The 138482-nt window shown below is 34.9% G+C and overlaps 20 protein-coding genes, 2 non-coding genes and 2 pseudogenes across 37 annotated transcripts; 12 read left to right on the top strand and 12 right to left on the bottom strand.

Annotated features, from left to right (window-relative positions):
* Positions 1 to 5007: 5007 nt before the first annotated feature.
* Positions 5008 to 8844, top strand: LOC110688515 (shewanella-like protein phosphatase 1). 2 transcript variants are annotated; one of them, XM_021865278.1, is made up of 9 exons: positions 5008 to 5377; positions 5800 to 5900; positions 6651 to 6764; positions 7066 to 7278; positions 7458 to 7593; positions 7697 to 7875; positions 8013 to 8101; positions 8219 to 8288; positions 8518 to 8844. In XM_021865278.1, exons 1-9 carry the CDS (start codon positions 5158 to 5160, stop codon positions 8602 to 8604), a joined length of 1209 nt encoding a protein of 402 aa, XP_021720970.1. In that variant the 5' UTR covers positions 5008 to 5157; the 3' UTR covers positions 8605 to 8844. The 2 variants fall into 2 exon arrangements, with proteins under 2 accessions (XP_021720970.1, XP_021720971.1); XM_021865279.1 differs by having other exon boundaries at positions 5009 to 5377; positions 8254 to 8288; positions 8518 to 8573.
* A 1396-nt stretch (positions 8845 to 10240) lies between these two features.
* On the top strand, positions 10241 to 14621 carry LOC110688516 (malonyl CoA-acyl carrier protein transacylase-like). The gene is made up of 10 exons (XM_021865280.1): positions 10241 to 10666; positions 10895 to 10980; positions 11137 to 11203; positions 11697 to 11839; positions 13254 to 13302; positions 13450 to 13587; positions 13674 to 13754; positions 13855 to 14031; positions 14155 to 14241; positions 14364 to 14621. Exons 1-10 carry the CDS (start codon positions 10421 to 10423, stop codon positions 14424 to 14426), a joined length of 1137 nt encoding a protein of 378 aa, XP_021720972.1. The 5' UTR covers positions 10241 to 10420; the 3' UTR covers positions 14427 to 14621.
* A 35-nt stretch (positions 14622 to 14656) lies between these two features.
* On the bottom strand, positions 14657 to 15698 carry LOC110688518. Its single transcript, XM_021865281.1, has 2 exons — positions 15318 to 15698; positions 14657 to 15241 (listed from the first exon to the last, which is right to left on the bottom strand). The coding sequence occupies exons 1-2, from the start codon at positions 15355 to 15357 to the stop codon at positions 14748 to 14750; spliced, it is 534 nt and encodes a 177-aa protein (XP_021720973.1). The 5' UTR covers positions 15358 to 15698; the 3' UTR covers positions 14657 to 14747.
* Positions 15699 to 17746: 2048 nt separating this feature from the next.
* LOC110688521 (chlorophyll a-b binding protein, chloroplastic) lies at positions 17747 to 18763 on the bottom strand. The gene has a single exon (XM_021865288.1). It carries the CDS (start codon positions 18676 to 18678, stop codon positions 17875 to 17877), a length of 804 nt encoding a protein of 267 aa, XP_021720980.1. The 5' UTR covers positions 18679 to 18763; the 3' UTR covers positions 17747 to 17874.
* Positions 18764 to 19331: 568 nt separating this feature from the next.
* LOC110688520 (probable protein phosphatase 2C 26) lies at positions 19332 to 22695 on the top strand. Of its 4 annotated transcripts, XM_021865283.1 has the most exons (11): positions 19338 to 20037; positions 20472 to 20523; positions 20654 to 20733; positions 20834 to 20915; positions 21120 to 21190; positions 21274 to 21353; positions 21620 to 21717; positions 21824 to 21947; positions 22045 to 22127; positions 22208 to 22256; positions 22349 to 22695. In XM_021865283.1, the coding sequence occupies exons 1-11, from the start codon at positions 19886 to 19888 to the stop codon at positions 22435 to 22437; spliced, it is 960 nt and encodes a 319-aa protein (XP_021720975.1). In that variant the 5' UTR covers positions 19338 to 19885; the 3' UTR covers positions 22438 to 22695. The 4 variants fall into 4 exon arrangements, with proteins under 4 accessions (XP_021720976.1, XP_021720975.1, XP_021720978.1 ...); XM_021865284.1 differs by lacking the exon at positions 22208 to 22256 and having other exon boundaries at positions 19332 to 20037; XM_021865286.1 differs by lacking the exon at positions 19338 to 20037 and having other exon boundaries at positions 20466 to 20523; positions 20834 to 21194.
* On the bottom strand, positions 19662 to 19732 carry TRNAG-GCC. Its single transcript has one exon. It is a non-coding gene; the product is annotated as a tRNA-Gly (tRNA).
* Positions 22696 to 22765: 70 nt separating the features above from the next.
* LOC110688519 (UDP-glycosyltransferase 87A1-like) lies at positions 22766 to 24984 on the bottom strand. The gene is made up of 2 exons (XM_021865282.1): positions 24164 to 24984; positions 22766 to 23666 (listed from the first exon to the last, which is right to left on the bottom strand). Exons 1-2 carry the CDS (start codon positions 24651 to 24653, stop codon positions 22783 to 22785), a joined length of 1374 nt encoding a protein of 457 aa, XP_021720974.1. The 5' UTR covers positions 24654 to 24984; the 3' UTR covers positions 22766 to 22782.
* Positions 24985 to 25588: 604 nt separating this feature from the next.
* LOC110688522 (60S ribosomal protein L13a-4) lies at positions 25589 to 28031 on the bottom strand. Its single transcript, XM_021865289.1, has 5 exons — positions 27906 to 28031; positions 27534 to 27801; positions 26770 to 26886; positions 26572 to 26659; positions 25589 to 25941 (listed from the first exon to the last, which is right to left on the bottom strand). Exons 1-5 carry the CDS (start codon positions 27907 to 27909, stop codon positions 25798 to 25800), a joined length of 621 nt encoding a protein of 206 aa, XP_021720981.1. The 5' UTR covers positions 27910 to 28031; the 3' UTR covers positions 25589 to 25797.
* A 6042-nt stretch (positions 28032 to 34073) lies between these two features.
* On the bottom strand, positions 34074 to 35649 carry LOC110687653 (zinc finger protein CONSTANS-LIKE 7-like). Its single transcript, XM_021864284.1, has 3 exons — positions 35068 to 35649; positions 34502 to 34651; positions 34074 to 34371 (listed from the first exon to the last, which is right to left on the bottom strand). The coding sequence occupies exons 1-3, from the start codon at positions 35587 to 35589 to the stop codon at positions 34324 to 34326; spliced, it is 720 nt and encodes a 239-aa protein (XP_021719976.1). The 5' UTR covers positions 35590 to 35649; the 3' UTR covers positions 34074 to 34323.
* A 5545-nt stretch (positions 35650 to 41194) lies between these two features.
* LOC110687654 (LOB domain-containing protein 12-like) lies at positions 41195 to 43041 on the bottom strand. Its single transcript, XM_021864285.1, has 2 exons — positions 42410 to 43041; positions 41195 to 42243 (listed from the first exon to the last, which is right to left on the bottom strand). Exons 1-2 carry the CDS (start codon positions 42569 to 42571, stop codon positions 41890 to 41892), a joined length of 516 nt encoding a protein of 171 aa, XP_021719977.1. The 5' UTR covers positions 42572 to 43041; the 3' UTR covers positions 41195 to 41889.
* Positions 43042 to 49326: 6285 nt separating this feature from the next.
* Positions 49327 to 57876, bottom strand: LOC110688523. Of its 3 annotated transcripts, XR_002504604.1 has the most exons (7): positions 57735 to 57876; positions 57403 to 57610; positions 57045 to 57188; positions 55847 to 55982; positions 52240 to 52434; positions 51495 to 51578; positions 49327 to 49369 (listed from the first exon to the last, which is right to left on the bottom strand). XR_002504604.1 is itself a non-coding variant. In XM_021865290.1 (6 exons), the coding sequence occupies exons 1-5, from the start codon at positions 57797 to 57799 to the stop codon at positions 52280 to 52282; spliced, it is 708 nt and encodes a 235-aa protein (XP_021720982.1). In that variant the 5' UTR covers positions 57800 to 57876; the 3' UTR covers positions 51081 to 51578; positions 52240 to 52279. The 3 variants fall into 3 exon arrangements, 2 of the variants coding, with proteins under 2 accessions (XP_021720982.1, XP_021720983.1); XM_021865290.1 differs by lacking the exon at positions 49327 to 49369 and having other exon boundaries at positions 51081 to 51578; XM_021865291.1 differs by lacking the exons at positions 49327 to 49369; positions 51495 to 51578 and having other exon boundaries at positions 51947 to 52434.
* A 1890-nt stretch (positions 57877 to 59766) lies between these two features.
* On the top strand, positions 59767 to 63999 carry LOC110688524 (protein FLX-like 1). Its single transcript, XM_021865292.1, has 4 exons — positions 59767 to 60757; positions 61381 to 61544; positions 61678 to 61760; positions 63493 to 63999. The coding sequence occupies exons 1-4, from the start codon at positions 60312 to 60314 to the stop codon at positions 63589 to 63591; spliced, it is 792 nt and encodes a 263-aa protein (XP_021720984.1). The 5' UTR covers positions 59767 to 60311; the 3' UTR covers positions 63592 to 63999.
* A 4974-nt stretch (positions 64000 to 68973) lies between these two features.
* LOC110688526 (transcription initiation factor TFIID subunit 15b-like) lies at positions 68974 to 73730 on the bottom strand. 6 transcript variants are annotated; one of them, XR_002504609.1, is made up of 8 exons: positions 73241 to 73730; positions 72972 to 73092; positions 71785 to 72499; positions 70956 to 71106; positions 70799 to 70874; positions 69963 to 70159; positions 69801 to 69850; positions 68974 to 69232 (listed from the first exon to the last, which is right to left on the bottom strand). XR_002504609.1 is itself a non-coding variant. In XM_021865293.1 (6 exons), the coding sequence occupies exons 1-6, from the start codon at positions 73470 to 73472 to the stop codon at positions 70060 to 70062; spliced, it is 1395 nt and encodes a 464-aa protein (XP_021720985.1). In that variant the 5' UTR covers positions 73473 to 73730; the 3' UTR covers positions 68974 to 70059. The 6 variants fall into 6 exon arrangements, 1 of the variants encoding a protein (XP_021720985.1); XR_002504608.1 differs by having other exon boundaries at positions 68974 to 69242; XR_002504607.1 differs by having other exon boundaries at positions 68974 to 69850.
* Positions 73731 to 74410: 680 nt separating this feature from the next.
* LOC110688527 (glucan endo-1,3-beta-glucosidase 9-like) lies at positions 74411 to 78175 on the bottom strand. The gene is made up of 2 exons (XM_021865294.1): positions 77567 to 78175; positions 74411 to 75792 (listed from the first exon to the last, which is right to left on the bottom strand). The coding sequence occupies exons 1-2, from the start codon at positions 77923 to 77925 to the stop codon at positions 74697 to 74699; spliced, it is 1455 nt and encodes a 484-aa protein (XP_021720986.1). The 5' UTR covers positions 77926 to 78175; the 3' UTR covers positions 74411 to 74696.
* A 2197-nt stretch (positions 78176 to 80372) lies between these two features.
* On the top strand, positions 80373 to 85448 carry LOC110688529 (annotated as a pseudogene).
* A 171-nt stretch (positions 85449 to 85619) lies between these two features.
* On the bottom strand, positions 85620 to 87937 carry LOC110688528 (UDP-glycosyltransferase 87A1-like). Its single transcript, XM_021865296.1, has 2 exons — positions 87106 to 87937; positions 85620 to 86749 (listed from the first exon to the last, which is right to left on the bottom strand). The coding sequence occupies exons 1-2, from the start codon at positions 87602 to 87604 to the stop codon at positions 85815 to 85817; spliced, it is 1434 nt and encodes a 477-aa protein (XP_021720988.1). The 5' UTR covers positions 87605 to 87937; the 3' UTR covers positions 85620 to 85814.
* Positions 87938 to 90336: 2399 nt separating this feature from the next.
* Positions 90337 to 94457, top strand: LOC110688530 (mitochondrial import inner membrane translocase subunit TIM22-4-like). Of its 2 annotated transcripts, XM_021865298.1 has the most exons (5): positions 90337 to 90403; positions 90486 to 90796; positions 91610 to 91800; positions 91880 to 91952; positions 94052 to 94457. In XM_021865298.1, exons 2-5 carry the CDS (start codon positions 90634 to 90636, stop codon positions 94135 to 94137), a joined length of 513 nt encoding a protein of 170 aa, XP_021720990.1. In that variant the 5' UTR covers positions 90337 to 90403; positions 90486 to 90633; the 3' UTR covers positions 94138 to 94457. The 2 variants fall into 2 exon arrangements, with proteins under 2 accessions (XP_021720990.1, XP_021720989.1); XM_021865297.1 differs by lacking the exon at positions 90337 to 90403 and having other exon boundaries at positions 90410 to 90796.
* Positions 94458 to 98498: 4041 nt separating this feature from the next.
* On the top strand, positions 98499 to 99032 carry LOC110688622. The gene has a single exon (XM_021865386.1). The coding sequence runs from the start codon at positions 98499 to 98501 to the stop codon at positions 99030 to 99032; it is 534 nt and encodes a 177-aa protein (XP_021721078.1).
* A 1626-nt stretch (positions 99033 to 100658) lies between these two features.
* LOC110688531 (cinnamoyl-CoA reductase 1-like) lies at positions 100659 to 104525 on the top strand. Its single transcript, XM_021865299.1, has 6 exons — positions 100659 to 100937; positions 101028 to 101200; positions 101294 to 101479; positions 102285 to 102447; positions 103695 to 103881; positions 104172 to 104525. The coding sequence occupies exons 1-6, from the start codon at positions 100823 to 100825 to the stop codon at positions 104314 to 104316; spliced, it is 969 nt and encodes a 322-aa protein (XP_021720991.1). The 5' UTR covers positions 100659 to 100822; the 3' UTR covers positions 104317 to 104525.
* A 1298-nt stretch (positions 104526 to 105823) lies between these two features.
* On the top strand, positions 105824 to 108655 carry LOC110687655 (annotated as a pseudogene).
* A 638-nt stretch (positions 108656 to 109293) lies between these two features.
* LOC110688532 (gamma-interferon-inducible lysosomal thiol reductase-like) lies at positions 109294 to 115372 on the top strand. 4 transcript variants are annotated; one of them, XM_021865302.1, is made up of 5 exons: positions 109294 to 109834; positions 112365 to 112430; positions 113210 to 113350; positions 114665 to 114757; positions 114861 to 115372. In XM_021865302.1, the coding sequence occupies exons 1-5, from the start codon at positions 109580 to 109582 to the stop codon at positions 115062 to 115064; spliced, it is 759 nt and encodes a 252-aa protein (XP_021720994.1). In that variant the 5' UTR covers positions 109294 to 109579; the 3' UTR covers positions 115065 to 115372. The 4 variants fall into 4 exon arrangements, with proteins under 4 accessions (XP_021720994.1, XP_021720995.1, XP_021720993.1 ...); XM_021865303.1 differs by lacking the exons at positions 112365 to 112430; positions 113210 to 113350; positions 114665 to 114757; positions 114861 to 115372 and adding exons at positions 109956 to 110021; positions 110201 to 110341; positions 110436 to 110522; positions 110738 to 111319 and having other exon boundaries at positions 109326 to 109834; XM_021865301.1 differs by lacking the exons at positions 112365 to 112430; positions 113210 to 113350; positions 114665 to 114757; positions 114861 to 115372 and adding exons at positions 109956 to 110021; positions 110201 to 110341; positions 110430 to 110522; positions 110738 to 111319 and having other exon boundaries at positions 109329 to 109834.
* A 3261-nt stretch (positions 115373 to 118633) lies between these two features.
* LOC110688534 (transcription factor DIVARICATA-like) lies at positions 118634 to 120335 on the bottom strand. Its single transcript, XM_021865304.1, has 2 exons — positions 119317 to 120335; positions 118634 to 118952 (listed from the first exon to the last, which is right to left on the bottom strand). The coding sequence occupies exons 1-2, from the start codon at positions 119541 to 119543 to the stop codon at positions 118754 to 118756; spliced, it is 426 nt and encodes a 141-aa protein (XP_021720996.1). The 5' UTR covers positions 119544 to 120335; the 3' UTR covers positions 118634 to 118753.
* A 10653-nt stretch (positions 120336 to 130988) lies between these two features.
* On the top strand, positions 130989 to 131070 carry TRNAS-CGA. Its single transcript has one exon. It is a non-coding gene; the product is annotated as a tRNA-Ser (tRNA).
* A 104-nt stretch (positions 131071 to 131174) lies between these two features.
* LOC110688535 (eukaryotic translation initiation factor 2 subunit alpha homolog) lies at positions 131175 to 136142 on the top strand. The gene is made up of 7 exons (XM_021865305.1): positions 131175 to 131672; positions 133510 to 133566; positions 133648 to 133734; positions 133808 to 133954; positions 134694 to 134798; positions 135404 to 135502; positions 135682 to 136142. The coding sequence occupies exons 1-7, from the start codon at positions 131289 to 131291 to the stop codon at positions 135829 to 135831; spliced, it is 1029 nt and encodes a 342-aa protein (XP_021720997.1). The 5' UTR covers positions 131175 to 131288; the 3' UTR covers positions 135832 to 136142.
* The last annotated feature ends 2340 nt before the right edge of the window (positions 136143 to 138482 follow it).

Genomic DNA, 138482 nt, shown 5'->3' on the forward strand with positions numbered 1-138482 from the left:
TAATGAATCTAGTGAATAATCTCAAAAATACAAATGATATATTTTCCTGCTTGTTACTTCAATTTGTATACGTTTAGATATCGAATTAACTCCATTCAAAAAAAAAAAAAACAAATATCGAATTAACCTCTTGATTATATAGTCATTAAAAATGGATTCTTTTTTATGCTAAAACACAAAACATTTCAAACATAATGATCGGTAAAATGACCATTATACCCCTATTGTCGTCACTAGAAGCATTGGTGTACAACAATGATTAAATTGATGGGTCACACACACACATATAGTTTGGGAGAAACCAAGTAACCAACCAAAAAATATTCTTGTGGAGGGGTCACATTCTAATCAAATTTTTCTATAGTACTACTTCATCCACTATGTTACTACGTGGGGGTGTTTGGGGGAGAAAGCTAAGGTAGCTCTGACTCAGAGGAATTGGAATGCCTCGGCACTTGGACCCCTCATTAGCTCTCTAACCAATCAATGACCATCCTTTTCCATCTCAATTTTATCTCTCCTCTTTCTTCCTTAATAATCTCTCTTTCTTTCAATTCCTTCAACTATATACAGTCTGCCATAAAATGTAAGATTCAACATTGAATATATACTGATGCAGATCATGCAGTATGTCATATGCTGCAGGGATAAAATAAAAATATAATTGTGACTGACCCTAAAGTTTTAGGACAGTTCTTACTTCTTATTAGAGGACCCCCCACCACCCAAAAAATTGAAAAATTGACCCACACCCTTAATTCTTAAGGACAATCACAAGATTCACTACCTTCTTAGGTTCTTAATGAATTTGGTTTCGTTTTCTTTTAGGATGGGATTGGTTGTTTTTACCATAAGGAGAAGGGGCCGGTCAAATAGGTTGGAGTCGTTGCAGGTAGGGGTGGCAATTCGGGTCAGCAGGTTGGGTTCGGGTCAGATTTCGGGTCGATTTCGGGTTATACTTAGAAACTATTAAAAATAGTGTAAAACTTAATATTATTACGAAATATGAAATTTGGGTCAAATCGGGTCGAATTCGGGTTATTCGGGTTCGGTTCAGGTCGGGTTCGGGTCTCTCTCTCAGTAACTTCGGGTCGGGTTCGGGTCGGGTTTTCATGTCGGGTCAGGGTTTGCCAGCCCTAGTTGCAGGTTAACCTAGTTCAGCTTTGCAAGTATTCTTTGGTGTTTCCCGTAAAATTGATGGTACATATGTTGTTGAACACTTCGATTAATCATTCTTTGCTCATTTATTTGTTATTATAGGCTCTCCTACTAATTGAACAAATATACAATAAACTCATCAAGTATAACAATTATCTACATGTTGACATGTTGTCATCGCAAATGAGAAAGAGAAGAATAAAGATTTTCCATCCCTAGCTACTACGTATTTGAATAATTGAACGTTTGAGAGTTGTAAGGTGAAACTTTTACTAACTACAAAGTACCAAGACTACCAACCATGCAATACATTTGATGATACCAATAAATAAATGACTCCAATGGGACACATTATTCAGGTTTTTTATTTATCACATCTATTCTTTCTTCTTCAACTCCTGAGTATTAGCAGCTGCTTTTGACTATTTTCTGAAGAAGAGTTTGTTCCAAATAAGATAGTCATAGCTTTTCCCACATATTTTGGACCCATATCATATTTTGTTTTGTGCAGCTTTTTCTCCTGCGTACAACTATTCTCTGAAGACGTATGTGATTCCTGATTTACTGAGTAACTAGCAGTGATTCTTGTATTTTGCTGTTGGAATTTCTATGTGCAATATATGATGGCCTATTTTTCTTAACAATTTCATTCAATTCCAATGGAGATTCACTTCTTTTATATCTACACCGTTATTTTTAAATCTATCATGTTGGGGATAATTAAGGTTACATTCTCTTTAATTAATATTTACGTACTTAAATTAAATTACTTTTATTGATAAAAAAAATTGCTTTTACTCATTTAAACTATAGAAAATACATATATTAAACCAAATCCAAGATAGTAATTACGGAGTATGGTTTTTTTTTTTTTCTTATGTAAAATACGGACTATAATATAGATGATCAAATTTAATTTTGGCCAACTGAATGCTATATTTACTTATTTAGACTTTAGAGTTCCAACTTGTTATTTTTATTTTTATTTTTATTTTTTATTTTTTTATTTTTTTACAAAAAAAAACTACCATTATTATTATTAATATAATTTATTTTTTATTTTATTTTTGGTGTTTAGAGAGCCAAAAAGGGTGGGGGTAAGAATCAATCCCATAATCTTTTGAAAGCGGGAGAAAAACTCTAACCATTTGAACTATCTCTCACTTTATAATAAAATAAAATAAAATAAATAATAATAAAAAATAAAAACATTAGAAAGTAAATAAAACATGGTCCACTCATTATATCTATATTCTCTTCATGTTACTTGTTCACCCACTAGTGTACACATAACGTTAGAACCGGATCACTTGTGAATTTGTGATAATTGGTGCAATGGTGCTCATTTGACTGCTCATTGTTCAACTTCTAATTATAACATGCGAATCTCAATTTCGGATCTTCAATGTTGAACATATATTAACTTTTTCCAATCAATACATCACTATATATTCACTTGTACGCACATACAATGATACAAATAGCTAAGTTAATCAGCAAATACTTTGTAAAATAAAGTTGTAAGTATATGGACATAAATAGGTATAATGTATAAGACTACGTTCACTCAAATATACTTAGTATTAATTATTATTTTAACAAAATCAACTTATATAACGGTTTAACAATTGGAACTTAAGTACCAACAAATTTATTAATACCACTAATATAATCGGTTTTTTCTTTTTTTTTTTTTTTTTTTTTTTATTAAATTAGTTAACGCAAATGTTCGCACAAGCTAAGTAGGTAAGAAACGAAGATTCGTTAGGACGGGTCAAATTTCGACAAGTTTAATAGCTAGGATGTACTTATGGAAGTACTACGGTAATATAGCATGTGAAACTTTGGCTCATGAATGACAATGCATGAACAAAACTCCAAAAGTCACTTTAAAAAAAAAAAAAAAAAAAATAAAAAAATCAGGTTCACTAATATGAGCCAAATCATCTAGCATAAAATTAGTAGGATTCGACCCTGTCCTTCATAAACTTGCGGGAAACCGAAATGGAAAGCATTTTAATTATTTGACATGCCAACATTTGATGTGACTCTTATTTGAACTACTAATGTCAATCACATGATGCAATTGATGATTTTGAAACTGGGGTGGTTGCATTGCACTGTTAGCATACTAAGATAACGAATGCCTTTGTGCTAGAATTATTGGAAATTTGGAAGTACTTGTAGTCTTATACATAATTTAATAAGGTTCGCCGAATGAAAGGTACACAAAAAGTAAGATTATTTGATTTCATGAGTAGTTGCTAATCCTTCAAGACTAGGTTAACACGAAGATGCACAAAATATTGGAATAATTGAGCGGTAATGTGCATAAAATTTGATCGATATGGATTGGAGTTGAGTTCCTTGCAACCATTGTGTTTCACAAAGTATTGGTCATGGTAGATTTGCAATTTTTCATTCAGATCCTCAACTACCTATTTTTGTGTCTTTTTTCGTATTAATCTTATACAAAAATATTATACAAAGTAATAAAAGCAAAAGTTCTGATTATACGAAGTATTGTTAACCTTAAGTCCTTAACCCTTAAAACTTGGCTATTATAATTTCGATTAGAGTAGAGTAATGCAGTATCAGTTTGTGCATATATGGGCTGGCCCAATTTTAAAGAGGATACGAAGGAGATATCCAGACTATTGGTCTATCATCTAAAAGGATCAACAATGGCCCAAAGAAAGGCCCAATTAGATAGCAGATGGACATTGGACTTGCGTTGACTAAAAAAATCCAAGTGGAACAGATGGCCAATAGAATGTTGAAGCTGAGATAACTGATGTATGAATGTATGATGATAATTTTTGCTAAACACGTGTGGCTCACATAAATTGACAAATCCAATACGTATTAGCAAGTCTTTTGTGATTTTAAAGGTGTCTTATCAAAAATACTCTATTAATTAGTCGAACTTATTAAATTCATGATAATTTTAAAAACTGACAACAGAAAAGTGGAAACACCTTTTTCTTGTTTTCTGTTTTTGATTTTTTTGTTATTTAAAAAAAAAATAGAAAACAAAAAAAGATACCAAATAAGCTCTTGGTTAAAGATTTTAATTCTTAAACTTTACGAGTAATTCATAACCTATTTTCATGAATACGAATTAGGAAAATGATAAATATAGTCCTATGTATAAGAAATTAAGAAGCTAAAAAATTAAAAATATTGAGGATAAACTAACATTCATTACACCATTCTGCATGTAATTTTATCATAATTTCCCAACTTAATTCCATTTTAGGAAGTATATTTCAGGAGGGAGAATGAGGAGTCGAACGATGGAGGGACTAACCATCCCTCCACTCCCCACTCCTCTACACATTAGTGTTTATAGCTATATACTTACGCAGTTAGAGTTGAGCAAAATTAGTTTAATTGACATCTACATGCTTAAAATACAAGATCAATATTTTGTAAATATAGGGTAGAATCTAATTTAGTTACTTCTCATATCATTTGCATTTCAATCTTCTATACGTTTTTTGTGTCACTTAATTACCCTTCCAAGTCTTTTACCTATTATTAAGCTAAAACAACTATAAGTTGGAAACAACTCTCTTATCACCTAACCTGGGCTTTTATCGGTAGTTACTCCCTCCGTCTCTTAATATTTGCCCCATTGCAAAATATGGGTCAAACTTTTAAAACTTTGACCATAAATTCTCGTTGATCTGTAAGTGATAATATATTCATGTGAGATCTTGTTAGAATTGTCTCATTGTATAGTTTATTAATATCAATTTTTTATAATTTTTACACATATAAAAATAGAGATATATGCATTTGGAGACATGTCTTCACATCGTGAAAAGTCAAATACGTTAAAAAAATAAGGGATAGAGGGAGTAGTTAATTTACTTTAATACGGAATAAAAGAACAAAAAGATGTGCATAACCTTAATAATTCCTGGTTTGTGTGCCCTGTAAATTAGCTAACAGTGGCAGTGATATGTGGAGTAAACCGAAGAACACCAAACTTCAATGGCTTCTCTATCTCTTTGTTTAAAACCATTCAAATTTTACCCCGTCAAATTTTCTCTCTCTCAAAATTTTAAAACCCCAGTAAATTACAATAACATAATCAGTTATAGTAATAATGACAATTTTAATTTCAATGTTAAAGGTAAAGATTTGAAGCCCATAATTATCACCGGCAATCCTCCCACTTTCGTCTCTGCTCCTGATCGCCGTATTGTCGCCGGTTCGTTTTCCCTCTCTTCTTATTTTTTTTTGCAATTTTTATTTATTTTATTTCATATATTTTCTGCTATAATAATATGATTTTTGAGATGATTTTTGGGTATATTTTGTACAATTATGATTATTGCCTTTATTGGCAATAGGGTTTGAAGATTTTTTTTTATTGTAAAGTGGGAATTTGTGGGAAAATTCTCAAATTTTAAGAGGATACATATAATTATATGGTACAAATTTTGTAAAAAAGTGTAAATTAGGCCATGATTACAATTAACATTGGATTAAAAAGATTACTTTAATTGATTTAGTGGTACAAATTTAGCAGTATAGTTGTATGTGATAGTTATTTCTAGTTAAAAGTGGTAGAATGATTTCAAGTTTGAAGTTTTAATTTTTGTTGTCATTGAAATCTTGCGCATTGTGTAGTGGGGGATTTGCATGGAGATTTGTCTAAGGCAAGATGGGCGCTCAACATGGCCGGAGTCTTGAGTTCAGATGGTCGAGACTTGTGGACTGGTGGCGAGACGGTATGCGCTATACCATGTCCTTGTATGTAAAATTCCATGGGAGATGGATAATCATGAATCATGATGAATTGTAATATGTGAATATCTATATGTTACACCTTTTTAGATGCTTATCATACAATTCCAATTATTATTTTTTTTTTAAAATACAGTAGTTTTCCATACAAACAATTTGTGTCTTTGTAACTGCTCTCTAGTTGCAAGAATTGATATTGTCGCTGCCAATTCATGGTGTTTCCAGCATTATGTTCAAGGCATGAAGGCATGTCATAGCTATTAGTGTTGAGTGTTGATTCATTTGTCTAGTGGTTATCTGATTCAGACTCAATTATTAGTGTTAATCGTTGATTGTTGGTTCATCTGTCTAATGTTTACACTGCCATTATATGTACTTCTGCATCTTTTCAGTGCAAGATTATGTGATAAGTATCTATACCTGTGTCAGAGAGTTGAGTACTTGATATGGTTGGATAGGAAGAGTTTTGGGAATATTGTTTCTGACATTGTGTATATATGATAGATTTGTTAATTGTTCAACCTTTACGCGGCTTCTTGATTTATGTGAGGGGCAGCTTAGTAGCATATGTGTTGTAGGGAAGTGCCTTACGCATCTAGCCCAAATGAAGGCATTGGAATGGACTTTGTGCTCCTAGTTACAGTATAATTTGTATATTGTAATTTGATGGTCTGGGAAGCTCAATTTTGAGTCTAAATGGTTCACTTATACTAGCTTTGTTTATCATGAAATAGGTGTTGATACAGCTTGGAGATATACTTGATCGAGGGGAGGATGAAATAGCTATCTTGTCATTGTTGCGGTCTCTTGATATTCAGGCAAGAGTGGAAGGAGGAGCTGTCTTCCAGGTGTGTGTGTTTGGATGTGACTGTTGATTTATAAGCCATGGTGTCATGGTGATATGTTTATTTATCTTTGTTTTTTAGGGAGATCATGAAATGTCCTTCAGCTGTTAAAACCAACCTTTTATGACCTTCATATACCTCTTTTTTTTTTTTTTTTTAATCATTGTTCACCTTCATACAAGATGAATTCCTAGCTTCCCTCTTTTTCCTGCTGTGAAGATGCCATTGTTATAGTTTTAGCCAGTTCATAAATTGATTTTGTTATAATTGTTTCGTTGAAACCTTTCTTTTTTCCTTGAAATAGGTCAATGGAAATCACGAAACCATGAACATAGAAGGTGATTACAGATACGTTGATTCTGGGGGATTTGAAGAGTGCGTGGATTTCCTGGAGTACCTGAATGAGTGTAATCACAATTGGGATGAAGCTTTCATTGGCTGGAATACTGTTTCAGAGAGGCGGAAAGAAGATTGTCGAAAATACCAAAATAACTTTGATCCTTGGAATCTAGTCAAGGTATTGGGACTTTTTGTTCTGCTTGATATTTCAGATCAATTCCCATTTTGTTATGCTAAGGTATCTATTATTTGCCGATTTTGGCATTTCTGATGAAGTATCAGCAGGCAGTCTCATGGCCTTTATTCATGCTGTGTTTTTGACGATAGTCTTGTAATAATACACATGTATTAGGACAGAGGCAGAGAGGAGTTATTGCCCGGTCAGTCCTCCTTCAACCAGGAGGCCGACTTGCTCGTGAATTAGCACGGCATCCCATTGTCCTTAAGGTTAATGATTGGGTCTTTTGTCACGGAGGACTTCTTCCTCACCATGGTGCGTACTATGAACTCATCCTTTAAATGCTTTTGTTTTGGCGGTTTTTTTTAAGTTTTGATGTTTGACTCTCAACTCATTTAAGAAGAATTTGGTTATTTAGTTGGTTATGGCATAGAGAGGATGAACAAAGAGGTTTCCCATTGGATGAGAGTGGAGAATGACAATGACGATACTACATCCCCTCTTCCTTTCATTGCCACCAGGGGATATGATAGTGTTGTTTGGAATCGCTTATACTCGAGAGATACTTCAGATTTGGCTGAATATGAAATTAACCAGGCAAGAATTTTCTGCTTTCTAAGTTGCATGTATAGATATGTTCAAAACTTCCCTGTTTTGTCATGACTCAAGAATGATGCAGATACATTCCGGATTTTGAATGCTGCATTCTGATTAACTTTTTTTTTGTTCTTAAGATACATGAAATGCTTGAAGAAACTTTACGGGCTCTAGGTGCTAAAGCGATGGTGGTGGGTCATACCCCTCAGATTAATGGGGTGAATTGGTATGTGCTTAAATTGATAGCATACAGTATACCTGGGGTGGCTTCCTAATTATATTGCACGGTTGTGATGCCTTCTTGAACTCTCTCAAAATTTTGATATCTTTTATGGACTTGTAGTGAATATAATTGTAGCATATGGCGCGTTGATGTAGGGATGTCTAGTGGAGTTCTTGATTCAAGACCAGAGGTAAAGTTTCTACTTTGTAGTATTGTGCTAAAAAAAAATATATCGAGAAAGTTCAAATAGAGGCCAATAATAACATTCCTGTTCATTCTTTATTATCCCTTGTGATCATTGAAAATCTTAGACTATCTTTGGATATATTTGGGTTAGGATTTTAGGTTTAGGTTCCATTTTTTAAGTGTTTGTGTATTTGTTTTTTTTTTAGTGTCTTACATGTCAATATTTCTGTTAGGTTTTGGAAATCAACGGCGACAAAGCAAGAGCAATTAGAAGCCATGGTGATGCGTCCAATGAATTACATGTTCTCAGCTACATATAAAACAAAAGAAAAAAGTAACTGAAATGGGAGCAATGTGATTAATTTGGCCAATCTTGTAAATATTGAGCCAATATGTTTGTTTGTTGATAATAATGGTTTTGTGTTTATTACTGATTTCAGTCAAAGATCACAAGATGAAGACAATTGTACTACCACTTAAGTTAAATTGTCTTTGTTTACAAGAGGTTGAGTTTTCAATAATTCATGACATGCATGGTTAACTCGACACATGCAAAAATCCATCATCATAGCAAACAATATTACTCTCAATTCTCTACATATATAGCATGAAAATAATGTAGCAAACAAATATAAATCACATATATAGCATGAAATGTACTATGATGTGGCAACCTAATTTAGACTCTATATCATTCGGGTTGAATATAAACTTTTTTCTTAATATAGGTTGTATTTAAACCTTCACCCATGGCAGCTAGGTATATTTTTTTGTTTTTTTGAGTGTGTATGGTAAATCTTACTAACTTTGGATATGAATTTCATTTAATTCACTTTTATGAGATCTACACAATGGTCAAAATAGCAAATATAACCTCTCAAAACAATAAAACTTATCAAAAGAATAATAACACAAAGAGGATTTGTAAACTATAAAAGTCATGTACCACGTGTGGATGGATGACTTAAATTGTGGAAGCTCAATGAGATGCCCAACTCCACTATTTATAGTTGACGATGGTGGTCATAGGAAACAAGTAAAATGTAAAACTATATCTTTCTCGTTGAGAAAATGTTCTTCAATACTAATTTTCAACTCATTGATGAACTTAGAGACATTAGTTGCAAGCACTAACCTTGCTTAATTATCAAAAATATTTTAGAACACACATCACCAGAATTTTGAGACACACATACAACAAAGTACTTTTCCTTTTTACTCACCATTTCACCAATATCAATAAAAAAAAATAATGAAATTTGTGTTCTAAAAGGATAGAAATTATCAAGAGGTAAATTCCAAAATGCATTATTGGTAATTATTGTCGTGTATTTAAAAGTTCTTCTTGCAAGGAGGATCTTCTAATAATTTTTTTCTTTACCTTACAAAAATATACTATTGTTAATCATTGTTGGAGCTTGATCCGTTTATTTAAGTAAAATGTAATTAATTCTTTAATTTTAGGGTAATTAAATAATACATAGATTAACTAATCAAGGTTTTATGTGTTATCCAAGTGGAAAAGCTTGCTATTGTCAAAAAAAAAAAAAAAAAAAAAAGGGTGGAAAAGCTTAGTTTATTACGTAATTCTCCACGTGAAATATTTAAGCTCCTAATGATATTATAGTCATTCTCCCTCAGTTTTTTTAAGTGACACACTTTTCTTAAATTTTCGTTAAAAATATTACGTGTCTCCCTCTTGAAACATTGTACCATTTTAAATTGTATTTCTCCGTCATTTGATACATATTATTTCTTTCATTTCACATTCTAACAATTCATAAGCCATATAAATCTCTCCAAACTTTTGTTATAAGATGATACTACTATGTCGCTTAAGAAAATATATAGTTTGCTATGACTCATTTAATTAGTTGATTAACTTATTAGGGTTTCCTTCATTTGCACCATTAATAAAATAAATGCAAGCCATTATGGATTTAGACTTGTGGAGTTTGAGTTCAATATTTCCAGCCAAATTAACAAGATTAGTCTAAAATTATTAAGTGCTTAATTAATTGTTTAACCTTGTAAACTCCGCAATTCCCAAGCTTATACAGGTTGAATCCTAAACTGCCACCATTTTCTCTCCTCTGCTACTTACCACCCTCTTCCACTTCTCACACTCTCTCAATCATGGCCTCTTCCCTAATTCTACCTTCAGTCTCTCTGAAAAAGACCCCATTAAACTACTCTCAATCCCTTAAAACCCAAAAATTTTCAAGCTTCTTTGGGTTTAAAAATGGCGGCAATCTACGAATTAAGTCACACGGAGCTAGGGTTTTTATGAGCGTTACTGCTGGATCCCCTTCTCAAACTGCTGTTGATGACGCTTTATTCTCTGATTATAAGCCTTCTTGCGCTTTCCTCTTTCCTGGGCAGGTGATTGTGCTTTGCAATTTTTTTAATCTTTGATTTTGCATAATTCGATTAGAGTTTGATGTTTTCTTGTGAGAATTCAGAGATTTGATGTATTAGTAGGTTAAATTGGTAAATAAATTGAGATTATTGATCCGCATTGTAGAATTATAATTGGTTAATTGTATCTTCCAGTATAAAATTAATCAAATAATGGGTTTGTGTTAATTTGGGGGCTGGCATTGTTTTCAGGGAGCGCAAGCAGTAGGAATGGGTGCAGAGGTTCAGAATGTGCCTGCAGCTGCTGCCTTGTTCAAGAAAGCTAATGACATTATGGGGTATGCTCAATTGTGATGCTTTATCTTGCATTAGTTTTTTTCTGGGGCGGAGGCCGGGGTCGGGTTTAGGTTTGCAGTGTTTATGTTTGATGGTTGAGGTGAGAGTTTTTGTGGGTATGCTTTGATTGATTTATTTCTAGTCCTTAACATTTGTAGCTTTGATCTTTTGGAGATTTGCATCAATGGACCAAAGGAAAAGCTCAATTCAACTGTCTTAAGTCAGGTATCTTCAGAAAAATCAAGTGTCTTTTCTGCAATTTTATGAATAAATGGCTCAAAATTACTATTTTTAATAGCATCGATAATCTTTGCCTTTTAAGCTAGAATTGAGCTAAAAAGCTAACAAGCTTGTCCTAGTGGTATAGTTTTTCCATGGATCTTATTGTAAACACAGCCAAGTACTCTGTATCCGTAATATATACATCCTATGTTCCTATCAATAACATCTGCTTTATAACTTTCATTGGCCTCAAGATAATGATAATTGTTCAATGGCAAATTGTAATAGATCTTTGTTTATTACTAACTACGAAGTATTAAACAGCTATTATTTCCCCTTTTAATCATTCTTATACCCAGCAAACCGAATTCATATATCTGATTTCATTTTAAGATTCTGACCATCTAGGGGTATTATTTATTTTCTATGTGACTTATATTACTGTTGCCCACTCCAAAAAGGGGACATTATTCAATCCTATGTTTTATGTATGCAGCCAGCTCTTTATGTTACAAGTTTAGCTGCTGTTGAGATATTGCGTGCTCGTGAGGGAGGCCAACAAATAATTGATTCTGTGGATGTGACATGTGGTTTAAGTTTGGGAGAGTACACAGCTCTCGCATTTGCGGGAGCTTTCAGGTGTGTCAAGTTACATTATATATTTCTCAGCCTATTGTCTTTTCCTTGATAATTATTAGCAATTGATCTTCTGATACTCCATCTATAGTTTGCCCCTTAATCTAGAGTTAAAGCCACAGAATATCCATGTTATTTGATGGAAAATACTGGTCATAGTTGTATGATTTTGGACCTTTTTACATCAACTTTATTCTCCCTGTATGTTCATGCAAGGCCACAGGCATACTTTTGAAGAATTGATAACTAAAACATTGCTTTTGCCCCTTGTCAAGAGATAGAGAATTGCAAGAATGAAAATTAATGACAGGTCTTATATTCCAAATATTATGCCCTACATCAGTTGGAATTAGCTTTGGGGGGGGGGGGGGGTAGCAGCCAATAATAGGATTTTGAATATTCTTATTAGGAGTTCAGGATATGAAACTTTAGTTCCTCTCTAAAAAACTTCTAAAACCCTTTTACTTTTTTTACTCGCATCACCCTGCCAAGATTCATGGACATTTTAAATAATTTTAAGTTGCTTAATGAGATTTTTTCTACGTAAGGGAAAATGCTACTTGGATATCCAATTCTGATAGATCAAATCCAATACACCGAGGTTCTGCCAACTAGTTCAAAACTGTGTGTCACTGTGTCTCATTTGGTTTGTTAATCTTCTAGTCAGTTGGCTCCTTTTTTTTTAAAGACCATTATAACTTGCTCTCTCTCCTTAGTTATTATTCCTAGCCATCTATCATTAAAGTAGATAATATTCTGGCTCCCGCCTAAAGATGATCGACAACATTTATGTTTTAGTTATTCTATGTGCACAATGCTTGAAAAATGTGAATTTTGTGAAGAGATGATGATGGCAGTCACAAAGAGTAGTTAATGCAAATCATGTGTCCTTGTGGATCCGTCCTCTCAGCAGCCACAAAATGCTTGTAGTTGAGGTTGAAGTTGCTAGCCTTTGGGCTGTTGTTGACAAATGGCAATTCTGCAGTTCTAATGAATAGCATGCAAGAGCAGATAGTAGAAGTTGCAAGGATTCTGGTCATAAGTGTGACGATAAATGTCTTTAAGGGAGTAGTACTATGCAAAAATTAGTTCAATGGTTAAAAGTATCAGTGGAAAGCCCAGAATTTGATACCTGAGTTCAGATAAAATTTCAAGGACGAGACTTTAAGGTGAAGTGTTATCAGGAGTGGTTGCGTTAGAGATCTTGTTAAAATGAAGGTCCATTCTTCAAAGTTTATGAGTTTAACGATTACTGCATATCATCTGTAGCATAACTTTTTAGTAGTAAAAATTATACCTAAAATAGTTTATTGAGCACTAAGGTGGTTTTGGAGAGTGAGGAGTGAGCACTAAAATTTCTATGCTTGCGCTATAAGAATTTTGTACTCACTTGTGTTTGCCTTCTTTACTATTGAAGCTTTGAGGATGGCCTGAAGCTGGTTAAGCTAAGGGGTGAAGCTATGCAGGTAAATAATACAGAATTAACTTAATGTACATGCTTATTTTGAAAGCTTAATATACATGCTTATTTTGAAAGCTTAATATACATGCTTTGTATTTCTGAAGAATGATATCATCACTGATGTATGATTCTACCATATTTCTGTTTATAGGCAGCCTCTGATGCTGCACAAGGTGCAATGGTTAGTGTCATTGGCCTGGATGCCGAGAAGGTTCAAACTTTGTGTGATGCTGCAAATGAAGAAGTTTCAGAAGACGAAAGAGTTGAAATTGCGAATTTTCTTTGCCCTGTAAACATCTTTCAGACCCATGTTTTTTGCGAAGTCAATTGATCTCCCTAAATATGAAAATTTATAAAATGAATCTACTTGGGCAGGGGAACTATGCAGTGTCTGGAGGTGTAAAAGGAATCGAGGCAGTAGAAGCCAAGGCAAAATCCTTCAAAGCTCGTATGACGGTATTATTTTGTGACTTATAATGTGCAGTTGTGGTAAAACTAGCAAAATCCTGTATGAACAATTTTTATTTTAAAACACTCATCAACAACCATCCTTCAGGTACGATTGGCAGTGGCTGGTGCTTTCCACACCAGATTCATGGAACCAGCAGTTTCTAGATTAGAAGCTGCATTGGCCACAACAAAGATCAGGACACCACGGATTCCTGTCATATCAAATGTTGACGTGCAGCCCCATGCGGACCCAGAAACAATTAAGAAGATATTGGCACGACAGGTGAACTAGTCGAAACCATTTTAAACATTCTTTCTCAATTAAATTTTTACACTGCAGTACTTTGTCCAGAAATTGTTGCCAAAAAATTCTTATCCAGAAACTGACACTACCTATATGTGATAGGCTACATCTCCTGTTCAATGGGAATCAACATTGAAAACTCTCCTGGACAAAGGCTTGAACAAGAGCTACGAATTAGGACCCGGAAAGGTACGCATTTGGTCATGCTGATAATGCCATAGAAATGAAGTCTTCCTTATTCCTATCCAATACGTTAGCTAACATACATTTTATCTTCATTTGTTGTTTCACTTATGTACTTGCTAAATCAGGTTATTGCGGGCATTATGAAGAGAATCAACAAAACAGCTGAGATTGAGAACATCAGTGCATGAAAGAACTGAAGTATCGCACAAATTACTTTGTAGCTTATACGAATTCGTAGACATAGATTCATTTGTAAGAGTAGATTGCAATTTTTTTGAGCAATAATCCATATCATGAGTTCGTATTCAGATTTAATTTAAAGCTTCTATGAACTTGTAATAAACGATTATTTTTAGTGTATCAAAAACTCAGTACTCGTAAAATATTGTCGAGTTAAGCCTACAATTATCGAGAAACATAAGGTAAAATGTAGTCAACTAGTCATTCAGATGATCAAAATACAAACCAAATCAAACAGAAACCTCGAAACATAATTGCACAATGCCAAATCAAGCAGTAGAATGGGGCGGCTGGCGGAGGCGTTGGAGCTGATGAACCCATCGGTCCTCCGGCAAGTCACTAACCCAATCAGGAGGCATTCCAGGAAAGGAAACACTGCGCATAGCTTCCATCACTCTCACTGCATTCTCCGACGACAACGGAGCATTCCTCCGGCTCTCATCTTCCTCAATTGCTCTCCTCATCGCACTATCCAAGTCCACTCCCATTCTCTGCTCATCCTCTTCTTCAACTTCAACTTCACTTTCTCTCTCCTCCTCATATTCGCTCAGATTCAGCGCTCTCACCCCAATTTCAGCAGCAGAGTAATCATGGCCGTTGCTTAGGCTGCGGTGTTGATTAACCGCGTCATTCGGATCATGATATCCGTTGATGTTCGGATTATTCAAATCGCTGTCTTCGTTGCCGTCAATCGAAGAGATCGGTTGGTAGTAATCGGCGATTTCGTCGGAGTTTGTATCGGAATCGCTGTCTCCGGCGTTGTCTGCAACGACGTCGTTAGGTCAATGAAAAATAAATAAATACTATAAATAATCGAGAAAATTAAAATGTGAAATCACCTGCAATGAAATCGGTTCTGGAATTGGATGCAGCATTCATTGTTGTTGTTGTTTTTGTTTTTTTTTTTTTTTTTTTTTTCCAGATGAACAAAGTTGAAATGGAAATGGTACGATCGTTATCGTACGAAGCTAAAAGCCTGGAAATAATGTTACGACGTCGTTTTCTAATTCTGAAACTTAAATTAAACCCAAATAGAAATTACGGCTATTTCACCAAATGCCACTGAGTAATTTCGAAATTCACCAAATGCCATCGAACTTTTCCAAATTCACCAAATGCCACCGAGTTTTAACAAAATTCACCAAATGTCATTTCCGTTAGTTGACCGTCAATGTCCGTTAGTTGACCGTTAGTTATACCCCACCACTTGCCACGTGTCACCTTCTGATTGATCCGTTTTAAAAAAATATATATATTTTTAATAAAATTAAAAAAATAACAAAAATAAAAATTAAAAACTTTTAAAAATAGTAAAAAAAAAATTAAAATAAATAAAAATTACAAAAAAAATAAAAAAAAAATTAAGAGGTGGCAGCCACCACCTCCTCCGTGGTTGCGACGGGATAAGGCTAGGGGAAGGGTCGCCGGCGGCCGGCTCGCCTGCCCACCCACGAAACCCTAGCCAGCCACCACTTGCCGGAGCAAAATCCGACCAGAACAACGAAAGGGGAATATTTTCGTTCATACAAGGGGAAGAACAACGAAAATTTGATCTTCAATTCGACAAGTTGTGTCGAAATTGATTGAGGGCTTTGTTTTCTTTTGATTTCAATTGCAAAATCATGTAAATAATTGTTATTTTCGTTTTATAATCAAAGAGTTTGATTCAAAATTAAAAAAACCCTAACTTTTTCCCCAATTTGATTTTGAATGAAAATCATCAAATTAATTCAATAAGATTGATAATTGATACCAAAATCTTGTTTTGGGATTAAAATCGAACATCAAACCGCAAGAAAATCGTGATTTTATTCGAAATTGTTCGAATTTTGGGTCGCATCGTTCTTGTTCGTCGCGGCACCGTGGCGTGGTTGCGTTTGGTGGCTGGAAGTTGTTCCTGGCTGCTGCGTTGGAACCCACTGACGTTTCGGCTGGCTGCGTTGGCTCGCATTTTTCCTGCGATCGTTGGCTGCTGCGTTGTCTGGAAATTCAGCCACCTGCTGCTGCGATTGTTCTTGGTTGCTGCCTGCTGCTGCGTTGGCTGGAGTGCGGCGGCGGCGGCTTCGTGGGCTGGCCGGTGGCAGGCTGGTGGTGGCAGCATAATTTTTTTTTTGTTTTTTTTTTATTAATTTTTTCAAGTATTTTACTATTTTCCATTTTTTAAAAATTTTTTCAACTTTTTTTTTTTATAATTTTTGTTTAATTAATTTTTTTTTTAAAATGGACCAATTAGAAAGTGACACGTGGCAAGTGATGGGGTCCACTAACGGTCAACTAACGGTTGCCAGTCATTAATGACATTTGGTGAATTTTGTTAAAACTCGGTGGCATTTGGTGAATTTGGAAAAGTTCGATGGCATTTGGTGAATTTCGAAATTACTCAGTGGCATTTGGTGAAATAGCCGTAGAAATTAACAAAAAACAATTTTAAGGGTTGCATCAGCCGAAAATCGAACCCGGGTCTGTACCGTGGCAGGGTACTATTCTAGTACTAGATCACTGGTACTTGTTTACATTTTTTTGCATTAATAATTTAAGAACCATAAAAAAAAAATTGACACAAAACACCCGCACCTTATCCAAGTCTAACATCAGCTTAGTCACCTTACTCACCTACCAATTGATAGTCTTAATCTAGTGGTTAAGACTAAAAGCATGTGTACGATATTATAAGTTCAAACCCCTACATCATCTTTTGTAATAGATACTACAGCCTTTGTGGTTCTTTCACAATTTCGCACTTAAAAAACCTTAATCACCTTCCAAGAGTACTAACATACTTCCATTATAAATTTACAGATACTACAGCCTTTGTATCTTCTTTCCTGCAAGGCTTGATACCCTTGGCAGAGCTTGATCTCGCTTAATTAATATAGTACTAATCCTGCTCCTATGAGCTATTTCAAAAAAAAAAAACTTAATCATCTTCCAAGAGTACTAACATACTTCCATTATAAATTTACTTTAACAATTTGATATTTACATTTGTTACCGCACGTATTTGATTAGGATATTTTTTACTTAGTACTTTCAATTAGATAAATGGAATTTTACCTTAGAACTAAAAAATTAAAATCAATCCAACTTACAATAAATTAAATTTATCCATCTTTATCAAAGTACTACATATATTAGTAGATAATTTGGGCTTTGTATGAATATATAGATGGATTAATAGTATACTTTATCAAGCCTTTATTGGTTTGATTTAATTCAAGTATTTTCAAATTGTAGCTAATATAGAAATGAAAACATTCAATGGCACAAGTGCAGAAAATATGTGACATTATTATCACACAAAATTAAGGGTTATATTCATTCATCCATGAGTTGAGATCAAACACAATTTACAATCATTTCTCTCAAATCTTGACTAAAAATTCCTAAACAGACGCATCACTTTCCGGGAACAAAGTTGGTGGCGTAGGACCAAGCGTTGTTGTTAACTGGGTCCGCAAGGTGATCAGCAAGGTTCTCCAAAGGACCCTTTCCGGTAACAATAGCCTGAACGAAGAATCCGAACATAGAGAACATAGCCAACCTACCGTTCTTAATCTCCTTAACCTTCAACTCGGCGAAAGCCTCTGGGTCATCAGCCAAGCCCAATGGGTCAAAGCTACCACCGGGGTAAAGTGGGTCCACAACCTCACCAAGAGGCCCACCAGCAACACGGTAGCCCTCAACAGCACCCATCAAAATAACTTGGCAGGCCCAAATAGCAAGGATACTTTGGGCATGGATCAAACTTGGGTTACCCAAATAATCAAGCCCACCTTCACTAAAGATTTGTGAGCCTGCTTTGAACCAAACAGCCTCACCAAACTTAACACCATTACGGGCCAAAAGCTCGGGGAAAACACAGCCCAATGCACCCAACATGGCCCATCTGCAGTGGATCACTTCAAGCTCACGGTTCTTAGCAAAAGTCTCTGGGTCAGCTGAAAGCCCAGCAGTGTCCCAACCATAATCACCAGGGAATTCACCAGTGAGGTAAGATGGGGCCTCACCGGAGAATGGGCCCAAGTACTTAACACGGTCTGGGCCGTACCATGGGCTGCCTGATGAAACAGTTTTGGGCTTCCCGGCAGTCTTCCTCATGGTGATCCTTCCTTCTCCGAGGATTTCGGAGGCGGTTGGGCCGAGCTTTACGGCCTTTCCGGCGAGGGAAGGGGAGGATAGAGCCATTGTGGAGGAAGCCATTGTAAGAGAAGAGATACAAAAGAAAGTAGGAAATAAAAAGTAATAATAATAATGGAGTGGGGTTTGATGGGGATTGTAGAGAAGAAATAAGATTATATAGAAGAAATGAGGGTATCTACTTATCTAAGGGATATCTTTATCTGAATTCTTATTTGCTAGGGAAGATTTGGTAGTGTATTAGTTGGCAAAGTTTTAGCCATGAAGTTGTAGATTTTTTTGAAGTCTTTGATAGATGAGTTTTGTAGGGTCAAGGACATGTGGATGAATTTTGGTTTGCCTTATTCTTGTTTGGATATGATGATATCTGTTTTTGTTGTTCTTGTTGGACGATCATCGTTTGCAACTACCGAGCTGGGACCATGAGTTTGGTAAAGGCGAAGGGAGTGGTGGAATATTCAACATGGCCCTGTAACTCTAAATAATGCCTGTTTGGTAATTAGCTGATAAATAATTGAATTTACTGACAAATTGTGTTAATATTTTGAACTACTCGTTAAATCAACTATTTTATCAAATACTAAAACAGCTTATTGCAAGAATTGCTCAAATTTTTTTTTTACCAAAAGCTGAGTTGAGCATCTTTTTCAAATCAGCTTATTAAATTCCAAATGTGTCTTAAAAGCCACTACTTTAGTGCTTCCCAACATCAACATTGCCTAAAATCTCATCAAACCTCTCTTTACTAAACATGAACTAAATGTCTCACAAGGTTGTTCTAAACATGTTAGAGGCTTGGCACGAAACTTTAAATTTGTCCTTCAAATAAAAACTAATTTGCATAAATGACCCTCATTTCTAAGAGGATCATGTTCTCTTCGTGCGCTCAAAAGTTGTTTTTGCTTTTAATACTTACTTTTATGTCACGTTATTGGTATATCACTAGTCTTGTAAAGTTGTATTGTAGAATGTAGATCATACAAATTTGGATTTTATGGAATGGGAAAAAAGGTCAAAGATGGGAGGCAAAAATAAAAAATCAAAGATGCACCAGCCGGGAATCGAACCCGGGTCTGTACCGTGGCAGGGTACTATTCTACCACTAGACCACTGGTGCTTATTGTTGATACCTTACAACAAGTTTTTATTATATTAATTTGATTTATCTGATGCTGCAAATTGCGTATCCCAATTCCCAAATGAGAGAAACGAGTCCACAAAATTGATAAGGTGAAGAGATTTACTGAAGGAAGGAATAGGAGAAGAGAAAATGGTGGTTAGCAGCAGCAATGCATTCAGATCTTCATTGAGCTCGTTTTTATTACCCACGAAAGTGACGAAACTATCATTAAGCAACAGAATTACCCTGCTTCCACTTTCTAATGTTGCTGCTGTTTCATCTCAACTTACTCATCCTATCAAGTAATGTTTTTGTTCATTCATGCATTTTTTTTTTTTTTTTTCAAACTATCATACTATTAATATATAGCATATGACTCATAGTTGATAATAAGAAAAGATAATGATTGGATCCTACACAATTCTTTCTATAAATTTTAACTTGCTAGTGTATGAGATTGGATGCTGTTTAGTACTAATTCATGATCTAGCATGTGTGGGGATGAAAACTCTATTCTCGATTCTCCGAATATTCTATAAAAGCCTTTCATTTAATTCTCTTCAATATAAGCTTGATGTTTCAAGTTTGTAATGGGTTGTTAGTAGAACCTTATCATGACAAATAATCTTATAGGATAGATGGGTAATCATCAACAGTATTTAAGTTTTTACCTGGTATTTCAGTTTATCAAATTGAAGAATTACATACTAGTTTATCTGATGTTTGTGATTCATAGGTCAGAGATGTCACTTTGTGTTGGAACACATCTTATACCTCATCCAAACAAGGTATATGTAGTTTTCTTAAGACTGTTTTTTGGCATTCTATTCTTTGAATTACATCCAAGTGTTCTATAGACTAAAGAACTTGATAGTTCTGCTGATGACTAGTTGTGTTCGCTTATTTTTGTCTGTGTAGATCGAAAGGGGAGGAGAAGATGCTTTCTTCATAAGCAACCACGGCGGTGGAGCTATAGCTGTTGCAGATGGAGTGTCTGGGTATGCAGTATGCATAACTCCTTACTCTTTACTAATTGATACTGCCTGAATATATATACTTTGTGTTGCGACTGCTGTCATTTAACTTTAACTGTGGCAGGTGGGCAGAACGAGATGTTGATCCTGCATTGTTTTCGAGGGAGCTCATGGCCAATGCACTATCAATGGTGGATGACACAGAGGTCGTTGCATTTTCTACAGCGCGCACTCTCTTTATCTGTAGCACCAAGGGAAACACTACATTGAATTGATTTGGGGATGGACAGAGTTTTGATTAATTATCTCATATTTCAATCACCTGCTATGCCCCAGTTCTTCCTTAGTTTAAGCCTTTCAAGACATATAGTACTATTGTTCAACTAAGGTGTCTATTTGTATGCCAACAGGTGAATTATGATCCACAGGTTTTGTTGAAAAAGGCGCATGCTGCTACCTCTTCAATGGGTTCAGCAACAGTGTAGGTTAACTCTCTAGTGAATACACACACAATGTACTAAAAATATTTCAATTTGATTGGCTGATTTCTCACTTATCCTGCAGAATTGTTGCTATGATGGAAGGAAATGGGATTCTTAAGATTGCAAATGTTGGAGATTGTGGACTACGTGTTATCCGCAAAGGTTTCTACAACTGCTAATCTGAACTAAATCTACATCTTCTGTCCACTTTCTATGTTCTGCATTTGTGTCAATCCTCCTTTTTGATTCATGGTATAATGAAGGCTACACCACTTATACTAACAGAGTAAAAGTATATATTGATAAATCTGTCTTAGCGAGTGACATACAAGTGGTACATAAGATGTGGGACGGAAGATGAATTGGTTCTTCTGAAGTTCTGATTATGTTTTCGTGTTAACAAATACCGGGGCATAGTGATTCTGCAGGACAAATAATGTTCTCAACATGCACTCAAGAGCATTACTTTGATTGTCCTTATCAGTTGAGCTCAGAAACTTCAGGTCAAACATACCTTGATGCCATGGTAAGAATATGTTAGGCCATCTTTACTCAAACAATAATCCCTTTTTGCAGGTTATATTTCACACTTCATTAACAGTTTCATTTCTTAATTGCTTAAATATATGCAGGTGAGCAGTGTAAAATTGGAGGAGGGAGACATTGTAGTAATGGGGTCAGATGGGCTTTTCGACAATGTTTATGACAGAGAAATTGCATCAACTGTTGCAAGCAACAGCGACGTTGCAGAAGCCGGTACTTCCTCCTGCTATAAAATTTACTGTAAATATGATGTTTCTCAGAGTTATTAATCTTCAACAAGTCCTAACTTAGTGGGATTTTTTTTTGCTAGCCAAGGCATTAGCTAGGCTAGCTAGAGATCACTCAAAGGACATCAGTTTCGACTCTCCTTATTCATCAGAAGCTCGAACCAAGGTAAAAACATTCGCGTAAGAATGTTGTTTCACTTAGGTTGGTTTAATACTTTACTCATTCAGAGATAACCGTTGTTGTAGGGTATAGATGTGCCGGATTGGAAGAAGTTGCTAGGAATGAGGCTAACAGGCATTGATTACATATGTTTAGTCAAATCTTAATCTTATTGTTACTTTCTTGTGTGATCCTTACAGAGTATCCTTTTTGTGATCATTGAGCAGGGGGGAAGTTGGATGATATCACTGTCGTCGTTGGTGAAGTTGTAAAGCTCACAGAAACTTCCTCGGGCATAATTCAAAATAACGAGTAATACAAGGCTTGCCATATTTCAGGTAAAGTGGCTGAGCTAATGGCAGTGATGGATCCAGAAAATCTAAAATGGAAATGCGAATGTAAATTAAATACCAAGCTAGAAATTCCTCTGTTTTCAAAACTTATCTTTACCATATTGGTATTGTTTAGATGATTTTGAGAATGCAAAAGCATATATAAAGTAATCAAAGTGAAACAAATTGTATTAATCTTAAGTGTTGAGTTGTTGAGGCCGAAATATAAATACTTCTTTCTCCGTTTCTTTTTAGTTACAATATTTGCTACGAATTTTAAACAAGCTGAGGATAATACAATAACTACATCATAATTTCATGAACCTTACTTATGCATTACCAATCCTGTTGATAAAAGCTCCAAGGTCAGAAGCAGCTGAACCTCCATCGACAATTGCCTTTCTAAAAGTATCTCGTAACTCTGTTGCTCTTCTAACCATCTCCTTTCGATCACCATTTTCCAGGTCAATAAATTTTTTTACAAGTTGTGCTATTTCCTGCCTTGAAACTAATTTTCCCGCGTCATTATTTATCATTCTCCATCCAATCTTCAAATCATTCACAATGAACTTGCTGTTGAGAGTTTGATCCCAAAATATAGGACAAGTGAGCATAGGAACACCAGCATATATACCTTCTGAAGTCGAATTCCACCCACAATGCGTCCAAAATCCTCCTATAGAAGGGTGACACAACACCCTTAATTGATCACACCAAGGTACTAAAATTCCGAGTTGATCACTAATGTCTCCATCTTTGAATCTTGAATTATCACCGCGTGTTACCCACATGAACTTGACACAACTCTCCTTAATGCCCGCGACAATCTCTTGGATTTGATCATTTGAGGCTGAAAGAAAACTTCCTTGAGAAATGTACAACACTGAGCCTCTTGGTTGAGAATCCAACCACTTGAAGTAGTACTCCTCGTTGTTAGAATCTCCGACTAATTCACTAGTAAGGTTGAAGTATGGTATCATTGGACCAATGTTATAATTTCGAATAGGAAATTTTGATTTAAGGCAATCTATCACTTGCTCTTCAAATTCATAGATAGATGTGGACAGAATATACTGTGCATTGCCCATAGCAGAAACTGCTTCACGTACACGGTGTAACGTCTTCCTGCCATCTCCATGGTAGAATGTTGGCAAATCCGCTATAGTTATTGAAGGCAGGCCCGGAATATAGTCCACAATCTCATCTCCTCTTTCTAGTTTATACAAAATGTTAAGTTAGTTAGACCTCTAATGTTGAAAAATTAAAGGAACTTTAGTATTTTGTTGTTAAGCTTGAGCTCCCAATTTGTTCTATGTTAAGCAAGATTGAATATTTAAGTGTACATATCGAAGTATTGAAGGAGAGTATTTTGGTGGCTTCAACTTATTTGAGTTATCTCGGATAAATCTTGTCAAGTGAGGGTACTTGGGATGGAGATCCCGTTGCACAACATGTAATTTAACGGAAGGCCGTTATAATAAACATGTTAAATCCTTAGATTACCAATGAAAACTGTAGAAAGTGTAGATCTTATAATTATAAGACACAAAACAATAACTAGTTAATTACACTAATGATCTTGACATACTTTATCTAACATAGACGATGTAAACTAAGGATTATTTATCCTAGCACGGTGCAAGGGTAAGAATTATCCGCTCTCTGTTATCGGTTATTCGAAAGTAAAGATTACATTAGAACTAGAATTACCAGATACATCAGCGGGGAAATGACCATGTTGGATCAACAAGTCGAAGTGAGAAACAACAGATAAGAAGGAAGCCGAGAACGTAACAAGCGTTGCCACCTGAATATTCCTACGATTCCCAACACCGACAATCCAATACAACATCATGTCATAAACAATAGCTGTTGGTGACGGCTCGAGTCGGTCTAGGAGCCGCTCGAAGGGGTCCTGGAGCTTGGTCAGTACAGCTTCTATGAACCCGGGAAAATCGGCGGATCGGCCTATTTCTGAAGGTATGACCTGAGGAAGCGAAGCGAACTGGAAGTTAGCCGGTGGATGTGGGAACTCAGAGCTGAGGAAGCCAAGCCATTCTTCAGTGACAACAAAAGTGACGAGGATATCATTGGATTTTGTTAGGATAAGCTTACATAAGTTAAACATGGGGTTTACGTGGCCTCTGCCGGGATAAGGTATCGCCACCATGTGGCGGTTTTTGTTGGCGGTGTTGTTCATACTACGAACAATGAGAGGCGCTACCCAAACTATAGAACCACTAGAGTGTATATGTAATGTACTCGTCGTATTCTCGTAATAAACAAAATGTGGCAGTTTGCGATGAATAATGAGAGGCTCTAACCAAATAGGGACCCTTGCGGTTTATAACAAATAATTATAATGGTACACTTAGTACTTTGTCCAACTTTATTAGTAACACTACCAAATTTTTTAAAGATACATCTTATACATAAACTTGTGCAATTTACAAAGCAATAAAGGCACATGTAAAACCCTGCTCACCCACTACATTTATTTACCAATTACGAGGAAGTACAAATGCCTAACAGTTAGGCATTTGTACTGATGGATCATATCGTAGACAAATTGGTAGTGTAGTCCCACTTACTACGACCAGTCACTATGAATGTAGTTGAGAACCATTAGTCCATAATAGTGGTTAGTTGAGTTCGTTTGGCAAAGAATTAAAGAACTTCACCCACCCTCTTTGCCCTCTTCATACGCGTGTGCGAGTAACCTACTTGCCTGGGAGGTGAGAAGGGGTTGTATAGTAGTGGCTGGAGAGAGGGGAGGCTGTGGCGGTGCGTGAAGCCATGGCATTGGTATTTGCAGTGGTGCATGGTGATCGGTGGAAATGTGGTTTGCAGATTTAGTTTACAAGTTTGTTTAGTCTAATAACCAATTAGACAATTGTCTATACCACGCAGAGTAATTTTATAGCTCTACAGTCTATAACAGATCTATACCGAAGGAAAGGAGTCCAACAAAATCATAATCCAACATCCATGTTAACAACACATCTGCAGTTCTGCTTGTCCTTTAAACTTGAGTTTTAGTCTAGGAGCACGAATGTCAAACTGTATGTAGCTTAAGATGTAAATTGGAGCTTCACAAGCAAAAGCCAAGGTTTAAGTTTAGGTCTTGACAAACTCTGAGCCCAAGACAAGAAAGTTTAAGATTTACTCAGGTAGAACAGAGTCTAAATATGCTCAAAATGGTTACGCACCACAAAATTCATCGTATTAGATGCCCAACAAAATTCAAAATTAGTGCCAAAGCAAACGATAACTACGATGATGGATGTATGACAAATGATTTAAGAGGACTAAATGGCAGTACATAAAACAATCAACTTCTATCCTCAATACTTGACTGGGGCAAGAATTTCTAGTTGGGAACCAAGCTTCTCCTCAGCTGCCTTCTCAGCCTTCACCCTCAATTTGTTGAGCTGCTTCTTCCTTTCGTAAACAACCTTGGACCTCTCCTTTCTCTTCTCCTCGAGCTCCTGCAAGTCAAAACAATGGTCAGCAGAAAAATACCAACACAGCAAGTTAAGACAGATTTAGCTCATAGTTCCACACTTCAAGAACAGATGAGATCAAATATCACAACCGGGTTTCCATCATAGCATACAAGTCATGGTAGCATAAAAATTTCAACTTCATGCAGACAAGTTCCAAAATTAGAGAATGCATATATTGAAACAATGCCCCATTAGTAGGCATCAGCAGATTGAACGGGCGCAAATAATCAATTCAAATACATACTCCATTTGAAGAAAACATATTAAATGAGACCATACGCTTGTGCAAATGCAAAAAGAGTTGAAGACAATAGAATTTTAAGCATCAGCTAACACTTAATATAATTATAATGAAATATGGTCAAACAACACTGAAAACACCAATGTATTTAAACCAGAACATAAACATGCTGAGAAAACTAAAATTTACAGAGCATAATAGGACTATTAAAAACTAATGAATGTAGTCCACAATATAAACTAATAAAAGTCACTGTATCAACCAAGTATAATGAAGCACCACAATTATAACATGATAAATATCAAAGTAAAAGATAAAACAATTTAAATGAGGTTCAACAAGTAAATAAGTAATAAAAAGGATAATCGTACCCTGATGGTGTCGTAGTGGTTCCAGCCGACTTCCTTTGATAGACGGCCAAGCAAGCAGTATTTGTGACCCTTTTGAAGCCTCAACACCCTGAATTATCCCAACACGTGATATAGTCAATACTTAGAGAACCCAAAATCAGACAAAGCAAAATCAAATTAAGAGCTGTAATCAACAATATCAAGAATAATCCAACTCACTTAAGAGCGTCGGGAACAACCACCCTCTTGATTTTGTCATAAGGTGGGGGAACTCCCTCATACACCTTCAACCTTGCCAATGCAGCGGCTCCCCTCTTTGTCTTGTGAGGAATCATACTACACAAGCAATTTCACAATAAACACCATTTTTCATAACGATGATCACTAAACACAATATCAAACTCTAATCACAGCACACCAAAATTCAAAACTAATTTCTATAACAACAGCTAAACAAACAAAAAAAATCGAAAGCAACAAAAAAACCAAAACATAAAAACCCCTAGAACCATAAGAGTTTATTAATCTACTAGAAAATCCAAACATATTTCATCTCACAATTAATCTTTTTCTTCTATTTTTCACGTAATAAAAGCTTGGTGATAAAGTGGCATGAACACAAAAGTATCAATTTGTGAGAGGAGATAAACTTGAATTATAATCTTGTACAATAACATGGGAAAGTTTTTAATCTACAACAATCAAAATTACAGCCCTATTAACTTCATTCAACAAAATGCGCCATCTTTAAATCAAAAAGAGCATAAGGATATAATCACTTAATCAAAAACACAATCCAATTTTCAAGCATAAATTAATAAATTAAGTGAAAAATCTCAAAAACTTCATTCACATAATACATTTCTCAAACATAGAAGCTATCCTATATCATCATGAATCAATCAAACATATAAAATCCGAAATAAAATAGATCGAAAAACAGAAAACCCAGAATCCAAAATAAAGAGAAAAGAAAGAAATACCCTCGAACAGTACGCCAGAAGATCTTAGAAGGAGCACGGAAATGAATAGGACCATGAGAAGGTTTAGTGTTCATCCTCTTACGAAGAAAACGAAGATACTTCATCTTCTGCCTAACAAGACCACCAGAAAGTGCGATCTCTTCGCAACGAACCACCACAACGCGTTGTCCAGTAAGAAGCTCCTTTGCAACAATGGAGGCTAGACGCCCCAACATGTGGTGTCGGGCATCGACGACCACTCTCTTCGCCATTACTCCTGAACCTGACACTGCAATCAAAATTCACAGTTATCATATTGAAGAAGATGAAAGATGATCAAATTTACAGAAAATGTTGCGCAAATTCGAAGAAGAAGGAGAGAGAGAGAGTTACCCATGGCTGCTGCAGCAGAGAAATGGGGAAATTAGGGTTTTCGTTTCCGACTAAAAATGAAATAGGGGTTTTGATCGGAGGGTTAGGGTTTGTTGTTATACTTTGGGTTTTATCAAAATGGGTTTGTGTTGTGTTTATAATGGTTGTGCTATAGTGGGCCAATATTTGGGCTTTTGTATTGGGAAAATGCGATTTGGATATCACTGACCCGACCCGTGAAATTGACCGGTGCCGATACGATTTAGCGGTATTTGACCCATTTGAGAACTTCACCGACCTGATTAATTGATCCCGTATAAGAACCATACCCGATATCAAACCGATCAAAAAATTACGCGACTTGAAATTGAAACCATCCGAAAAAGTCCTAACACATTATTGGTGACCATTTAACCCAACTCGTTAACATTTCATGACTTGTTTTACCTAAAATGTAGATTGTTTTTATCCAAATCATTTACAACATGTAACCTATAATTTAGCTATACTATGTTGCATTAAGGTTAAATGTTGATTAATTATATTTTAACTCCCTAAAAGTGAAGTAATCTTGCATAATTTTAAGTGAATGAGAGTAAAATTGGTGGATTGTCAATGGTTGGCGTAGGGAGACTGGCGGATCTATTTAAATGCATAGGGGGAACGTGACACACTATTATTTTTATCTTGAAAATAAAATAGTACTCCCTTCGTCCCTATTTGATCTTCCCATTTGAACTGTGCACGTTTGTCAATGTAACACTTTGACCATAAATGTCGTTAGTTGCTTATTAGTGAAAAATATATCAATTGAATATTAATAATTTATTCATTGAGACGAATCAAATAAGAATCAACATGACTATGTTATGTCTTATATATTAAAAGAAACTTAGGGGTCGTTTGGTTCGCACAGGGGAATCGGAGTGGAATGCAGAAAGGGAATGGAGGAGAATGGAATGAAACCCTTTAAATTAAGCATATTGTTTGTTTTCAAAAAAAAGCTAGGGAATCACACCACTATTGCACCACCACAACAGCCTTCCTTCATTTTTTTTCCACCTTCTCTAGCCACCCCATCGCCCAACACTACTAGAAAAAGGTCAATTTTCGACGGACGTGTTTCGATAGACACAAACATCTGTCGGAAAAAACGACATTTCTGACGAATTTTAATTCCGTCGGAGATTTTCGACGAATTTAAATTTTCCGACGGAATTAAAATTCGTCGAAAAATACTTAATTTCCGACGGATTTCAAATCCGTAGGAAATTTTCGATGGAATTTAAAGCCCTTCCGACGGAATTATGACTTTTTAAAAAAAAATAATAATAATAAAAAATCAAACCCTAAAAAAAACCGGAAATCCCCCCCTTTCATTTCTCATTTCTCTCTCCTCTCCTCTCTCTCCGCCTCTCTTTTTCTCTTTCTCTCTCCTCCTCTCTTCTTTCTTCTCTTTCTCTCTTCTCTCCTCTTTCCTCTTTTGTTTCTCTGTGAACTCCTCTTTCCTCTTCTCGTTTTCCCTTCTCCTTTTCTCGTTATTTCCCCTTATCCTTGTCTCTAGTTTGGAGGTAGCTCTACGGTGGCAGTTCTTGCAACAACGAAGTAATGTGGTGGTTCTACGGTGGCGCAACATGGAGGTGCGGTGTTTCATGGTTTTTTTAGTCAAATTCGACCATGAAACCTCTAGATCTAGAGGTTTCATGGTCGAATTTGACCATATTAAACCAAATTCGAGGTGACATTCAAAGAAAAACTCGATTCAAAGGTATGTTTTCTTTTTTTTTTTTTTTATTTTACATATTGTTTCGTTGCTTGGGTTGTGGTTGTGGTTTTGGGCGGTTGTGGGTGGTTTTTGGGCGGTTGTGGGTGGTTTTTTGGTGGGTATGGTGGGTGGGTTCGGGTTAGGGGTTAGGGTTTCTGTTGGGTTTCGTAGAGTCCAACTCTACGCGGAAGGGAAACCCACCTAAGACCCGCACACTAATTAAAGCGACTAAGCATGCAATAACTAATTAAACAACAATTAAGAGAGAGAAAGAAAAGACATACTTACCCTTGTCGCGTGCTTCGCTCGAATCTCGAGCTCTTACTTAAACCCCGCAAATGCAAGGTCTCCGACGACTCGTACCCACAAACCCGACCTGAACGATCCAAGTCCCAAAGGTTAGTCGGGACCCGACCAATAAAAACTAGAGTTTTACGAACTTAAGGTTTTCTCACTTTTCTAAGGAGATGCCTTTTTAGTTCCACTCAAGTATTCTTTCCAAATCCCAAAACCTTGGGTATTTATAGGGAAATGAACCTTGAATTCCCACTCTTGATTAATGTGGGAGATTTGCAATTTTTCCATTTTATTTTAATTAAAACAAAATTAAAATTGCAATGCAATCAATAAGTTACAAGTGGCAGAAGGAGGATGAGAGATTAGGTGAGGACCATATCCAAGGGGGGGACCATAGCCTTGGTGCCCAAGGCAATGCCCACAACCCTTGGTCCCCACTTAGTCAAAACCGACATCCCTCCATGTGGCTGGCTGGCAGCCTGCCTTGGCTGCCAGCTGGCGCCTAGCACCAAGGCTGGGCAGCCAGCCAGCACACACACGCACATATCGCAGCCAGCCAGCAAGCACCCCACGCACAGCCAGCATGCGTGCTGCTAGCAAGCCACGCATGTTGGGTGCTGCTGCTAGGTGCGTTGTGCTGGGCGCTGCAATGCTAGGCACACGCACACGCATCATCGCTATTGCCTGGTACTGTGCTAGCGAGGCACACGCACACGCTGCTGCCTGGTGCTGTGCTAGCGAGGCACACGCACACGCACACACTGCTGCTGCTTGGTGTTGTGCTAGCAAGGCTGCCAGCGCCTAGCACCACGCATAGTATAGCATAGCACGCCTAGCATGCTGCTACGTGATGGTGCGTGGCTGCGATGGCTAGGCGAGCAGTGCCACCCCATGCCTTGCGCCAGCGCCTAGCATGCAAGCAAGGCCTAGCCTTGCGATGCTTGGGCGCATGGCGTGCTAGCACACACGCAAGGCTGCGATGCTTGCAGTGGCTAGCTAGCATGCATGGGCCTAGCACGCCTAACATGCTAGGCTTGCGATGGGTCTTGCCTAGCCTACCATTCACATGGCTAGGCCAATGCGAGGCTACGACTAGGCTCGTACTTATAACTTGATTGATTTCATGTCTCGTCGAATTCCAAACTCGACTCGACTTGCGACGCTCGATCTCGACGCTCTAAGCACGATATCCGACGTCTTTGTTCGTAAAACTCCGACGACTCATCAAATCCTTCGGATTTATTCGTCGTCTCGGATCGGTTATTCGATTGGGTTTGACCCGAAGGGTTCAGTCAAGATTAAGCTGTAATATTAATTGTACATTAATATTACTGATCGGAAGCGGCCTCCACCTTGGCATTCCGATCACTTGACCTTACTGAAGAATTAGCTATCCAATAATTCTGAACCCTCTATCGGAATAATACACTTGTTGGAAGAACACCACATTCCTTTCAGTTTGGTGGGTCTGGGTTAGGTGGGTCTAGGTAAGGGTGCGGTGGTTGTAATTGGGGGACATGGGTTTTCGGTGCTTGTGGTGGGTACGGTTGGTGGGTGGAGATGGGGTTAGTTGTGGTGGTCTAGTGGGTTAGGGTTTGGGTGGGGTGGTCTGGGTGGGTTGGAGGTGGCTAGGGTTGGTGATGGGTGGGTTCAGGCTAGGGCTGGTGGTGTAGGCTAGTGGTGGGGGTGGTGGGTGGGGCTGTTTTTTTTTTATTTACATTTCTGACGGAATATTCCGTCGAAAGAGGTATATTCCGACGGAAAATTTCGTCGAAAGAGGTATATTCCGACGGAATCTTTTCCATCGGAAAATTACGACGGACTCTCGATTAAATTCAAATACAACGCTAACAGAAATAAATCCGTCGGAAAAGGTCGAATTTCCTACAAAGGGTTTTGCGACAGACTTATTCCGACGAAATTCCGTCGGAAGACCAATTTCCGACGGAATTTCCGATGTTTCCAACAAATTTTTTCCGTCGGAATTAAGCTATTTTCTTGTAGTGCAACCAACAGCCACCCCAATGGCCGCACCTCACCCAGACCTCCACGAATCCAAATCCAAACCCACGCCACCCCCAAGAACCACCAAGACCGAAACCCAGCCAAGCAACCCCACGAACCACGGCTGTAACCCAACCACGCAACCCCACAAACCACGACCAAAATCCAAACACACGTCCGGTGAGGTGCGGCGAAACCACGACCGAAACCTAGCCAAGCAATCCCATAAACCACGTCCGGTGAGGTGCGGCCTTTGGTTCCGGTGGAGGGGAGGGTTTTTTAAGGGTTATACGTGGGTGGGGGAAGGGTTTCCGGGTGGGAAGAGGGGCGGCGAAGAGCGGCGAGGGTCGGGGGAAGGACGGCGAGCATCCGACGAGGTGCAGCGAGTTCCGACGAGGTGCTACTAGTCCCGGCGAGGTGGTTTAAGGTTAAGGGGTATGGTGGTGGTTGGGAAAAGGAATGGGAAAGGTAGGGGGGTTGGGGAATGGGATTAGGAGGATTTTGGGTAAACTCAAAAATAAAAAGGGGGAATGAGAATGACAAAAGAGGGAAAACAAACACCAAAAAAGGTAATCATTCCCATTCCCTTTCCCCATTACATCGAACCAAACGGCCCCTTAAAAGGTTCTTTTACCTTATAAATAGTGTTAAAATTCTAAATGGGAAAATCAAATAGAGACGAAGGGAGTATAAAAGAACGCATATTACTTTTTTTTTTTTTGGTGCAAACACATATTACATTATTTAATCACTATTGAAGAGAGAGTTTATTAGCTTGTATCTCCTTTTAACTTTAACATATCATGGGTTCAATTTATTTTATTTTTGTTGTGAGGTAAAAAAATGTTCAATTACCTATCTCAACACTCTAAAAAAAAAAATACACTTCATTTGTTTCCTTCAAATTAAAATTGTTGGTTGTTTAGCTTGTTTTCAAGTTGTAGGAAAGCTAGATTAAAATTTTAATTTAAGTAGATGCACGTGTGTGTAATGTTCATGTAACGGAATTGAGTTAACTATTACATAATACTACTCTAAATTTTTAAATTGAACGAACGAGGTAGTTTTATTTTCCTGTTGAATATAATCTACACTGTGAAAGGAGTTTCCGGCCTAGTTTTTCATTAGCTTAGCTTTGAGAGATTTGACAATTACAAATATATTGTCTAACAAGTTAAGAATTTGAAATAATATGGGAGTATAAATACTTTGCATAAACTTTGATTTTTAATTTTCAATATGAATTGATCATGTAACTCCTACTTTTGTGAGGTACTTTTGTAATTTAATTGTTTTTATAACAAATGATTATTTAACATACTGGTCAACCAAAACGAGGTAAGAACTTGAAAACTCTAATTACTTATAATCATTATACTTTGTATATCTTTTGTTTGTTATTAATTTATTTTATCAAATATTGAGAGAAGTTTTTTTGAATAAAAAGGTGGGAGTGGATGTGAGTCATGTGAGCCATTGTTGTCAATAATATTTGGAGTGTTATTTCTTTCTTTTCTTCATCTGAGTACTTTTTCGCCTACTATATGTGCATTTATTTATTTCATCAAATAGGCCTTAACAATTAAGTTTAAATCTAACAAGATCTAAAACTATAAAATTCAATAGATTAAAAACCAACTTATCATTGAAAAAATTTCGTGTACAAATTAAAAACAAAAGGTGATCACAATAAACTAATATAAAATTTTAATATTAAAAGAGTATTTTTTCTTACTTTTTATAGTCATTCTAACATTGTTATCATCTCACTTGAAAGCAAGACCGTACCCTTAAACCTTTAGTATCGTAATATGCATAGGCTATCTACAATATCAAGCTTAAGGAAGCTTAAACTGATCAAATATTGTATAAAGACTTACAAATTGTACTCCATATTTACCAAAACCCCAATCTTATAGCATAATTAGCAAATTTACTTCTAAAAAATAGACGAAATTGATATACCATGTATAACTTAATTATTAAGATGGTACATGGTAAGTTTGGTAAGTTTTTTACCATGATATATTTAAAATAATGTTGCACACATGCTTGATGATTGATGAGGACATTCATTTTTGCGAACATTAAAAAGGTATGAAAAAGCAAAATTCCCCAATATAAAATGCCATATGCAATAGGAAAATGGAGGTCAAATCAAATTATAAGAGTATGATTGATGCAGGACGTTTGGTCCGCCGTCCACAAAACATACGAAGTAATAAAAATCTATTGGAGATTATGCCCAAAAAGTGCTGATTTTTCCATAAAGTAAGAATTGTACAAAATTAAATTACACATCAGCAGAAAAAAGTTTATTAATAATGCTAAAATATCTTTTTCTGGTGAAGATATGTCAATTTCTTGTAGACTTTATAATTTTATTATACTTGTATCAGATACCCTCTTCACAAAACGACCCTGCAAGACCAAAAAAAAAAAATAAAAAAAAAAATAAATGAATGCTAATTATGACAAATATACTACTCGAAATGTAATGAAAATTTCATGAAAAATGTTGAAATATATTTGATGAGGAACATGAATGTACCTTAATCCGAGGTCTTTTATCTGCATTGAGTTTGCGGACTTCATATCTAATTTTCTTAGAGAATAGTCTACTTTGACGTTTTTCTTTGTATCGAAGCACACTTGTTTCTCTTCTCGATTTCTCATCTTCTAAATTTGGCACCTCTCCCATCTATGTTATGTGAAATGTTTAATATATAGTACCATTAATGTGTCTAACAGTGTTATTAAGTCATCAACAAATAAACCTCTTTTCAATTTCATGTTTGTGTTCAATATACAAAAAGAAAGATTAAATAAGCAACTTGTGAATACTTATTTAGGAAAATTATTTCGATAACATGTAAAAATGAAACTTAATTAATAACATGCACGATGTAGTCGATTTGTGGTAATAACTTATAAGTTACAACTATATAACTAGCTAACAAGTACGATAATGTTAGCTAAGCTACTGTTTTTCCACAATCATGACCAATTTACGATATTTTCATTCTATTTCTATATATATATATATACAACATGAAATATGAGAATACTTCTTATACTTGTATTAAAAATTGGATAAAAGTTAAGGAAATTACTAACATAATGATCTTTCGAAACAGATAAAGAAGGATGATGATGATCGTGATGAGCTCGAAGAGAACCTCGATTGGACCAAGCTTCAAGTACTTCGTCATAATTCAAGTTGAGATTCAAACTTGCTTTTTTATCTTCCATAACATTTTCATCCCAAAATCCATAAACACTCCCACAATCTTCACTACTAAAACCTTCACTTTTCACATGACTATTAACATCATCATTAATACTATTAACACTATAATTATTAAAGCTCTCATTCTTAATCTCTTGATCATTTGGGAACAGTAATTCCTCACTTTCCCAACTAGAACTCAAAAAATCCCACCCAAAATAATCATGCTCTTCATAATTGTTCACCACAATTTGATCTTCTTGTTCTTCAATTTTTGCTTCAACATTACTGATCCCCAAAAACCCTTTAATTTCTTCTAAACTCCCATAATTTTCAGGTACTAATTGTTGCTCTTCTTTTTTGGGATTCTTTAGAAAAGAACTCAACCTCATTTCTCTATTTCTCTTCATTTTTGAGGGAAAATGTCCTCAAAAATTTGGGAGTGATATAGTATAAGCATAAAAACATCTTGAAGAAAGTCAATTAAATTTGGATGGTTACGTGGCAGCTTATCTTCTATTGATTGGCTAATAGATTGGGCTTACTGTGTAGTGATTGGTTGAGAGATGACAACATGGAGGAGCTGTCAGTGGGCCCACAAAAAGGACTCTTAGTGGGCCTCCATTTATGTGTTGGCCCCTTTTGCAATAAAAGTGATGGTAAAAATAATAATGTACAAGTTAAAACGTGGGTAAAATGAAGCCCAAGGCCCCAAGCCCATCAGACGATACGAGTCACTGGGTCGGTGTTCACTCAGTTGTCATGTTCCTTGGAAACAAGACCCAAATGTACCATATTCTTAAATGAGGATTGTCCCTTTTTAATGTTTCTTCCACAAAGGGTAGATGCCCAATCAACTGATATATTTTATACACATTCGGGTGAATCATGCACTCAAGTAATTTAAAGTTAGTTTTTGCTATTCATTTGATAATTAAATGAAAAACAATAATTAAAATAAGAATAAAATATCAATGGATGTATGGTGCACCCGGGTGTATATAACAATATCTGAAGTTGTAAGAAATTTTTCCTTAAAAAAGAGTGAAAAACAAAAGCCAATGATAAAATTTGGGGGATAATAATCTTATGTCACTTAGTTTTTTCAGGTTTGCTTCAATTGATTCACATTATTTTTAAAAAGCAATAAGATAAACAATTGAAGACAGAGAGAGTATTAACTCAATAAAAATGGTTTAGATATTTTTGCCTCTCACCTAACTAACCGACTCAAATACCATATCAAATTCATTAATTATCTAATGGGCCCAATTATCACGGTCATCAATGATAAATTAACTTTAGATAACCACAAGTTCAGAAGAGGTTTTAGTCAAAAAACAATTAACAAATGAGATAAGTCATTAAGTTTATACATTGACTCATAATATATTTTTTTTTACACGATAAGATATGGGGGAGGATCGAACTCCTTGATCTTCAATTGACTCATAGTACGACATGCGCTCTTCACAAAATAGTGAAAACTATAGGCAGAATGAAAATAGGTACTTCGTATATTTTTGTCATCTAGTAATACTTCTAGAGGTGTCCTTGCTAGTATTAAGTGGTAATAGAAATTTATCAAGAAACTGTAACACTTTGTCTTTTATAATACTCAAATACTCTACTTTAAATATCTTTTATACGTTAGTATATCTTAAATAAAAGTATAGTTATGTGGGATTTTGTTGAATGCATCTCAACATAATTTAAAATTTTAAAATACTTACGTTATTAAAAATTATAGATATTAATTAATGAATTAATGATTTTTTTTTTTTTGAAAGAAGTCCCAAAGGATATTTTCATTAATGAAAGCCATACAACATCTACAATTAACAATTAACGATAATGAAAACAAATTTAACAAAATCAAACAAGAATTAACCGAAAAAGGGCTAAGAATTAATTAATGATTTAAATATGTATTATTCTTCAAAAATTTAAATATGTATTATTGATTTATTGCAAGGTTGCCTTGCAATGCATCTATTTCTAAACGAAAGAAGTACATAAAATTATTACCGTTCTTACCATCCACTATGCAAAACAAGTTGCTATAATGTCAACATAATTCTTGTAGAGATTGGGCCATTAGAGACTTTTTGGTTGAGGTGCTGTTTGAAATATTTTAATAATTTCAGATTCAAGTTTGATTTGATTCAACTCAAATGACAAGATTGTTTTTCATACTTTTCAAATCTTAATATACTAGCTATCTACTTATCAGTGTGAAGTAATTTTTTATATTTTACTAGGTTTCATATAATCCAATCCTTTTATATCAGAATATTAATGTTTATTTCTCTTTGATTTGCATGGTTTTGACCATCAATATTTTAATTATGATATTATAAAACTACATACCAAGACAAATATCACGAATCTAATAACATTATACATGATTATGTTGTTTATAAATATTATGCGAAATTTTAATCATTTTTATTACTACTGATATTAAATTGAAATTGACCACTATATTACTCCATATGAGATAGAGGCAGTAACTACTTTTCAAAAGAACTTGATATTATTGATTCATTGCAAGCTCTTGATATGAACAAATTGATGCAGAGTCAAATTTTTGCATCGCGATGAGGGAAGCCATACACCTTCTCACATGGGGCAAATTTAATTTATAATCATTATATTGGGTTATTTTCAAACTTTAGTCGACTTATTCTCATAATCTTAACCCAAAAATTTTCTACAGTAAATAGCTAAGGTCAAATACTCTTTTATGCGGCAATAACATGAATTTCACGTGACAAAGACTTGGATTATAATCCTTGAACTCGTATGAAACATCGACAACTACAATGCAATTGATCCGATAATTGAGGTAGATTATGATCTAAAATGACCAAGTTTATGTATAAGTACCGACTTATGAGAAATTGAAAAAAGCATAATTATATGCATCAGAGACAGATTGCTTGTCTACTTTACGTAATATCTTGATAGTAAAAATTATAGTAGTAATGTACAATTAGGGGTAAGTGTGTAACAGGATAACATATTACTCCGCATACTCAAGCTATTCAACAAAAAGAATGCTTGATCTCCAATATTACTTAAAAATTTGTATGCATCCACTAGAGATGCAAGTCAGTCAGATCAGCTTTTTTTTTAAGAAGGTTAATTTTAAAGTTTTCCTACCTAAGTTATATGGAGTACTACCTCCTTTAAATATTAGTTGCAACTTTGAAATATTTTATATCTCATAAATATTACCCCAAAATTACAACTAATATTTATCGGAGGTAGTATATAATTCTATTCATCTGTGGATCTTAGAAGATGACAACTTAGAAATTACCTTCATTGGGGTTTTATTCAATTCACATCATATGGATTTAAAGGAGGTGATGAAGAACCTTTGGTTTGATTGATCAGTCTACTCTCTATGCGAAGGCTCTAGCTTTGTCTTTAAGGTTTTCAATAGGTACTCCATAAATATTTACTCATTCTAAAGGTCTACATGAATTCTTGTAATCTACTCCGTAGTTTGTTTGGCATAGGATAAGGATGGCAGACATTCACTTACAATGGACAATGGAACAAACCTAGGTTGCACGAGAACGGGTATCGACACGAATACGGCCGGTATGAAACGAATACGGAAAAACGTCAATCTAAAAATAGGGGACACGGGTACGAAATGTTAAAATTCATATACATGACCTATACTTAGACTCATAAATGCAAATATAACAAAATTATCAAATTAATCAGCATAAAGTATGCCTAATTGATTTTGTTTCCCACTCTAGTTCTATATTGTCATTCGGTCCTTTCATTCGACTCTCTATATCATATCAACAATATCATAATACTCTTTTAGTTCACATATAACAATGAGGTATATATGAAGGCACCCCTATTATTTAACTATTACTTAATCTATCTTACTTTACTTAAATTTTCTCATTTAAAAAAAAAGTTGAAAAGATAAGGCGACGTGTCAAAAAGCCCAACGGATCGTATCATAGCAGGACACGATCAGTGGCGGAGCCAGAATTTTCCACCTGGGGGACGGACTAAAGGTGGCGTTCTATATATGAACAAAACCTTTTAAACATACCTAAATTGTACAAACTATATATGCTTACAACCTAGAAATCCAAAATTCTTAATTATATAGTCCAAAAAATTGAAACAAATAGCATATTAATTGAAAAATGTGAATAAATTATTAAATCATATACAATCAAAATTATCAAATAATTCATAAATGTGATTTTTAATTAATGATAATCCTAACTAATAAGCAATTTCTTATTCAAATTTTGACGACAGCGGATCCAAGAATTTTATCTTATAGGTTCACAGTTTTCAAACCCAGGACATTTAATTTATATTGAGATATATATAATAAAATCAAACACCTTTGCTCGAAATTCCTACTACAACCAATAGTTTAGGGTTGTAATTTATGCAATTATCAAAAAATTTATGTAGGTAATTTAGAAGTTAGAACATGAAGCCATTAAATTGTACTCTGTATTACTTCTAATTGAATGTGTGAATTAAAGAAATAAGCAAGGAAAGGGAAAACTGTAAAATAAAAAATTAAAAAAAGAAGAAAAACATGTCAGCATAGGGATTGAACCCAAGACCATAGAGAATACTTGTAAGCCCTTAAACCATTGAACCAACCCTTTTTCTTATTCTGCACATAATTTCTTTTAACTATATATTTTTTTTTTGAAGTGGGGGGGACAGCTGTACCCACCTGGCTCTGCCAGTCAACACAGTACAAGATGTATCGTCGTGTGTCCGACACGAACACGATAATTGGATGAAGTGTCCATGCATCCTAGGAACAAACAAACCCAAGAACTAAGCAAGGTTCTTCAACTCAATGGACACATTAAATGATTAAATTTCAACTTTTTTGCTGCTCTTCTTTATAGTTTCTTTTTTCCTTTTCGTTATGCACGTCAAAGAAAAAATAATACGAAGTAGAAATGTAATTTGGATTACATCATAATTTTCAAGATATGCACTTAACAGTAAGTTTGGATAAAGGAAGGGGAAGGAAAAGAAGGGGGAGGGAGGAGAAGAAGAGGGGAGGGAGGAGAAGAAGAGGGGAGAGAAAGGGAGGGGAGGAAAGAATGGTGAGTTTTCCTTTCAAATCTTTCTATTGTTGGAGGGATCAATTTCCTACAATTTAATTCCTTTATTTTTCTCCCCTCTAATTCCCTTCCTTTCTCATTTATTATCAAAATGAAAGATACCCATCTCTCCATTTCTCTTCCATTCCTTTCCCTCTATTTCTTTCAATCTAAACACATCATTAATCAAGTACTGATTTTATAATTTAATACTTGTACTATAAGTGAATGTCAACGTCATGTAAATAAAATTGTAAATGTACATATACTTGAGAATTAGTTAGGTACAAAAGTTGCTTTGCATGTCTTCATCTCTTGTGAACGTCGTTTTATTAATTGTCGTTCAGATCTGCTACTGTATATATACTATATTTTTTAATCACCGGATTAATAATGGCTGAACTGATGTGACGTTATGATTACACACTGTCTTCTTTTGCTTTTAAGCTGATCTTGTGCATTTCGCCTTGATTCGGCCGGGTTTGAGCCATTAACTTTCGGCCCAATCTTAATACTCATTTATAGACTTACAAAAGCCCATGCACTGGTTTTGGATTCATGACCACAACAGGGCCCGATCCGATGCCTCAGGCTGAATTTTTATAGATGCATGACAAAGCTGACAAATTCCTTGATCAGCTCATCTTATTGTATTGCAGCATTCCTAATCTATAATCTACTTATTCTACAAAGTTTAATACTTTATACAAGTATTAAAAGTGTTTCTAAGAGATTATATGTGCCACGTGACACTTTTATACACGTAGTTATTATAGTATAAGGTTTGAGCTCATGGCCAATTAGAAGTAATTTATTAGTCTTACCATTGATATTGTAAATGTACAATGCTGATTTGAAAGTGTGAGAATTTTTTTATTTAGGAGGAAAAGCACAAGCTATTAATTCTTTGACCGTTGACTATTCCAAGCTGATCTTGGCCCGAGCCTTGACCAGGACTGAACTCGTAACTTGGATGGATCGATTAGGTTGGGCTAATCCGGCTCGGTGGCCACCTCTAGTATATTAGTAAAGGAGAGCATGTGAACTTAACACGTAAAGAAACAGCCGGCTTAGCCATGAGCTTCACTTAAATTTTTAAATAGTGGAGATGGAGAATTCGATGACTCATTGACTCTTACTAATTCTACATTACATGGAAAATTCCTATAAAAGCCATGTTACTCTACAATCAGTCCACATCCAATTGCTTAATGTTGACTCTTATAATAAATCCTGCATTCATATGTTCTAACTTGCACACTTTCCCTTTCAAACCAACTTCAACGCCTGCACTTTTTTATAATTACATTTTTTGTTATCTTAATACTATTTTAATTGATTTCATTAATCCTTTGATTATACGTTGTATGCACGTTTGCCTGCCTTTAGGAAGATGTTAAGGCACGAGAAAAAGTCAAAGGATCGCCCTACTTCACACAACAACAACAACAAAAAATAATAATTAAAAAAAAAAAAGATTAAAAAAGAAAAAGATTTGGGGAAAAGATAAAAGAAATAGCTAGACTTTTAACAAGTACTTCTAATGCACTTAATTTTTTGATTGCAAGAAAATGGGGGAAATTAAATTTATGTCCATAGGGACTCTCTTTTCAGAGGGTCCTGAATTACATTGCCAGTAGAAGCAGCAAAATCATTAAGGTACTGCTGGAGATTACTGAAGCTGTTACTAGTTGCTAATAGAAGCGATTTATCATCTGGAAATTCTATCTGATTTTGAAGTAATGTTGTCGTCGGGTCTTGATGCATTTGGATGCTTAATATTTCTGCTTGAGCCATTGCTAGTTGCATTTGTAGCTGTGAAACTTGGTTTTGTAGGAATGAAATTGCACCTACACACCCGTAAACTGGGTCCCTAACCCTTGCATTTGCTTCGTAGACCAAACTGCTCACTGCATCTGCTCTCTGCTCAACTGGGAGTTCCTGAATTTTTCAAAGAAAATAACAAATGCTTAGGATAAAAGATAACATCATAAACAAGAATTATTTTAATTGGTGTGACAAAAATCTTCCAAAAAAATGTTTCTTGAGCCCTTTGCACTAGTATTGTTCTTATCAAATTTGTACAGAAAGAGAGGGGCTGTCAAACCTGCAACATTTTGCTGACATTGCTTGCGCCGAAGACCTTATGGACAAGGGCAAACCTTTGAGGATCATCAGGAGGGAAGTAAGGAGCAAAGATGCAATCTTTTGCGCAACGGCGTCTCAACAACTTGCATGAGGCACAAGGTGAACTCCCAGTTCCACCCATGCTTATAGGAGCTTAACCTTTGATAAAGAAAAAAAAAAAAAAGAAAAAAGAGAAGTCTATAGCAGGACAGATGATGAAGTTGATGGAAAAAGTAACAGGGATATGATATAGAAGCAAAATGGGCCTGGGTAACATATATTTATAGTACTTAATTAAATAGGGACTGTATTATAGTCTAAGAGTTGAATGGATCCCACACTTAATTATATTAAAATAAGGTTCAAACTAAGAAACAGAGTTTATTTAAGACAAATTAGAAATTTAGAATATCAAGGAAAAATGTATATAGAAAGAAGAGCTTGATTAAACGTAGAACAACCCTCAATGGGAGGATACTGCTGAGGTTGAGGCAGTCAGGCAAGAATTCTTATATCATGTAAACATTTACGAACAATTTTACCTATACAACGGTTGCACCACATATTAGAACAATTCTCTTACAGCTTCTATAAAATTATAAGGGGGACATAAAATCAGATTATATTATTGATTAAGGAGGGTTTGATGGTACTGCATAGGATTAATAAACTGTATTTCTCCATACATGCAAGATAAGCAAGGGTAAAAAGGTCAATTAGCATATATAATAGAAGACCACCGCCTAGGCGCGTGATAGGTTGGCATCCATGCAATTGTTTCAATTTCACGTTCCCATTTGACTAGTTTTATTCTTCCTTCCTTAGCTACTCTCATACACGTGAAAAAATGGAATAAAAAGTACAGCTTTTTTACACAGTAAGAGGTGTAATTAATGAGACAGAGCAACTGGGTCTTAACAAATGTAAAACATATAATTAACCAATAATTAAGCAGGTGGGATTAAAAAAAACCCTAGCTACCTTGGTCACAATTTAGAGTGAAAAATGGGATCGACGTGAATGTTTGTTGGCAGATATTCACATCTTCACGTCAAACATAATCACGTATCACAATGTTATTTATGCTCTCTATCAAAGATCTTTGCCATCAGACCAACATTATAGAAGCTAACACATTGTCAAAAATTGTGGGTATTTGGGTCCTTCGGGAAAAGATTCTATAGTTTATTTCATTATTCAAAACGAGGTAGTCATTGTTTTATAAACAAGTACAAAATCGAAGAATATCTAGAATTTATGTGTCTATATAGAAGTATCACTATTTGGATTCATCACAACTAACAAAAGCTTTTTATAATTATTGTCCAATACTTAATTTTTTAATAAAATAAACAAATAACTAAACAAGGAGGTATAATAAAACATTAAGAGTCTAAATAAAAAAAAAAAAAAACAACTTACATGTTCGTAATTGAATTTATCATCATTTAAATCCCAACTTACCCCCGATATTACTCCGTACAACAATATAGTGTAATCACTTCATACATACCCATCTTCACCACCCAACTTACCCTTGAAAATTACATCATATCGGTCATAAATATTTTCTAGGATGCAAGTGTACCAAGCTTGTGCATGTCAAAGACAGTTGTGTTATCGCTTCCTACATACCCCTCTTCTCCCCTACCTGGTACGGAACGGGTCATGGGCTCATACTCATGGCAGTATATCATATCAATTCACAAGTGTGTTTTTTTTGCTGGCATTTGTATATTTTTTCCTTCCGGGAAGTTACAAAACAATTCCCAATTTCATGAACTTCTTTCAAAAAGAGTAATTATATCTAATTTGAAAAAAAAATTAATTTCGGTCAACAATAACCACTCAATGTGGATTATTGCCAATACATGGTGCAAAAATAGAAAGTCTGGATAAATGTTAGCCCTAACCAACAATCAGACACGTTTCATTGAAGTGTTTTAATACAAATGCATGAGAATCAGAAATGCCCTCCAAGTTTACTTGATTATTTAGCAAATTTCTAGATAAATGGTAACAATCAGAACTCTTTAGTACTGTATTTTCAATACAGTATTATTTCATTTGCAGTATTAGGACTTTGGAAAATACTAGAGAGTTCTTCAAGTTCAAAACAAATAACTTTTCACCAAAAAATTGCAAGACTCGGAGAAGTTGCTTATAAAGCCTCTGTTTTTCTCTAAAATTACTTGGAATAAATTCATAATTATATATTTATATTCACAAGTTAGTACAAGATATTACTCACGTAGACCATTCAACGAGATTGAACACTAAACAAAGGTCCAAGGATTATTAAATTAGAATGTCACTACAATAAGATTATACTTGTAATTTTATAAACATACCAACAAAGTTGTAGAACCCTAAGACCTATTCACAATGCAGCATTAAATGCAGTTCACATGATTCCAAGCTTTCTAATCTTTTGTTCCAAGAAAAACAACACTCATTCCACAATGGTCATAGAAAATTGAAATGTCTCAATTCTAATTATACTCAAGAATTAATGGAGGCAGACAATATAATTTAATGAAAACATTCATATAGAATAGCTATTGAAAAGATAACCGAAAATCTTGGTATATCCTGACCTGATATAGATTATGAGAAATGTGACAATTTATATCACATAATATTTGCTCAAGTATAAGTTGTATTAAAAACATCAATGTAACTAGGTTGGATTACACTCAACCTATATTTACTGTAGTGCCTATTAATGTTTGTCAAGTAAAATTTAGTAAATTGCTTAACTAAGGCCCTGTTCTTTTGAGCTTCTGGGCAAAGCAGATTTTATTAACATTAATTATTTATTATTATTATTATTACTATTATTATTATTATTATCGCATTATTATTATTATTATTATTATCGCATTATTATTATTATTATTATTATGATCGTATTATTATCAATAATTATTATTATTATTATTATTATTGTAATTATTATTATTATTATTATTGCTATTACTATTATTATCGCATTGTTATTGTTATTATTATTATTATTGCTATTACTATTATTATCGCATTGTTATTGTTATTATTATTATTATTATTATTATTATTATTATTATTACTACTACTACTACTACTACTACTACTACTAATACTACTATTATCGCATTATTATTATTTGATTTTTTTACTTTTTTTATAACATTAGAAAATGGGTTGAATAATATAAAATAATAATTACTAGATGGAAGCCCGTGCGTTGCACGGTTTTTTCATCTCTTTTTAATTATTTGATTTATTGTATTTAATAATTTCAGACAGCAAAAGTTTAACATTTTTTTAACTATAATTTATAATGAATTTATTAAATATAAATAAATTGTAAATATGATATTTTTTCCGTTATATAAAATCTTTAATGTGAAATGATAAATTTTTAATAATTTAAATACTAAATCATTATTCATTGTTTTACTATATATTTTATTTTGATAGAATCACCAACCTCGTCCACAACCAACCTACTACATCAATGGATAAAAATGTTAGCTAAACTGAAATTGATATAAATTAAATCTTTACATTTATATAAAGTAATCAATAATAAAATCAAATCTATGCATTGAAATTTTTTCATCATCTCTACAAATAACCAAAGCCAAGTATATATATAAGTATATAACATCTAATCGTATGACATTACATAAACAAATAATTGTTAAGTATAATAAATAAATACAATGTAACTAATAATAACAAATATAAATTTAAACATAAGATTTTAAAAATTACCCGGACTTGATGACCTAAAACTAACACAAAATTACTAACACAAAATTCGCTTGATGGGGGTATTGTATTGATAAGAAATTTTATTTGTGTCATATGATGTGTTAGATTTACATGTAAAAAAACATTTAGTAAATAAAATATAAACATATAATCGTTGAGTATCCCAAATTAATACAATGCAAGTAATAATTAGAAATACTAATTTAAACATAGGATTTTAAAAATTAAGCTAAAAATTACCCGACCATTGATGACAAAAAATTAACACAAAATTACTAACACAAAATTCGCTTGATGGGGTTTTTTATTGATACAAAATTTTGTTTGTGTCGTACGATGTGTCAATTTAAATGGTAGGTATAACAAATTTTAATTTAATTATAATTAACGAACAATTTTTATTTCTTATCATAAATACTATCAAAATTTATCTTATATGATAGGTTTCAAACTTTATTATAAGCGTCTATCATTAAATTTTTTTTAGTATATTTTTTTTGGATTTCTTATACTCGTAGTATTGAATTAATAAATTTATCTTTTCCTATAATTTTACTTTATCTTTTTCATTAAAATAATTTAATTCGTGGATTATAATCTACGCGGCATTAAAATTTTAGATATATCAAATTTAATTCGTTACTTTTATCTAGGTGGCGATGCACGTTTTTTTTTTCATACATAATCTCAAGAAAAGATATTTTCCTATAGACTCTAAGTTTATATATATATATATATATATATATATAATTATTTGATTTATTTTACTATTTAATAATTTTAGAGGAAAAAACACATAATAACTTAATTAAAGTGTTATTTCCTATTACAAAAGTATCATTTTTTTAATGTAATTTATTATGCGACTTTATTTATTGTTGTTTTGTATTTTATTCGTTGTTGTTAGTTATATGACAACTGAATTTAATAATACGAATAAATTGTAAATATGATATCTAAAAAAAAAATTGTAAATATGATATTTTATCGATTACATATTAGGTTAAAATCTTTAATGTGAAAAGATAAAAAAAAATTCATTTTTTGAATGATTTAAATCCTATATCATTATTATTTATTTTAAAAAAATAGAAATAATAAAAAAATAATAAAACATGTATACTATGCATCTTATATTTCAATAGAATCACCTACTTCGTTCACACCCATATCTCTTCCATCTAATAAAAGTGGATAAATAAAACATGATAGCAAAAAAAAAATTATATAAAATTAACCGTTATAGTCTTATAAAATAAATCAATATATTTACCAGGAAGTGAAAAATTATTGTGAAATTGATCTAAAAATTATAATTGTACAAAATCAAATCTATGCATTGGAATTTTCATCGTCTCTAATCGCCCGAACAATAGTATTTTGAAAAATTTAATCATTATTTTGTTGTCACTGATAATGCGTGCAATATTGCAACCGTTATAGTCTTATAAAATAAAAGTGAAAAATTGTTGTGAAATTGATCTAAAAATTGTAATTGTACAAAATCAAATCTATGCATTGGAATTTTTTCATCGTCCCTAATCGCCCGAACAATAGTATTTTGAAAAATTGAATCATTATTTTGTTGTCACTAACAATGCGTGTAATATTGCTTCTTATTTGTAACGAATGAAAAATATTTAATTGAGTAAACTTTTCTTTTAATTAATTTTGGACGAATTGTACAAAGTTGGCTTTAATTGAGGTATGAACGTAATCAAGATTAAGTTAATTTGATGACTTGATTAAGCTACCTAAATTACAAAAAAATTGTTCTAATCATAAAATTAGTTAATATAAACTACAAAGGTTTATAAAAGAATTTAATAAATGTAAACAATTTATAAAGATATAATACCTTCTCATCCAATAGGACCATCAGGCGAGAAACTCGTACTTTGATTTTCCAATTATTTTTGCTCGAATCTAATTCTCTGATTAAATCAGATCTGCGTGTAAAAACAAAATTTAGTAAACAAAACATAAACATATAATCGTTAAGTATTCCAATTAAACACAATGTAAGCAATAATCACAGATATACATTTAAACATGAATTTTAAAAATTAAGCTAAGAAATACTCAGCCATTGATGACTAAAAATGACACAAAATTCGCTTGATTTGGTTTTTGTATTGATACGAAATTTTGTTGGTGTTGTAGAATGCGTCAATTTATAATGGTATGCATCACAAATTTTAATTTATTTATTTTTAAGGAATAATTCTTATTTCTTATCATAAACACTATCAAGTTTTATCTTAGATATATAAATCCTATATCTAAAGATGATTTTTTAAATATAATTTTTAGTTTTTTTAAATAAATTAAATCTTAATAAATCACTATTCGTTGTTTTAATTACGTGGCAAATTTCTTAAATCTCATTCGTCACTTTTTCTTAGGTGGCGAGTGAATTTATTAATTCTAAAATAAAATAAAAATCTAATTTTTAATTGGTCGAAATAATACCTTTACTTATGTGGCGCGCCGAGTGCTCTCGAACAATACTTTCATCTAAAATTTTTAATTATTTGATTTATTGTATTTAATAATTTCAGACAAAATTACAAAAGTTTAATATTTAATTTTTTTTACCATAATTTATAATGAATTTATTAAATATAAATAAATTGTAAATATGATATTTTTTCCGCTAAATAAAATCTTTAATGTGAAATGATAAATTTTTAATAATTTAAATCCTAAACCATTATTCATTGTTTTACCATATCTTTTATTTCGATAGATTCACCGACCTCGTCCACAACCAACCTACTACATCAATGGATAAATTGAACCGTGAAATGTTAACCAAACTGAAATTGATATAAATTAAATCTTTACATTTATATAAAATAAATCAATATATTTACCAATAAATGAAAAATTATTGCGATATAAAATCAAATCTATGCATTGGAATTTTTTCATCATCTTCAAAAATAACCAAAGTCATCCATATATTAAGTATACAACATCTAATCGTATGCCATTACATAAACAAATAATCGTTAAGTATCATAAATAAATACAATGTAACTAATAATTACAAATATAAATTTAAACATAAGATTTTAAAAATTACCCGGACATTGATGACCTAAAACTAACACAAAATTCGCTTGATGGGGTTTTGTATTGATACGGAATTTTATTTGTGTCGTATGATGTGTTAGATCTGCATGTAAAAAATCATTTAGTAAATAAAACATAAACATATAATCGTTGAGTATCTCAAATTAATACAATGTAAGTAATAATTAGAAATACTAATTTAAACATAGGATTTTAATAATTAAGCTAAAAATTACCCGGCCATTAAAGACCAAAAATTAACACAAAATTACTAACATAAAATTCGCTTGATGGGGTTTTTTTTATTAATAGGGGTTTTTTATTGATACGAAATTTTGTTTGTGTCGTATGATGTGTCAATTAGGTATCACAAATTTTAATTTAATTATAATTAACGAACAATTTGTATTTCTTATCATAAATACTATCAAAATGTATCTTATAATGATACGTATCAAACTTTATTATAAGCGTTTATCATTTAAATATTTCTTAGTATATTTTTTTTTTTGGATTTCTTATACTCGTATTATTGAATTAATAAATTTATCTTTTCCTATATTTTTACTTTATTTTTTTTCATTAAAATAATTTAATTTGTGGATTATAATCTACGTGGCATTAAAAATTTAGATATATCAAATCTAATTCGTTACTTTTATCTAGGTGGCGACATAATTTTTTAATTCAAAAATAAAATACAAATCTTTCTTCTTATTGGTCGAAATAAGTATATTTCTTACGTGGCGCTCCAAATGCTCTCCAAAAATGCCTACTTTATTTATATATATTATATTATCATTAAATAATAGTTATTATTATCAATTTATATTATTTACTTATTTATTATTATTATTATAAAATATTAATTATTATTATTATTAAATATTATTATTATTATTATTAAATATTAATTATTATTATTATTAATTATTATTATTATTAAATATCAATTATTATTATTATTAAATATTAATTATCATTATCTATAAATATTTGTTATAATTATTAAATAATTATAATTATTATTATTTTTATTAAATATTAATCATCATTATTATTAATAATTATTATTTTTAAGCAGAGTAGAGCAGATTAGATTTCAGCAGAGCAGAGCAGAACAGTTCAAAAGAACAGGGCCTAAGTTGGATCATAATTAAGTCCAAATAATGCTTTATCTTGTATCCCATTTTATATACGGAATATTACTTACAACGCATCACTGACTTAATAAGTTAATTATCATATACTATTGAATAATGTAGATAGATAGTGTGGCATAATCTTAGATAACGAGACACAAGATGAAGGATGTGATAAGATAGAGGATCAAATGTAAAACCTAGTCACATAATATGGAACTTGTAATACGGGTAGGTTTTAAACCATGAGCAATTTTTCAAAAAACACACCTTTTCTTAAATAGATGTATGCAATTACATGGTAATAAAGAAGTATTTGTTTAGACTAAAATCTATTGTAGGTCAAATCAATCCATATTGCAAGCCAAGCCATTGGAATGAGAGGGAAGAAATAAGTGGTTACGCATCTCCAAGAACTAAAATTGAAGTAATATTTGAACGTATGACTTCAAGGTCAACAACTCACAAGTTGAAACCCCTACGAACTACACCAATTACTACTTGGTCAAATCATCACTTCATTACAAAATTAACAAGTATACTTCATATGTTCTTCCATTTGATGTATACTAGCAAAAAAATAATTCATTCTAAGTACTTAAACCCAATTTGACATATGCACTTTTGATGTATGCATACTGCCAAAAATTCAAATCAAAACATATTGCTAGCCATGTCATTTGATGTATGCTCAAATGGCTAATCAAACGCAATGAAATGCGTGTTCCTTAATTTATTAGAGGTAAGTGTACCTGCAATTTCAGGTCTAAGTTTTCAACCCCCTAAGCTCTAGGAAGAAGAGAAAAACGGAAAAACAGGTTTAGAACCTTGTAAAGTTAGCTTGTCTTAAGTGTATTATTTATTCATTGAACAAGGTAAAAAGAAAAACAGACATCTCTCACTACATAAGAGAAGAAGAATCCATGATAGGTCCAATGCACGCATTTAATGCACTTTGGTGATATGGAAGATTCGATTCTTGAAAATTGCATACTTAAACATATTCTAATTGATGCAAAAGTTACGAGTACAAGCAATGTTTACAATAAAATTACTCACCACAGGAAAACTTGAAAGCCAACTCACCTCAACAGTCCAACTGCTTAACCAGAGTTTGTCAACAGGTTCCCAATGAAAGGATATCCTAATTCAAACCGCAAACTGCATCAACTGCATATTAAATAAAAATTCGGTATCAAGCAAAACAACTGTGCACATGGTTGCTGAAAATTACTTGGTATATATTTCTTTTTTCCGAATTAGATTAGATTTTTCTCAAATCAGAATGAGATCTAACATGTTATCATGTAATGTTAGTTCTTAAATTCTAAAGGCAACATAAAATCTTGTGGACCTGTAACAGAATTCAGATGAATTTATGGATACTTATTTACAACTGAAACATATTTAGGTGATTTCTGACGGAAAAAGGGTGATTATATGAGAATAGAGCAAGGCATGGCCACTAGGCTTCATAAAAAGGTCTTGCTCTTGCTCCGAGTGGGGTAAGGGAAGGGTCGGATGTATGCAACATAATCTTAAAACTAAATAATAGAGAGGTTGATTAGTTAACCCTTAGTACAATGTGCAGCCGTTCTCTACAACTTCAAAATTAATGAGAAGTGCGAGCGCGGAGCAGTTTAATGAGCTAGATAAATCAGTCCATTATAATCCAAAAGTCAACGAACAATAAACCATCGACTCCATTGGAAATGAGCTGGTTATATGAATATGCATACCGCACACCATTTCTATGATAAACATCTAAACCACTGTTCTGGCCGACAAAAATTTATAAAATGATTATAATAGATGACTAAGTTGGAAGGACCTGTTCTGCAATAACTGATCTGGAAATTCCTCTGGGCTTGCTACTGATTTTTGAGACGTAACAAGTTACGTACATTCTGCTGCTTGATCCCATCTCTAAAGCTTATGCTTGCAGTACATTTTGCCTCTATAGAAAATGAAGACTGTTTAATGCTCAAAGTTTTCTTTTTCATGTACTCTGTGGCTTGCCCCTGAACTGATTAACCACCAAAATAAGTTACTTACAGTGTTAAAAATGGTACAGGCAGACAAAGTATAAACTTCTAATTCTATTGGTTGTATATGACCAAACAATACTCTAACTAAATAACAGACTAAATTATAGTACTATTATACATATTTATATTTGTTATTAAGCAAGCAGCCTGAAACTACACAACGACAAAAAAATCCTACATAGTTTCATCCTAAATTAAAAAAAATTAAAAAAATAATCGCTATTACTTTCTATATTGGTCAGTATGAAGTATGAACTATTGCCCTAGCCTGGCACATCTTATTCTAGGCATATCAATGCACAAACAAAAACAAATTCTGGCTCAAAGATCAATCAAACCAAACTTCACATACAGGGAACTGCAATTCATAAAATTTGTTCAATGATTTTGAGTGAAACGACGAAAATTTATGGAACGATGAAGAATATATATTAATCTGAAGAAGGCCTAGCTATAACCAGCTCCCACGAAAGAACTCCTTTAAGCTCATAAGAAAATTATTTTAGTAGATTCTAGTTTCAAGCAGACATAATCAATTACCTTTTGTGTTACTAATAAAACAAGGTGCCAAAAGCAAGCAAAAAGAACCAAGAAAACAATATAACACAACGTCGTGCGTGTACACATTCATATGCATATATATGTACACAAACATATTGACTACAAATGAAAACCTAAAAATTAAACTTTTGACAATATGGTAAATTCAAAGTTTTGACAATATGGCAAAGGAAATAAACAAAATAAAAAATAAAATAAAATAAAATAAAATAAAATAAAAACAAAACAAAACTAGTACATGAAGCCTCATTAGAGCCACGTTTAGATGCCAATAGCCTCGGTTCTTAGTGCACAAAAGACTTACATTTTATCCTTTAGAATCCTCACTAATTAAAGTCCCGTGCAATGCACCGATTTTACTAAATTATATAGTCAAGTACAACATGAATTTAACAATTATATACGGAGTACTAAAAAAAGAATTATAGTATCCTAATATACTACTTATTCATGCTCATTTTTATAACAAAATTACTTAATTAATGTAAAATATATACATATAAAAATATTTCGTTTGAGTGTGTGTGGAAAACATATAATCGCCAAAGTAGAAGGTGAATCTTATAGGCTATAAACTTTTCATGAAGGATAGACACACACACACACAAAGGAAAGATAAAGTGGAGGGAAAATTTTCAACCAGTGGATGACATGTGTCATCACTGGTTTCGCAAATAGTATTAAGTTATTGATTATTGATGATTCGCTGAGCTGTGGCAAAAACGTTAAATCCAATAAAATCATCAATGGGCAAAAGCAAAACCCTAGGCACTGGGGAAGGAATATGCTGGCCCCCACAAGACAATCAAGATATTTGATTATGGACCAGTTTATTTCCCCCTCCAATGTTCCTGTGTTTTGGCTGTAGGACTTAAAAGTTGGCAATAAGCTTTCCATAATCTAGAGTCAAGCATGTGTTGGGAATTGTTCCATGTCGGAAGACTGGAAGATTGGTAGAAAAGTGACTATCATATAAGGTTTGTGGGCTATTCCTATTACCATATGATCTTAGGTTAGTAGCCACACCGAAGAGCTACGCAGATTGGACCGCTTCGCCCCTTTACCATAGACCTCCCTTTATATGAGCACGCAAGAGGTTAGTGAGTTAATGCGAAAGCAGGCCGAGCTCCGTAAGACGGGCTTACCTGTTACAAAACAAACTTTACCTCGACATTGGTACCGTACTGGCTTGGCTTCGCTATCGCTCCTATGTAGTGGTCGGCCTTCTAGAAGCTTTGCCAGACTTTCAAGAGAATCGAGGGTGAGGGCTTTTATTCGGCTTTACTTAGACCACCCCTTCGGGGGGAAGTATCCGCTCTCTTTCTAACTGCCGAAGCCTAGCAACGCGCCAAACCATGAGAGTTAAAATCTCAGGTGGTACAGCGAAAGCCGGGTTTTGTGCAATCTCATACTTGGCTTAAGTGCTAGTAGTCTCCCTTCCTATTACGAAACCTCACCAAAGCCTAACAGCATGTCCTTGATTTGAGGCAACTATAGCCTCAAAATAATTATCAGTGACGATGGTGGGACTTCATTAGATCCAAATGGCCAAGGAAATGACAAGGAAAAGCCACATAAAAGATGATTGGCAATTAGTCCATAGTAGAGCCTGATTGAGCCATGAGCTGTATAGGCTGACTTAGGGGAAAGTTTACGCTCTAAAATCAAATCAGATTGCACCTTCCCACTTTAAGAGAAGATCCATGACCCATAGTGGCATAGTGTTTAGCCATTGAGATTATGCACCATGCAGGACAAGGAGCAGATGGCAGTCATCAGCATAGAGCAATATTGGTATAGGCCATATGACCACCAGATGTTCCTATGACTTAAGCTGTTGCTTTATAACATTGCCAAATCACATAACCTGTTGCAAAAACAGGTACTACTGTATGAAATCTAGACTATAGGGCATATGCTATTTGCCTATTTGATTGAAGGTTATCTAGTATGAAGCCCAAGGCCCTTCCACTTGAAAAAGAGAGCTATTAACTACAGGTTTTTCTGCTAAATGGAACCCAGGAGCTTGGGGAGTCTAACTTAAGTTTTCATCTGATAAGAGTTCAAAGTCAGGAAAAATCTTGTGTGTGATCTTCTGCTTAGTGTCTAAAATTCACTTTCCCTAGCAATGAACAGTGATGGGCACCATAAACCAAGCACATAATTAGACTGTGGCATGTACCTTCATCTGATATTGCAGGGGATCCCTTGGCCTGTAGAGATTTGTTCCAAGTGTTCAGGTGATATGTTCCAGACTGCTGAGTTAAGGGCTCTACACTTTTTCTCTTCAAACCTTGTATTAATCAAAGGACCCAAGAGCTTCTAAGATAACAAGGGCTTTAGTCTTAAATATCCAAGATGTCTTGTACTAACAAATGGGGAAACTAGGATGGACAATGATCAAGTAAATTGAAAATTCAAAGAGAAAAGGTATATAGTGCAGCAGATTTGCACCCAAAATAAAATGTCATGTGATTGAATATAAACCAAGGACAATCAATCATATTACTTTATAAATTTCTCTATCTGTATGAAGAAGCTTAATATTGGCCCTATATCAGGGCATCAGGTGTATGGACTACAGAGAATAAAATCAACATATGGGATTGCGGAAAGCCAGAGGGTAACACCAATGAGCCAATTGTTACTTGTCTATACAGAAGAGGGATCTCAAACCCCAAGTTGTTGGAGGGTAGAAGCATTCATGCATAAGCTCAGTCAATATACACAAATCAATTGAAAAATAAACAGCAAACTGTCCATCAGAATAAGCAATGGCCCCATGGCCAACAAAAAATCAAGCATGACAAATCCAAATATGAAACTTACCAGAATGGCAAGTAGATATTCTGATGGCAGTGTCCTTAAGCCTCTGTATTTTATTGATGGTACTCACACTTTCAGAGAGATTGTCACAATTGAAGTCACTTTTTCCATTAAGATACAAAAGAGCATATTCACATGCCTATTAAGAACAAGAAAAATCGAAAAAGATTACAAATATAGCAGATGATCAGGTATTATTAATCAATGACATACTTAGGTTGTTTCTGTTGGATATTATAAGTAGAGGCATAGAGCATTTAATAAAGCTAGAGCTGTCAAAAACCGAGCCAAGCCAAACCCAACCCAACCCACCGTGAATTATGTTCTTTACTAAATTAGATTGTACGAAGTATCATGATGCTCTCTGAGGGTAAACGTACAACCTAAAATGGACTAATGTACAACCTGAAAAATATGTGGTACTAAAACTCCAAAAAAAATTGAGTACTTTACGTATTAAATTAATACTCAAACACTTGCGGAATGGAAGCTCACCAGTGAATATTTGTTGTTCATACTAAACAGGTACTTTTGTTATTAGAAAGTTTAATTATACTTCACCTCAAACCAGAATGCCAATAACAAGAGCTATCCTAGTCCACCATTCTTACTTCCACACATTTAAGGCAAATAAATCATAACTAGTCAATTGAAAGGCAGTCTTAAAGCTATCAATCAGATATAGGCATACAGCCACTGCACACCGAACTATAGGTACATGTAATCCAATTTGTAGTGTACAAGTAGCAGTAAGGAAATTCTATACCATAACCCTCAAGTATTGACTTTTCCAAGTTGTGCCCCCTCCTTTTGAAAATTACACACTGTAACCTTCAACTTCAATTATGTCTCAACAGTGACCTTGCCGTTATCCTACCATAACGGTCACCGTTAGTGGGACCCACTTTGCACTTTTTAATATTTTTTTTCTCGGTTTGTGTGCTGAAAAAATATCCCGTTAAAGGTTTTATGGGTGTAAAGTGGGGCCCTCTAACGGCAACATGTAACGGAGGGTTAACGGCAAGGTTATAGCGTAGTCAATAAATAAACCTTGAGGTTCCAGTGTGGAATTTTTAAAAGGGAGACACAGGGTGGAAAAGTGAACACTTGAGGGTTACTGTGTAGAATTTCCCAAAAAAAAGGCATCATAATCAGTTTATAAACCATCAAAATTGTAGAATTCGCAATTAAGAGATATCACCTTTGCAGTGGCCGAGTAAAAATCATTGTTAAAGGCATCTTCAGCAAAATTCATCCATTCACTGCATGAAACTCGCAGCTCCGGATGACTAATTGTCCACGAATCACGCATAACTAAACCCTCATATCTCACAGCCAAGCAACTCTACATTCACAACAACATAATTCTTATAATTTGATGAAATTTAACATAATAATTCATATTAGGTCAAAATTAACGATTTCAAAACTAGCATTTAGGGCAACTTAGCATCAAATCAGCATCAAAACATACAAATCAAAATTCAACAACAACGAAACTGAAAAATAAAAATTATAAACAAAATTGTGAAGAAAATTCAGAAAAAAGAGAGAGAAACCTCAACATCATCGACGATCGCAAAAGCACGAACGAGGAAATCGAGAATCAGTAACTTATGTTCCACTGATTTTCCTGAAGCTTCCCGAATGGCAATGAGAGATTCTGACCTAAGAAATTCTTTTAATGTACTTCGAAATTCGAGCGATAACTTCACGTCCTTTGATGATAGAATCAACTCCAGAATTCGAAGCGTAGAATCATCAAATCTGCAACCAAAATTCAGAAAAAACAAAATTAAATTGTGTAAGATGATTGCACGAATAAAATGATTACGAACAAATTAATTGGATGATATTGTTCAATATACTGTAATGTTGAAAGAAGAAGAACCTTCTGAGTTTGAATTGGGAGAAGAAAAGAGAGAGTTGGTGGTGAGGGAGGGAAATATCCGCCATTTTAGGAGGGAAGAAATGAAATGCAGCAAATTTGTGAGTTGTGAAAATTGGTTGCAGTTCATATAAGTATGTTTTGGTGCGGTGTATGAGCGCGTTCGCAAGGGATTATAATAATCGGCCTAGGATTAAAATGGGCCTAGTTGTTTGGACTTAACGTCCAGAAGTATAACTCTATGTTTATGATGAACACATTGATTATGGAACTTTAGATTTCTCATTTTATGGTCTTAATTGATTGATGTAGTAGTTTGATAAGTTAGATTGTTAGCTAGTTCGCTCTATGGATTCAAAGTATATTGATCAAGATTTCCAATATACTTGTATTTATGTTATCTTAAGAAATGTAATCAATGCGTTATAAAAAATGGGAAGGTGTATTGTTAGTATTATTGTGTTTGACTCGCATCTTTGCATTAGATTGGATAATTTAAATGACGGGCCAATAATAACGTGTAGCGCGTCACTACCCCCTATACTATCCTTGCCTCCTCAAAAAGCCTCCTTATACCGAACTTTTGTTACTAAAACCATAATTTATCACTTTTAGGGTAAATTTTTATACAAGAACTCGAAGCTTGTTTGGTCAAATCGATTCGCTAAAAATATCTCCCCTCTGACTCTATTATATGTTATTCATATCCCTTAAAGTATCCTTAAAGAAACACATGCACAACCTGGTCTATGTGTTATCCCAATAAGCCCTTAAAAAATATTTAGGTTTTTAGTTAAATAGTTAAATATAAGTAAGCTTAGACGCAAAACAATGCATCATGCATTCTGCATTCATGCTTGTCAGGTGACAAGCTTTTGGAAATGATGCACACGATGACCCATTAGTCCATTTGTATGTCTCTCATATTTTGTTTGGGACAATAATGGGTTCATAAGTTCATGCCGAGTTATACCATTTTCATGTTGGTCTGACCCATATCCAATACAATACTGGAAAATTCTTGGCACATAGCGCCTATGTATATTTTTAGCAATAGGCCATGAAAAAAAGTATTATTTCAAAGGTAAATAGTACCATTAAATGTTGTAGTGGTATAAAATATTTTGCTAATAGTACAAATAAGTATGTAAATGGTACATCAAAATATTAAACCACTATGACATAATGGTACAATATACATGCATAATAATACTCAAAAATATACTACAGTAACCATAAAAATTAAAGTACTATTTTAAATGTCAAATAAATATTGGGTTTTTCTAAGTTATGCCCCTAAGGAGTTGGGTTTTCCAAGTTATGTCCATGCTTTTTGAAAGTTCTAAGCCGTACCCCTAAACTACTAATCTTTAATTAGCTATACCCCTCCCCTAATCCCTCTGTTAACTTAGGTTAACTTTCTGTTAACTTCAAAATAAATTAATTTTTTTTTTTAAAAAAAAAACAAAAAAAAACCCCAAAACACCCAAACACCTCTCTCTCCTCCCTCACAACTACCCACCATTGCACCTCCAACCGCACCACCGCGCCTCGCTTCTCTCTCCTCGACCCATCATCGTGTCACCCTCCTCTCTCCTTCCCTCTCAACTCCTCGACCCTAATCTCCCCCTCTTACTCATCGTACCCCAACAACTACCACACCTAGCCACTTGATGCGCCACCACCACCATTCTTCATGCCCAAATTTTCGAATATTTTTTGAAATTTTTTGGGCAAACGTTGAACAATTTCGACCAATTGAACCATATTCGTGCAGACTTTCATTGGAAAAATCAATTAAAACAAGTTTTGTGTATTTAATCTCAATGTAATTGAACCAAAATTGATGATTTAACAATTAAAATCAAATTGGGGGAAAAATTAGGGTTTTTAATTGTTTTGAACCAAATTCTTTGATTTCAAAACGAAGACAACAATTAACAACTTAATTTTGCAATTTGAATCCAATGAAACAAAATCCCTAAACCAATTTGTCGAAATTTCAATTCGAATTAAATTCCTCCATTGCATTCGAACATTTTCTTTGGTGGTGCACTAGGTGGTGGGGCTGCGATGGGTGGTGGTGGGGCTATGATGGGTGATGGTAAGGGTCGCTGGTGGGGTTCGGCTTGCAGGTAGGGTTCGTCGGGTGGCTTGGGGTGTGTTGGTGGGTGGTGGGTGGTGGAGGGGTTGGGAAGAGAGGATTTTCGGTTGGTTTTTTTTTTAAGAAAAAAAAGTTTTAAGTTAACATATTTTTTCACAGAAAGTTAACGAGGGATTAAGGGAGGGGTATAGCTGATTAAAGATTAATAGTTCAGAAGCACGACTTAGAACTTTCAAAAAATAGGACACAACTTGAAAAACCCAACTCCTGGGGGCATAGCTTAAAAAAACCGTAAATATTTTACCCTTTTATTTGCAAGGAAAATACAATACTTATCTGTCCTAAAAACAACTCATCAAACAAGACGCAAAAAGAAGTAAGAGAGACAGTTAAACTCAAGAGCCAAAATTTCTCTCTAGTCACTTGATCAGAAGGGCGAAGAGCCACAACGGGGCAGAGGTGAAACATACACAGAGATGGCCGGAAGACAGCCGCACTCACGAGCCCCACCACCGTCGCATATGACGGCGCACCACCGTGAAATCCAAGGCCTCCTTCTCGACCAGAAAGAAATGTCAGCAATGCACGCGACTCTCAAGCAAGAACTCGCCGCCGCCGATCAAGAGCTCCGGAAACTATCGGCCGCCGCTCGAAAATTCAGGGAGGAGAGAGAATCTCAAATCAAGGAGCTTTACGAAAAATCTCTCAAATTAGAGACCGAGGTTCGCGCCATTGAGGCCCTAAATTCTGAGCATACCCAAGTAATTGGTGATATTCAGAAATTGACTGAGAGTAAGATTCAGCTTACTGCTCAATTTAAGGTTCTTGATACTGAATTGTCTAGGGTTAAGATGGATGCTTCTCAGGTGCCTGAGATTCAGGCTGATGTTGATAAAATGGAGCAAGAGCTTCAGAAAGGAAGGTAATATAATCTTGATTTCTCATTGAATTTCGTTTATTATTTCTTAATTTCATCTATAAAGTTGACTGGTTCTTGTGAAATTGGAATTGTATATGGGATTTTGTTTATTTTAAAGAATTTGCATTTGAGTGTGACCTCATTCCCTTATTTACACGCCTATTTCTCTTTATTATCATGTGAGTAATAAATGTTAGAAATAGACATGTAAATAATAGACGGAGGGAGTATTGTGTTTTAATTGAAAAGGGTTTGTTAGCAATGCTATGAAATTGGGCTGGGCTTATGTTTGCGAATTTTGATCCTAGATCCTCGAGACTTTAACCAACTAAGCTACTTGAAATTCACTTGATTCTGGGACTGTTTTGGTTTGACTATGATGTTTTAGTTGGCTGCTCTTTAGAAAAGTTATGTGGGTTATATCTTATATTAGTGGTTTCTTTAGTTCAACAGAATTGCATTTATGGATTGTAAAGTGTTTCAAGTATTGTGCTCTAATTGAAAAATAGCTTATGTTGGGAATGTTATAGTTCATGAAGTTGGGTTTTGTTTGAGTTAGGTTTGGGATTGTCTAACATAAGCTCTTCTTTGTTCTTGTTTTGGTCGAATGTTGGGGAAATCAACAGAGCTGCAGTAGAATACGAAAAGAAGACTAGGGCAGCTAACCTTGAACTGAATGAAGCAATGGACAGGAAAATGAATTCTCTGCAACATGATATTGAGATGCTACGTGCTGAGCTTGCTAATGCTGAGAAACGAGCGAGGGAAGCTGCTGCTGCTTCAAATCCAGGCATGCAGTTCCTTACATTTCCTTTGAAGAGTGTCCTACCCGTGCAATCTGTGCATAGTAATTATATGCTGCAATGTTCCACAAGTAGTATTTACATGTTCTGATAATTTTTGTATGTGTGTTTCATGTACAGATCTTGGATACACGGGAAACTATGAGAGTCGTAGTATGGCATACGGAAGAGGTCCTTATTCTGTTCAATATTCCATGCATCAGGTATGCCATCATTAACAATCATGCCTATGAAGCTGGGTTCATTTTGATTATCAGTTTGCCCAAGCTACTTTGGGAGATAGCTGAATGATGTTATGTTACATTGGAAGGACTTGAAGATAATAATAGCTGTTATCCTCAGGAATACTTTCAGAATGAAACTTTCAGTTTGCAAATTCATTGGTTGGTACCTTGATGGAGTTTATTCATGATAAATTTGGTTTAGATTGATATATAAGAATCAAGTCAGTTTAGGTGAACAAAAATCCCAATTGTGCTTTTGAGGTTAGGATCTGTAAGAGACTAAGATTAATCAGAGTGCTTATAAAATAATCTGCTATTGGTTAATGGACTACCAAAAACTGAGTCAATTAACTGTCCACAGATAACGTCATTAAGTAGAGTAGTGGAGTTAGAATGCCACAATACCAGAAGGTCCAATATTCTAGCTTTGATTATTTCACCAAAAGATTGATGAAAAAGTTCAATTAAGGGTCAAGAAGCTTGTTGTTTGGGTAACTTAGATAAATGCTACCAAGTTCATTTTAAAACGATTAAGCTCAAATAAGTTGTAAGTTTAGGTAAGTTTAAACTAGGACATATAAGTTTTATTGGTTCATGAGGGAAATTTTTTACTCGGCTGAATAGAATAAAGCCAGAGTCCTATGTTACTTGTAGAAGGGTATGGATATTTCGCTCTTACAACAAGGACAGATAAGTTTTATTGATATCCCGTAATATCAACATAGTGGCTTCATCAGTTGCCTCTTTTTTTTCCTTTTTTTTTCCTTGTCAGCTCTTAGTTTTGTGTGATGACAGGAGAGAGAGGTTGAAAGGTGAGAGGAAGAACCTACAACCCCAAATCGTAAACTGGTGAACTACAACCAGCTACAGCTTTAATGCTCAAAAGCCCTCAACACTTCTGAAAGCCATCTTTTACATAATTTGGGTGGGTTAGACGGCAGAAAAGGATAAGCAGGGATGAGAGAATAGGGGTAATGTTCAACTCGAATTGGGTTCTAAGCTTAAGAGAGAAAAGGAAACCCCACAAGAAATTGGACGATGAAGGTGTCGAGTGGATTTGGGAATAATCATGTGGGTGAAATGGTTATGTTAGAGACTTTGAAGGATTCTGAGAGTCCTTTGACTGAGCCAAACCTATTTCATGTCTTCATGATTCTTTTGATAATGAGATATAGTTGCAATTTAGGCACCCCAAAATATTAGGGAAGATATTGGTAAAGATGTGGTTGGGTGCTTTGCCTTTTTTTTTTTTTTTTTGGGGGGGGGGGGGGGATTTTAGTGGTTTTACTGACCGCTCCATCTCAACGAAGGAAAAGCCTTTGAACCCTTGACATATGTTTCCTTTCCCATAGTGTTTAGTGTATAAAGTTGCTTATTTGTGAATAAGTTTTCTTCGCTAATGCCTCAACACTGAACAGTGCAAATTTTGATGATTCTGAAATAGCATGGTTGGAATAAAGCATAATTTATTCTGCTTTGTAGGACCTCTATAAATCATGTCTTATATTTTGTAGCATAAGCAAAGTCGAAAGTTACCTGAAATTGTAATGCATTTGCAACATCGCTTGAGGGTATATTGTATCTTCTACTTTATAGATGAGTTATGACTTTCATAAGTTTTTTTTCTTTGGCTGGCAATGATTTGAGGGCTCTAAGCCATTTTCTTTTTATTCACGATAAACATCATCTGAAGTCACAGTCTATTTTTCAGGGACAACTAATGGCGGACAGTGCCTCCTTAGCTCTGTATGGACGTTCAGTTAGTCATGATCCATTTGATGCACAACAGCCCCATGTACGGAAAGGATAATTCCATTTGGCGACTTGCCTTCTCATTTGCTTGAAGGCTAACTGCAAGCATTAACTATAGAAAACGAGTAAATGACCTTGTAAACAGATTTAAGCTGAAACCAGACACCCGTTCTGGGAATATGGTAGTAAGTCACACACACTCGACCTTTCAACTTGGGTGAGAACAAACTTTTTGCTTTAATGATGGAAGCTGCCTGCCTGCCTCCATTTGGTTTACTCGTCGATGAACAGTAACTTTCTCTGTCGGCAACTCGAGTCAGCAATCAGCCAAGACCAAGTACTTTTGTAATAGAAGTTACAATCTGTAGATATGCTTCACATGTTTAGTTTCCCATTGGAAAAGCATGGATGAAAGATCGTTCTAAATGTTAATTGGTTTATATTGGTGCATGATCGATTAAGGATATGTGAATTTGTTTAATTACCGCAACTAATGGATTAAGGATACTAGATATTAAATATATTTTGATGTTCAATAATAATTGGAAAAATATATTTTAAATATTACGAGTACTGAAATAATTGTAATTACTAGTAATTTATTTCATCACAATTTTTTATTATAAAAACACATTTTTAATATACATATAATAACGCAGAACATCGTCTAGGCTTCAATCAACCTTTGTAATACATTTCAAATTTACAACTTTAGTGACCAACCATCAAATTGAATAGGGATGAGCAAATTGGGTACCCGGTCAAAATTTTAGGAATCAGACTCGAAATTGGTTGGAATCGGGTCCTAAAATTTGGAACCGAAATTGGAATTGGTTCAACCGGGTCCTAAAATCTAGGAATTGGAACCCACTTATGTATATAATACAAATTATAACTTATTTTGGTCTATTTTTTTTTTTTTTTAACGTTTAATTCTTATATTTATATATGCATTAAGCTATTTTTAATTATTTTGGTCTATAATATTAAATTGTAGTTTTTTGCTAAAAAAGAAAGTGTAATACTTATTAAAACCAGCCGGATTTGATAAGTATAATACTTATTAAAACACTTATTAAAACACCGAGGGAATATTGGTTTGTAGCAATTCTTAAGTTGTAAATTTGTAAGAACTGTAACTAGTTTGTACAGACTAAAATGATGTTTATTGATTATTACATCGAGTAACTTCGAGTTGGGGCACGAAATCCGGACAGTGGAAGAAGGGAATCGAATAGACGAATACTACTCAAATGGAATGTCTAGCCATGGGCTATGACTTAACCGCTTTGTATGTTAAATTGTTAATTTTGTTATGGTGGACTTTGCAGGTTCAAACAATTCAATTAATTGATACCACCGCCTAGAGGTGGCCAGTGGGCCGGGTTGGACCCAGCCCACCCTAACTCGCACGGCTGGTGGGTCACGTGGGTCCGACCCGGTTTCAATCCGGCACAGCCCGGCACAGCTCGGATTTAATCCGGGTTGTGTCGTGGGTCCAAAATTTTCGACACAACCCATTTCAACCCAGCTCAGTTTAACCCGTTTGATTCGACCCAAATCGCACAACCCGTTTTGACTCATTTAATTCGACACACCTAGCCCGTGAACCCACCTAACCCGACCCACCTGGCACAACCCAGCCCGCACGGCCCACCCGCACGAATGACCCACCCAACCCGCACGAGCCAACCCACCTAACCCGCACGCATGACCCACCCAACCCGCACGCATGACCCACCCAACCCGCACGGCCCGCACAACCCGCACGGCCCGCACAGCCCGCACAATTCGCACGACCCGCACGGCCCGCACGGCCTAACATCCATTTTAAAAAAAAAAACGGCTAGTTTTTTGTATCTAACGGCTAGTTTTTTGTATCTAACGGCTAGTTTTTTAAGTGTATGATCATCCATTCTATTTTTCCTATAAATACCAATTCCATTTCACTCAAATTTCCACACAAATTCAAGCTTTCTTTCTCTCTTACTTAAAAATTCTTATTGTTCTCAAATTCTCAAGTGTTATATAGAGTTATATTTTTGTTAAAAAAAATCTCCTTAATATTATTATTAGTATTCTTAAGATTCTAAAAAAAAAAAGTTCTTCTCCATATTATAATTAGTAATCATACAAAAAAAAAATGAGCTCAAGAGGAGGAATGGGAAGGAGTCAAAGTGGTGGTCGAAGTGGTAGCCAAAGGAGTGGTGGTGCAAATTTTTCGTATGAAATTAATACGGAAAATTTAAACCAATTTGTCAATGAATATGGAGATTATGGTTTAGGAGATAGGCAAAATATTCAAACGTCTCCACCACAACATTTCTCCCACGAGTCCCACCAATCATCAAGTTCAACTATGCCACCTCCATCGCAACCAACATCTCAACCTTCATCTCAAGGTAATTTCTAATTAAATTTTTATTGTTATGAATATTTAAAAAAACTATTATTAATGATTATAAAGTTAGTTTAGTTTCCAATTTTCTATGATTTACAATTAGTTAATTACCATGAAAAATGCGTTTAAATAAGTATAATTAAAATATTTAAAATTTAAAAGCTTATTTTCATGAATAGCATTTAAAAATTAATTTTAATAATTTGATTTATGAAAGGTGGTGGCGGTGAAAGTAGAGGTCGAGCACATTTTTCTTGGGTGTGGAAACATTTTGAACGAGTTGAGGTCACACCCCCGGGATGGCAACCTGGTCAACCAAAGAGGTTCACGTGTACATGCCTAGTTTGCAAGGCGCTAGGTGCAAATGTCAAGTCATATAATTGGAAAACGGGAGATGGAACCGGAACCTTGAGTCGGCATTTGCAAAATAAACACGACTTGTTCGAAAATGGCCCCCGTCCTTCGGGGGGTGGCGTCCAAACACAATTGGGTGGATACATGAACCAACCCGGCGGAGGTACACCTTTCATTTATAATAAAGATAGAATGATTGATGAAATGAGTACTTTAGTTATTGCTAATGAATACCCTTTTAGTTACGGTGAAAATGCAAACGTTGAGCATTTTAATAAAGTTGCATTACAACCTGCATTTACTCGTGTCCCCCGAAATACCCTAAGACGTTATACACAAACTTCTTATTATAAGTATAGGAGTGGTTTGATTGAATTATTTCGTACTTTTGATGGTCGTGTTAGTTTTACAAGTGATACATGGACTTCTAGTTTTGGCGAACCTTTTCTTTGCATTACTGCTCATTGGGTGGATGATGATTGGTTTATTCAAAAACGTATACTATGTTTTCAAGCTATGGAAGAAAGGCATACCGGTTTTAACATCAAAGTTCGTATTTTGGATTGTTTAAAAGAATTTCACTTGAATAATAAAGTTTTTTCTTTGTCTCTTGATAATGCAACTGCAAACACAAAGTGTATTGACTATTTGAAAAATGACTCCGAGTTGAATTTGTTGTTGGGTGGTAGTCTCTTGCATGTTAGATGTTGTGCTCATATTTTGAATTTGTCTGTTCAAGAGGGTCTCGCTGAGTTGCAACCATTGCTAAACCCAATTAGAACAGTTATAAAATGGATTAGGATTACTCAGTCAGTTAGAAGAAAGTACATAGCTATGTGTAAAGAGAGAGGTCTTAAGAAAAGACAATGGTCTATTGATACCCCTACCCGTTGGAATTCTACTTTCAAGTTGTTGAGTGATGCTATAAAGTATCGTGATATTTTGACCCAACTTTACAATGAGACTCGTGTTGATCCTACTGAGTTAATAACCGAAAGTCATTGGACTAATGCTTCTTTTGTTCGTGATGTTTTAAATGCTTTTGATAGTGCAACTCATATTTTCTCTTATATTTATGAGCCTAACGTTCATTTAGTCATAATTGAGTGTGTTAAAGTTGTTCACACCATCGAAGAGCATATGAAGATTGATGGACTTCGTCCCGTTCTTGATAGCATGAAACGTAAGTGGCATACTTATTTTAGTGAATTTCCAATCATTTATGGAATTGCTGCTATTCTTGACCCCGGTGTCAAAGCTGAAGGTTTGGAAAATCTTTTAGAATTTTATTATACAAGTTTAAGTATCGATTATGATGTTAGTGAATATATTAACAAATGCAAATCTGTTTTGGGAGACCTTTATGATCATTATGCATCTATTTATGGTTTTGATTTGGCAACACCAACTACTACTAGCACTTCCGATTCTAGATTTGGTTTTCTTGATAAAGTTATGAAAAAAAAAACACAAAGCATCTACATCATTCTCATCATCATCTTCTTCAACACTTGCTATTAATGATTATTTGTCATATCAACATGAGACCAACAACAACTTTCAAATTATAAAATGGTGGCAAGAACATAAAAAAAGTTTTCCTATATTGGCGAGAATTGCAAAAGATATACTTGCAGTTCCCGCTTCATCTGTTGCTTCCGAGTCTGCTTTTAGTGCAGGTAGAAGAGTGTTAGATGAAAAAAGATCTCGCTTAACTCCGGAAAGCATTCAAATTTGTGTTTGTAAGAAAGATTGGGATCAAGCTGAAAGAAGAACTCAAGGTTTAAAGGAAGACGAAGACGATGAAGATGATCCTGTGATGATATTGGAGTCGTCAACGGATGATGCAGCTTCCGGGGATGATGATGCAACAAACATGGGTGGCTAGAAAAGTCTAAATCAGGTACGCTAAGAACTACGTGGGCTTTGATTCTTTCGGGATACGTAGGCAACTTATTTTTCGAAAATTACAATTTAATTGCAAAATTAAATTTTAGTTTTCTAAAGATAGGTCCAAGCCCCCCCCCAAATTTCAAAAGAAGTACAATATAAGAACTACGCTGGCTTTGATTCCTTATTTTATAATATAAGGATACGTAGGCATCTTAATTAAGAGCAAGCCATCAAATTGTTAATTTTGTAAAAATTAAAACACCACACAACCCACCCGACCCTAACCCACAAACCCACCCGACCCTAACCCACAAACCCACCCGACCCTAACCCACTAACCCACCCGACCCTAACCCACAAACCCACCCGACCCTAACCCACTAACCCACCCTTCGACCCACCCTAACTCACTAACCCACCTTGACCCGTCTAACCCACGAACCTAGCTCGACCCACCCATGACCCGTCTAACCCACAAACCCAGCTCGACCCACCCACGATCCGTCTAACCCACAAACCCAGCTCGACCCACCCACGACTCATCTAACCCACGAACCTAACCCTGGTGTGTCCAACTTCTCCGACCCAACCCACGACCCGGCCCACCCTACCCTACGTGTGTCGTGCCGTGTGTCATGAAACCCCAACCCGCGACCCACCTAACCCTAACCCAGCTCGCACGACTCGCACGGTGGACACCTCTACCACCGCCCACTTTTACAAGTTAACATAAGCTACAATTGAAGACGACCAACAAAACTGTGAATGAAAGGAAAAGCAATGAGACGCATGAAAAGAAAGCCAAAATGTACTTTAGCTAATTGATATTAAACTTATATTGTAGCCAGTTATACAATGATTATTCTACAGTCTATATTCAGCACAAAGCTAACTCAAAAAGTAAAGTTCACTGTTTTTACGCCAATTACGCTTTTGTTAAAGAAGTTTGGCAACCAAAGAGCACGTCTGAAAGCAGCAAGAGTACACCAAGCAAACTCCAAAACACGATTGCATTAGACCTGCCAAGTCTTCAAGCCCAGCACTCCATTATCTTCCATATGCTTTGCGCCAGATAGATGTTACTTTGCATCTCAAGTTGTGATTACCAGTTACTTAAAATAGCACTCAAACCAACTATAATTTGACAGAACGACTAAGAAGGCCACACGACCTATAACTATGTACTATCAAGACACAAACATCAACAATACGTGAACAACAAAAGATAAAAGATGAAAAATCAAATATGGACAGACGTCGTTCGAGGCTTGAGTTTGATCCAATTTCAACTCATAACCAACAAATACTATTCAAGGGCCAGCTAAATGTCACTGCAGCCTTTCAGTTCAATATATTTTTTTTCCAATTCCAATTGTTATCTGTAAGATTTTGCTATCTAGTCCTATCAATCTTACCAAAAACTTGAAATTAGTTTCCAGCAAAATATAAAACTAACAATGACACCAAAAAATTCCCCACGTACCAAGCAAAATCAACGACTGCGCTCACAAACCTTAAATTCAACTCAAAAATGCAATCTAAATCTTCACTATAAGCTAAAAGTCCACTAGCTAAATTTTCTAAACAAAGATATGCAGTCTCAATAAAGCAGCACTCACCTGAAAGTTCAACTACCATAGCAGCAATTTTGAGATTTATCCACTTGCCTCTATAAAAGACAGTCACACAGTTCAAATCAATCCCAACCCTAGAAAAAAACCCCTCAAAGTAAGCTACTAAAGGAGTAAAGGGGCATTGCTCAAAGCAAGTGAACAACCTACCTCTTTATCTCCTTTTGGGAACAACCCCGCAGCGAGACTACAATAAAATTCCTCAAGACAACATTTTTTCTTAGTACATAATATGCTCGAGAAATTCTCAGTATGGGCGAGAACGATTTCCACCATGAGAATGCCTATCTGGACCTCCATAGTCTCTTCGACGATCTCCACCTCCATAACCACCTCTACCACCGCCTCTATAGTACAGAAGAAAACATAACAATAAGGACACATTTTTTCAGCATACGAAAAATCACAAAATTGAGAAAATTACAAACGATAACGAGAGAGAATCAATAACTGATAACACACGCAAGAAATATATTCGTCCACAAGATGATAAGATGCTAGCACTCTGGCAGCACATTCTGAATAAGACTAATATAAACATATTTCAAGCACCCTTTGACTGAGTGAATAACTCAACACATGCCAATCAAGAGGCTGTAAACACAATGATGTAACTAGCAAACAGCAAGAATGTCATTATGCATAAACATTTAAAACACCCTCTTAATTAAAGTATTGCTAATACTACTCACATATTTAAAAAATGTTACCCCTAATCTTCAACAAAATTGTACAAAATGCAATGGGGCTCCCAAAAACATAACAAAAGCATACAGGCACCAACAAACAAAATGTAAGGTGGGAATGGATGACCCAATCAAAACACAACACTTCGTATTAAGTTCATGATGATTAAGTGAGGACTCAAATCCCACCTAATTTTCAATCACTAAAAATCAATAGCAAACACAAGAGGATCCAGCTTTAAAATACAGGTCAATTCATCAATAGCATATTAGCATGGTAAAATTGAGCAAGAAAAATACCCAAAAGATTGAGGTGCCCTCGGAGCAGACTTCTCTGCCATTGTAACATTTATCTTGTGCCCTCTGATATCATAACCTACATCAAAAGAAATCATATCAAGTAACTAACAAATCAAACTCGATGATAGATTAAATGAGACATTGGCTCCCAACATACCGTTAAAAAATCCCCTAGCAGAATGAGCTGCTGATGGGTCCTCATAAGACAAAACACCATCACCCTTGTTCTTTCCACTATCATCTGTGTATAGTTTTATACTGTACGGCCACTGATCCTTGTAGCCCCTCTTTTGCTTGATTCTTGCAACCTGAATACCAAAATAGATGTTAACTACTAGAACCACCAATTCTAAACAATTTGGATTTATCATGCTCATGCTGTCACATGCTACTATTCAGCCATCTCTTATACATGAACTTATAAACATGAAATCCAAACCAGAGGCGAAGAACATATTAAAGGCCATCAAAACTCATCACATTTACAGTATCATATTCAATCCATCATTCTGACCCCCAATAGTTATCACTGATCCCGCAGAAAAAGATTGACAATGTATAACATTAACATTGAAAAACACTTCATCCTGAAACTAAAGATTATGTTTGGGAAAAAAAAAAAAAAAAAAAAAAAAAAAAAAAAAAAAAAAAAACCCTTAAACTTGTACAAACAACAAGAGAAAATTCTGCAACAGAAAATTAGGGAAACGATGAAAGTTAAACAAGTATTTTTCAGAAAAAAGGGCTGTGTGAATAGTTGCTCTTACAATTTATGATTGATACATAAAAGAAATAGCGGGGAAAAACACCAGAATGAGAAACTGTTAAAATTTAGTCTAGCAGATAAGTGAGGGATGAAAGAAATTAATACTCTAATCTATAGCAGAACACTAGCAAATACCAGATAATTTTAAGAATAAAAAAAGAAAATAAAAAACCAGCAAAGGAACATTTAAACTTTAGAGAGCAGTAGTAACAAATCTTACAATTCCAATGCTTCCAAAAAGTTCTCTAAGTTCTTCAATAGCGACATCCGGTGGCAAATTCGAGATATAAATCCTGGAGTTGTCACAAGAATCTCCGCAGTTTTCATCACATTGTTTCACTTTAGGAGGTTCAGCAGAAGTAGGAGCATCGCCACCATAACCACCACTTGACTGTCTTTGACCACCACCATACCCACCACTAGGGGGTCCACCACGGCCAGCACCACGATAATCTCCAGAAGCATCACCACCATAGCCACCTGCTGGTGCTCCATATGATGGAGGATAAGAACCAGGCCCACCAGTATAACTTGTAGGCGGAGGGACAGCAGAATCATTCCCATAGACAGGGTTTGCACCATAAGGGCTCGGTACAGCTCCACCATAAGAAGGTGCAGCTGGGGGAGCCTGGCCATATCCACTGTCATTTCTACCATGACCATCACCATAAGAACCACCTCTGCTACCTCCACTTCTTCCACCTTCATAATTGTTATCCCTACCTCCACCTCTTCCACCATCATAATCCCTACCCCTATCCCCTCTATCACCTCCATATCCTCCACTGCCTCCTCTATTGTAGCCACCACCACCACCACCACCACCTCCACCTCCACCTCTACAGTCACCACCACCACCACCTCCAGCACCCGCAGGAGCAGGTTCCCCACATTTGTTACAAGAAGTTCTTCTAGCAAAGTTCAAATTCCCGCAACTACACAAATTTTCAGTTTCAATTGCTAAACTTCTAAAATTACGAAATTAACTTTTGTAAAACAAAGATTAAAACATCATCTCAGTCCAGCAAAATAAATACAGAAAAAGAGAGTTTTTGTATTGACCTTCAACAAGATCAAATACAACAAAAACACCCAAACATGAAACACTCCTCCACAACTCAAAGTATATACTCTTTGGAGTACTTAAGCATGGTATCATCAAATAACAAGAAAAAGAACAAAATTCAAGATATATACATATAAACAAAGCAGCTTTACTTGGACTATTGCGGAATAAAGATTGAACTTTTGCACCAATACAAATTATACTTACAGTCTCACACTCTTACAGGTCCTATAACTAAATTTACCATCTAACAACTTGAAATTACTAATTTGCATAATAATATCTTGGATGCAAATTTCAAAATAAAAAAAAAAAAAAGAATTAAAATAAATAAAAATTACCCAGGATTAGGACAAGGCCAATCGCCATCTCTTCCACTACCTCCACGGCCGCCGCCGCCGCCGCCGCCGCCTCTTCCACCTCCACGACTGCCTCGGTCTCCTCCTCCTTGATATCCACCACCTTCAAACAACACAATCACAAGATTACACACATTACAACAGCGAACAGCAACATTAACCAAGACAATTAACTAGCGAACGAAATTAAAAAAACCCTAATCAAAATAATCGAAAAAACAATAGAATATGAGAAAGATCAAGTAAAATACCTCGACTGTCAGAATTACCGCCATATCCACCACCACCACCACCTCTACCACCGCCACCATAACCTCCTCCTCCTCCTCCTCCACCACCACCACCACCACCGCCATATCCACCACCTCTATCACCGCCATATCCGCTACCTCTGTCACCGCCTCCATAGCTTCCGCCGCCATAACCACCGCCGTATCCGCTTCCTCCTTGAGGAGGATTGGATTCACCGCCACCGCCGTACATCGTGAGACGAGATCTAGGGTTTAGTTAGAATAGAAACTAGAGAGAGAGAATTAGGGAGAAGATAGAGAGAGAGAGAAAAGAAGCGGAAAATTGGTAACAGTTGGAGAAGGAGGCGATTATAGGGTGTTCTAGTTCTAGGGTAAGAGAGAAATATAAATGAGTCGAGTCAGCGTTTTTTTGGGTTTAAACATAATTTCCAGTTTAGACCAGCCAAGTTAAGAGAATTCTACAGATATTTTTGGTCTTTATGTTCTTGAATTTTCCATTTTCATTTTTCATCAAATGCCTTTCTGTCCACAAAATCACAAATACACCCTTGGTTTTTTTTTTTTTTTTTTTTTTTTTTTTTTTTTTTTTTTTTTTTACAAAACAAGAACGAGTTTTTAAAGTCTACTCATTTTCAACAATTTTTTAAACATTAGCCAAATTTCAATAGATACGTACTCCGTAAAAATTAAAAATAAAGTTAAAAAATAATGATTTTAATTAACGAATAATGAATTATGAAGTGAAAGTTACAACACTATTATATATGTATAATTTTGCTTTTGTTAAAGTCAATCGTAATTCTAATGTATGAAACTGTAGTGAGACAATCTTAGAGGTGAAACTTTATTTGCAATATGTTTTGCTATTCTCAAAGATTTATAGCATGTTGTTCTCTCTTATATTACAAGACTTTTTATTTCACTTGTCAGATTTTAACATTTAGATATGGGTAAGACATTGTAACACTTCATTTTGGGTCAGTATCATGTAAAATTTTCACTAAATAGTCAAATTTACCACTTAGTCTTAGACACGTAGCCATGTCCACCAATTCAGAGTAACATAGGTCCTCCCCCTCCCCTGTCCACATGTTCATAGAAAATGGAGAAAAAGCTATTCATGAAAAAGCTAACTATCAAAGCTTGAGAATAATACTGGAAGAACGCATATTGTCAAGATCCAATGAAGTCCTCCTTTCATCATGTTCAGCACTGCTGTGATTTTTACAGGGTGAAAGAAATCAGAAATAACCATGTACAACAGTCATTCTAAACTTGGACAAAAAATCAAGCAACCAACTCAGATAAATTAACCCAGCCTAAACAGCAAAGGAAAGGGGAAGCCTAAACAGTCATTTTAAGCTTGCTCTCCTTTAACAAAATCTCTAGGACGCAGCTACATAGAAACAGATGAAAATTGCTGCTTGCCATAGTTCTGAGTTGTGGAGCTACATAATTATATCAGAAATCCTGCCGTGTACAAAAGAATCAAGTACATTGACGAAGGCACTTGAAGAAAACCTCCGTATGCAGTCTGGAGTTGAACAGAAAATCTACAATTATCTACAGATGGATCAACAGTAGTAACCAAACCTAACCCTCCAAATTCACACCCATCAGGGCTTTGATCATGCTGCTGATAATAGCTATTGAAAGCATAAGAAATGTTCCCAGGCCAAGTAAGATTATAACACGAGCCCCCAGGAGAGAGGGCACTGCAATCTGCATTGGAACATGCATCTAAGGCACTTGCCGTAACGTTGCTAAGATCTTTGTTGTCATTCACAACACACCATTTGGCAGAGAGATACTCCACATTTTGAGCATTTACGAGGCTTCTTGAGCCTTGGCCAAAATCAACGCTGTATTTAGCTTGTCCGTCAAAAGTAAAAATTCCCCAGTGTCTCTCAAAACCACCATCAACAATGCTTTTTTGATCCTCGTCTAAGAGACTGAGAATGTATGCTTCTTTTGGTGGTTTATGGGGCCTCAATGGAGTCCCTGACTTCTTACGAAGATGGCTCAACAAGCCTTTCATGAATGATTCAGCTGTGGAGGAATTGGAATTAACCACTCCATCTGTGGGCCATCCGATCTGGTCAATGATGATATCCATTTGGGGAAAGCCAGCACCTGATATCGCAGTTACCAAAGTATCATAGCTCAAGTCAAAGCTATTGTCATAGACCTTTTTTCCATCTTTATGAGGGTGAGAAGTTTCCTTAAAGAGGGAAAAATGAAGGGAGATGTTTTTATTCTGTTGAAAAAGGTGAAAGGGAGATATGCTTGACATAAATGGTGAGTTATGCTTAGAGAGAAACGCAAGCAGCTGGATCATGGTCTTGTTGAGATCAGGCCTAAAGTGCCCCTTAGAAGGCAACCCAGATTCTGTTTGAAAGGCATCATAACTACATGGAACGACCACCTTTACCTGGTCTGCTATGTTTGCCCTAGTTAAGGCTGCTTGAATGTTCATGGAAGCACCAACAACATAAGGAACATACTGCCCACCATAAGATTGCAGAAATGGACTGTCCCCAACAGCAATGTACCTGTCAGCGATCAGTCAATAAGGACAGCAATTCTCTCAAATAAAGAGGAAACATAAAAAAAAAAAGAACATAACACTCCGAGTTATAAAAATCTTAAGCAGCTAGCCAGTTGGTGGGGATACATAGTACACATCGATTTGATCTAGCACAAACTAAGCCAGAGAACCTACAGAGAAGCATCATTGAAAATTTTGAGAAATCAACATGTCTTAGCAGTGATACAGGTATCAGCATCCACTTCTCTTTAAAGTTTAAAATGCTACTAGTCTTATTAAGTTTATCGATAACATTAAGTTGCAAAGCCTAATAATGTTTCCTCCTAGTAAAATTGTCCAGCTAAGTGCAAAACCGACAGTAATCTACTTTTACAAAGTGAACAATGAATGATCTTAAAAGCAAACACCATATGTATTCCTGCCTTCTTCCCTTGCATGATGCATGGTAATTTCAGTTTAGACAAGTACAAAAAGACTGTATTCGCTATTCAAGCACAAATTTATTCTTTTTTGGGACAGAGTTGAGCACTCTGCACTAGTTCAGTAGGTAACTTGTATGTTTTATAGGGTCAAACAGAAACCTCTATGAGTCTTTGCAGATGAGGGTGAGACTATATCTGAAGTCTGAACCCAATCCGTGCCCTATACCCTCAACCCAGCTGAGGCAGTACAATCATTAGAGGGTAAGGGTAAACAGAATGGTGCCCTTACAAAGTATGCCATCATTTGAGACTCTGGAGTCTGGATAGATTTTATTCAAGTAGCATTTATATTAACACAACTTGTGTCATCATAATTCAACATCACAAGTCTAGTGATCACAAATTGAGAAAACACGGTGCCCAATCGTCCACACTTCTTTTATCAGCCAAGTAATTAGTTAGAGTGTGGCCATGGTTATGGCACGGGCTACAAAGAAAAGACATTTATAGCAATCTATGAGGCACTATTAATGCACATGGGTACGTGATTAAACCAATAAAAACCAACATCGTAGTTGCAACAAATTCACACACACCGTGACACTGTCACACGTGATATAATTACCATTCCAAACCATAGCAATGCTTCTCCATTTTTAAAGGAACAATAGGTGGGGGAGTCATGACTCATGAAGCATTATATGTGGTTGGAAGAATGCACGCCAACCAAGTTGAAACATGTCTTAAATTACAGTTAACACTATATCATCACTACAACACGCCATTACTATGTGCCTTATATCAATGCTAGAAATGAAGGACAAACAAGGATGAGAGACAACCCGCATAGGCAAAACGAGGTTCCATCCTGAAACCAACCTTACAATGTACAACAAGTCCACAACATACTCACACTTGTACCCAATAATAAAAAAATAAAAAAAAAAAAACGCGTCTAAACAGGAAAGAAAAATACCACATTACTTAGTCCTACAATTATTAATTAATAATTCATCTGAGTATCTATCTAATTAAGTGGTTTGCAATGCCATCTAGCTGTCACACACTCAAAACACTACTATTGCATTTTGCATTACTTCAGATCAATCCCATTTTTTCGCCAATTCTAAGCTCATCTCCCGCCCAAACTGAACATGATATCAACAAATTATGCATAAAATACTGAGCAATATACAACACTTAGAATCAAAAACTAACAAGATACAGAACATTGACAAAACACAAATTCACATAAATTATCAAAACCCATTAATTATTTCTTCAATTAAGCAACAAAAATCTCAAATTTGCAACAACAAAAACCCAAAACGGAAAATAAAGCAAGAAAGAACATACTGAATTCGAACTTTAGGGGAAGAATCAGATAGAAAACGAGTAAGATTATCATGTACCCAACTCTGAGCAACCTTCAAAGAAGAATTTAACCTGGGTAACATTGAATTTGGAATACCCAAAATGACCTCTATTTTGGAACCTTGAAGAGCTTGAAGAACAAAAGGGTCAGCTTCAAATAGCCTAACTTTGGTGATATTGTTATATTTAAGAAGTTGCACAACTTTTGTAGGTGGAAGTGGGTGTGATGCATTTCTTCCCCAATTCACTCCAATGGCTTCTACTCCAACGGCGAGTGTTGCTATTAGTAGCAGTTTTGCCACAAAACCCAGGTAATTCTGGTTGTAATGAAGTAGAGCCATAGAGAGAAACAGTGGATTAATTTACCACTGATGTATTCATTCGTTTTGGAATTTTGGCTGGGGTTTTTTATTTAAAAGAGGTGTGAGCTTTTTTTGTGTGTGATTTTTTAATGCTAAAGGTGTGGGAGTGACCGTGTGACTTTGGTCCGATTGTTTTTGAATTTTATCACACTTTGTCTTACTTTACCCCGGTAGGTGCTCAAGCATTTTAGCATTAGCAGTTTTGGCAAAAGTCACCTTAATACCATGAACTATAAGTTTAGGTACATGAAATGACATAAATGACATTAGAGTTGAAAAATAATACATGACTATATCCTCTAATCTATGTTATTTCTCGCACCGAAATCCATATAATTCATGAAAATGACATAAAACATCATATATGAAATAAAAAATACTACATATGAAGTAGTAGATTATGTCATTTCATCCATAATTATTACAACAAATCTACAATTTGGGTTGTGGACTACACCCAAGGTCATAGTTTACAACGTGAGTTGCACCCGCTTAAGGTTGTGTTGTTGGTACACCCACGCTATAGTTGGTGCTACTGAGACCAGTTTTGCCTTTAATAAATCACTGAAATCTTAATCGGATAGAATTCAAATAAACGAAATCTAATTTGGATTAAACTCAACTTTTCAAAATGATTTTTAATTTAGAGTGGATTGAATTTAGCCTAAATTCAAACCAAACGCCAAACATACATCCCTATTGTCAAACCGAACACCAAACATACACCCCTATTGTTTTTATTCATAGGAATATTCAAGACAAATCCAGTGTATAGGTAACACAAAAAAAAAAAAAGTACTAGTTAAAGTCCTGTGCAATGCACGGTTTACTAAATTATATAAGTGAACTACAACATTAATTTAGCCATTATATGCTAAAAAAGAATCACATTTAAGTAGAATAAATTAAGTTTTTTAATTATCTATATTTGACATGCAATGATGTAAAGGCTAGTGATGTGTTAGACTTTATAAATGTGAAGGAAAATAAGTGATTATTGATTATTTAAAACCATGCTATATACACTATCATGTCCCTATTTTGTTGACCAAATTTGACATACACCACACATTGGTTTATGCAAATTTAATTAACTTTTATTTTATTTTTCTACTATATATAGAATCAATTTTTAAATATGAGTGAGTAGTACGTAGGTTTTAATTATAATTTAGAAGTAAGGTGATAATAATAATAATAATAATAATAATAGTATTTTAATATACTACTTATTTATGTTATTGTTTTTATACGGCATAACATTTATGCTCATTTTTATAACAAAAATTACTTAATATAAAATATTCCATTTGAGTGTGTATGAAAAAAAATATATATAATCGCCAAAATGGAAGGAGAATATTAAAGGGTTTATATATCTTTCATAAAGTATTGATAGGGAAAAAAAAGGAAAGAAAAATTGGAGGGAGGAAAGGAAAATTGGAGGGAAAATTTTCAACTAGTGGATGACATATGTATCACTTGTTTTGCTTTTAGTATTAAGTTATTGATGGTAGTGCTCTTTAAGATTATTTTTTTTTTAAAATAAAAAAATAAATTCCACACAAGAACAGGTTGAGAGGCCAGGATTCATATATAAATAAACATATCTTAAATCTCATTGAACATATCAGATTAATTTATGAAATTACGGAGTATTTTGATTTAGAAAGTTATCTAATTGTAATATAATATGATGGGGTAAATCATTTTCTTGCCCTTCTAATTCACTATTGTAGTATAAGCAAGAGTGATACTAAGGTATTTCACAAACCCTTGTGTAAACAAATTTTGTTTATCGAATAATAGTTTCTTATAATGTAATTTATTTATCAAATAAATACAAAGTAATATCTAAACTTAATATTAGTATTTTAAAACTCAAACCAAGAAAAACACATGTCCCCATTCTATTACAGTTCCCTATCTTCTTTTCCAACCCAATGTGCCACATGTCATCTTACCTTTTTTTAATTTTTTTTTATCACACTATTTCTTAACTCTTTAATTCATCAAACACTTTATCTTCATCTCCCCTTTTCAATTCAACCTTGCCTTTTCTTTTCTCTCTTTAATTTTAGTCCTTCCACCTTTTTTTCAATCCTCATTTTGTATTAAAGTCTCAAAATTTTAATTTCTCTAATTATGTTTTCGGTTACACATTACATGCATAATGATTAATTGGTATTTCCTCACTCATCTTTCAATACAATTTTTTATGAAAAATCCATGCATTGCACAGACTAGAAAGCTAATTTTGATTAATACGGAGTATTTATTTACGAAAATGCTACTTGTATTTGAATTTGTTTATAATTGAGATAAGTAAAAGAAAAAGCTACTGTACTTTGGTTGTAAACTACTCTATCACTAAAAAAAAAAAATGTAAATAGCGGTTTTAAGTTTTAACTTAAGTTCAAAACTCCCCCAATCCAACCCAACCCGCCCAAGCTCAGTTCACCACACTCCATCTTCACACTATCATTTCTGTAAAATTCAGACATCCATCACTGGCGAAATTCCGTCGCAAACTCCGGATAACCGGTTAATCCTCCAAACACCTCAACGCTACTTTGTTGGTGTTGGTTTCGGTTTCGGCATTGCACAGGTTAGGGTTTTATCTTCATACCAATATTTGATTCAATTTGGTTGTTATTCATCGGATCCGAGTTTTAAGCTCATAACTACTTCTGCAAATTGAAATTGATTTCCTATCACATTTCTTTTTTGAATTTGTTTTTGCTTGTTAGCTTGAATTGGGAATTTGAAAACTCGATTGTGGATTTGTGTAGAATGATGTATTATTGATAATGTAAGATGAAATCAGTAGTAATCGTTTAGAATTATAATGTGGTAACACTAATTTAGGTAAAAAGCAGAATGTATTGTATAATGGGGGTTAGATTTTAGGTCAACGTGTAGTGAGATTTAGGTGTAAATATAGAGTTGTTCTTGTAAATTTTGCTGCAATTCCGTGTTGGTTTTAAGATAGTTAGATCGTTATTTCATGAGTTTCTTGGTTATAATTTGCCTTGTTGTAGGTTAGAAAATGTAGTTAATTTGCTATAATCTGCAGTTTGCCACCTCGATGTGTACTTGCTGGTTCGAACACAGTGATCTCTGAAGTCTGAACATTGTAATTTTCACTATATATGTCATGATGCCTGATGGGGGCCAACAATAGTAAAGAATGTGTAACTTTGTTCCGATGTTACGCTAAAAGAATAGAGAATGATCTTTGAAATCTGAACTAAACTTGTTGCATTGGAAACAAATTAAAAGTGAATCCTGACTAATTGCTTTCCTTAGACTAGATGAAGTGGAAAGTGGGGCGCATTTAGTTGGTTATAAGGAATGCAGTTAAAGCTTGAAATAGTAAGAATATTGTTTGTTTTGATGAGTTTAAACGATCCCCTTACAACATCTGATCTTGTACCATGGTTTGTGTTTTTAAGTCATGTTTCGTCACCTTAAGAATATTGGCTTCTCCACCTTATATCCTGGACCTCTTCTACACGGCGCTTTTGGTGGTTCCTTGCACATGAAGTGGCTATGCTTATATCATGGGTATTGAACACTCATAATATAATGTGGCCTTGGACTCTTTACTTATTTGCATTTGTTCAAGGTGTATTGAGTATGTTGCCATATATTATTCTGTTGGACCTTTCACAACAAGTTAAGATGCCGCTGTGAATTACCATTGGATTTGTTCAGAAGATGACTTAAAGAGGCAAAGAAAATAGATCCATTAGCACAAGTAGAAGAATTGGAATTTTATTAGTAAGTATTTTTTTTTAAGCAAAAGTTTGAAAGTAAACTGTGGGAGACCTAGGCAAGATGTAATTTTTATTACTCACATGGTGTTCTATTTAAAGAGGCAATCTTTGACGTGGCCTTTTAACCTATATATATACTGGCTACTGGATCTTATGCTCTTTGAGTTTAAGGGAGGTGTTTCTTCTCAAATCTGTTTATATGGATAGTTGATACTTGATAATTTTAGCTGAGCTTTGGGATTCGAGAGTCTTACAGGGTATATTTGCTTGCAAATTGTGATTGAATTTCCAGGAAAATGGAGTTCACTGATTCGTATAAGCAGACAGGTCCGTGCTGTTTTTCTCCCAATGCTCGCTACATTGCTGCTGCAGTTGATTATCGTCTGGTGATCCGTGACACTCAGTCTTTTAAGGTGCTAGTACTGTCAAATTGCTATTTTTTCTTTTCTACAATTCTACATACTAATGTTTAGACATGTATATTGGTTCCTCGTTTCCTCAAACTGTTTGCACATACATCGAATCTAATTTGTTTCTCATATTTTCTGCTCTCTACTAAAAACGGAATGTGTATCACTCTTTTGTGTACAGGTGGTGCAATTATTTTCATGCTTAGATAAGATAAGCTACATTCAGTGGGCTCTTGATTCTGAATACATATTATGTGGTCTCTATAAGAGACCGACAATACAAGTATGGTCAATAACTCAACCTGAATGGACATGTAAAATAGATGAAGGTTTAGCTGGTATTGCCTATGCTAGGTGGAGTCCTGACAGTCGTCACATACTCACTACTTCAGACTTCCAATTGAGGTTCAGTTTGGTCACTGTTGAACACTGCTTGTGTACATGTAAGATGGCCAAAGCATCCTGTCAAAGGGGTTTCATTTACCCGAGATGGCAAGTTTGCTGCAGTTTGCACAAGACGTGATTGCAAGGATTACGTTAATCTGTTGTCTTGTGATTCATGGGAGATAATGGGTGTTTTTGCTGTTGACACACTGGATTTGGCTGATGTTGAGTGGTCACCTGATGATAGTTCTATTGTTGTCTGGGATTCACTTCTTGAATACAAGGTACGTGCATACAGTTATTCCCTTATTGATGATTATAAGCCATGTCAAATTATCCACTTTTTTTTTTTGTATCGAGTTCATTCTTATGGAAATCACTTTGTACAGTTCCTGATATACACACCTGATGGACGATGTTTATTGAAGTACCAGGCATATGAAAGTGGTTTGGGTGTCAAGAGTGTTTCATGGTCTCCTTGCGGTCAATTTCTCGCTATTGGAAGCTATGATCAGATGCTGCGTGTTGTCAATCGTCTTACATGGAAAATTTTTGCTGAATTTATGCATTTGCCTAATGTTCGTGGTTCCTCTTGTGCAGTCGTCTTTAAGGTTACTTTTTTAACCTTCTCTTTTCAATTCCTAACTTGAGCTGTTTGGATGATTACGCCATTGGATACTGTTTAATTTTTTTAATCTGTGTCTCTGTAAACGTCATTTTCAGGAGGAAGATGAGCAGCCTCAGCTCGATATTGCTGGGTTGTGTTTGAGTAGTGATCCTTATGACAGCAATTTTGGTAAGTTAGCTTTCTCATTCTGAGCTATGTTTGTAAGACATCTTACATTTCTTCTTAGAGAACACTCAAAAGGACTTCAGAAGAGCCTGTTGAGTAAATATACTAGACATGTCAACTTGATATAGCCTATAAGCCATGGATTATTTTTCAACTGCCTGTTGTGGTGTAGTAGCCTATTGTCCCAAATATCTTCAGAAATGATTTCGAATATGTGACACTCAATATCTAAAAGTGTTAGCAGATAACAACAGGAATTCAACACCCACTTTCTTCTCTTCCACATACCTTTCCTTTTTCTTGTCTTTCTCGTCTTTTTGGGCTTTAGAACTTTTGAGCAAGTTCGTAGTTTTCAGCCCAATCTATGTTTCTCATTGCTGCGGGGGCACTGAAGTGTAGTTCTGACATACACTATTATTGAAATTAATTCTCCTTTGGAAAGGTTTCAGAGTTCAAATTAAATCTTAAAGTTGAATGTTAAGTGTTAGCTTTTACCTTGGTTTTATTTTAAGTTATTTTTGTAGTTGTAGGGTAAACGTCTTCTAGGCACTTCATTGGTAGATCTCTGCTTGCATATGAGATGTGACCCACCCTACAAATTGTTAATCATGATATTGAGATTTTCTATCCAATGCCATGAAAACTTCCTTATCTTGGAAAAAGCATTTTAAGAGTTTAGGTTGGAGCTTATTTGGTTTTAAGCTTTAGCATGGGGTTGTCATTTCTTCTAGTGACTAGCCTTTTTGTTTTTTGAAGCAGATGTTTCAGAAAGACAAATAGGAGTTAGGTATGAAGTAGCAGATTTACCAATTACTTTGCCGTTCCAGAAGCCTGCTATGGACAAACCAAACCCAAAACAAGGCATTGGTAAGCTTATTTTTTTCTGTTTTATTCTATATAACCGTACTGAATATTTATTTATTTGCAATTTTCTACGGAAGAAGTAACAGAAAAATTAATGAGGCATGCTTCGGGTTTTCTGATGGCTGACATTCCTTCATGTATACATTTTGATTTTATGAGGCATATTTGGGTTAATAGTTTAACCTGATTCACTTGTTCACCATTCTGTACCAATCAAATATATTGAAGTACATACAATTTTCTGTATACTTAAAATAATTAAAATAGTTCTAAGTCTACCAACCCATCATCCAATTAGTCAACATACTCAGCAACACTAAGAAATCTATTGTTTCCTAGCTTGTCTTTATTTCCACTTCATTAATACCTACAGAGAACTCGGTGATTTTAGGTCTATAAAGTTCAATTGTTCATCATTATCAATTGTTGACTTTATATCGATTTCATTTATTGTATGTGAATTCATTAGAACTATCATTTGTGTTTTGTGAACATTTTTTGGCCTTTTGTACATGGCATAAATAGACTTACATTTACAGGGATCTGGAATAGATTCCTTATATTGTTTGAGGACGACACATATAAAAATTGTTCAAAGAAATTCATTGGAGTATAGTAATATGAATGACCATTAATTTTCTTAGCACTCAAAGCTTCAATAAAGGAAAAGACCTTTATCAAGATTGACTGGATTTCAGTGTGGTAAATATTTCACATTATCAATCTTGTTGCAGGCCTTATGGCTTGGAGCAGCGATAGCCAATATATTTATACACGTGATGACACCATTCCAACTACTCTCTGGATATGGGATATGCAACAACTTCAACTGGCTGCTATATTGCTGCAAAAGGAGCCCATCAAAGCTGCAGTTTGGAACCCAACATCTTGCCGCCTTGCATTTTGTACAGGAAGCTCACATTTGTACATCTGGACCCCTTCTGGTGCATATTGTGTAAGCAATCCTCTGCCACATTTCACTGTAGTTGATTTGAAGTGGAATTCAGATGGAAGTTATTTACTTCTCAAAGACAAGGAGTCGTTCTGCTGTGCTGCTCTTCCCATCTTGGCCGAATCTAGTGATTATAGCTCAGATGACTGATTCCTTAATCTGCAGGTAAATTTTAAATGTGTAGCAACTTTGTATGCCTAGGATATTGGAATATCTTTCAGTGCTCACCTCGCAAATATAACTGGAAATGTGTAAAAGGTCTCAAGATCATCTCAACACTAAGTTTAATGCAAAGTTTACATGAAAAGTTATGTACCTAAGGAAAGTATATCGCATGCACATCTTACGACCTATTTCTATGCCAGACTAGTACTTCATTGTGCTTGTATGGGGTCTGGAGGAGCTTAGATGCTCAAGTAGGTGCAAATGACCTTTTTCCGTGATGAGACTATGCTTTCATACTAAGCTTAAAAAAATCTGAGGAACTACGATCAAATTTCAAAACATAATCATACATATGCAACCTTGTACACAACTCATCATTTCTCAAAATATGATACTCCGTAGTACATCAACAACTTTCTTTGAACATATTGACTTATTAACCAGCTAGCTATTGAGTATTCGGAAGTACAAAGCTTTTCTTATAAAATTATTATTGAAAATTTGAATCATTATTTACATTCTTAGGAAAATGCTTTTAACGTTCTACTTTTACTTGGGAGGCTATTGATGAAAGCCTCAAGATCAGATGTAGCAGAACCTCCATTTACTATTGCATTTGTGAAGGTATTTTGTAGCTCTTTTGCTCTATTAATCATCTCTTTTCGCTTGTCATTTTCCGGGTCCATAAATTCTCTTACAAGTTTGGCTATTTCATGTCGAGTGACTAACCCTCCCTTCTGAAGATGATCATTCTTTATCACACTCCACCCAATCTCCATATCATTTACTATCATCTTGCTATTAAGGAGTTGATCCCAAGCTATAGGACAAGTAAGCATTGGAACACCAGCATATATACCTTCCGAAGTAGAGTTCCACCCACAATGCGTCCAAAATCCACCAATAGAAGGATGACACAACACCCTTAATTGATCACACCATGGCACTAAGAATCCCATTTGATCACTAATGTCATCTTTGAAGCTTGAGGTATCGTTATCACCTCGTATTACCCACAGGAATCGAACACCACTTTCTTTAATCCCAGCAATTATCTCTTGGCTTTGACCACTTGAAATCGAAAGAAAACTTCCTTGCGATATATACAATACTGAGCCTCTTGGTTGAGAATCCAGCCACCGGAAGTAGTCAAGCCTTTCATCTTCATAAGAGCTGGTTTCATCTGTTTTATTACCCAGGCTCGAGTACGGTATCATTGGACCAATGTGGTAGAGTGATATGGATGGATATCTTACTTTCAGGCTATTTATCGCTTGCTCTTCAAACTCATAGATAGATGTAGACAAAAGGTATTGAGCATTGTTCATCGGAAAATCTTTTTCCAACATTTGTTGTTTCACCTTCCTTCCAGCGTCTCCTTGAAATGATGCTGGTAAGTCCGCAAGAGTTACTGAGGGAAGTCCCGGAATATAATCCACTACCTCATTTCCTCTCTCTGGCACCCAAAATGGAAATGTTAGACTTCTAATTCAACAAAACTTTTGTGTACATTTTGTTTGCACTAATATTAGTATACATTGAATAATATTGGTAATATTAAGGCTTTGTTTAACTCAAATTATTTAACCAAATATTTGTTTATTTCAAAAATGAAATTATAAGATTAGACCAAATTAAATCTGATCATATTACATTATTATGAACCCAAAGGCATTTCATTTGCTAATTGTTTGTCTTAAGTAATAATGTGTTAAACTCAAATTTGTAAATTATATCAGATCAAATTAGATCAAATAAGAAAATTCTTATTAAGTCAAGCAATTTAAACATAGCCTAAGTTGAGTATTATACCTGAGATATCAGCATCAGGGATATGACCATGTTGGACCAACAAGTCCAAGTGAGAGAGAACAGTAAAAAATGAAGCTGATACAGTAACTAATGACGCTACTGGTACATTCCTTTGGTTCCCAACTCTGATGACCCAACTCATGATTACGTCGTAGATTATGGCAGTTGGAGTCAGCTCAAGCCGATCAAGTAGCTGCTCGAAGGGGTCCTGAAGCTTGGTGAGTACAGCTTCTATGAACCCTAGTACATCAGCACCTCGGCCAGCTTCTGAGGGGATCACCTGTGGAAGTGCAGCAAACCGGAAGTTAGCAAGTGGCTGCTGCTGGAACTCGGAGCTGAGGAAGCCAAGCCACTCTTCAGTGACTACAAAAGTGATGAAGATATCATTGGATTTTGACAAGATGAGTTTGCAGAGGTTTAACATGGGGTTTATGTGCCCTCTCCCAGGGTATGGCATCGCCACCACGTGACACCGTTTGTTTGCTACTGTTTCCTCCATTAATAATGAACCAACCCAATCTCGATTAAGTCAAGAGTGAATCGATTCGATAATAGGGTGGCGCCGATGGCTGGAGAAAGTAAGTATGTTTAGTTGGCTACTTGGAATGGAAAGGTGTGTATGGAGTTTAGATCATTTCATTCTAGTGTAATTTAATTGAGATTTATTTAGGTGGGAAATCATCTCTTTTCTATACTAGAATTTTCAATGAATATTTGTCCTACATACAAGGTCAGAATATTACACAGGTTAATTCCATTTGAGTGGGCTAGACTGGGTAAAACTATGTTGCTTCACGTGTTTCTTCAAAAAAAAAAAAAAAAAAAAAAAAAAAAAAAAAAAAAATTAAATTCACGTGTATATGCAGTAGACTTGTATTCTAATACAGCTGTATATAAGATTATAAAGACGTGTTAGTCTATATAGGCTGCATTAGTGCATAAATGGAATTAAGTTCAAGTTTTCATCATGATCATTTATTCATTTTGTCGTCTTCAATAATTGATATAACTTTAAGCTGTATTGTGAACTGATTACTGATTGGACTAGCAATAATATCATCTTATTACGATTAATTTGTAACATTAAGCTGTTTCATACCAATTATTGTTTAGGTATCAATTTTCTATTTTGGGCCTTGTTTGAATAAGTCCATCAAATCTCATATGTAACATGAAGCAGAAATGAGTCAAATGACTAAATAAAATGAGGACCAAGGCCCAAGAGTCATCAACTGATAATTTCTGGTAGTTGAGCAAGTATGCTTAGGCCTTGGGGTGTGAATTTCATAACGCAGGAGTGGGGATCTAGCATAAAGGTACAATTATACTCCTATTTAAACACCCCCCCCCCCCCAAAAAAAAAAAAAAAAAAAAACTGATAATAAAGAGACTGGTTGTAGCATATGACAATTGACAAGTCTCTTAGGTACTATTACTTTCTTGAAAGAGATCAGTCCCTTAGATTGTTCATTTTTTTTATGCACAAATTTAGCTACTCATTTATACACCTTGTTGTTGAAGGATGGGTGCATCATACATGCAAAGACTAGTACCATAGTAAATGAATTAATAACTCAAATTTTGGTTTGCAAAAAATGATAATACTCCAAAGCCTTGAACAAAGCTCACATGCTGAAACTATGGTGGAGAATGCTTAATCAGGAGAGTAACCTTGTTGTCCAAATCTTGAAGGACAAATATTCCAAACCTAGCAACCAATTTCGTGCCTTTTCTGCTGGGTCTCATCTCTGGAGGAGTATGGGAAAGGTTTGGGAGCTTTTTAAGACTTGTATTTAGTGGGGTGTTGGGAATGGTATGGATATTTTTGTCTGGTCTGACAATTGGAAAGGGTCGGGGTCTTTTAGGAGTCTTATTCAGGGTCCCCTTCAAAGAGGGGAAGAGGAAACCATGCTTGAAGAGTGCATCTCGAATTTTTAGTGGATTTTTTCTAACATTTCTTTTGATCTCCTGGAGGATATTATTAACGCTTGTGTGAGTGTTCCTATCCCCAATACAGGCCAAGAGTGTCAAGATTTTATTTTCTCTACTCTAACTTCAAAAGGGAAATTTGATTTCAACAAAGCTGTGAATTCACTCCATATTCTTAGGGATTGTGAACAAGCTAGAGGAGTTTGGGATCTGCTCCATATGCCACCCACCTTTTATTCCCAACCTCTCCAGGAATGGTTGGTCACCAACCTTGCTCATAACCCTCCACCCTCATCTGAAATTTACCTTCCTTGGCAAACCATATTCTCATTCATTCTCTGGAAACTATGGCTCAAGAGTAATGACTGCATTTTCAACCAATCAAACCAACCCCTAGAATAGTCCCTTAGAGAGGCCCAAGCTTTAGCTTGGGAATTCCATACCCTTCTGAAGATTTCTTCGGGTATAAACACTACCATTCCCACCGTTTCTGGCTAGACTCCACCCTTACAACCTAACTTCAAACTGAACTGTGATGTTTCTTTCTCTTCGAAAGGGGAATGGGCTGGTGTGGCAGGTGTATTTCGTGATTTTGCAGGCTCATGGGCGCTTAGTTTCCAGCAAAAATATCGTGTAAAATCTGCTGTCATGGGGGAGTTGGAAGTATGCTCGGACTCAAAGCAGGTGGTGGATCTCATCCACGGTGCTATGGTGGTGAAGGATGCTAACTTGATTATTCTGGACACTTGCAGGGACCGGCTTAAAAAATTGCAAACAGCCAAGCTCTACCATGAAGGCAAGAACTTTAACACAGTAGCTGACTACTTGGCTAAACATTGTAGGAAGTCTCCGAATCGGGATATTTTGGTAGTAATTTTAACTGAACCACCTAACTACATACAGGATGTAATACTGGAGGATAAACCTCCCTAACTCTTTTGTTCTTTTGAACTTGTTCTAATCTAATTTTCCTGCCCCCGACTTTGCATTAAAAAAAATGATAATACTCCACATTATTTTGTAGTATTTTTTAATTACGCTTAATTTCGTACTTCCATATCTTAATACTGTATCTACTACTGATGTGATGAAGCTATCATCTGGTCAAACATAAAGCCATATTACTCTAGACATACTCTATTTCAATATAGACCGTTCACTTTATTTTAAGAGAATACTTTAATATTTAGTAAAAATAATTTCAATTTCAGTTAAATTAATTTATACTTCATTCAGCAAAATATTAATTTAAATTCAATAAAAATAATTTAGTGTTGTTACTAAAAATAAATAAATAAATAATTTGGTGTTGGGTAATTCATGTCGGGTCAGTCCGAATATCTACCCAAGCCCGTTTGAAACCTGAAAGGTAGTCGGCTAATCTCGTGCTCTCCCCTTCTCTTTTTTTGCAAGAAATACATTTTCCTGAAATACGCTCGTTCTCTGCGCAGGCAGCACCATCTTCATCATACTTCCATTACCGAGTAACAATTCAAGAAGAAAGTGACTAAAAGAAGGGAATTACATTAGCCCTCTTCTTCTGGAATTCCATGATTCTTGAGTTGACTCGGAACTGAGTTGAGTGAAATCGAAGTATCAATGAGTAGCAACTCGGAAGCTGAATCTACAAACGCTCCAAATGGAGCACCACCAGTACAAAAACCCCAAATAGAAAGCTTTCACCTTCCAACCGCTGAAGAAATTCATGGCCAAGATATCTGGAATAACTGCGCTGTTCGCAGTGTCGTCAGTGGTGTAATGGGTATAATTCTTAAATTTCATATCTTTCATTTTTGTTCATAATATTTAGATTTTATGGCATTTTGGGATTCTGTGATTGTTTTTTTTTTTTTGCTTTTAGTATTTGATCCGTAATTTTTTGGAAAGTTAAGTTCTTTGGGTTTTTAATGGTAGTGCACACCAGGTGTATGATGAAATTCCTGAACCACATTCTCATGTTTCGTTTTGACAGGAGCTATAATTATTGTTCTAAATGGTAATGGTAATGTATGTTTGTTCAAATGGCTAATTTTGTAGATCATAATTATATGAGTTATAGAGTATGTGGTATAGTGAAAATGATTAGATGGACGTGATTTTGTTACCATGAAATAATGTGGTAGATGAGTGGAAACAAATGCGTACTTCCTACGTATAGAAATAGTTGGCAGTATGCTAGTGTAATTTGAATGCATAATTTGACGCCTAAATCTGAAGAGTTGTAGTAAATGTTAATGACAATGTGTTACTTAGGATATGCTTAGAAGCATTCTAGGTAGGACATTAGTTTGTGAAAGAACACTGATTTTGTTATCATTCCCATCTGATATAAGTACTAGTATATTATCTCAATGTCTCAAATCCAAAATGACAGAAATGGTATTTAAGTGGTTATTTGAAATGTAATCTATGAGAAAAATGATAGTGAACAACATTCTGCTTTCCTTTAGTTTATGTATTTAGTCAATAGTTTTGTAGTTATAAGTATGTGGTGCTATATGTAGCTTTATACCACTTTAGACTTAAGCTCTCTTGAATCTTGATGGTGTCGCTGCTCCTTTGGGAAATTTTGTAGGAGGTGGGCTTGGGGTGATGATGGGGATATTTTTTGCGGCATTGGAAAATCCCATCATGCAAGATACAATGACAACTAGGCAACAAATTGCTTATACAGCAAACCAGATGGGTCAGAGGAGCTGGGGTAATTGCAAGACATTTGCATTGATGGGTTGTGTTTTCTCAGCTGCGGAATGTGTTGTTGAGAAGGTACTTTCTTATCCGAGAATGTTCATGAGTGACTTTTACATGCCGATGTATTAGGGACTAATTATTGCTTTGATTGAAGTATCGAGCGAAACATGACACCACAAATACAGTGGTCGCTGGATGTGTGACTGGAGGTGCAATTTCGGCAAAAGGTTTGACATCAGCATTTTATCTCCCCTACACTCACATGCTTAATATTTGTTGTTGTATCTTATTGGTAGAGTTATATATTTCATTGATAGAGTTGTCTTTGAATGTTTATTATGTATATGCCTGATGGTTTGATTCATGTAGTGGCATGTCTGATCAAATTTATTAGTAGATTTATCTGTGCTTGGATTCTGACCCTACTTGTTATTTTTATGTTGGGCTCCCTGCTGCACAACAACTTCTTTGTTACTTGTCCTTTTTTATTTGACCAAAAGACAAGTGTTTGGACTTGGTCCACCAACAGTATAGTTCTTGTGTTAACGTTCATACTTTCTCCGTTTCTTTAAAATTGCAACACACACTTTATCACGGTATTTAAGAAAAGTGGACCTCACATGATATAATACACTTAAAATAGGGTTAAAATGTTGTTAGGAGTATAATCAAATGGGTCATGAGTTTTAAATAAAGGTAATAGTACAATTTTCTCCATAAAAACCTTCTGTTTATAGTGTACATGTTAGGGTTGATGAGTGCACACAGTGGAAGCAAATTAAAGATGTAGAGATTGATAAAATAATTAGGAGAAAGATAAAAGCAAGATAAGTGATAAAAATGGACACACAATATTTAACGTGGGAAAAATCCTCAATAGAGGCAAAAAAAAACCCACAACGACGAGCACCCAAAATAATCCACTATATGAAAATAGGAGAGTACAAGAACCCTTGAAAGGGTGAGTAGTATAAGAGAACTCTCTCTATAGTAACTCACAAAGGAGTAGTGCAAAGATAGGAATAGTGGATTCGTAGAGAGGTGTATAGTACAAGGAGGTGTAGTATGTAGGAAGGCTAGTGTATATGGTATGACTTCTTGTGTGTAGGTCTTGAATTCCCAATGAAGCTTGGAAGATTATAGAAATTCCTTCATTATTCTTGTATCCATGATGTTCTAGAAAATTCACGAACCATGTATTATATTCTAATTGCTTCCAATGTCAATAATGCTCTAGAACGTTTAAGTAGGTTATTATTCTAGAGAAATTATGAACAAGTAATGACCTTGCTTGATTATTTCGGAAGCTTCTAGAATATGCACAATACTCCACCAAAATAATGGGCCTAGAAAATTTGGGCCATACCCAACTTGTTGCAATTATTGTGACATTTCCATGTTAGGAAAGTGTTGCAACTATAAAGAAACCGAAGAAGTATATTATAATGTGTATTTTATTGTTTCATGATTTGGAAGGAGTACATACTCCATAGAAGTATCAAACAAGTTCTCCTCTTAGGCTCATGCGTTATGCCATGAAAAAACAGTACAAAAACCTGTTCGAAGGTTCTAGATGATTTGCTTGGATGCTTGATTACCCATAACATAAAATTGATAAATATCTTTACCTGATGCTATGGAGGGTCCCCACCCCAGTATATGCTGGGTCCAACTTTTTAACCCCACCTACGGCAGGAACCTGGGGCTGGATGCTGCTATTAAGAGACATGGTTTCAGTGCTCAAGTGGCATTTAAATGAGTCCCTTTCTTCTCAGCTCTCCCTAGTCCCTAATGTAGAAATGTATGCCAGCATGTCTTCGTGTTGGGTTTATGATTTTTACTTTGATTTCAGTGAGTTTAGTTGTATGTTTGTTGGGTTCAGTGTGTTCTTAGTTTTTCTAAGATAGGTGATGCTTTCCATATTTTCTATTATAGTAATCATACCACCTCCATCTTATACTCACTACTTTTATAGTTTAATGTATAATCCTGGACTTTGTTTGTTGGGTATGCTGGTATGCATTTGATTTCCTAGATCTTGCTTTAAGGAATCCTACTTAGATTCTTGTTGTTGCTGCTTCTCTCAGTTCTCTGTAGGAGGAAAGAAATGATCCAGCAAAGAGGTTATGTGATTTATGATTGTACTCATAATTTTCTCAGTTCACATACTAATGACGTCTTCCATTGTAATTATTACTGTTCTGAGAATTTTTTGTTTTCACTGAAGTACGCTCAATCTATCGAATACCAGATGTTGTGGCTGTGTCCTAGTATGATTTATATATAGGTTTTGTTTTGTAACTTACCCTTGCCATGTATATTTTAGGTGGTCCTCAAGCTGCTTGCCTTGGTTGTGCTGGCTTTGCTGCATTTTCAGTTGCCATAGAGAAGCTGATGGAGAGATATGAATGATTCAACAGCATTTTGCTGAGCAATCTGCAACAGACTTGCTCTGTATTAGAAGGCCAATGCCCGCCTAGGTAGTTGCTGATTTTTGTAGTTTGCTATACATCTTAGCCTGAATGTTCTCTCAGGATCATTAACATATTACTTCATATTCATATAATTGCTCAGAATATTTTTTAAGTTACACAAAATTCAATTAGTGGAATTCCAATTTTATTTCTGGAATAAGGTATTGTCCTAAGTACTTGCTTGTAACATTGTATTAAGTACAACTGAAATCAAATATCTTGAATGGTCATTGCTTATATGATGCTGATAAATTTATATGATGCTCAGATTGCTCACCATATCAAATCATTTTCTTCAAGCATGCAAATAGGGTACCTTACAGATAATCCATTGCAATTTGAATCCAATTTGAAGCACTAAATGAATCAAGCAAAAGGATGTTGATGTTGGTGCTGGTTTAGGTAATAGATGTCTTGACGAAACATGGGAGTTTTAGCTTAGGTGATAAATATTTGCATTTGGTAAAAGCACAAGTGATCTATGTACTCTATACTCCAGAAGTCCAGAGTTCAGATATTCGTCATTATATTAACTCTTTATTCCCGTATTGTATACTTGTATGTCGTACATGTACATCTACCTAATTGTAACGACTACCACATTCCCATATGTCACATTTGCTGCTACTCAGGGGGCAAAAAAAAAAATACGCTGTAGGATCCGAGTGATGTGCGTAGCTAACTAACAACACTTACATACGATTGATCATTGACATGAAAACTTACGGACTTACCCAATTACACACTAGTAAGTAGTAGGAAATTTTGACATTTGCTACCAGTAAAAACACCACGTTTCACCTTTGCTACCTGTTTAAATTTTATTTTTTACTTTACTACCACCTAAATCACACTTTGTTAAAAATAACTACCACTTAACGGTTTCTGTCACTGTAGTTAATAGTGGGCCCCACCCTAAGTAACTACCATCCTTCATTTCTTTCTTTCTCCCCATATCTACCCTGTGTCTCTCTATCTCTTCCTATTCAATTCTCACAACCTCCATTATTAACCATATTGAAGATTTTTTTACCCAATTTATCCAAGATTCTCTCTTTCTCTCTTTGTCGGTTGCCCCATTTCTTTCTCTCTCTAACTTATCCTTAGATCTAGGGTTTGGTTCGCGTGTAAACATTTGAGTGGAAGAGGAGGTCCAACTGGGTTTGGTTCAGCGTCATCTTCATTGCTGAAGTGGAAGTAGAAGAATCTTCTAACAGTCGTTGACAGGTAAGAACTCCTTTTGTACTTGTAGTGGTCCAACCATGGTGGTTTAAATGCAATAAAGTCATGTTATTTAGGGCAATTTTGGCAAAAAAGTTGATGTAAACCCTAGATTAGCGAGTTTTGATTAATTAAACCCTAATTATGCAATTAAATAATCATGTGTGAGTAAACACTCATGTGGTATGTTTTTTTATGTTTTTAATTGCTATTTTTTGCATTGTGGTGGATGAATTTATAATTGGTTGATTTGTGTGTTTGTCTTGGTTTAATTGTAGAATAATATGGAAGGTGATGATGAAACTGTTGACATTAAGCTTAGATTATTTGGCGGGTTTGTGGCAAAAAATCGTAGAGGGAAACAATATTAGGTGTATGAAGTTGGGTTTGTGTATTGGAAGTACTATGTCCCACTGTCCTATATAATGTGGGATACTTAAGATATCTATGTGTAGAAGGGTTTGTAGATATGGGGTGGGAGGTGCCTAACATATTCAGCATATGTTATAAGGAAAAGGGAAATACTTGGATTGATGACAAAAGGCAAATTGTGAATGAGGAAGAGGTTAGGGGGTTCTTAGAGGCCAAACACAGGGATGGATATCTGGAGCTATTTCAAACAGTGGGGATAGAAGAGTGGGACATGCCGAATTCTAGTGTTACACAACCAATTTCAAACCCTCCCAATTCCAACCAAGCTGGATCTGGGTCACAACTATCCTATTTAAACCCAAATGAGCTTGGCTAAACTGGGAATGGGTCACATCCATCCCAATCAAACCCATCCCAATCCAACCCATCTCAAACAAAACAATGCTCTAATCTAAATTGCTCACCAGAAACACAACACAACCCAGATCTAAGGATTGTGCTAGCTGTTAGGAGGAGTCCTAGGTTTGTGAATTCATTTGAGACTGAACCACTCAAAGTCAACTTACCTCTATCAAAAATCCAACCAACCAAACCAAGTAAGTCTGTGGTTAGGAGAAGCCCTAGACTTATCAAAAATTCCGAGAATAGGGAAGGTGTATGTGGTGTGAGTGAAAAGGGGAAGGGTGTATCTGGTGTGGTGGTTGAAAAGGGGAAGGGTAGGGATAAAAGAAAATCATTCACAAAGGCTATGAGGCAGCTGTTTAGGGGTGAAGAATCTGGATCAGGGTCAGATTCTTCAACATCAGATCTCAGTGATTTAGACATTGAATAGAAGGTTGGTAAAGAAGATTTGGATAACAGTGAAGAGGAAGATGAAGAATGGTTTAGAAAAACAGAAAAGGGTATATTAGCTGAAGTTCAAAAGAGTCTAGAGTACAAGGATCAAGGTGAAACTTCAAATCATTTAGTTGAGCACAAAGAAGATAAGCTGGTTCAGCTTGTCAAAGACATTGGATGTAAGGATCTTCAGCTGCAGGAAGAGGGGAGTGAATCAGATGAACCGAGAAGTCTACATGGTTCAGATGAGGAAGAAGATGATAGCCCTTGGTTCAGAGAAGACACTGAATTTAAGAAGCCAGTTGTGCTTGAGAATAAGCTGAAGTTCAACAATAGTAATGTGTTGAGGAAGGCATTGATAACACATGCTATTGAGAACAGGTATGAGTTCTATTACCTACACAATGGAGGTGACAGGATAACAACTTTCTGTAGAAGAAGGTGTAAGTGTGAGTGGAACCCTAAGAGAAGTAACTTGCCTTTATGCAAGTGTAGTGAAGAAGTGAGAAGGTGTAAGTTTAAGGTAACTGCTAGGAAGTTATTTGACAGTTATGCTTGGCAAATCAAAGAGCTTAGGCTAAAGCACAGGTGTATGAGATCAAAGATGAATGCATATGTCACATCTCAGTTCTTGGCAGAAAAGTATGTAGAGGAATGGAGAAGCAACCCTAGCTGGAGAATCAAGAGTTTAGGGCTAGGGTTTTGAGTGACCTTAGGATACAAGTTGGGTATTCTCAAGCATGGTTAGCTAGAGCTAGGGCTAAGATGATGATATATGGTTCTGCTTCAGAGCAATATGCAAAGGTGTGGGATTATGGTAAGGCAGTGCTTAAGTATAACTCTGACAGTGGGGTTTATGTTGTTGTTGAAGGAATGGATAAACCAGAAACTCCTCTGTTCATGAGGATGTACATGTGTTTGGTTGCTTTAAAGGCTGGTTTTAACAAAGGGTGTAGGCCTCTCATAGGGTTAGATGGATGTCATTTGAAAGAGGCCTATCCAGGTCAAATATTGGTTGCAGTTGGCAAGGATGGAGATAATCAGATTTTTCCTTTTGCATGGGCTACAGTTAAGGTGGAAAACAAAGAAACATGGGGCTGGTTCCTAGAGTGTTTGAAGAAGGATGTTGGTGATATCAGTGGTGGCTTAGGGCTGACTTTCATGTGAGACAGACAGAAGGTGAATCATTTAAACTAAAATGTTACAAATTAATCATATTTCCATCATATAAGCTATGTGGTTAATCAGTTTGTTTCTCTTGTTTTTTGACAAGGGTTGCTAGAAGCTTTTAAGCAGGTGATGCCATTAACTGAGAAGAGATATTGTGTTAGGCACATATGGGCTAATTTAAGCTCCAATTCACTAGTTCAACATTCAAAGAGTTGTTTTGGAATGCAGTTAGGGCCACTACCTTGGTAAGTGTTGATTATTTATGTTTGCTTTGTTTGGTGGAATTGTTTGGTTGTCTTTTGTTTACTGCTAGTTGGTTATGTGTCTGGTTTGTTTTATTGGTTTGCAATGCTGTTAAGGTAGCTTGTTTTCTTGTCTTCTTGCACATGGTAGTTTGATTTTGAGGTTGCAATGGAGTCTATAAAGTTCCTGTCAGAGGATGCTTATGGATACTTAGCAAATATCCCTCCAAGACACTGGTCCAGGCTTGCCTTTTCAGATTTCAGCAAGTCGAACATGCTTTTGAACAATCTATGTGGAACATTCAATGCTGTCATCAAGGATGCAAGGGATGGACCCATAATCACTCATATGGAATGGTTGAGGAAGTATATGATGAAGAGAAATAGTGAGAAATAGGAAGCAGTTCAGAAACTTGATGGGAAGAACATGCCTTATGTGAGTAAAGTCTTTGGAAGAATGGAACCAGTTGCTAGACATTGCATAGTTCAGGTGTCCAGGGGGGTTTGCTATGAGGTTGAGTTAAATGGGGATCAAGTGCAAGTTGACCTAGGCTTGAGGACATGCTCCTATTACCATTGGGAGTTGACTGGGATTCCATGTGTACATGCATTTGCATGTATTCTGGACAAGAGGGTGGACCCAGATGACTATGTGGATGGTTATTACAGCAGGGAAACCTATATGCTAGCCTATGAGGATGCTATAAAGCCTATGCTAGGCCCAAAGCATTGGGAGAAGATAGACCTTAGACAACCACTCCCACTACCTCCAGTTAGAGTTATTCCAGGAAGGCCTAAATCAAAGAAGAGGAAGCTGGAAAAGGGAGAGAGAGCAAAAGAGCCCCAACCTAAGTCCCAAAAGTTGCAGAAAAGGTGCAAGAAGTATGGACAACTTGGTCATTATGCCAAGACTTATGGAAATGAACCTAGGAAAGCACCATCAACTTCTGAGCCAAAAAAATCAACCAAACCAGTCCTGAACACTCCATGATTGCAGGAACAAAAGAGAAGAAAGGGAGAAAGGGTTGTGAGAAATGTATGCCTATTTTGTTCATTCTTTGGGTGTTCTGTGTGTTTATGATTGTCATTGATGCTGATGGTTTTTTTTCAATTTATACCGTATCTGGTGCTGGACCTTGGAGTATTGCTAATAGGTCATTTCCACAAGAACAACAACAGCACCACCAAGCTCAAAGCTCCCAACCTATTGCCTGCAGCCAACAGTCTCAAGCATCTACTATAACAATAGCTAATCCCCCAAAGAAGCAAGCAAAGGGCAAAAAGAAAGTAGTTTGAGTTCTTTGTTTTAGTGATATTGTACCCTTTTAAGCTTATGTTTTTAATGAATTTTGAACTTTAAGTATGAACAATTGTCTGTAATGTCTAAGTACTTCAATTCAGCTAGATTTTGTAACTAATGCACTACTTAACATTGCAATGGTATGAAATTATGTTTATTGTCTCATAAATGTTGCCTTTTTCATTCATATTTGAAGATCTTACAATTTCAAACTGTCCACTTTATTTGAGCAGACTTACATAATACTTAACAGTTAACACCTACTAACCTAAACTTTTTTAAGCACAACTAACATCCCTACCATCAACAAAACACAACATAGGACAACACCCACAACAACATACCCAAACCCTGCATTGTTCTGCTGCCCTTCCTTAGAGTATCTCTTCCTGTCAGCATTCAAAGCTTTGCACTTTAGTTTAAAATTGTCATTCTCAGTCAATAAGCACCTTCTTTGGCCACTAAGGTCCTCTACTTCTCTTTGCAGTGAGCTGATCTCACCCTTCATCAGTTTTTTGTCCAACAACAATTGATTGATCACCTCCCTTTGCCAATCAGTCCCATCATCTTCATCCACCCACTCAAAGCACCTGCAACCCCTGGTTTCTGTTTTGGGATCATAAAACTTGCATGCCTTGAACTTTCTACCAGGATTCTCTCTTGTCCATGAGGTAAGCCTTGTCATGGGAATGCCATAGTCACAGTTCTTGCTTTTGGAGGGTGAAGACCTAATCAAAGACATAATTCCCTGCAAATCGACCAAATTAATGAATGATTATAACAACAAATACTTTAATTACCAACCTATAGTATCAATTTCATGATTATCACACCCAACAAAAAAACCTCCAATTTCAATTTTCCTTAAGAACCTAAATTTTTTTCATGGAATTAACTACAAATTACTCAAATCCAAATTCGATTATAGCGAATATATCATTCCTATACACTAATTACGTTACTAATTAATCAGTTAATTGAAGATTACTTTGCTAAATTGTTCCAATTGAACAAAGAACTTACCCTTTTTCCGCTTGAAATTCCTTCGCAAATCAACCTAGCGAATCCCAATTACCACACTCAATGAATTCACAATAGATTGTAGGAATGAAATTGTGTTTTTGTTTGATGCAATTTTGATGAGAAATATTACGCTGAGCAAAGATTCAGAGCAAAGAAAGAAGAACGTTGAAGAAACGAGTTTAAATGGGGAGAATAATCAACTAGCCGTTGGAGTGGAGCCCACTGACGAAAACAGTAATAGAATAAGGCATCTGGTAGTTATTTTTAACAAAGTATGATTTAGGTGGTAGTAAAGTAAAAAAAAAAATTTAAACAGATAACAAATATGAAACGTGATGTTTTCCCCAGAAGCAAATGTCAAAATTTCCTAAGTAGGAACAAGAGTAACAACTAAGTGAACTAAGAAGGTTCGTTCGAAACAACCACACTCCCAAGTCCCAAAACTCTTCCCAGCGAAAATGTCCGACGATAAATTGGTATGCGTCACCGGCGGCAGTGGCTACATTGGGTCACAGCTAGTCTCTCTCCTCCTCTCTCGCAACTACACCGTCCACGCCACTGTCAAAGACCTCAGTTCCGTTTTCTCACTCCTCTTCTTCATCACTCAATTTCATCAACTCTTGAAGTTTGTATATTAACACTAGTTTTTTGTTTGATTTTCAGACGATGAGAAGGAAACGAAGCATCTAGAAGCTCTAGAAGGCGCTGAATCTCGTCTCCGATTGTTCCAAATCGATCTTCTCGATTACGATTCCATCGTTGCCGCCGTCTCTGGTGTCTCCGGCGTTTTTCACCTTGCTTCCCCGTGTATTGTCGATCAAGTTCATGATCCTGAGGTTTTGATTTTGATTTTCCTTTTTTTATTTTTTGGATTTTGTTGATAATTGATTGTATACTTATGATATTGGAAAATTTTGAGTGATAAACAGACGCAATTGCTTAATCCAGCAATTAAAGGGACTAATAATGTACTGAGAGCTGCGAAAGCGGCAGGTGTAAAGCGTGTGGTTGTGACTTCTTCTGTTTCTGCAATTACGCCGAGTCCGAATTGGCCTGCTGATGTTGTTAAGGATGAAAATTGTTGGACTGATGTTGAGTATTGTAAGCAGAATGGGGTAATTTACTTAATTTTAATAATATTTGTTAATTTTGTTCAATTTGAATGATTTGTTGCTTTTGTGGCGTGTTAGTGAATTAGTGCTACCCCGTGGTTTATTGTTAAGTTAGCTGTTCACTTATAATATAATTGCAGATGTGGAATTTATGATGACCGTGTTTCCAGCAATGTAAGCTCAATGATTGCTTTGGAATTTATGGTTAGGGTTATTAAGATAGTTCAAGGGTTTACAAGGATGGTATTTAATTTTGCAAACTATTTGCATTTTACATGGTATAAACTATAAAGTACCTCCCTAATCTAATTTCATTTGATCAAAATATTGTTAGGTTGTAGGCCATGTTGTTATGTTAATGCAATATTGAATGGGATGGAGGAGAAAGATTTTGGTCGATGACTACACGGAATAATCAAATTTGGTTTATTTAGCTGACCTCACTTATGGGATTAAGGCTTTGATTGATTGATATGCATAATTGATCCTGTGTAACTGAAATCTTGGTATGTGTGAAAGTGGCTATTTATAAAATATATTGATATGGATCATTTGGAGTTCTAGATATTATTTAGATTGTAAAAACATTGAGTAATGCTTCTGTGAAAATTGCGGGTCTGGTGCTAAGATTTGAGTATTCAGGCTGCCAAGGTGATTCTTTTACTCAGTTTAAATGGTTATTCTGTTTTGGGTGTAGTATCTTTTAATTTGGGATGTATGTTTACTTTCAACTCCTCAAAAACATGTCTTTATTGGTTCTTGATGATGTTGTGTACTTTTGCTAACAAACATGGATTTCCTGTTCTAGTTGTGGTATCCACTTTCCAAGACATTGGCTGAAAAAGCAGCTTGGGAGTTTGCCAAGGAGAATGGCTTGGACATGGTGGTGGTAAATCCTGGCACTGTGATGGGGCCAATTCTCCCACCCACATTAAATGCAAGTATGCTAATGATACTTCGCCTTCTTCAGGGTAATGAAATCTATCTGACCAGATTTTACATGTAACTCACCAGCTTGATATCTTCTAATTTTTCCATCATATGTGACCAACTCCACAATCTCTGTTTAGTAATGTTTATCTTGACAAGTGACCTTCACAAACCATGCCTCTGGCATGATTTATGTTCACTTGTTATATTAAGTGTGAATGTGAGATTGTAAATCTTGTAGCGACACAATCTCTGTTTCTTTAAGAATTAACGTTGTATACACCTTGCTAGACCCTACACTACTGGGATGTTCTGTGAGGTAATTGTTGTGGTGTGTCTTGTTGTTGTTTCTGATTTGAAAACCCTAAGAATTTCAAACATAGTTTTTGCTTGTAAGTCAACATATTAAGGACAGTAATTAGAAAGAATGCTTCCGCTTCAAATATCCTTCTCACAGATTAAGGACCCCTAAGTTTAGGAAAAGAGAAGGTCAATTGAAAAGTGTTCCTTATTACTATTTTTTACAAATATATACATTTTTATAATTATTATTATTAAGCATAGAACTCCTTGTTCTAGTTGTTGCATCCACTTCTGAGTCCTTGGCTGTAAAAAAGAACTTAAGAGTTTGCTGAAGAGAATGGTTTGAACGTGGTCGTGGATAACCTTGGCACACTGTCATGGGGCCTGTTCTCTCACCCATGTGAAATACAAACAGTGTACTGCTTCTTCACTATATTCAGGGTAATGATTGCTAAATTTTTTCAAAATCTTACATATAATTTAGGCCTATGCTGTCTACCAGCTTTTACTTCATATTTGAATATTTGACAGTCACCTTTCAGTAATTTTTGCATCCCTTGAAAATGATTGATCGAATATAGCTTCTCTCTAAATCGTTTGTTGTTTTTTTTTTCTTTCTAATTGATGTTCAATACAGAGTAGTACTCCATACCCCTTTAAAGGTGATTGAAACAACTACTTTGTAGTTTAAAGCTAAGGTGCCTTTGTATATACTTTGTCTTTTAGTTTTGCAATATTGACTTGGGAGAGTTTCTTCCGCATCAGTCTTCTCCCAATTTTCCAAGTATAATTTGTTTTCTTATGATATATGGAATACAGAATGAAGTTAATCTAAAATTTTGGTCCACATAGCTAGTCTTTTCAAAAATAAACTCTGAGAAAGCAATGAGGGAAAATGATTCAGATCTGCTTGCATTTCAAGTCTGTGCACATACATAACATTTACAATTCAAGATAATTATTCATAGTGTTTCCAAAATTATAGGCTGCACTGAAACATATGAAAATTTCTTTATGGGATCTGTCCATGTTAAGGATGTAGCCCTGGCACACATTTTAGTATATGAAAACAAGTCTGCTACTGGAAGACACTTGTGCGTGGAAGCTATATCACAATATGGTGACTTTGCTGCCAAAGTGGCAGAGCTATTACCGGAGTATAATGTGCCAAGGTAATTTGCTATACTATCTCTGAACTAACTTGTTTACTGTATCTTTTCAACTGTCAGGCAAGCATTATTGTACCAAATTTCTTAAGCTGTTTCCAATAAAGAGATAATAATCTAGGTTTTGACAATCTGGGACTGCAACCTGAGTTTGTAATCTTTGCATCACAAGTTTGTAATATTACAACTATCTGGAGCTTTACCTATTATCACCTAGCAGTTGCTTAACCTCATGACCCCTCTTCTTTATCAGGAGATTTAAAATTTAGGCCTCAACCCCTCTTCCATCTGTACAGGTTGCCAAGAGATACACAGCCGGGCCTGTTGAGGGCCAAGGATGCATCAAAGAAATTGATCGACTTAGGCCTTCAGTTTATACCTATGGAGCAGATAATCAAGGAGTCTGTTGAGAGCTTAAAGAGCAAAGGATATTTATCGTGAACATGCTTTTAGATTCCTTCCTTATTAGCCCTAAGATCAGAAGCTATGTGCCTATGTCATTATAGGCCCTGCATTTAATAGCCGAGCGTTTGTATACTGTAATATGATGTTGTACTTGGTGTTCTACCTAGATTGAACCAGAACTTGTATTGGGCCTTAACATTTGAGAGTTCAACTCATAAGGAATAAATATATGACTATTGTGACCATACAGCTTCATCAAATAATTTGCTGCCTAGTCTGTCTCTGTACTCTGTTCTCTGCTTCATCATCTATCTGCTGTGTATTTTTTATTCTATCTTATGCAGAACAGTAGCATAAGCTGTATGTATTGTAACCATACAGCTTCTTCGAGTAATTCTGCTGCCTGATCTGTCTCTATGCTCTGCTCTCTGTTTCATCATTAGCTGTGTTTTTTTTATTCTATCTTAAACAAAACAGTAGCATAAGAGTTGTCCATTACTCCTTGAAGCCGATATGTATAAAAGTGCAACATTCCCATTGTTTTCTAGACTGTACAGGCTGTTCTTTGCTATGAGATAGTGCATTAATGCATTCAGTTTTGGAAATAGATTTTCAGAGAATAACATCTCACTATCTCAACAATTGCACTACTGTAAAATAGCGTTATTTTAGGACTTAACTAAGATATTAGCTTTTGTGAAAGTGGTTTCAATTAGGATAGAAGAGGTATGCTCTTATTTGGTATATAAATTTTGAAAATGGCATGATTATTGTTCTCTTGCTGAAAATAGTTACGATTCTTTCGAAGAAGATAGTGGACCATTACATTTCATCAGCTTCCACTTATTTCAGTTCTAGTTTTAGTAATTTGAAGATGAATGGCATGCTATTACAATGTTATTTACCATGAGGAAGCATAATATGTTTTTTCTTTCTTTTTTTTTTTAACCATTGCTGCGTTTACTGTCAAAAAGTGAAAGGTTATTCCTATTCCTAAAGAAAGAGATATGGGTGTAAGTCAAATTTCATTATTCCCCATTACTCTTAAGACTTATAAGAGTTTTATTTTCATATCTTTTTGACATTCAAGTAGAAGAAGGAAAAAAAAAAGAGAGTCCATAACATCTCATCAGATTCTACTGAATCCTGCATACTAAATGTATCGTCATTATTTAACATTTATAGTAATATAATCTAATTTTGTTATTGTGATGACAGATAAGAGAGATGGATGAAATATATCTCTCTAAACAAACAAAGCCATGCATCTAGGAGTACATTCAATACATTCTAAAGTATGAAGGTGACTCGTGAACCCTCAGGCTATGCACCATGCTGATGCTTGACTAGTGTGTGCACCTCTTTTATCGGAGAATGCATGGTACTTCCGCCAGAATGCACATACTAGAAGCTCTAGAACTGCTCATTATCTCCTTTGCACTATTCGATAATTATACTAGGAGAACATAAGTATCAGCGAAACATTCTTGCACGTCTTGCAATTTCCTCATTCACTCAGTAACACAGTAGTGGGAGGAATTGTGCTCTAAATGTCAGAATACTAGTGCTTAATGATGTGAACTTAATCCTAAAACAAGTCACTCGATCAATGATGTGAACTTAATCCTAAAATAAGTCCCGCGATCAAAAACGACAAAAAACAAATTTATGGTCTTTTATACATCAGTGCTGCACTTCAAACCTTGGGGGTTTCCTAAAGTGGAAAATGATGTCAGGAAACAAAACTGAAACATTCTTACACTGCCACTTTTATAAATACCAGTACTGGTATATCTCCATTCTTCATTCTTTACAAAAATCCTCTGTTCTATTGACTGCAACAATGGCTTCTTTACTTCTGCAGTGCTGTTTCTCTCTCTTTGCATACCTATCAATGATTCAAATCTGCTTAGGGAATACAAATTTGGCAGGAAATGTGAAGTTAGACTTGTACTATGAGAGCTTGTGCCCATACAGTGCTAAGTTCATCATGCGCAAACTCCCAGTCATCTTTGAGAATGGGTATTATGGACATCGTTGATCTTCGCCTTTTACCTTGGGGCAACGCCAAGCTTGCTTCCAATAACTCCATTACTTGTCAGGTCTAATTTCATCTACATTTGTTCCCCACTCTTTTACTTCTGATTTTTGCTAAACATTTAAAATTTCATTTCAGCATGGTCCTAAGGAATGCTTACTTAATACTGTTGAAGCCTGTGCCATTTATGCGTGGCCCAATGTGGTAATCTCTCTTATTTTTTTGCCTTCTTTTTTAATGGAAGTGAATTAATGCATTGTAATTTTCTTGAGTTTCACTTATAAGCTGCTGATTTATCTATATACTTTAATTTCTTCTACGTTTTTTTGCCTATTGTTTTCAAAGTGTATCTGTTGTGCAGACAAGTGAATGTGTTTTTGCATTCCTTTTTTCAGCAGTCTAAAATCGTGTCTTTTGGTGTAGTAAATTAATTGTTAATTCTGTAATTGAACATCTTACGTACCATGCAGATTTGACTCTTTGACAGGATGTTCATGTCCCATTTATTTCTTGTGTTGAGAGTCAGGCTTTCGCAGGCAAGTACAAGGAATGGGAAGCTTGTTTTAAGGAGTTGGGTTTGGATCCAGAACCTGTTAATATGTGTTACAAGGGTGAAGGTGGCAAACAGGTTAACCTTTTTTTGTGCTCTATCTTTGTTTCATGCAAGCTTGTCTTGTTCATGTAATCCAAGATCAACCTTCACTTTGCAATATATGCTTCCTTTATAGTTATATTCTCCTGGAGAGTATTTTGGATAGTCGGTTCGCCAAATGTGTTCCTATCAATCAGGGTCTAAAGAATACAACTTACTCCACGTCACTGACTTACTTACTCTGCTATAGTCAGGAGCCTCATGTAGGCATTTAGGTAACGGTGATAATACTTGAATGGTTTGTAGTTTATTGTACCTTCTCCTGTCAAGGCGCATATTATTAAGTTGTAGTTTTATTGATCTTGAGAAATCATATCATGGTTTATTATACCCCAGTTGTGTCTGTATCATTTTTCTACAGTATAAATTCTAATTATTTTGGGAATTCCTATATTCTGTTAATACTTAATAGCTTATCTACATTATTGTTAACAAGCTAATTAGTAGGAAAGGATGCAAGCAAGCCAAATGTATGTGCCAAGATATACTCTAGAGCTTTGCAAGCTGCATGTGCTCCCTTTATTCTTATCAGGATGTTCATGAAGGAATAATATTCTGAAACATTTTAGGGCATGCTATTAAAATTTACCTGTTTATTCAATCCTTTCTATTCTGTGAACTGTTTGGCATATCTGTAAGAACGAATAGTCATGTACACTTTTATTTGAGATTTCGAAGAATCATAAAAACAGCTGAACTATTCATATTTCTATCATGCTTGGAAGCTTGCTTTTATTCTGGAGTTGAGAATCAGGGTTATACTGGAAGTGAATAATATCACGGAAAGTCCTAGCTTCTGTTTCAATTTTCTTAACTTAAGCTAACATACATCTCTCATCTGTGTTATCCTTGATGGATCAGGTAGTTTTTATTAAATGGTATGTGACTGTAATCATTTTGACCCTGGCTAGCATTAGAACAGTAACATTCGCAGAAGAATTTTAGTTGCATAACTGCTGGTATTCAATAAACAACTTAAAGCTTGGCGAGTCTTGCAACCCCCCCCCCCCCCTTCTTCCTTGTCTGTTTTACCATTTTATTTTGTATCCTTTTTGTTTCTGCCTTGGGTTATTGGCTGAATTTAACTATTCAAATTCCATGCAGCTTGAGCTAATATACGCAAATCTAACTGCCTCGCTCAAACCACCTCATGTATATGTGCCCTGGGTAGTTGTTGATGGACAACCCCTTAAAGATGTGAGTAAATCCAATTCTGTTATTCTATTTACTGATCTTCCTTTGCTTTCTTCAGAACGATTAATAACTTTTTAAGTTATGATAACTTCTGTTGAACTTTCTATGTTATAGGATTATAACAACTTCATTAGTCACATCTGCAAAGCTTACAAAGGGCTTCCACCTACTGCTTGCGTGAAAACATCTTTAGCAAGTGCTCCCAAGGGAGGAGGTCATGCTCTCCCCATGTCTGATACGGAAAACAAACCCCAAAGACCCCGCTTCAAATGAAAAATTGGTCCTTTATAGCGTCATGGATAGATTAGATGATATAAATCCTGCTGTCATGTAAAGACAGTGTGGTTGTTTCGGTGTGAAGAAATCATTAGAGGCATATAGCTGTTATGTAATTAACGAACTTTTTATGCTGTAAAAAACTGTCAAAATTCTCAATGCTTTTTCTTGGCAGTGGCAGCAATGTTTGTTTAATGACTCCTGTGTTCGTATACCAGTTTAACACTGCAGGTTTCTTTGATTATGGAATAAGGTTTAAAATCTCAATAGTTTACTAGATTTAATAATGACTTCACCTCAACGTAGCAATATAGCAACAGCAATATTAAATCATACTCTCTCTTAGCATAAACATAAACTGGAAATGCATTTCATGGCTACTCAATTTTCTACAGTGGATGTGAAAATAGTCCGAATAATTTCCGTTTATTAAAAACATGTAGGTCGTGTGAAACTCTCTGCACGGTTGCACCTGTAGACCTATAGTTGATCTAACACGTGTAGACTGTAGAGGTTTGTCCTAAACTTTTTTTAGCTGAGGTGCACTGAAACATCACCGTTTTGGCCTGTGATGTAGTAAACAATGTCGTTATTCCATGCTGTCCGCAAAAAGTAACAAAAATAAATGCCTAAACTGATAAGATACCACTTAGTACTTACCATACATCAGTTAACAACATACAGCCCAATTTTCCGACTAGATTCACCCGGAATCTGGCCAAGTTCATTTGCCTTCATCCGCCTTATCTCAATCGGTCGAATCATCATCTTTAGCCATCAAAGAGTCCAACACGTCTTGCCATGTCTCTAATTCAATCAATAAAGACAATTACAGTTGGAAGAACTATGCTGTAATAAAAGTCAGAAAATTAGTCTCATATCCACTCAAAAAATTATAAAAAACCAGTTGAACAAATCAAACTACCTAAGCAAATATCTGAATCTTGTGTGTACTAAACTTCAAACCACAAAGATTCCTCAACTAACTCTATAAAAGTGGGCCAAAAAAATCTGAAAGATTCTCACACTGCCACCTCTACTCCCCTAACATCCACACACATCAATATAAGTAGCAATACTGATTAAATTATGTTAGCTAGTTGATCTCCGTACTTTGTAATTTCTCTGTTTTTACAAAGATGGCTTTTGTTTTGCGACGGTGTTTTTATGTTCTTGCATACTTAACTGTGTTTCAAGTATGCTTAGGAAGTCCGAATACGGCAAAAAAGGTTCCTTTAGATTTGTATTATGAGAGCTTGTGTCCTTATTGTGCCAATTTCATCCTCAATGAGCTACCCATCATATTCGAGAATGGTTTGATTGATATTGTTGATCTTCGCCTTTTTCCTTGGGGAAATGCCAGGCTCATCTCCAACAACTCTTTCATTTGCCAGGTCTGTATTCAACTATTTAGTGAAAATGAATAAGTATGAAACATCAATTGTTTAGAAACGGAATCGATGGTAGAAAATTTTTAAGACTGATTAATTATTTTGATTGATGATTTCATTTCAGCATGGTCCTAATGAATGCTTATTCAATACTATTGAAGCTTGTGCGATTGATGCTTGGCCTAATCTGGTAAATCTCTTTTGAGCTTGTAATTTACTTAGATTATGTCATGATCCTTTTGATCCATTTTATAGCAGTTGGAAGAATTGGATCTAATACGGAGTATGTAATGCAAGTATAATTCAAACCGTCTCAAATATTCTAGAGGTCTCGTACTAATTTATGACCTGAATCTAACTCTTTGACAGGAAGATCACTTCCCATTTATTACCTGCGTTGAAAGTCAGGTTTCTGAGGGCAAGTACACCCAATGGGAAACTTGTTTTAAGGAGTTGGGTTTGGATCCAAAACCGGTTACTAGTTGTTACAATGGCGAACATGGCAAAAAGGTCAGTCATCTTTGGTTCTCTATATTCACAGTTTCTTGCTAGTTTGTCTGTAATGTGATCCGAAATTAACTTACCAAGTTCCATGCAGCTTCAGCTAAAATATGCAGCTTTAACTGCTGCACTCAAACCTCCTCATAGATATGTGCCTTGGGTAGTTGTGGCTGGAGAACCCCTTCTTGAGGTGAGAACTACCAATTCTGTTGTCCTCAATACTGCCAATTTTATCTTACACTTTGTACCTATGCGCGTAGCACCCTGCAAGTATCATACACGTACACACAGGCACATGAGGTGCATGTACAACGCTGTCCAAGTGTACATTAGATGTGTTGCATCATTATCATTTCTTTCTTCAGGACAATTAGTAACTAATCCTTTTTTTTTTCTATGTTATAGGATTATGAAAACTTTGTCAGTTATATCTGCAAAGCTTACAAAGGACCTCCACCTAGTGCTTGCAAGAAAGCATCCTTTGCAAGTGTTCTGAGAGGAAAGATCGATCATTATCACCCTGTCAGCTACACAGAACAGACTGCAAAGATGCAATTCCTGGTTAATATTTGGTCTTCCATAGCCTCATGGACTGATCAAATGATATAAATCAAAATATCAAATCCTGTTATGTAAAAGACATCGTGGTGGTTTTTAAATATGTCTATTACCATGTAGGCATGTAATTGTGATGTAAATAACAACCTTGTCTGTTTTTAAGAGTGTTGTTAAATTCCGAGTTTTCTATTGGCACTAGTATAACCCTTCAAGCTTCTTTGGTGATGGGAGCAATCAATGTAATGATCCCTTTTCGAGATAAGGTAGGTTGATCAGTTAGATGTAATTCATACCAATTTCCTGCTGGTTATAACGGAATATGAGCTATAAGTTGCTTGTAAATTGATAGGGTAACATGTCCTCCAGCCAACATTGTTGCCATTCATGACCTTGTTATCTTCTTAACCCTAAATTGGCCAAGGTTCTTAATGATCTCAATAATCATCTTGCATTGGTTACCGTTACACCTCTTCACAACTTTGTATGTTTGAGTATGTCACTTAATTAGATTGAAGACATTGATCCTTTAATTTTCAAACATTTGCATTGGTTAAAGAAGTTAGATGGTTACTTTGCCTATCCAACAAGATGAATGAACAATGTGCCGCATGGCTCTTTGATCAAATGGAAGATGATGCCTTTCATTACTTTAACTAAACTTCCAATGCAAAATCTAAAGGAGTGCATAATTTCCCGTAACTTTTAGGTACACCCGAGTGTATGATAGAATTTGCTGAATATTTATCCGTCATTCTTTTGAATTTTGACCTTCACATCAGGCATTAATGAAAAATCCGCATCCAAGCATTATTTCCATTACTCCGAATACCTTTCCATAATTCCATGTACACCCGAGTCTACAATAACATCTACATCGGCCAATTAATTGGGCAAGTAATACAGGCATACAGCCCATTTCCTGAACTAGGTTCATGACCAGTTCAGAACCTGATGAAGTTTATTTTCCCTCCATTCTGTCTCTCTTTCTTCCACATTGCATATTTGCATGCAACAAAACAATCAATAAATCAATCAAAAACCCTTAAATTTCAAAATCAAAACTATATCTTTTCCAGAATCCTCAGTTCATCCAAAAATGGCGTCTCAAAATCTTCGACGAATTATCTCTCTCCTCCTCACATACCTAACAATCACCCAAATCTGCTCAGCAACTTCAAATTCTGCAGAAAAAGTGAAGCTAGATTTGTACTACGAAAGCTTGTGTCCGTACAGTGCTGACTTCATCATCAACGACCTCGCAATCATCTTCCAAAATGGTATAATCGACATCGTTGACCTTCGCCTTTTTCCTTGGGGCAATGCTAAGCTTACTTCCAATAATTCCTTTACTTGCCAGGTTTGATTGATTCAACATTTTTTTGTTTTTACTGTATAATTTTTATCGATTTTATCGAAATTGAATTTGATTAATGCTGATTTATTGGTTTTGATTGATGATTAATGGTGATTTCAGCATGGTCCTAATGAATGTTTGCTTAATACTGTTGAAGCTTGTGCCATTCATGCTTGGCCTAATCTGGTACATTTTCTTCTAATAATTTTTGCCTTTATTTTACCTAATTTATCATATACTTTGAAATTATTTGATAGTATTGCTTGGCAAAATCAAATAATTATTTCTGTTACTCGTCGATTGATGCAACTAATGTTTGATATCGCTTAATATTTCTAGTTTTAGCTCCTTACATGCACTGCAAACCTAAAGGTGGTATATAGTTCTTCGGATTATTTTTCTAATACTTTTAATACAGCTTTTAACACTTTAGAATTTGGAATAATTTGGTAGATCTGCATGAATGTGTTTGTGAAGTATTTCTTGAATTTTATACATATTTGGTGTAGTTTCATCTACTTATAGCTCACATCATTTTGCTTAAATTGTCTAGTTTGATTTTATATACTACGTATCAATGTTTTTGTTTAAATGTTTCAATTTGAGATCAAAACATCAGTTTTGGTCTAAATTTGAATTGATATGATATGGAATGTAATCTGGTGGGACTGCTGAGTTCAATAGCTGCATTTTTTGTGAAATTTGGATGGTGGGGGTTCATCTAAATACACCAATTTCGGATAATTTTGTTTAAATTTTTGCGCTTGCTATGCCAATTGTTTTGAAGTGTTTCTTATGAGCGCATGTAGATAATTGATGAGATTTGCATGTATCTTAGTCATTTTGTTTAAAGTTTGCACTCCTTTTATAAACTTGTTTCGATTTGTGTCTTCTTATATGGATGGAAGAATCTGCTTTCTGTAAAACAGTAGCTAATGTATGCTGTGGATCAAACTCTTTGGCAGGATGACCACTTCCCGTTTATTACTTGCGTTGAGAGTCTTGTTTATGAGGGCAAGTACTACCAGTGGGAAACTTGTTTCAAGGAATTGGGTTTGGATCCAGAACCTATTACTGATTGTTACAAGAGTGAAGTGGGAAAGAAGGTCAGTCTTCTATGGGGCAGAATTTTCATTGTTTCATGCTAGCATGTGTTGCTAATACAAGTATAAACCAAAATCTACCTTATTTTTGCGCATACGTTAGTTCTCAGTTTTCATCTTTAGCATGGAAATATTTGCCACCTTTAGACCAACTTGTGTTATTTACATACCTTTGATATCTATGCGTATACACAAATACAGTATGTTGTGAAATGCTGTAGAAGATTAGTCAATTGTATTCCAAATTATTTAGGGTCTAAAGCAATCAAAATTCATTATAGGTCAAAACCGTTCTTACTCCACCAGGAGCCTCGTTAGAGGCATTTAGGTAACTGCAATGGATTAAATGCTTATTCCACTCTACATGATCAATCAGTAAGATAAGGTGCTTTTCCTTTAATATTGATTTTATACAATTTAATTACTATAAAAGAACAGGAGCAGGCTTGCTGCATCTATTTGAGAGTATTGTCACATGTGTTCCGAAGTTTTTCATTTATTCTCATCAAGTGATCTATGAAGGAATTAGGAATGAAGATATTTGGAAGAAAGTTGGAGTTGCGGATATTGATCTGCGGATGATATAAGGAAGGTAAAGGGTTGGTTTAATTGACTTGATGGAGATCTCAAACGAGCTGAGAAAGATCAAAGATGATTTGGATGGAGGGAGTTAAAAAGGACATGAAGAAAGTGGGCTTGGAAGAGGATCTTTGTGGATGACCATAGGAGAAAAGTTCTCTATTCATGCTGTCAGACTCTGTGACTTTAGTAATAAGGCTTTGGTGGTGTTGATGGTGGCGTATTCTTCTATGAATGAATATTCTGATGGTTTAAAAAAAGGCTTTTATAAGAATTTACCTTTTTGTTCAGCTCTTTCTACTCTGGCTAACATTTGATATAGTTAAAGAACAATGCATACTATCTAATTTGACACATCAAGAATTAATAAAACACCTTAAATTCTCAGTTTTATAACTTTTGTAAGGTATTAATTTCATGTTATAATGTAAGTGTATGTGAGCTGTAATTTGGAGAGTCTTGCTCTTCTGTTTCGGTTTTCTTGGTATATGCTTTAATTAATCTCATCTTAATATTTATTTTTCTCTCTGTTCATCAGTGAATTATATATTATGGTCATCAGGTCATTAACGTGTGATGTACTAATGCTGGGTTCCTATGGTTCCTATCCTTGCACCCCCTCCCCCCCCCCCACCCACCCCCCCCCCCCGGGCCTAAGTCTCCTCTGTCAAGGTAGCTATTTATTTCTATTGTTTCTGCCTTCTGTTAATTGAATTTAACATATCAAGTTCCATGCAGCTTGAGCTAAAGTACGCAGCTCTAACTGATGCCCTCAAACCTCCGCATAAATATGTGCCTTGGGTTGTTGTGGATGGAAAACCGCTCCTTGAGGTGAGAAATGTCAATTATTCTGTCCTCATAACTGAAGGATTTTTTTTTTTTTTTAATTCATGAAAATGAATAACTAATTCTTGTATAAATCTCTATGTTCTAGGATTTTGAAGACTTTATAACCTACATATGTAAAGCGTACAAAGGACCAAAACCTAGTGCCTGTAATGTAGTATCCTTTGCAAGTGTTATAACAAAGAAGACTAGTCATGTTCACCCTGTTTCCTACACAGAACAGACCATAAAGGCGACACTCTTAATGAAAATGTGGTCCTTCATACAATCGTGGATGGATCTGATTATCTAAATCATGCTATTATGTAAAACATTTTTTTTTTTTCACCGTGTCAAGAAGCCATAAAGGCTTTCACGAAGTAGCGGTAATGCTGTATATAACGTTTGTTGCAGAATTTGTTTAATGCATGAATGTTGTCTATGTGAACCAGTTGTACTTTTGCAAGTCTGCGAGTTTCGTTGTGTGTGGAAGAAGGTTGTTCAAAATCTCAGCAGATATTTTTTAATTACTTCAGCTTAAATTAGCAAATGAAATTGTAATTGTAATATCTCAGATTGGCACAAACAGTCAGTGCAGTTTATTGTCTACTGGTGCTCGCATTAGATGTCTTACTTCATAACTTGGCCTAACTCAAGTCATAATTTGGTAAAGACATTGAGTTCAATCCAATCTAAACTAAACCAATTCGTGAGGAACTTATCTGGTAGTTGTATCTATACTTGCCTAAAACAGCACAAATTGATTTAGACCATTGTCTATATAAGGTTATTGATATAAATTGAATGTAAAATTAAATTAGTTGTACTAGTGTATCAAATTGTTGAACTTGAGGCTGCTGTTAACAAGGACATGGAGAATGCGGCTTCTACAAGCACTTAGATCTATCATCTATGCCTCTATGGATGTCGCTTTGTTTTTATCAGCTTGTTTGAACTGTAGCTTTTATTTCCTTAAATTAATACCCACCAACAAGCTGGGCAGTGGGCACATTAAGCTGGCATGGCAATGGTAATATGTTCTGTAAGAACTTTTAATTAATTAACTAATGGTATTGTTCTTTTTTTTTACAAAACAAAAAAAAAAAAAAAATCTTATATACTCCATGGCGTTTGCAAAATTGCAAGTTCTATTTTGGGCATTATAGCTTTGGGCCCTAGGCTGGTGCACCACCCAACCTGGGCCATGGATTCCACGTGTTGCGAGGCAGAAGCTGCAGAACCACAACTTTCATATGTTAGCGTGTTGTGAGGCAGAACCACAACTTTCACATACTTTAGCAGCGGAAATCTTTATTCAAAAAAAAAAAAAAAAAAAAAAAAAAAACAGCGAGAATCTAATTTAGTTAGAGCGCCACATGTCGCATTTTCCTCTTAGGGGATACATGGAACTTAATTGCATAATTATTTAAAAAAAAAATTATATTAGTAAAACATAGTTATTATAATATTAGATAAATATTAATAATAGTGATAAAACAAACCGTCTTTAATATGTAGTAATAAAAGCGAAAACTAGAGTACCGGCAAATAAAGTTTATGTAATCAAAATAATCTAGTTTGTCTTGATATGTTAACTCCCTCCATCCCTTATTATTTGGTTGCCCCATTGCAAATATACTTTGACCATGAATTCTTGTTAATTTATAAGTGATAATATATTCATTTGGGATCTTGTTGAAATCGTCTATAATATTTATGTAGAAATTGAGATATATACGTTTGAACACGCGTCTTGAAGATCGTGAAAAGTCAAATAGGGAAAAAATAAGGGACAGAGGGAGTAGTCGAGTATGACTAATCCATCCCATTGATTTCACTGTCTCCTGTCAAAAAAAAAAAAAAAAAAAAACTCATTGTCTTATTCGGTACCTAAAACCAAAAGTTGAGCTTTGGAGTACTAAATTAAGTACTCGTAAGAAGTAAACAAAGTATTGCTTTGAGTTGTAATAACTTGTACCCATTAAGATCTAAATAAATGAGGGGTAGAATTGATGTCCGATGAATAAAACCAAAAGAATAAAGTACAGAGTATCGCTTTATATGCTTTAAGTCACAAATCACAACTTAGAATATATCACATGCATAAAACCAGAATCATTAGCCAAAGAACTTTGTCTTTTTTGTACTCTCAAGGTAATGGTGGTCATCTGTTGAGATGAAGATATTTATTCACTAAATCACTTGTGTGGTACCCGCGTCAGTGTATGATAATATGGCTTTTACGTATGACAATAGACATCACGGTTTACTGTGCAGTGTATTGATGACATTGGGCATTTAAAAGGCAGGCTTAACCTCACTTCCGAAATACATTAGCTTAAGTGAATCTAATCCAAAATTGGTTTTTCGACATATTTTATTTATGTTGGTAATTGCAGTTATAAGTAATATAAAGTGTTGAACGAAAAATACAATATCAAAATTCGGGAAAAATATATCAATGAAAAAAACACATATATTTGTATGTGTATATATATGCAATATATAATATATAATATGTAATATAATATGATGTTTTTAGGAATTTGAAGTCATCATGCAATATTTTTTAGTTCAATTTTTTAATAGAGAAATGTATTTCTTTAATTTATTTTTTTTTAATTGAACTAGCTGAGAGATTTATAGAGGAAAAAGGAGATACATGTGAAACAGTGTAAGTGAATCTAGTTCTCAACGGGCGTTCGACATGAAATTTGCTATATTTGGATGTTTTAATTATGTGGGTAATTTCTGTTATTAGTCATGTGAATCTATTCTAAACTAGTCATTGTCATTTGATTTTGTTGGTTTATAATTTGTTTAATATTTTGTTTTCTAGCTATTGTTCTTCAGTTAAATATCAATTTTATCTGTTTTAATTCTAAATATGGAGTAGTTAGTTGTTTGTAGTTTAAAGCTAAGGTGACTTGATATATACTTTTGTCTTTTAGTTTTACCATATTAACTTGAGAGATATTCTTCCGCATCAGTCTTCTTACATTTTCTAAGTATAATTTGTTTTCTTATGATCTATGGAATTACAGAATGAAACTAATCTCACTTAGCTAATCTTTTCAAAATAAACTTTGAAAAAAGTATGGAGGGAAAATGATTTAGACCTGCTTGCATTTCAAGTTTGTGCACAGTACATACATACTCCAGTTATAATTCAAGATATTCAAGATACGAGTATTTATTACTGACACATACACCATTATTTCTAATCATAAATTACCAATATATCCACTACAAAATCATACACCATTTTTTCAAACCCCAAATTGTGAAATATTACAACAAAGTTGTTAATTGAAATACGCTTCAAGATTAAATACTTGAAACCAATAGAGTTAAGAGATCAATACCCATCTGATTCCAAATTTTCTAGGTTAATTTAAGCACAAATTAGCACTTTTTTTGTTAGATTATAATACCCTACAAAAATAATCCCAATAATTCAATACCGGTTTTGTATAATCAATTAATTAAATTAAATTCATAGTAGTAATTTGATGGTTTATAAGGAAGCTTACAATTAGGCGAGGAGGGACCTTCACTAGTAGAAAAAATAAAATGGGAAGCGGTTCAACCCCCCTAATTGGAAGCGGTTTTGAACCGCTTCCTTTTGGGGGGCTTCGCATTCTATAATTAAATTGGAAGCGGTTTGAACCGCTTCCAATTCCCATTTTTCACATGAAAAAAATGGAGAATTGGAATCGGTTTTGGCGCCAAACTGCTTCCAATTCTCCAGTTTTTATTTATTATTAATCGATATAAAATTATTTATTAATTATTAATAAAATTAATATTATTAATTAATCATAATATTAATATTACAAACAATAATACAATGATATATATAACACGAAATAATTATATATATTAAAATTAACATCATTAATATATTCAATGAACAATAATATTTAATCACACCAAAATATATTAAGATAACAATTACAAATACTACGTATTTAATTACACCAAAATATTACAAACAATTAGTCAAGGGCAAAAAAAAAAAAAAAAAAAAAAAAAAGAAAAGGGAACCCAGGCAGGTGCACAACAGCCCAGGCAGGCTGCACTTAGGAAATACTTTTGAGCATGGCTAGCCACTTGAGTCGGGGTCTTTGATATAACAAAGTTCCGTGATATGTTTCTCCAGTCTCCTTTCCCATGCTTCTGAAGTCCAAGCAGAAACCGCCTGCATAACTCATTGTTAATAACTCAACATTCTCACAATATAAATTACTAACATATCATATCCAACATAATTAAGGACATACTGCAGATATCAGACTTTTACAACAGAACTTGCTAACCTAATGCCAACCCTATGGAACAACAATCTCATAGTCTAAAAAACACATATCAGTACTCAGTACATAATTCGTGCATTCGCATACAAACCAGTGCATACGAAGTAACACGGATATTTCACGCAGTTTAACCTATTCAGTAATCACTACTAGACTCCAGTCCACAGCTGTAAAATTTCACTATCGAATTTCATTGACAATCACAGAAATAATCAGTGAAAGAAACGTGATTTATTTAACTGATGTTACCTGTGTTCATCCTCAATCCAAGGCACACCCTTTTTCCTTTCTTTTTCATGAGGCCTAGAGATAGACATAGACATAGCCATAGAAGCCGCAGACCTCTTCCTAAAAGGATCAAATTTGCCATTATCAACCCACTCCAAAGTGAAGGGACAAGCAAGATAGCCAGGAATCGGAACCAAGCCGGCTTCGATATCGGTTACATCTTCCAACAATTCTTTATACTGTTTCATCGTTGTTTCCAACGTCTTCAACTAATTTTCTACTCCGATCATCCTCTCCTCTAATGAGAACCTTTTTTTTTTATTTTTTTTTAAGGGAAAAGACAACCACCAGCAGACAGCAAAAAAAAAAAAGCAAAGCAGCATACCCGGCTACTGACAGGAAAGGAAGACTCAGGCGAGATAGACTCTTCCGATCCGAATCACAGACTGCACCAGCCCACAACAGACTGCTGCCTGGCCTGGGCTACTGCTTGCCTGGGCTGCTACAGCTATGCTTGGCCTGGGCTGCTGCCTGCCTGGGCTGCTGCAGCTGCCTGGCCTGGGCTGGTGCCTGGCATGGGCAGCCTGCGTAGGCTGTTGCATAATTAAGATTCATAAGTCACCAAACATAGTAACATACTAGTTACCAAATTGATCGACGCTAAACAAAAAATTAAAAAACCCCATATATTCTGACCTTATCAATACTTCAAAGGTTCATAATAAGCAAGCAAATTGGATCATTTTACTTTTTTACTTGGTATTTATTTTTTATAAAGCTAGTTAAACACAGAGAACCAAACTACCCAAGGAAATTCTTCACTAGAAGAGATTTGATTTACCACAAGCAACAAAACTCAAACATAATATAGTTCATAATTAGCCAAAGCCAAAAATAGAGCTCTTAATAGGTTAAATGGCACTAAATAAAAATCATATACCAACAATGACAGAGCAGAACTGAAAATTCAAGTACTTGATCATTCAACATTACATATAATAGAAGTAAAATTTTGATTGGAAAATTTATCAAAAATTGAAAGAAAGCATAACCTGAGCGGCTGAGCCTGAGATGTTTGATTTTGCAAGGCTGATCTACAAGCTTGGGAATTCATCATGATAAGTGAAGTCATACACCAATAGCTTGATTCATCTGCAATCATGATAGATTCATCTCAAAGTACAATATTGCAATGAAAGAAAGTAAGACTCAAAACCCAATTTCTGCCTTATTTTTATATGGGTGACTCAATAAAAGTGAATAGATTTCTTCCTACATTAATCAAGAGAAAATATCCAAAAAGGAAGTTCCCAGTATCCCACTAACATAAATTTCTTAAAACAGAGCTAAAAGTGTCCAGATTTATTTAATAAGAAACAAAACCCAATAAATTCTAATACTTGTACTATGATTGGGTGATTATCAATTACAGTAAACCCTAAAGATCCAGACTTTAAATAAAATAAACTAATAAATTACAACTTTCACTATACCAACAAGAAGATAGCCAAAGGTACTACCACCACGAGTCTACAAAGTACGACACCAGTTATTGCGACACATACATGATAAATGCAGAATGAATGATAATAAATTCAATAATTAATATCAATTAAACAGAAAATCAGAAATAATAATCAATATCAATTAAACAAAAATTATAGGGCTCAACTACTCAACTCAAATAGTCAAATATCCGGTCACAACTTCAGTTTCTAGAGGAAAAATTCCCGAATCGGCTAATTAAAACCAATCTTCAGTTTCTAATCGGCTAATCATATTAAAATAAATCATTTGGGACTTAAAAATTATAATGAAGACAATTAGACAAAACTATAACTAAACACAGTCAAAAGACTCAAAACCAATCTTCAATTTCTACTTTTTTAGACGAAATTGTTTAGTTTAAGCAAACAAAATGATTATACAGATAGCAAGTACTTTATTTGAGCACAAATTCCACATAAATTAAGCTAATTAAACTTCAAAACAATCCTTATTCACACAAAAATCAGCTAATCCTGACTATCCATTAGTAGATAACAAAACCCCTTCAACTTTCCGAGCAAAAACTGGCACAAAACACAAATTTAAACAAAAATGACATAATTAAATCAAATACAGAAAACCTACATCAAAAATCCCCAAATCGTAAATTAAATTAGGCAATTAGCAAATGAAAAACACACATGAAGCCAAACACATTCAAAATTCTAGCTACTTTGCATATCTATATGCACAAATCGAACCTCACCATCGCTGCTCTCCACCACCACCAACAGTTACAAATCGAAACCCTAGAAATAGAAAAAAAATCAAAGATTTGAACTAGTAATTATGCAAAGAAACCTTAAATTTGAAATTTAAAGGGGAAAGTTTAAAGAAGCTCATACCATGAACACCACACAGTCGTTATCTCTCACGACCACCATGACCATTAGTGAATGAGGAGGGAGAATGAAAGGGGAACGCGAAATGTGGTTGCAGCTGCGGCGAGGAGAAGGTGAAAGGGGAACGCGAAAATGAAGTTGCGACCTTCATCTTTGAGGAGAAGGTGAGAGGGAAACGCGAAAATGAAGGAGTGAGCTGAGTTTGAAGTATTTATTTGATCCCGCTTTTTTTTTTAGAAAGGGCAGCGGTTTGAAGTTTGAACCGCTTCCCATTATATTTTTGGGAGCGGTTCAACTCAAACCGCTTCCAATTCTATCCTTTTTTTTTTCTTTTTTGCCGGGAATTTTTGTAAGGAATTGGAAGCGGATTTCAATAACCGCTTCCAATTTGTGGCTTCCCATCACCTTTTTTCTTCTAGTGCTTGAAGGTGCAGAAGATGAAGAAGAAGCGAAGAGCAGTGAGCAGCACTGGAGGTCTGGCCGTCTGGTCCGCTGACCGCTGGTCGTCTGTAGGTCTCGTCTCACGGAGTCGGCTGCCGGCGGAAATGCGGGATTTGGGTGAAGATGAAGAAGCGAAGAGCAGCGGCAGCGGGGGCTAGGGCTTGAGGAAGTCGGGACTCGGCAAGTCAACAGGCTGAAGTTAGAATTTTTTATTTTTTTTATTTTTTTTTTTAAAAAAAAAAAAAAGAAAACTTAGAATTTTTTTTGGGCCCTGGTGAGTCATTTGCCTCACCAGGCACAAGGCCCAGTCCGCCACTGAATTATATTGCTGCTCATTCCCTTAGTACCTCATTTCTCTCAACATCCCCACTAACACATTGCCCTGCTCCTCCAACCCACTATTACCTCATTTCTCTCAACATCCCCACTAACACATTCCCTTGCTCCTCCAACCCACTATTACCTCATTATTACTTAGTATTGTACTACTAAGTAAATTCAATTTTTATTTTGAAAATAAGCTACAAACTACCTACATTTTGTCGCGAATTGAAAGATGTTTCCTCCTGCCGACGCACTAGTAGAATACTTAACAAAGAAGTCAACCGAGAGTATAGGCTTAAATACTTATAGGATTGACTTATATCTTAGCCAAGAATCGAGAAAAGAAGGTAAGGGTTATACGTATTGTGATGAATATATTGTTGCGATGTATTTAGAATATCTGCCTAGGGAAGAAACTTATTTACAAGTTATAAATTCGTACCCTAAACTGTTTTGTTTACTTGACGGGACACCCAATATAAATTATTTGGGTGACCCGATTGAAAGAACATTCCTCTTATATAGGGATGTTTTGTTTAAGCTTGATAAGGCAGAGAAATTATGGAAAAATGAAGAGTTATAAATATAAGTAGAGACGATAGTTACTCTAGTACTGGTTGGTCACCTCCGGGTCGTGATCATGTCATGGGTAATGTAGCAGCTTTTGTGCCTATAGAAGGAGGTGTTTGTTTGGGCGTAGTTATTAGAGACGAGTGGGGAAAGCTGCTACTAGTGGTTACAAGGTGGACAAGCTGCCACTGGGTTCCTGAGATGACAGAGGCTACAACAGCTCGGCACGGGGTGAAGCTTGCTAGTTACGTTGGCTATCATAATGTTGTGCTCAAATGCGAATTTTTGAATGTAGTGCAGGCAATCAGACAGAAGATCGAGGGTGATGCTCCTATTTTCCACATCTACAAGGATATTAGTAGAATATGTGATGGTTTTCTTAGTTTCAATTGTATTCATGTTTGCCGGGCAAAAAATACTATTGCTCATTTAGCAGCCATATTTGAAATGGACTCTGTTATGAATGTATTCATTATGTCATCCCTTAGCGTATTGTTATTTGTTATTTAATCTTGTAATTAAATTTTAAATTATGGAATTCGGTGGTATGTTAATGTTATTTGCAATTTTCACGAGATTTTTTCAATTTAGGGTTTTAGTTTTTGTTGTTTGTCACGTGTCCTATTTTATTTCTTCTCGATGTACTAGTTAAACACAACAAATAAAAAAATTAAAACACAAACGAGAGGGAAAGAAAATTACCAACGTCAATAAACGATGACGAATCTAAGTACAAACCAATATTGTCAATTGATCTGACTCATTTTTTTGAAAAAAAATATATAATTGTTACAAAACTATTAATTTAACATTAAATTATTTAGTATGAGAACATTATCAGACAAATTTAAAATAATTTATCAATACACATAATTTATATTAGTTAAATATGTGCAATATAATATGTAATAACCCGTATTTTTATACGTATTTTAAATTTAAATAAATATTTCTTGAAGTATTTAAACAATATAAAATAAATTATTTAGGGTTTCTTCAATACAAAAAGAATGATTTTAATTAAAAATATATTTTATTATTTAATAATCTTGAAAATGTTGGATTTTATGATTTAAAATATTGGGGCACATTATTTTATATTAAATAATTTAAAAAGACAAGTTTTAAAGAAAGTCAAATCCTAATCCGATTAGGAAAGGGATTATTAAGGGAAGTAAGTAGGAGGGCTAAGAGGGAGTATAAATACTCCTCATGTGCCTAGGGTGAAAATTCACCTAAAGGTACGTTCTCTTTCTCCCCTCTTATTTTATTTTTCCTTAATTTTCCCCTTCCCCTTTTATTTATTAATTTATTTATTTATTGTTTACACCACCACCACCACCACACACACCGGCCACCACCACCAACCTTTCCCGATGGCAGAAGCCAACAGGCAGTGTGGCAGCGGCGGCCAGGTGGTTGCATATTGTGTATTCTCCGTTCGTAATTTTCTTAATCTCGATGTAATCACGATTAAATTCTAACTCGTCCGATTTATTTAAAAAAAATAGTGTTTTTCGTGTGTAAACAGTATTCTAAACAAAAATCACCACCTATGGTAGTGTGTACCACCCGTTCGTGGCCAAATTCAGCCTTTAAATATGGTTTTCGGGCAGTTTTTTATTTTAACGAAAGATTTATGTTGCTTTTCTTATTTTAATTAAATCTACCCTAAATCTAATTATTGTTTTGGGTTTTTTGATGATTATTAGGATGTTTAATAACAAGTATTTTAATTATAATTTTTAGATTTGGTTTTTAATTAAAAAGCCCCAAGATTGGAAACCCTAGGTTTTTAAATTAATGTTTATGGATGGAATTTGATTGTGGTTGATTGAAATTATTAAAATTAATGTTTTTAAACCAAATTACAGAAATTTTATAAGTTTTAATAATGCTGTAATTTTGTGTTAAAAGAGTATTAATACTTCTTTTATAATTGTGGTTTATAGGAGAATTCCAAGTGAGCGATTTCGTGTAATCGTGGCTATTTTAAGATCATATTCAAGGTACGTTCGCGTACTTGGTAAAGTTTAAGTGTATAGAAGCATGCTAGGATTTGTTAAATTAATTCCAAGTAGTATCATGATAGGTGTTGGATGGAATTTGTTGATTGGATTGATGTTGGTGAATGATTGGTGATGTATGATTTATTTATGGTGAATTAATGATTGGAATTAATGTATTGGCATGTTGATTATGAACCATACTTTTATTATTGGCATGTTAGAAAGCATGTTTGGTTAAACTGGATGTTTATCTTGGTTTGGATTATGGAAGAGGAATTTTATTATGGTTCATATAATTTTTATTGATGCTATAAGCATGAGGAATGAGCTATTTAAGTGTCTTAGTACACATGAAAAGTTATATTGCGGTGCCTAAGTGCACTTAAGGTGTTTCTAACACCGAGGGATAGGATTTGCGGTGCCTTATGCACTTAAGGTGTTATTTTAACACCGGGGTAGTTTAAAAAGGATTCCACACTAAAGTTATGTGGTCACTAAATATTTAAGAGTTTAAACTGGTTTGTTTGATTGCTTGAATGAATTGTAATGTTTGGTGTGTGTTGCGTTTGAGAGTCATCATCAAGTCTAATAATTTGTAAATCACGTAAATTGAAAGAGATTACACACCAAAACTCTTGGAACGTATATACCTTGAGTATGAACATATAGGGGGGGTTATGCGACTTTATATTTGACCATAACTCCTACTGGGGGTACAGGACGCTGTACTTTCCATTTTTATTATTTATTATGCGCAGGATCCAGTCACTTCATGTGGCATTTGCCTACCCGGTTAGCTCCCAGTGTAGTTTACCTCAATTTATTTGAGGCAGGTAGTTGGTTGGAAACCCGTTCGATGTATAATCAAAATTAAATAAATATTAATTAGTAGTTGAGTCAAATGATGAATGTTGTGTGCTTGTAAACAGGTGCATCGAGGTAAGTTGTATGGTGATAGGATGAAAGCATGTTAGTGTGTGTTAATTACGCTTATGTACTTAGCTTTGCTGATTGTGTGTATTGTGTGTTTGTCTGGCCTTGTCTTTACCTTGGCCCTACGACGACCCATTTCTAATGGCGAGTAGTGGGGACAAGTAGAGAGGAGCTTTTTAGGTGATGAAGCATAATCATGAAGGGGCATGAGTGAAGAGTGAATCATGCTTAGTTCTCGTTAGAATATAATGTGTTTATTGCTTTAATTGATTATTTAATTATGTTGATTGTGAGACTAACGCAAAGAGGTTTTCAAGTGTTTTGGTTTAAGGGCCTACAATGGTTCCAAGTTGTAGGTTGACTTCGGTTGACTTTGTTTGACTTTTACTTTCGTTTGGTTTGACTTTTAAAGTTGACTTTATTTTAAATGGTTTTAAAGGTAGTCTTCCGCTGTGTGTCTTTGATAATTGCCTTAGCCGTTTTCACGGTGGCGGTAATGTCTTAGATTTTCCTTTTTCGTATTTTAAAAAGGGCAAAACAAGTATTTTAAAAGGGAAAGAATTTCTAGGGTGTTACAAAATATACTTATAGTTTCACATAATTTGTTAATTAACAAATATTTTAATATAATTTGTTTATGTACATTTTATATCTTATATATATTAACTAATTTTATTTTTAAAAAGTTATACACTCTCATAATAATGACTATATAAAAAAATAACGTAATTATATATTTTTGTAACAAAATTTATTGTTGTTAATTGTTTTGGTTTTGTAAGTCATTACGAAAGTGTAATTTTATGCTTTGTTTAATTTTTTAACAAAGAAACTAGTAGAGTAAATGACTTATTTATAGAAGAAGAAGGAGAGCCGCGTGAAACAGTATAAGTGAATCCAATTCTAAACTGGTGTTCGGCATGAATTTCCTTTGTTTATATGTTTGCCTTAATTGGATTAAGACAGAAACATTCGATATACATTAGCTTAAGTGAATCTAATTCTAAATTGGTTTAATTTCGACATGAATTTGCTAAGTGTTGAATGGGAAATACGATATTAAAATTCGGAAAAAAAATATATTAATGTAAAAAACACATATTTGTTTGTGTATATATGTGCAATATATAATATATAATATAATATGATGTTTTTAGGAATTTAAAGTCATTATGAAAGTTTATATAATATGTATGTTTAGTTAAACCAATATGTACTACATAAAAAACAATATTTATTAGATATTAAAATAACATATATTCAACAATAATTATATATTCAAACCTTAATAACATTTGAAATACTTCCTCCGTGTTTAAGTAAATGAGATGTTTTTCTTTTGCGGCCGTGTTTAAATAAATGAGAGGTTTCCTTTTTTAGTAGCTTTTCCCTATTTTTAATAATATTATAATATCTAATGGTCCCCACCTTCTGATTTTAGTTATTTTATCAATATCCTTGGTCCTCACAATTTACATTAAAAAAATAACACCCACCCTTTATCACAGTAAAACCCCAATATCCTTATCTCTCTAACCTGGCTTTTCTCTCTCCTCAAACTTTTTTCTGGTTCTCCAATTTCCGAATTTCTAAACCTAAATCTACAAATTATTGGCTCTTCAATGCTGTTGTTTTTTTTTTGCAAAAAACCAACTTTTTAAAAAAGATGTTATAAAAGGCCAATAATTTTAAAATTTTTGTTGCAACTTACCACCTATATATTTGACCACTTTCTCCGGCGTTGACCCTGTCACATGCATGGCACGTGACATTTAATGAACCCTAATTCCCCCCTTTTTTCTTTCTATTTCTTTCGATTTCCCTCTTCTCCTCATTTGTTTCTCTTTCTTCTGTTCATCCATTGTTAATTATTGTTGCTTCTTCACAAATCAAGTGGTAAGTTTTGTTAGGAATTATTGTTAGGAACCCTAATTATTGTTGATTGTTGTTGCTTCCTCCACCAACCACGAGTCACCCACCACCCATAAAATCCCCTCACGGGTCGCCCACCACCCACAATCTCCACCCATGAGTTTGGAAGTCGGAAATTGCCCACCCTTAACAACATTTTTTTTAAAGGGTGGTTTTTTTTGCAAAAAAAACAAGATTTAATAGGGCTGAGCAAAATTATCCGAAAAATCGAAAACCCAAACCGTAATCGAACCGAAAATTAGGGTACCGTTTCAATAACCATAACGGTTCGGGTACCCAATCCGATAATTTGTTATCGGGTACGGTTATTGGGTATCATTTTAAAATAAACGGTTACCCGATCCGATCCGATAAACAATTTTTTCATTTTTTTCCTACTTAGATCTATTTATCCAAAATCTAAACTCTTACTTTACTTCATAATCACTTCATAATTTAAATGGTTAGTAATATTATTAGTAATTTGGTCATGATCATGTGGTAGTATTGTTAATTAGTGTTGAATGATATCATAATAACTAGATTATAAATTCTAAATTTTCATTATTGGATAGTATAATGAGTACTCGATAACCGATCCGAAAATCCGGGTACCCGAACTTATTGGTTCGGTTAATGGATATCATATTTAGTGTTATTGGTTATCGGGTACCCAAACCAATAGTGTTAACGGTACGGGTACCCGACCCATGCTCACCCTTAAGATTTAAAAGGTGATTATATGCAAAATTTCCTATAATATATAATATAATGTGATGTTTTTAGGATTTTTAGGTCATTATGAAAGTTTATACAAATGTTTTTATTAATAATTTATGATAATAAATTCATTTACTTTTAGTTAAGAATGAGTTTAAATTAATTATGCCCCAAAGTATTATAAATTGGAGAAGCTCGATTCCCATTGCGAGTGGCTAGATCGATTCATGATTTGAACGTTTAGCTTCCCCTGTTTAATTCAAGTATTTGATGTAGCTTGCCACTAATTATTGCAAATTTTTTTGAAACAACAATGTTGTTTGATTATTGACAAAGTCGAAAAAACTAGCGGAGGAATTGAAACAACTAGTGTGCGGAGGAACTGACTTATTTGTAAGGGAATTGAAGAAGGAGATAATCTAATTCTAAATTTGTGTTCCACATTTTTGCAATGTTTGGATGTTTAATTTATGTTGGTAATTTCTGTTATAAGTAATTTGAAGTGTTGATGGATTGACCGATTATTCTACATATCATGATTTGTGATTGCTACAGTCATTTCCGATTTCCAAGTTTAACTGAGATGGTAGGGTGATAATGTGACCGCTGGTGAGGTACCAGTCACCATCGTCAAGCGGTGGTTGTGGTGGAGTCAGTTATGTCCATGCAACGCTGTTTGTTCAGAATCTTAGTAGATATTTTTTTTAAATACATCAACTTAAATTAGCAAATGATATTGTCGTTGTAATATCTTAGATTGATCACAAACAATTATTGCAGTTTATTGTCTACTGTATTACTTGTATTTGATACCTTACTTATTACTTAGCTGTTGAGGCAAATATTGTTCTTTGCCAACAAGTCAAATACCCTATCTTGTTCTAGAGTATTAGGGGGCTGCCCCTCGAGTTACCGGTTTCAAAGATTGATAATCTTGCTAACGGAACAAACAAACAATAAGGAAGCTTTCCCAAATATAGTAAAACAAGTTAGATTGCTTAAAAAAACAAGTAGATAAACATATGACAAAAGATACGAATGCATTCCATTAATTAAAGGATAGAGTCAGGTCTACAATTATATAAATTGAAGGAGAGGTTACCTCCATGATCATACAATTGAAAAAGACGAACGATCTTCAATACATACTAAGAGAAACTAAACTATATCGCTTGACTACTAAGCCAAGGGAAACTACGTAAGCTAAGAAGAAAGCTTAAAATAAATAAAATGCTTGTTGTTGATTGATTTGTTGATGTTCTTCCTTTGATCTTCATGCTTCTATTTATAGGCAAATTGGAAGGTTATGGCTGACTCTCATAATTGTTGTGCACTTATGCTTCTTGGCGCCAACTTTATTTGAAAATTAAATTACCCATTTTGCCTCCAAATCGACTCTTGTAGCATTGGGCCTTTTAGATAATACCAACCCATTTTTATTATATTCTTGCCAGTTTAGCCCAAAACTTTTCAATGACTCTGAGGTCCAATTTACTTGGTCAAAGTCATGAAAGGTTAATAAAAATCAAAAATTCGATTTTTTTGTTGTAACGTTAGCCTAACTCCAAATCATATCTAGTATACTCGTAATTTTACATTAATCTGAATTAAACTAATTTTTACATTAATTTGACCCAAATTAAAAATCATGAGGAACTTTTCTAACAGTTGTACTTTTTTTTATTACCTCCGTTTTATATTTTTCGCAATTTTGGGGTATTATTTGTAAGATATAAAATATTCCAAATTTGCAAAAAATATGAAACGGAGGTAGTAGACAAATTCTGATAGTTGTACTTAAACATGCCTAAAACAACTTAAAAACAAATCGAGTTAAACCATTATCTATAAGGTTATTAATATAAATTGAAAATAAAATCGAACAGCGCCTCACTTGTACTTGTAAGAAGCTACATTCTAATATATATTTATATGTCAAATTTTAGATGCAGACAATGTAGTGAAGTTCAAATTACTTATATGCTTCATATATATCTTTATATTACCTACGAATTAATAATCTTTTTGTTCCTAAATAAAAATTAGAATAATTAATTTGTACATGTACTACACAAACTAATTCATAGTAATTATAAATAGCACGTTCGTATATATTTAAAGATAGGAGGCTAGACTAGTTGGTCAGTTCTCCGACTTCCAAGCGTGAGGTCAGGGGTCTAATCTCACCAAACACATTTTAGGTGGGATTTCCCTTACATCCCCCTTTCTAAAATGAGCCTTCTTCTTGATTGGATGAGTTCATAAACTTTGATTGACAAAAAATAATTAATTCTTAATTGAATGATTTCATAGTCACATTTTATCTTACAAAATTGTCTATTACAGCAGAGAAAATTAGTTCATAAACTTAAACACGTAATAAAGGCAACAAGTTGTCGATATGTCCGAGTGGTTAAGGAGACAGACTCGAAATCTGTTGGGCTTTGCCTGCGCAGGTTCGAATCCTGCTGTCGACGACAATATTTCATTTTCTTCTTAATCAAAATTTTAATCACCAAAACGACGACGTTTTTAAACCCCACGCAAACCTTTCCCACAAAAGAATCCAGAAATATAAAAACTACCCAGCAGCAGCAATTTATCACTCTTCTGAAAATCATCTTCTTCTCCAACTTCCCAAAAAAAACCCTAATTCTCAAATTTCCCCTCTTTCTCTCTCCTCCGAATCGCATCAATGGCAGGCGGAGGCCCCAATTTGGAATGTCGGATGTACGAATCTCGGTACCCAGAAGTGGATATGGCGGTGATGATTCAGGTCAAGAACATCGCAGACATGGGTGCATATGTTTCTCTTTTGGAGTACAATAATATCGAAGGAATGATCCTTTTCTCTGAGCTTTCTCGTCGTCGTATTCGGAGTGTTAACAGTCTTATTCGGGTGGGTCGTACTGAACCCGTTATGGTTCTTAGGGTTGATAAGGAAAAGGGTTACATCGATCTTAGCAAGCGTAGGGTTTCTGAGGAAGATATCGCCCAATGTGAGGAACGCTATAATAAGAGTAAGCTTGTTCATTCGATTATGCGTCATGTTGCTGAAACTATGAACATGGATTTGGAGGTTATTTTTCTTCTCTATCTCTTTATTTGGGTATTTTTATTGTTGAATTTGGGTTTTGTTTTGATAATTTATCGTCAATTTGTCAACTTTGTTTGTTGTTGATGGATGGATTATTGTATCAATGCTTTATAATTTTGCAGTATTGTTTATATTTATATAATTTTTGTTGTTTTAATTGGGGATTTTGTTAGTGTTGATGGTGAATTGTAGTATTAAGATTATAACGATGAATGTGATTCTATTTTACCTCAAGTAATTTGACACTCTGACGTCGGTATTGATACTTGAGACTTGGCATTTAATTTTAAACCAAAAGGATAGGATTCTTTTCATTGGATTATCTAATTTGACACTTAAACACATGCCGGTGTCAGAAATGAGTTGGGAAGTACGAGTGGTGTAGGTTCAATTTACTTATCTTAGTTAAATTATAATTCTTGTGCATTAGCTGAGAATTATGCGTAAGGTTCTTTGGTTTTGCTTCATTTGTTTATTCTTTATCATGGATTTTGTACAAGTTTGAGGATTTAAATGTTTATTTAATTGGGTCAAATATATTTGCACGTCGGAAATTTGCACTGGTTGTTACTCTCATGGCTTGAATAGTTTTCTAGTTTTGCTATCAGATTGATTTTGTAAATGAATCATTCATTAACTTTTTTTTATCTTCTGTAGATTCTAGTAGCAACTACTGTTATATTTTGTTGATTAAAGTTAGTAATTTAAGGTAATGAAGTAATTTAAGGTAATGATAACAGAGGGTTTGTGTAATTTTTTTGGTGTAATGTCTTTACTATTGGTAATGATAACAGGATTTTGTTAGTCAAGGCCTTGGGAGGTCCAGTGTTCTTATATGGTTATACCCCCGTCTAAACGGACTGATAGAGGAGAAATAGAATATGGATTTTTTTTTTCTTCTCATTTTCAGCTTCCTCGTGCTAGTTATTGATGTTTAGTGGGCTGTGGATATTGGGAAGTACTAATAAGCCACACGCAGTATGGAAGTCTGATCTACACTACAATATTGCCTTTTGTACTCCATTGGACTCATGTTGAGTGAGCTGGAAATTTTTGAGAAAGGGCAGCATGGACAAGTTGCACTGTGTTGTAGTTTTATAATACGTGAAAAAAATAAATCTTTTTGGTATAAACTTGTATAGTAGTGGACAATGGTAACACTCTGTTTGGGACAAAGAATGCATTGTAACTTGGGAGTTGAAGGAAGTCGGTTGTGTTCTCTTTTTATCTCTGTTAATATTCAAAGTCTTTTTATAGGGGGGGAAGAGTGTAGGGAATATGGTTTACCTTTTGAACTTCTAGGTTGACCTTTGGAACTAAGGTAGACTTGGTTGTAAATCACTTAAATAGAAGGATGCATGTCCTTCTGACTCTGAACTGCTGTGATATTAGATTATATGTTTCCTACAATATTTTGCAGATGAATCACTTCATCAGTGTTAGAACTATGTTGTTTAGTGGGCCCGAATTTGGGTTTTGTTTTTGTGGATTAATTTTGCTGCTAAACCTTAAATCCTATGGCTCACATAACTTTTTAGTTTTGATGACTGGATATGGCCCTTCTGACTTCTGAGTTGTTTGTAATCTCTAGTCTCCATGCTCTATTTCTGAGTTACTTAAGAATCAGCATGCTGCCGAGTTCACTGGGCATCTGTTCTCGATCTTGCTTCTTCTCTTCTGCTTTATTTAACTTCTTTTTCTGTATCAATTTCAGTAATTTTGCCCCTTTCTACTTAGCAGAAGAAATTTTGATTTATGCTTCGGACATGATGGTTAAATCTTCATGCTGGCTTGATAAAATGTGTTTTCCATTATGCAGGATTTATATATACGTATAGGGTGGCCTCTATATCGGAAGTATGGTCATGCTTTTGAGGTAAACATTTTCATTTTGTTTCCTTGTATTCTGGATGATTTTGTCCTTCGATAAATTTCTGAGCTTCTTTCATTAAAATAGGCATTCAAGGTAATTGTGAATGACCCTGACACTATTTTGGATCCACTCACCTATGAAGTCAAAGAAACCGGTCCTGATGGTCAAGAGGTATGCAAATTTTCCCACTTTACATTTTCATTGGTGATAATTCTGGTTCAGGTCTCATATGCACTTACTGCAGGTAACAAAAGTGATCCCTGCTGTAACCCCAGAGATCAAGGTTTCTCTGATTAAGAATATTAGACGAAGAATGACTCCTCAGCCTCTAAAAATCCGTGCTGATATTGAAATGAAATGTTTCCACTTTGATGGAGTGCTTCATATCAAGGTAGGAGTTTGTTTTTACTGAACTTGTGTGATTGAGGTAATTATGTTTGTGAGGCTTTTACATAGGTTTTAAATTAGTGATGTTTTAGGCTCAAGTATTGCAATTTAGTTGTTTTTAATATTAGAGTTGCATGAGTTCAAAGATTTGCGGTTATACCTGTACAAACTGATTTATTTTTTTTTTAATTTTTTTATGGATATGTGATAATAAAGTTTCAGTGCCTTTATATCTTTAAGCTTATGAATTCTTCAGCTTTAGTTTCCGATACAGTTTTACTCCTTTCTCCATCACTCGTTTTTTTTTTTTTTATTATTGATTGATTTTTAGTTTTAGATGTTGCATTCTTTGTTGTAAGATTTTGTGCCAATTAGTGTTATCTATGGTACTAATTTAGGGGATGAAGATTTGTATTGTGATAACTGTGTTAATACTTAATATACTTGAAGGTATGCAATTTATCATGATTTAGCTTCTTTCAATGAAAATGACTTGAAACTGCTGGGACTTTTAAAGTCATTATTTCTGTGTTGTGTGACATCTATATTTAACTTTTAGAGCCTGATCTGAGCTGTAGAAATGGCCATCTTCTTTCACCTAGCTTTTGAGGGTACAGGTCGCTGTGTATTATACTTCCATAGTGCGCTTTATAAGCTCTCATGGTTTCGAATGTTGTCTTGTAATTCTATTGGTGGTTCTTGCATTTATCCTAAATTCCATTGACGGATATAATGGTTTGCAGGAAGCTATGCGTAAAGCTGAAGCCTCTGGAACAGAAGATTGCCCTGTGAAAATTAAACTGGTTGCTCCACCACTTTATGTCTTGACCACTCAGACTCTTGATAAGGTTAGTTCACCATCTCGAAGAGAATATGTAAAAATTTGTTGTTTGATATTTTGAAGAAATTATGTGTCCTTTTGTGAAAAGTGAAAACCTTGCGTGCTAGTGGAATGTGTCGTATATGGACCCTCCATGGAAACTACTACTCATCTTGTTTTTCTTAATTTTATTATGTGTCAATTCTTATCCTGTACATAGGTTTTTTAATGTCATTAGCTGAAAGCATTTTCATGCTTCTGCAATATAGGGTAAGCCTTTTTAAAAAAAAAAAAAAAAAATTATTTTTTTATTTTTTTATTTTTTATTTACTTTACATTTGGATGGTCTTGTGGACACTTGAATATAAAAGTCAGAACTTCAAAGTTGAGTTATTTACTCCATATAAAGCAAGACTTGCTGTGCAAGGCTGTTCAAATTTCTTTTTAAATTTCAACTGTCCAAATTATTGATATAGGAAAAAATCGCAATCTCTGAAACATAAGGTTGCAATTATTTGTAATCAAATGCTTCTTGCAAATTATGTTTCTGCTTACAAGTGTGTGGGTTGATATTTTCCTGTAGATCTTTATTTCTCTATTTGTCCTTCAATAATGTTTTGGGTATCCTTGTAGGATCAAGGTCTTTCCACCCTTCACAAGGCAATTGAAGCTTGTACTAAAGAAATTGAACATCACAAGGGAAAGCTGGTGGTGAAGGAGGCGCCAAGAACCGTAAATTTCATCATCCTAACTTTATATTTTCGTTTTATTTTGGGGCGATCCTTTTCCCTTTTTTATTGCCTGATCTGCCGATTGCGAGTGTTTTGGGCCTTAATGGGGAAATTTTTTCCGCCTGCTCTGAGGGCTGTGAATATGTATTTTATAGGCTAATTATTGACTTTGTGATGCAGGTGAGTGAAAGGGATGATAAATTATTCCTGGAGCAGTTGGAGAATTTGCGTAGGGAGAACTTAGAGAAGAGTGGTGACGAGAACAGTGAAGAAGAAGATGATACTGGAATGGGAGATGCTGATATTGATAACGCCGGGTTAAACGAATAGGTTGAATCTAGAAGAAAATTAATAGAATGGGGGAGTTGATGGCAGATTATATTCTCCTCAACCTTGCCTAAGAATTTTCTTACTATTTATTGTTGAATTGGTTGAGATATGTACATGGCCGCAAAAAGGCTTCTTTTTGGTTACTTGGTAGTTTGAGTTCGCTGAGGTTGTTGATTGTTATGCTACGAAATTTAGTTAAAGACACTATATGAGATTAATTCACATAGTTTTGATAAATGTGCTATTTTCTATGCGGTGTACTCACTACCGCCTTGATGATTTCATGTACTCCGTAGTCTGTTGTTGGATCACAATATCGGGGTCATAGTTTTTACTTATGCTCAATGCATATTCCTCATTATCTATTCCCTCAATGAATATAACCAAATCAAATAAAATGATAACAAGAATAAGATGCTCTATGATTGATTTGTATGCCTTTTCACTCCTGTTTTTTGTTATGCATTTTCAATATGGCAAAAACAAAGAGTGTCGGTTGTTGATGTTAAAAAGTTCTTAACAGCGATAGCAAAACATCACTGAGGAGGGGCCCTAGAAAGAGCAGCAAGATCTATGTGATTTTCAAGGTTTTTATCTTTTTTGTTTGTGATTCATAACTTAGATTTTGCACTAAGTTGGACAAAAGACCCCCACCTAAATTTGAAGCAGTCTTAAGTGTCTCGTACCCTTAGTCCTTTTGATCTAGTCCTGTGTACCTCAAGGTTTATAAGAGTAAACCTAACCCAAGAGAATAGATGCATACTAGAGGACACATCTGTAGTCCGAAATCAAGGTCATTTTGGTTAATCATAACAGATTATCGTTATGATTTTTGAGGCACGCTCGAATATACTAAAGTATATAGAAATATTTACGCTTTAGGTTTAGGGTCAATCTAAGGACCAATTTATGAAGGAATCTACAAATGTGGGATTATCCCAATTAAGTGAAACCGTGAAAGATAGCTTATTTTGAGAATGGTTAAAAATAATCATTTTTTCTTGTGGATGCCATTTAATTATATTGGTTATATTCTTCGATGTAGCATTTAAAATTGAACATCATCTACACTTTTTCCCCTTGCAACTCTGTTAAAAATATATAAAAATATTAAAAATTCTCAAAACTTATAACAAAGCTAAATGTGAAGGAAATTGACGAAAATTGAAAGAAAAGTGGATGATTATATAATTTCATATATTGTGGAAAACATTAGAAGGCCACAGGAGAAACAATAAAATGAAGGGAAACAGTAGCATGTATGTTTATTGTTGTTTATTATTTAGTCTAATTTCATTGGTACATTTTCCGTTGTTTGGGGCTTTAATACTCAAAGCTACCCTACGTTTGGTCCTGGACTGATTACTGTATTTGATTTGCATCCATCAACTCCTTATCGAACAGAAGTTGATAAGCTATGTTGTGTTTCACAAGGGGTTGTTTGGTAATTGGTAATTGGCGATTGACTGTTGGTTTGTTTTCTTAACTTGTTTGACTAGCTGGAAGCATTAATTGTGTGGATTGGGTTTTTAAATTAGTTGTTTAAGTCGACTGTTTACAAAAGTGTTTGGTAAAATTATTTATGGTTGTTAACTGTTTATTAGTAATAAAGTGGGCAAACAAGCCAAAAGCCAATAGAAAAAGCTACTTTTATTAGTTTTTGGCTTTTGGCGGAACAGCTTAAAAGCCAACAAAAAAACCAACTACCAAACATATTTTTTGACTGTTTGACCAAATAAAAAAGCCAAAAGCCAAAAGTTAGGCAAAAAACTAATTGTCAAACACCCCCGAGGTGTGGTTGAGACGCCCTTCCATTATGGGCCCAACCTCTTTCCCTATAAATTTTACTTTTAATTGCCATATTACTCGTTCAAACTAATCCAAACCATACGTATTGTCCGTATGAGATTTTGATACGTAAATCATAACAAATCTGTGGTACGAATTGAACATATTTCAAGCTAAGGTAGGGGGCTAGCGCTGCCGGTTGCGTGGTAACCCTTCTAGTCATCGGGTTCATGTCTCACTCGAACTCTATCCCTAGCTCTTTTCATCCGAGCAGACCCTCTAGGACTATGATTATTTTATAAAACTTTGTATTGATCTACAAATTTATTCATCGACTTCATGATTAAATCCTCTTATTATACTTCGTGCTATTCATTACGGAGTACATTATTTTCTTAAATGGCCAATATATAATATATAATGCCCCCAAAGTTAAGAGAAAAAAAAAAAAAAAAAAGTCGCCGAAAATGTAGAAGAAAACAAAATTGTTTAATTAGAAGACCGAACGTCAATGACATGAGTGACAAGGCGAAACAGAAGTTGGACATGACTACTCACTGCTCACTGCAGCTTATCCCTTGCCCCACTGCTTCCTTCGTTGTCTCTTCTCTTTTATCAATTTCTTAAACCTAAAATCTTACTCCATCGGTTTTTAAATACTTACTCCATTTTTTTCATGTACAGAGTTTTACAAGAAATTGGAGAAAATAATAAAATATAGAGGTGGTGGGGTTAGTAGAAAAATAAAAAATTGTAAAAACAAAAGTAGTTTAGAGAATTGGAGGAGAGAAAATATGAAACTAATAAAATATAATTTATGTTGGGTCCACTAGTTGAGAGTAATGCATTAAATATTGTAAAAG

Source organism: Chenopodium quinoa, unplaced genomic scaffold (assembly GCF_001683475.1).
Source record: "Chenopodium quinoa cultivar QQ74 unplaced genomic scaffold, ASM168347v1, whole genome shotgun sequence".
Taxonomy (NCBI): Eukaryota; Viridiplantae; Streptophyta; class Magnoliopsida; order Caryophyllales; family Amaranthaceae; genus Chenopodium; species Chenopodium quinoa.

Excerpts from the sequence above, each read along its gene's own strand:
- LOC110688515 (XM_021865278.1), top strand. The coding sequence starts at position 5,158 with ATGGCTTCTCTATCTCTTTGTTTAAAACCATTCAAATTTTACCCCGTC. Across the intron at positions 6,765-7,065 it reads AAGGAGGAGCTGTCTTCCAG|GTCAATGGAAATCACGAAAC; the intron begins GTGTGTGTGTTT and ends TCCTTGAAATAG. Across the intron at positions 8,102-8,218 it reads CAGATTAATGGGGTGAATTG|TGAATATAATTGTAGCATAT; the intron begins GTATGTGCTTAA and ends ATGGACTTGTAG.
- LOC110688516 (XM_021865280.1), top strand. The coding sequence starts at position 10,421 with ATGGCCTCTTCCCTAATTCTACCTTCAGTCTCTCTGAAAAAGACCCCA. Across the intron at positions 11,840-13,253 it reads GCATTTGCGGGAGCTTTCAG|CTTTGAGGATGGCCTGAAGC; the intron begins GTGTGTCAAGTT and ends TTACTATTGAAG. Across the intron at positions 14,032-14,154 it reads AGAAGATATTGGCACGACAG|GCTACATCTCCTGTTCAATG; the intron begins GTGAACTAGTCG and ends TATATGTGATAG.
- LOC110688518 (XM_021865281.1), bottom strand. The coding sequence starts at position 15,357 with ATGAATGCTGCATCCAATTCCAGAACCGATTTCATTGCAG. Across the intron at positions 15,242-15,317 it reads CAGAACCGATTTCATTGCAG|ACAACGCCGGAGACAGCGAT; the intron begins GTGATTTCACAT and ends ACGTCGTTGCAG.
- LOC110688521 (XM_021865288.1), bottom strand. The coding sequence starts at position 18,678 with ATGGCTTCCTCCACAATGGCTCTATCCTCCCCTTCCCTCGCCGGAAAG.
- LOC110688520 (XM_021865283.1), top strand. The coding sequence starts at position 19,886 with ATGGTGGTTAGCAGCAGCAATGCATTCAGATCTTCATTGAGCTCGTTT. Across the intron at positions 20,916-21,119 it reads CAATGGTGGATGACACAGAG|GTGAATTATGATCCACAGGT; the intron begins GTCGTTGCATTT and ends GTATGCCAACAG. Across the intron at positions 21,718-21,823 it reads AAACATACCTTGATGCCATG|GTGAGCAGTGTAAAATTGGA; the intron begins GTAAGAATATGT and ends AAATATATGCAG.
- LOC110688519 (XM_021865282.1), bottom strand. The coding sequence starts at position 24,653 with ATGAACAACACCGCCAACAAAAACCGCCACATGGTGGCGATACCTTAT. Across the intron at positions 23,667-24,163 it reads TTTCCCCGCTGATGTATCTG|AAAGAGGAGATGAGATTGTG; the intron begins GTAATTCTAGTT and ends TGTATAAACTAG.
- LOC110688522 (XM_021865289.1), bottom strand. Across the intron at positions 26,660-26,769 it reads GTTGTTCCCGACGCTCTTAA|GGTGTTGAGGCTTCAAAAGG; the intron begins GTGAGTTGGATT and ends GGGATAATTCAG. Across the intron at positions 25,942-26,571 it reads ACCACTACGACACCATCAGG|GAGCTCGAGGAGAAGAGAAA; the intron begins GTACGATTATCC and ends TTTGACTTGCAG.
- LOC110687653 (XM_021864284.1), bottom strand. The coding sequence starts at position 35,589 with ATGAAGAGAAATAGAGAAATGAGGTTGAGTTCTTTTCTAAAGAATCCC. Across the intron at positions 34,652-35,067 it reads CTGTTTCGAAAGATCATTAT|ATGGGAGAGGTGCCAAATTT; the intron begins GTTAGTAATTTC and ends CACATAACATAG. Across the intron at positions 34,372-34,501 it reads ATAAAAGACCTCGGATTAAG|GGTCGTTTTGTGAAGAGGGT; the intron begins GTACATTCATGT and ends TTGGTCTTGCAG.
- LOC110687654 (XM_021864285.1), bottom strand. The coding sequence starts at position 42,571 with ATGGGTGGAACTGGGAGTTCACCTTGTGCCTCATGCAAGTTGTTGAGA. Across the intron at positions 42,244-42,409 it reads ATGTCAGCAAAATGTTGCAG|GAACTCCCAGTTGAGCAGAG; the intron begins GTTTGACAGCCC and ends TGAAAAATTCAG.
- LOC110688523 (XM_021865290.1), bottom strand. The coding sequence starts at position 57,799 with ATGGCGGATATTTCCCTCCCTCACCACCAACTCTCTCTTTTCTTCTCC. Across the intron at positions 57,611-57,734 it reads TCCCAATTCAAACTCAGAAG|ATTTGATGATTCTACGCTTC; the intron begins GTTCTTCTTCTT and ends TTTTGGTTGCAG. Across the intron at positions 55,983-57,044 it reads TTTACTCGGCCACTGCAAAG|GCATGTGAATATGCTCTTTT; the intron begins GTGATATCTCTT and ends TGTTCTTAATAG.
- LOC110688524 (XM_021865292.1), top strand. The coding sequence starts at position 60,312 with ATGGCCGGAAGACAGCCGCACTCACGAGCCCCACCACCGTCGCATATG. Across the intron at positions 60,758-61,380 it reads CAAGAGCTTCAGAAAGGAAG|AGCTGCAGTAGAATACGAAA; the intron begins GTAATATAATCT and ends GGAAATCAACAG. Across the intron at positions 61,545-61,677 it reads TGCTGCTGCTTCAAATCCAG|ATCTTGGATACACGGGAAAC; the intron begins GCATGCAGTTCC and ends TTTCATGTACAG.
- LOC110688526 (XM_021865293.1), bottom strand. The coding sequence starts at position 73,472 with ATGTACGGCGGTGGCGGTGAATCCAATCCTCCTCAAGGAGGAAGCGGA. Across the intron at positions 73,093-73,240 it reads CGGTAATTCTGACAGTCGAG|GTGGTGGATATCAAGGAGGA; the intron begins GTATTTTACTTG and ends TGTTGTTTGAAG. Across the intron at positions 70,160-70,798 it reads AGGGCACCTCAATCTTTTGG|AGGCGGTGGTAGAGGTGGTT; the intron begins GTATTTTTCTTG and ends TCTGTACTATAG.
- LOC110688527 (XM_021865294.1), bottom strand. The coding sequence starts at position 77,925 with ATGGCTCTACTTCATTACAACCAGAATTACCTGGGTTTTGTGGCAAAA. Across the intron at positions 75,793-77,566 it reads TCCCCTAAAGTTCGAATTCA|GTACATTGCTGTTGGGGACA; the intron begins GTATGTTCTTTC and ends GATCGCTGACAG.
- LOC110688528 (XM_021865296.1), bottom strand. The coding sequence starts at position 87,604 with ATGGAGGAAACAGTAGCAAACAAACGGTGTCACGTGGTGGCGATGCCA. Across the intron at positions 86,750-87,105 it reads CCCTGATGCTGATATCTCAG|AGAGAGGAAATGAGGTAGTG; the intron begins GTATAATACTCA and ends TTTGGGTGCCAG.
- LOC110688530 (XM_021865298.1), top strand. The coding sequence starts at position 90,634 with ATGAGTAGCAACTCGGAAGCTGAATCTACAAACGCTCCAAATGGAGCA. Across the intron at positions 90,797-91,609 it reads TGTCGTCAGTGGTGTAATGG|GAGGTGGGCTTGGGGTGATG; the intron begins GTATAATTCTTA and ends GAAATTTTGTAG. Across the intron at positions 91,953-94,051 it reads AGGTGCAATTTCGGCAAAAG|GTGGTCCTCAAGCTGCTTGC; the intron begins GTTTGACATCAG and ends TGTATATTTTAG.
- LOC110688622 (XM_021865386.1), top strand. The coding sequence starts at position 98,499 with ATGGAACCAGTTGCTAGACATTGCATAGTTCAGGTGTCCAGGGGGGTT.
- LOC110688531 (XM_021865299.1), top strand. The coding sequence starts at position 100,823 with ATGTCCGACGATAAATTGGTATGCGTCACCGGCGGCAGTGGCTACATT. Across the intron at positions 100,938-101,027 it reads CGCCACTGTCAAAGACCTCA|ACGATGAGAAGGAAACGAAG; the intron begins GTTCCGTTTTCT and ends TTTGATTTTCAG. Across the intron at positions 102,448-103,694 it reads GATACTTCGCCTTCTTCAGG|GCTGCACTGAAACATATGAA; the intron begins GTAATGAAATCT and ends CCAAAATTATAG.
- LOC110688532 (XM_021865300.1), top strand. The coding sequence starts at position 111,987 with ATGGCGTCTCAAAATCTTCGACGAATTATCTCTCTCCTCCTCACATAC. Across the intron at positions 113,351-114,664 it reads AGAGTGAAGTGGGAAAGAAG|CTTGAGCTAAAGTACGCAGC; the intron begins GTCAGTCTTCTA and ends AGTTCCATGCAG. Across the intron at positions 114,758-114,860 it reads ATGGAAAACCGCTCCTTGAG|GATTTTGAAGACTTTATAAC; the intron begins GTGAGAAATGTC and ends TCTATGTTCTAG.
- LOC110688534 (XM_021865304.1), bottom strand. The coding sequence starts at position 119,543 with ATGAAACAGTATAAAGAATTGTTGGAAGATGTAACCGATATCGAAGCC. Across the intron at positions 118,953-119,316 it reads TGGATTGAGGATGAACACAG|GCGGTTTCTGCTTGGACTTC; the intron begins GTAACATCAGTT and ends TGAGTTATGCAG.
- LOC110688535 (XM_021865305.1), top strand. The coding sequence starts at position 131,289 with ATGGCAGGCGGAGGCCCCAATTTGGAATGTCGGATGTACGAATCTCGG. Across the intron at positions 131,673-133,509 it reads CTATGAACATGGATTTGGAG|GATTTATATATACGTATAGG; the intron begins GTTATTTTTCTT and ends TCCATTATGCAG. Across the intron at positions 133,567-133,647 it reads AGTATGGTCATGCTTTTGAG|GCATTCAAGGTAATTGTGAA; the intron begins GTAAACATTTTC and ends TCATTAAAATAG.